The sequence below is a fragment of the Notamacropus eugenii genome, chromosome 5 (assembly GCF_028372415.1).
Source record: "Notamacropus eugenii isolate mMacEug1 chromosome 5, mMacEug1.pri_v2, whole genome shotgun sequence".
In the NCBI taxonomy this organism is placed as follows: Eukaryota; Metazoa; Chordata; class Mammalia; order Diprotodontia; family Macropodidae; genus Notamacropus; species Notamacropus eugenii.
This window is the reverse complement of record NC_092876.1, coordinates 1,001,642-1,106,697: the sequence shown is the minus strand read 5'-3', so window position 1 is coordinate 1,106,697 and position 105,056 is coordinate 1,001,642. Positions and strand designations below refer to the sequence as shown.

The window sequence follows — 105,056 nt, the reverse complement described above, 5'->3', positions numbered from 1 at the left end:
TTGGGGTTCTAGATACCATTTGTAACTATAAATCCTGATCTAAATTGCAATGTGGACTCATTTAAAGTCCGCAGTGATCTCCCAAGAGGCTAACTGGAATGTTTCGCCCTCGTGGGTAGATCAGCCCTCACTGCAGGGCACACTTCCCATCTGGCGGTCAGGTGATGTGTTCAGGAGCTGAGAGGATGAAAATCAAGTGTAACCGGATCCGAATGACCCTCTTCTGCTCGCAGCGGGATCCGTCTGAGTGTCTAAAGGACAGAAGGGTGAAGTGGTTCTCTACGGAAGAAAATTCCGAAAGGCATTCACTGAATTGATCTCATCGACTGGCAATTTTGTTTCAAGTTTTCCATTTGTAACATTGTTTAAGCTAATTTTATGCTTCTCATTTTTCTCATTGGGATTTTTGGGAAACTGCTGTATAAGTAACACTTCATCTGAAAAATGATTTGTGGAGGATGATGTAGAGAACATTAACTCCTCGCGTGATGCACACTGTGAAATTATGAATCAAGCTGTGACAGAGTGGTTACAATGTGGAAACATTAGAGTATTGCCCTGAGCAGCTTTTATTTTTCCTTTACTAGTGCAGATAACCTATTACAGTCATAGTGAACTCCCTGGGCCCCTCAGTGAAGGGGAAGGTCTCATGGCCTGATCTCAGAGACTTCCACTGGGATGCTCAGAGGCATGTGCTGTATATGGTTCTGGTGGTGGTACTCAGTTGTCTTAGCATCACTTCATACAAGACAAAGGAGCAGAAACTAGAAAAGAAAAAATAGAACTGAATGCAGGGATCCAGGATTTGATAAACTCGAGAACATAAATGGGCAGAGGAAGGATTCCCTTTTTTAAAAGCACAGCAGAGAAAACTGGAAGGCAGTTTGGTAAAAATCAGGTTTAGATTCCCAGCTTCCACTTTCTATTACATTGAACTCACAATGGAGAGTAGATCTGATTTAAAGTTAGGGATTAAAATCCTTAAGAGGAAAGATGGAGGAGGAAAAGAAAGAAATCCATAAGCTCAGCACTCCCACGGCTCCTGCAAACAGATGGAGAACATCATGGCCCAGGCTGAATCCTGAGTGGCAAATCCAAGAAACCACAGGAAGTCATTGTTTCAGACCAGGTGATTGTGAAGAGAGAGAAAAAGGGGGGCATTGTGGATATGGGGGAATTGGTCTAGCCAGAAAGGACATTGCTGAGCATTCCAGCTGAAGAAAGGGTGTTCATTGAGCCAAGAAGGGATCTCAGGTCCAGCAGAAAGAAGCTCCAACTCCCCAGGGCAGACTGAGGGGACCCTACCCCTACACATGGCAGTTCCAAGGTGAAGGTGGGTGCTGAACCCTAGACTGGGTATTAGGCAAGGAACACCTCCAAAGCCAGCAGTAACTGCATGGTTCTCGTGTCAGGAGTAGAGTGGGCTTTTAGATCTAGCTTCCAGCCCAGTCTGATGCCTATGGAAGAATAACCAGGGAAGGAATCTCAGATGAAAGAGTGCCCTGCATTTCTGTCACTTTCAACTGGCAGAATTTTCCAGTTGGCTTATAGTAACTGAGGCCATCAGTAATTTCTGAAATTCTGCATGGGAGAAGTCCACAGACATATTGCTCAGACACAATTCCAGGTCAGGAACTCAGAGTTCAGACAGGGATGTGGGTAAAGGATCAGCCCTTTTGCAGCTCTGCAGCCTGAGCTACCCCTGAGATCCTGAAATATAACAACACTCAATACCCCCAAGAAAACAGAAACAAGACTGTCTAGATATTCCCTCCAGAAGAGTAAAGAGTCTAGCCCTGATGTCAACTCCAAAGTCAGGAAGGAGGCTGGAAGGATGAATCCCACCACTAAAGCTACTGTGGAGATGGGGTGGTCGAGACACAAAACTAGGAGAAGAGAATGACTTCAAAACATCGCCAAGCAAATCCTCAAAGAAAAGCACAGGACAGGTATAATAAGTTCAACTAGAAATCATGGAAAAGGTCAAGCCAGAGTTAGGAGACTTAAAAATGTTTTAGAAATTACATGAGAACACTAGAGAAAGAAATTGAGAAAGAAATGAAAAATGTGGACAAAAGATTTAAAGGGGGAATTATGGGCTTGGCCAAAGAGCTGCAGAACTTGTCCAAACAACCAATATGTGAAAGACTATAATTGGTAAAACAAAGCTATATCTCCATGAGATCATGAGAAATATTAAAATGAAATCAAAAGACTGGAAAAATGGAAGAAAATAAAAAATAACTCATAGGCAAAATTACTGACCTGAAAATCAGATTAAAGAGAGACAATCTGAGAATCATCGGACTACCTGAAAACCACGAGCATGAATTTTATTTCAAGAAAACATTTTTAAAACATTGCCAAAACATTTTAAAACATTGGTCTTTTCAGAACTGTAGATCGAACTGGAAGTAGAAAGAATCCACCAGTCATTTCTGCACAGAAATCCCCAAATGAAAACTCACAGGATCATCCTAGCCAAAATCTAGAGGTTTAAGGTCAAGATAAAAGTATTCTAAGCATCCAGAAAGAAAGAACTGGAAGACTGAGGAGCCGCAGGTGGGACCATAGATGATTTAGCAGCCTCCACTACTGAGGAGTAGAGAGCTTGGGATATTCTAGAAGATAAAGGATCTCAGCTTTCAACCATGATAAATAAATAAAATTCTACTTAGGGAGAAAATGACACTTTAATGAAATAGAGGACTTCCAACCATTACTGAGGAAAAAACTAGGGCAACAGACAAACTGAAGGGCAAAGGCAGAAGGAAAATAAAAGTCCCAAATCATTAAGGACACAAGAACAAACTTGCATCCTAATATGGGGAAATGATAGGAGTCTCCTTTGAAGCAGGATCGGGGCAATAAGAGCATTTAAACAGAAAGTCTTGGAGTCGTTTTGATATGTCTCAAAGTTCTTAAAAGGAAAAGGAAGGTTCAGGGAATGTGCTGGGCTGGGGACCTGGAAAGGTGAGGGGAAATGATCTCCCATAATGGAGAAGTGTAAGTACAAGTCTACAACAGAGGAGTATCTGGCAGGGGAGAAGCTGTTGCATCTGAAGCAGTGAAAGGAAGAACCCAGAGGAGAGAGGATGAAATAAAGAGGTGGTTCCCTCCTAATGGAGACCAAGCTGCAGAGACCTCAGAGTGCAGAACAGGACAGACTGTTTGGACTTGGACAAGGCAGGAACGTTGTGTTCTCTGTTTCTTTTTCTTGCTGAATGAAAAGCAGGTAAGAGGTGTAAGGGGAATTTTTGCTGATTCCAAAAATTGACTTTTAACAATCATAATATTCAGTTAGGTAAATTTCATAACTTTGGCCAAGAGAATTCTTATTTTAAGATATACTTTTAAAAAGATAATTCTATAAATTTAAAAAAATAAACTAATATTGGTATCCATTAGGAAAAAAGATAATTCTAACTATACACAATTTAAAAGATTCAAATACAATATAAATCGATAAAAATAAGAAATTCTGTTATGGAGACTCGATCAAATGCTAAATCAGAAATGAACAATAAGTCGTCATAGCCAAGAAACAGAAAGACTTGGCACCGAGATCACTTACCAACAGGTGAGCCCTGAAAGGATATGAAGTTCATGAAAATGTGCAAAACTACAAAAACAACAGAAAAAATGTTTCAAAGCAACAAGAATATTAAAAATTCACATTAAAATAAGCTTGTTTCATCTCATGCCTTCAAAACTGGAAAAAGTGATCTAAAGTAAACTATCAATATTTGATACTTATTTGGTATTTTATTTCAAAATTCACAACCATGAAATAAAATTATGCATGTGTGTAATAAATGAGACAAAGAGGATTGTACATGAAATACTCTATTATTTATTGCTTTATTTTCTTTTCCAGATATTTTAAAAAATTCAATATGGCTCTTTCAGATCTGTCCTAATTCCTTCTAACCTTCTTTTTGTTCTTTTGTAAATGTTAACAATGTCCATTAAAATTATTTTTCCTCTTTTAATTTTTTTGTGCAAGGTGGGAAGGAAAAGGGAAATTCTAATTCCAGTTTCACTCAAAATACCAAATTTTCCCACAGAAAAATTGCCAAAAAATCAAACCCAAACCCCAAATTGAAATGAAAGCATATAGTCAAGCAAAATCAATTCCCGAAGTGTCCACATCTCAAAATGAAACTTTTAGTCACCATCTTGAATCCATCACCAGTTGGTCAAGAGGCAAATAGCACAGACCTTTGTAAGTGAGCTGAAATAGTGGTTGGTCATTACAACAACCAGAGGTGTGACCTCTTTCAAAATTGTTGGTCAATGTTGTCATCATTATCAATTATTCCTTGGTGATATTCAGTTGACTTTGCATCATGTTATACAGCATTTTTGTTTGAAAGTCATTTTGTGTTCCATTCCCTTCTCATGTCAAAATTGATCTGGCTGTTGCCCTACTATAGGACATTGTGCCTTAGTTTCCAGTCCTTTGTCACAACAAAAGGAGTAGTCATAAATATTGTTTCCCTCTATCTTTGACTTAGGAGAATATGTCCTCTAGGGTATTTCTAATTCAAAAGTTATCTGTGGCTTTTGGGAGCTTCACAGTTTTACCAACAAGAAATTCATTAAAGTACCTACTTCCCATAGCCCTTCCAACACTTGTTCTTGGTATCTTTGCTGATTGGATGAGTATGAGGTAAAACCTTTCAATTGTTTTAATGGGCATTGTTCTAATTATTATTTAGAGCATTTTTTTCCTTTAACTTGCTTTTTTGATTTAATTTTTGAATTAACATTCATTTTCTCCCCCTCTGACCTGTCCTTCCATGGGTGAAAAGGAAAATATGTAAATATACAAAAATCCAGTAACATGTATTCAGTTAAGGAAAATAAATTTGTTACAATATTCATAATTTCCATGAAGCTGATGGAATACTATGTACTGTAAGAAATGAGGATGGGAAGGGTTGCCAAGAAACATGGGAAGCTTTGTATGAACTGATAAAAACTGAAGTGAGCAGAACTGTGTGAACAACTTCCTGTTGTCCCCAGTGATATTATAAAGAAAAATAACTCGGAAAAACTTACAAATTCTGAACCATACAAGCACTGTAGAGGACAAAACAGGAAATATGCTAACCCCCTCCTGATAGGGAGGGGTGACTCCAGTGTGCAGGATGGTGCAACAGCCAGGACCCCCCATACCCTGAGGGTCTGCTGCACAGGTTCTCAGAGCTGCTTACATTATACATACATTGCTTTCTCCATGGGATAAAAATTCTCATTTTATTCTGCAGGATTTTCTCCATCCCTCGTTGGGCAATGCATTCTCCTCCTCTCCATAATTACAAAAGTGGATCTTCATCATGGTTCTTCTGATTTGAGGGGACCTTTCATATCTCAAGCACAGATCCATTCGGGGTTAATCTTGGTCTACACGGTGAGATGTTGGTCTCTCCCTAGTTTCTGCCAGCCTGTTTGCCAGTTTTCCCAGCATTTTGCCACAGTTAGCAAATACTGGCCTGGCAGGTGTGGCCTTTAGATTTGTCAAACATAGGGTTACTGTACTCATTTTCTTTTGTATATTACGCATGTTGTTGCTCAGTCATTTCCATCATGACCCCCTTTGGGGTTTTCTTGCCAGACACACTGGAGTGGTTGGCCATTTTCTTCCCCAGCTCATTTTACAGATGAGGAAACTGAGGCAAACAGGGTGAAATGAGTTGTCCAGGGTCACACAGCCAGTAAGTGTCTGAGGTCTTCCTAATTTCAGTCCCAGAGCTCTATCCTCTGTGAGACCTACACATGCTCTATTTTTAAGTAGCACAAGACAGTTTCAGTGACTACCACTTTGTTCTATAGTCTCAGACTTGGTCCTGCTCTGCCTCCTTCCTGGAATACTGAACAAGTCTTTGAAAAGAGACACAGCAATGTACTTTCGAAGAATAACACAGATTTAGGGTTGGAAGGGACCACAGAGGAGGTGGAGTCTGAATTCCTCATTTTAGAAATGAGTAAACTGAGGCACAGAGAGATTGTTCCTCACCCAGAGTTACACAAAGAGAGAGCATCTGAGGCTGGATTTGAATGCAAGGCTTCCCAACTCTAAACCCAGTGTCCTAGCCATTGCAACATCCAGCTTTCAGCTGTACTCTTCTAAATATCAGTCTGTATAAAGAAAAAAGCAATCAAGCTTTCCATGCCTTTTAGCCCACGTGCTTTGCTATAAGGCTGACGATCCTGGGCATTTTCACGGTGACTTAATGCTTGCAAAGCACTTGACAGATGTTGTCTCATTTGAACCTGTCATTGACCCAGGGAGGCAATGTTAACCCCATTCTACTGATAGGAAAACTTAGGAAGGAAAAGATAAAGTGACTTGCCTAGGGACATAGAGCTAGTAAGTATCAAAGACTGAATTTGAACTCACGTCTTAGGACTACAGGCACTGCATTCTATCCACTGAGCCACCTATCAGCCTAAAGGAGCCTTATTTTCCACAATCAATAGTTTTCTATCTTTTTCCAATTACATGTAAAAATGGTTTTGAACATTCACTTTTATAAGATTCTGTTTCAAATTTTTTCCTCCCTCCCTTCCTTTCCCCCTCTGCAAGATGGCAAGCAATCTGATATAGGCTATACATGTACAATCATATTAAACACATTTCCACATTAGTCATGTTGAGAAAGAAGAGTCAGAACAAAAGGGAAAAACCGCGAGAAAAGAAGAGAGCAAATAGTGTGCCTTGATCTGCATTCAGACTCCATAGTTCTTTCTCTGGATGTGGATAGCATTTTTTATCATGAATCTTTTGGACCTGTCTTGGATCTTTGTCCTGCTGACAATAATGAAATCCATCATATTGGATCATTGCACAGTACTAGTTACTGTATACTATGTTCTCCTGGTTGTGTTCACTTCATTTCGCATCAGTTCATGTAACTCTTTTCAGATTTTTCTGAAATCTGCTTGCTCATCATTTCTTACAGCACAATAGTATTCTGTTACATTCACATACCACAGCTTGTTCAGTCATTCCCCAATTAATGGACATCCTCTCAATTTCCAGTTCTTGACCACCACAAAAAGAGCTGCTGTAAATATTTTTGTACATGTGGGTCCTTTGCCCTTTTCTATGATCTCTTTGGGATACAGACTCAGTAGTGGTATTGCGGGATCAAAGGGTATGCACAGTTTTATAGCCCTGTGTGCATAGTTCCAAATTGCTTTCCAAAATGGGTGGATCAGTCCACAACTCCACCAACAAACATTAGTGTCCTGATTTTCCCACATCTTCTCTAGCATTTATCACTTTCCTTTTCTGTCATATTAGCCAATCTGATAGGTTGAGGTGGTACCTCAGAGTTGTTTTAATTTGCATTTCTCTAATCAATAGTGATATAGAGCAGTCTTTACCCCCCAAAATGTCCAACAGATAACAAAATATTTATTGTTGGACTTTTTGTGCCAGCTACCATCATGAAGGAAAGTGCATACCAATCAACTGAGGGACTGGATAAAGAAGTTATGGCATAGGAAGTCTATGGAATGTTTTAGGGGAGTCATAAGAAACCTTAGAATTTCAGAGAAAAATGCAATCCATTTCTAGGGCTTTATGTATAGGATGAAATTTGTGATTTCTAGTGAGACCTGTGCTGCAGTAAGAGGCCTTCCCTTGTTAATTAGATCTATCAGTTTTATCTCCAGCAAGATTTTTCCAAATCACACACAAGTATGAGCTCCAGGTGAAGGCTTCCTTCCAGAGTAAATATTCTGAAGTCTAGTGACATCCAACTTCCAGGGGAGGTCTTCTTCCCTTGAGAACATTTTCAAGGATTCTCCTCTGACATAAAAAGATGATCTCTGACTTAAGACCTTTTCGCATTGAGTCCCCATGGCTCTTTTTCCCAGAATAAATTTTGAGATATCTAACAAGCTCTGTACTCTATTTGAATGCCTTTCTGCCTCGGGTGAATTGTCTGATGGGAAGCAAGGGCTGACTTCAGCCTGACAGTCCTTACCTCACTGATTATATTCATGAGGGTGGATTCTCTCCAATCCAGCAGACTAGAGCTTTGTGTGAAAGCCTTTCCACACTGATTACGGTGCTTAGGTTTCTCTTCAATGTGGATTCTCTCATGGACAATAGACAATGATTTATAGTAGAAAAAATTCCCACATTCATCGCATTTATAAGGCCTCTCCACAGTATGGATCTTGTAATGTCTCATAAAAATTGAGTCTCAACCAAAGACCTTCCCACGCTGATTACATGCATATTATTTGATAACACTTTGAAATCTAGGATGGGAGTCAATAGACAAGTGATGGATGGGAATTGTTCCTCACTGTTCCATTAATAACATTTCTTTCCAGTGTGAATTTTCTGATTGTTAATCACCTTTGAATACTGACTGAAGGGCTTCCCACCTTCATTACCAATGTAAAGCACTTCTTTGGTGTGACTTTTAGGACATTTCCTGGGTCCTGACCTCCAGCTGATGGCCATCTTCCACGGATTCCATCGATGAGTTTGCACTTTGAGAGGTTTCTCATCAATAAGCTCCCGGGGTTCAGTACAAGGCATTCCCTATTCCCACAAAACCAAGACCAGTCATGCCCTCAGGCCATTTTCTTACATGAATCAAGAATGAATGTTGTCTGACACTCTTTCCATTTCAAATTCCCAGAGACTGTTGGAATTTTTCTTTAACTTGATATTAGAGTCTCTAAAGGAGGAGTCACAAGGATCATCCTTCACTCATGATTCTTTGTGGGTGGAATTCTCCCACAGAAATGTTCACTTTGCCAGAAGTCACCTTCATTTTGAGTCTGGTCTCTCCTTCTGAAAAAAACACATACAGCATACCCAGACACATGCACAGAGGCGTACAAAGAGATCCTTTTCTGTCAGTCGGCTGAAAGCAACTCATTTACATTCTATTGCCTCATTCAAGATGATTCTTCAAACTTAAATAATTGGAATCAATCACTGGAAAATGCCATGAGCTCACATCAAAAGGGTGATTTAATATACTAAGAGCTTCTCATAAATGCACATTGGGTCATCACACTAAATATGCAGGCAGGGCCAGCATTGTTACAATTTACTACTCAGACCATGAGCTTCAATGGCACCTGAAGCCATAAATAATTGCCTGATTTTCTTACAAAGACATTTCTTTCCTTGGCGATATCTGAAGCATAATAATTTTCTTTCTGCAGTGATTTCAAACCATCGTGATCAGGTATACAATACTTTTCCTGTTCACAAAGCGATTACATCAAATTCTGCTCATGTCTGCCAAGTATGGCAAAATCCTTTCCATTTTTCAGACTCTTATCAAAGGGTTCCAAACTCCCGAAAGGTTTGGCATTCAAAGTGCAAATCAGCTTCTAGCGGATGAGTCACTGGCATGCCCAGACTCTCCTTTGCTCGTCATTTGGTGGTCACCTTGGAATCCTATGTCTTAGTGCAAGATCAAGCTGTTACAAATGTTTGCATTCTTACGGTGCTGGTGGTAGGCACTGGGAAAACCACAATCATTCAATATGTGCAGCCCTAACCCTCATGTGCCATCACAAACCCACCACAAAACACCTATTATTTCCTCTCATTGCAGCATTAAGGCTATTTTCTGAATTGAATTTATGTCCTACTGATGTTATTGGTTGGCAACAGAGGTTGGACATTCAGTAATTTCTCTGAGAATGTAAAACATTGTACCATGGGTGGAGAAAAGAAAGTTATATTTAAGGAGATCTTTTCTTACAAAGGTTTTTTAGTATAAATATTGTGGTTTGTTGGGCTGTTTTTTAAAGCCAAGGCACCATATGTAAGTGAGCATAAAGTATATTTATCATTTAATATACTACTATTGGAATTGGAAATTGAGGGGACACCCATCATGTGGGGAATGACTGAACAAGCTGTAGTGTAGGAATGAAATGGAATACAATTGTGCTATAAGGAACAATGAGCAGGAGGACTTCAGAAAAGCCTGGAAAGTCATGTGTGAACTGATGCAGAGTAAAGGGAGCAGAACCAGGAGAACACTGTATACGGTAACAGCAACATTGTGTGATGATCAACTGTGACAGACAGTTTGTCTCAGCAGATAATTCCAAAGGCTTCGTGATGAAAAATGCCATCCATCTGCAGGGAAGAACTAGTAGCATCCGAATGCAAACTGAAGCATACTATGTTTTTCTTTTTTTGTTTTCTTCTACAAAATGACTAATATGGAAAATTTTGCAGTAGCTCAAAAGAAACAAAATGCACAAAGTTAGTGCTCTCTCCATTCCATATGAATTTCTTGGGCCTGACTTTTGGATATAGCCTTCCAAGCTCACACTGTTCTGATCAGCCAGAGTTGGACACCCCATACCTTGGCCCAACACAGTGATATCAGTTTGACCTCTTTGAGCATGAAGGGCAAAAACCAGCTAACCTATCTCACCACATTTTTTCAGCTACCTTTGATAGGCCAGCAATCACATCCCAACTCTGAAATGTCCTGCAAGGCTTTGTCCTCAGTCCCCACTCTCCCTCTTGGATTGATTTAATTATCATCTTTTTTTAAAAATTAAATTATGGAATAAAATAAGCATTTCAAAAATTAGTATAATAAAAATAATTACACATGAAACTGCCAATCTACTGTCTAACTTTGTATTCCTTTTAATATATAATAAAGTTATCATGTAAATTTCTTTTTTTCCTCTCTGATTTAATTATCATCTTGATGCAGAAGACTCCCAAATCTCAAGAGCCAGCCTCAATACCTCCTCCGAGCTTCAATCCCATTCCCTTTGGGAAATGTCTCACGTGATATCTCAAAGAAATTTAAACTCAGCATGTCTAAACCTGAACTTCTAACTTTTCCTTCTCTTACAAACTTCTTTCCTACTGGGGATGGTCCCAGGATGCACTGGGGTCCTTGGCCTCTAGTTGTCCTAATCCATATCTAGTCACTGGACCCTGATGGCTCTGACGGGGAAAGTGAAGCTGGTGACTCTGCACAGCCCTCCCTCACTTAAATCATTTGCATGTCATAGCATCACCTCCCTGGTTGAGAAGGAAACACAAGCAGCAATCTTTCCTACTATAAATGGCACCACCCTTTTTCTTTTTTAAGTTTTTCTTTATTTTAATTTATGGAATAAAACAAACATTTCCATAACATAATATGATATTTTTTTTAAAAAAGATGATTGTACATGAAACTTCAAATGTATTATATCTAACTAGCTATTACTTTTAAACATATGAAGTTCTCATGTAAAGTTTTTTGCCTTTTTGTCCTCCCCTCCTTCCCGCCCTACAGATGGCTACCTTTAGACACAAATATGTATCTATATGTAAAAATCATTCTATACATACTTTTATTTATCAATTCTTTCTCTGAATACAGACAGCATCTTCCTTCATAAGTACTTTGTAGCTAATTTGGGTGTTTATAATAGTCAAAATGACTTATTCATGCAAAGTCATTCTTAAAACAATGTTACTGTTACTATATACAATGTTCTCTATTTCATTCCTTATTTCATTCGAATCTTCCCATGTTTTTCTAAGATCATTGAGCTCATCATTTCTTAGAGCACAGTAGTATTTCTTCACAATCATATACTACAAACTTGCTCAGTCGTTTCAAAATTCTCAAGCATCCCCACAGTTTCCAGTTCTTTGCCACCACAAAGAGAACCACTATAAACATTTTAGGACATATAGGTTCTTTTCCTTTTCTTCTAATTCTTTTTGAAAATAGACCTAGTAGCATATCGCTGTGTCAAAGGGTATAGGCAATTTAACCAGTCTTTGAGCATAATTCCAGATTGCTCTGCAAAATGGTTGAATCAGTTCACAATTTCACCAACAATGAATTAGTGTCCCAATATTTCCAATATTTCCCTCCAATATTTGTTGCTTTTCCCTTCAATCATTTTAGCCAATCTGATGGGTGTAAAATGGTAACTCCAGATTGTTTTAATGTGTAGTTCTCTAATCAATAATGATTTAGGGCATTTTTTGCATTTGGCTACAAATTGTTGGGATTTCTTCACTGGAAAACTACTTGTTCATATCCTTTAACCATTTATCAATTGAGGAATGACTCCTATTCTTATAGATTTGACAAAGTCTTTTATAATTTGAGAAATAAGACCTTTATCTGAGAAACTGTCTATAATATTTTCCTAAAATTTCTTCTTTCCTTCTAATTTTAGCTACATTTGTTTTATTTGTACAAAAACTTTTTAATGTAATGGAAATTATTCATTTTACACCTCCCTCCGTTCTCTATCTCTTGTTTATTCATAAACTGCTCACCTATCTATAAGTCTAACAAGTAGTATGATCCATGTTCTTCAAATTTTCTTGTAATATCTCTCTTTATACCTAGGTCATGTATCCATTTTGACCTTATCGTGGTAAATGGTGTAAGATATTGGTCTATGACCAATTTCTGACAAACTACTTTTCAGTTTTCTCAACAATTTTTGCCCAATAATGAATTCTTATTCCAAAACCTTGTTTTTACACTTGTCAAACACAACATTACCATTGTCACTTGCTGCTGTAAATTGTATGTCTATTCTATTCCATTGATCTACCTTTCTATTTCTTAGCCAGTAGCATATCGTTTTAATAATTACTGTCTCATAACATATTTGAAAATCTGACATTGCTAGACCTCCTTTCTTTACATTTTTTTTATTAGCTCCTTGGATATTCTTGACCTTTTGTCCTTTCAAATAAAGTTTGTTATTATTTTTTCTAATTCAGTAAAATATTTTTGGTAATTTAATTGAGATGGCATTGAATATACAAATTAGTTCAGGTCAAATTGTCATTTTTATTATCTTGGCCCTACCTACCCATGAACAATTAATATTTCTCCAATTGTTTAAATTTAATCTTCTTTGTATAAAATTTTTTAAAATAATTTTCTTCACACAGTTCCTGGGTTTGTTTTAGCAGGTGAACTCTTGGGTATTTTATACTGTCTAGAGTTATTTTAAATGGGGTATCTCTTGTTTTCTCTTCCTGTAGGGTTTTGTTTGTGATATATAAGAATGCTGATGATTTGTGTGGATTTACTTCATATCCTGCTACTTTGTTAAAATTATTAATTGTTTCAACTTACTTTTTGGTTGAGTCTTTGGGATTTTCCAAGTATATCACTATATTGTCTGCAAAAAGGATAGTTTTATCACCTCATTCCCTGTTTTGATTCCTCCTATTTCTTTTTCTTCTCTTATTGCTATTGCTTGGATTTCCAATATAATATTGAATGATAATGGTGACAGTGCACATCCTTGTTTCACATCTGGTCTTACCGGAAATGCTTCTAGCTTATCCCATTACAAATAATGCTTGCTGATGGTTTTAGATAAATTTAAATAAAATACTAGCAAGAAAATTATAGCAATCCACCATCAGGATCATATACTATGACCAGATAGGATTTATACCAGGAATTCAGGGATGGTTCAATATTGGGAAAACTATCATCATATCAACAACAAAACTAACAGAAACCATATGATTATCTCAATAGATGCAGAAAAAGCTTTTGACAAAATACAATACCCATTCCTATTAAAACACTAGAGAGCATAGGAATAAATGGAGTTTTCCTTAAAATGATTAGTAACATCTACCTAAAACCTTCAGCAAGCATTACCTATAATGGAGATAAGCTAAGAGCCTTCCCAAAAAGACCAAGGGTGAAGCAAGGATGCCCTTCATTTCTGAAGAGGAACAACGACATCATAGGTGATGTCTTGACTTGTACATGAATTGAATTGAAGTGAGGCAGAGTTGCCCAGATTCATCAACCTCACTCTTTCTTCCTGAGTCTTCAAGCTCCAGTGGCAAGACAAAAGTCAAGATGAGTGGAGATGGCCCAGGTCTCTACATCCAGTATGCACCGGATGACCTTGGCATCTTCAATGTCTGACTAAACTCTAAGTATTCCACATCTTTTACCTCAGTTTTATCTAGTCTTTAATTACTGAATGGGTGTTGCCTCAGACAAAGTAATACCTGAGAAAGATCTTAGCTTAAAAAGGCCCAGGTCTCCCACTGCATCTGGGGCCATGGCCAGTAGTTTTGCCACTGGCCTCCAGTGACTCTGGAAGAGAGAGAGCAAGGCTGATGACTTTGCACTGCTCTGCCTCACTTAAGTCCTATTCACTTGCAAGTCAAGACATCACCTTCCTGAGGTCACTGATCCTCTTCAAGAATGAAGAATGAATAACAATAACAAATGCCTGCTTCAGCCACCTTCATGGCTGTTGGAACAAGCTCTTCTCATCCACCTATTGCACTGGGCAAAGTCTTCACATGCTTGGGGCAGATGTCCCACTAACTCATCAGTGGGTTTGAGGACTGTTAGTTACCTCCAACCTGGTTTAGCCTGGCTGCCGAAAAGGTTCTTGGACCCACAAAAGAGAACTGGGTGAATAAAGCAGATACCAAAGGTGAATGAGCAGCCCTGAAAAAGGCTTGGCAAGCCTTTATACCAGAGGTGCTGGTCCTCTTGAACACCCCACACATTTGAAGATCAAACAAGACAAAAAATTATACCTTGGAGATTGAGGAGAAATGAATAATAAAAGTTATTATATACAAGAAATAGAGAGAATGACTTCAAAATAGGCAAAAATGACATAAAAGGAAGCTAACAACATTTGATTTTCTTATTTTAAAATTCATACTCATGAAAAAGGACACATTATCTATACACACACACAGATAAATGTCATAAAGTAAAAAAGAGGATTGCACATGTAATAATTTTTATTTCTTGATTTTACTTTGTGGTATTAAAAAAATTCAGTATGGAATCTCAAATCTGTCCTTGTTCCTGGTCTATTATGTGAGTATCAAAAATATCCAACAATTTCCTTTTGGATTAGCTGAGTCAATGTAATAAAAATGACAATTCTACCTAATTTAATTTGCTTATTCAGTGCCATACCAATCAGATTATCAAAAAGTTATTTAATAGAGTGAGAAAAAATTAAGAAAAAATTCATTTGGAAAAAGAAAATTCCAAGAATATAAAAGGAATTAATGAAAAAATATGAAGGAAGGTAGCGTAGAAGTACTGGATCTCAAACTGTATCACAAAGTGGTAATCATCAAAACAATCTAGTACTGGCTATGAAACAGAGTGGTGGATCTGTGGAATAGATTAGGTACAAAAGGCACAGGATTTAATGACCACAGTAATTGACTGTTTTATAAATCCAAAGATCCAAGCTTTGGGGATAAGAACTCACTATTTGACAAAAACTGTTGGAAAAACTAGAAAACAGTTGAAAAGAAAAAAGGTATAGACTAATATCTCACACTGTATACCAAGATAAGGTCAAAATAGGGACATGATTTAGACATAAAGGATGATATTGTATGCAAATTAGGGGAGCATGGAATAGTTTACCTGTCAGATCTATGGATAAGGAAAGAAGTTTTGACCAAAAAAGAGATAGAGAGCACTAAGAGATATAAAAGGAATAATTTTGATTGCATTTAATTAGTCTTGTACAAACAAAAACAATGCAGTCAAGATTAGAAAGAAAGCAGAAAGCTCGGGAAAAGTTGTTTGTTTTTTTTTTTTTTGTAACAAATGTCTCTGATAAAGACCTAATTTCTCAAATATATAGAGAACTTAGTCAAATTTGTAAGAATATAAATCATTCCCCAATTGATAAAGGGTCAAATGATGTGAACATACAGTTTTCAGATGAAAAAATCAAACCTATCTATAGTCATTTACAAAAATACCCTAAATCACTATTGATTAGAGAAATGCAAATTAAAACAACTCTGAGGTACTGTCTCACATCTATCAGATGGGCTAATAAGAAAAGGAAAATGACAAATATTGGAGAGAACGTGGAAAAATTGGGACACTAATACATTGTTGGTGGAGTAGTGAATTGGTTTAATCATTCTGGAGAGCACTTTGAAACTATGGCCAAAGGGCTATCAAACTGTGCATACTCTTTGATCCAGCAATATCATTAGTAGATCTACATCCCAAAGAGATGTTTTTAAATGGAAAAGGACTATTTGTAAATATTCATACATATATACACACATATATGTATATATACTCTTTTAATGGTGGCAAAGATTTGGAAGTTGAGAGGATGTCCATCGATGAGGAATGGCTGAGCAAGTTGTGATGTATATATATATGTGTGTGTGTATACATACATATATATATAGTTGTGATGGAATGCTATTATGATATAAAAAAATGACAAGCAAGATACTCTTAGAAAGACCTGGAAAGACCTACGTGAACTGATGCAGAGTGAAGTGAGCAGGACTAGGAGAACAGGAACAGCCATATTGTACAATGATCAACCATGAATGACAGCTATTCTCAGCCATACAATGATCCACGACAATTCCAAGGATGTACGATGAAAAATACTGTTCACTGCCAGAGAAAGAATTAATGAAGTCTGAATGCAGATGGAAGCATACTTTTTTTTACTTTTTAAAACTCTCTTGGGGTTTTTTTGTTTGTGTTTTCTTTTGCAGCGTGGTTAATATGGAAATACGTTTTACATGACTGCACATATATAACCCATATCAAATGACTTGCCTTCTCATTGAGGGGTAAGGAGGGGAACATTTTGGAACTCAACATTTTTTTAAATTTAATTTTATTATTATTATTTTTTAATGGTTTACAATCACTGCCATAAAATTAAGATTTTATCCCCCCCACACCTACCCCCCACTACCCTCCTCCCTCCCCATGACAGCATACAATTCTGTATAGGTTCTACATATACTTTCCTATTGAGTACATTTTCACTATAGTCATGCTATGTAGTCGAACTAAAATAAATGGAAGAAATCACATAACAAATCAAAACATGATACACAAAAACATGCACACGCACAAACATGATCTGCTACATTCTGTGAATGACTTCCATATTTCTTTCTCTGAGTGTGGAAGGCATTTTGCCTTAGAAAACCACCACTGGGATTTTTTTTTTAAATAAGTTCTTGCATTATTACGAAATTCCAAGTCTACCAGAAAATACTCTCACACACTGTGGTCATTGCTGTGCACAAAGTTCTCCTAGTTCTGCTCCTTTCACTCAGCATCAGATCATATAAGTCCTTCCAGGCCTCTCTGAAGTCTTCTTGTTCATCATTTCTTATGGCACAATAGTACTCCATTACATTCATATACCATAATTTATTCAGCCATTCCCCAATTGATGGGCATCCCCTTGACTTCTAGTTTTGGCAACTACAAAGAGGGCTGCTATAAATATTTTTGTACATGTGGGACCCTTTCCCATTTTTATGATCTCTTGGGGATACAGTCCTAGTAGCGATATTGCTGGGTCAAAGTGTATGCACGTTTTTGTAGCCCTTTGGGCATAGTTCCAAATTGCTCTCCAGAATGGTTGGATGCGCTCGCAGCTCCACCAACAATGAATTAGTGTTCCAACTCTCCCACATCCTCTCCAGCATTTATCATTTTCTTGTTCTGTCATGTTTGCCAATCTTATAGGTGTGATGTGGTACCTCAGAGTTGTTTTGATTTGCATCTCTCTAATCAAAAGTGATTTAGAGCATTTTTTCATATGATTATAGATATCTTTAATTTCTTCTTCCGAGAATTGCCTGTTCATATCCTTTGACCATTTATCAATTGCGGAGGAACTTAACATTTTAAAGAAGCAAATGTTAAAAATTATTTTTACATGTAATTGGAAAAATAAAATATAAAAATAAAAATCTTACTGGCCTGTAGTTCATAGGCTCCATTCTCCTCCCTTTTTTTAAAATTGGGGTGTTCTCCAGTTCTATAGTGTTTCTTCTGTCCTCCTTAGTCATTCTAGTGTCCTTGACTGTGGCTCCTCAATCATGTCCACCAGTCCTTTTGGGACCCAAAGATGTTGTTCATCTGAGCCAAGTATCCTAAACTCATCAAGGTCCAAAACAAAAAAAGAACTCATTATATCCTCTTACTAACACCTGACACCATTTCATCATTTCTGTTGCTGTCCTTGGCAGAGAAAATCAACTGCCTTCGACTCCAACTCTAACCCTAAATGCACACCTACTGTGTTCCAGGTACTGTGCTAAGCAGAAGACAAAAGCAAAATCAAAATGGAGCAATTCTTTTTTCCCTGTAGCTAATCATCATTATTATTACTATTACTATTATTATTATTACTACCATGGGCAGTGCTACTATGCTTGCACAAGGCCTGGCACATAGTAGGTGTTTAATCAATGTTTACTGAATTGAATTCTTATATCTTCCCCTGTCCCTCAATATAGCTAAATTTAAAAGAAAATTTTGTGGTATAACAGCACAAAATCCTTGGTGGATTCAGGGGGCTGTGGACACTTTCCCTCTTTCTCTTATGGGACTGGGGCTCTGGCCCCACATGTACATGGCACACAAGTAAGACATTCATATTGTCACCTGGCTGCATGTGAAAGTACTTCCTCCTGTTTGTTTTGTGTAGCCATCCCATGTGTTTGGGAGAGATGCCATGCCTACCTACTGATTAGTGCTTTGGAGTTTCTGAGGATGGAGAGCTGGAGACACTCACACCCAGTACCTCTTAAGGCTGAGAAACAGAGAGGAGGTAGTCACCTAACTCTACTTCTAGTTCAGAGGAAACCAATGATGACGCCTGAGTTGAGGTTGAGCCATTCAACAAGGAGGGATTTTTGCTGAATAGGCTCAATATTCATGTAATGCACCAATTTCAGGCCCTAATGAGCGCCCCTAACTTGCAGCCACTTATTGCCCAGGGGACAGTTGGAAGAGCAGGCAGAAAGACCAATGCACACTCTTACCTCAGTATACTGAGCAGGAGAGAGCTATTTGCCCCAGACCATGTCTCCAAAAGAGATGATTCAGGTGAAGAAGACTTGGGGTCCTAGAATCCAACACCCAGTTCCAATGGAGAATGGGACTAAACCCAGAGGTAATGTCTTTCTTCCCTTTAGAACTTCAGCTGTAGGGATCCCCAAAGTACACAGGACACAGAGCACAGTGACACCACTAGCCAGCCTGGAATCTCTGTAAGTTGAGGCTGGGGGTCTCAGAATGAGGATCAGTTGTTGTTTAGTTGTTTTTCAGTTCTGTCCAACTGTTCATGACCCCACTTGGGGTTTTCTTGGCAGAGATAACTGGAGTGCTTTGCCATTTCCTTCTCCAGCTCATTTTATAGATGAGAAACTGAGGCAAACAGTTAAGTGACTTCCCCAGGATCACACAACTAGTAAATATCTGAGGCTGGATGTGAACTCAGGTGTTCCTGGCTTCACACTAGGCACTCTCTCCACTGCTCCACCTAGCCCAATGTCACATTACCAAGTATGGCAGAGTAGGAGAATAACTTATTCCATTAGCAGCAACCCTGCAGTGTGGGCAGGGGTGGGGGAGCAGGCAGGAGTGAGGAGCAAGGTGGCTAGGCAGTGTCTGGGTGGCTTCTTCTTCCTGTGACCAAGAGGGATGTTGGGCTCCAGTTTGACTTCCTGAAGGAGAAAAATGAAATGCATTTATTACATCCTTCCTATGTGCCAGGGACTGGACTAAGGGCTAGAGAGAGATGGACCCTGCCCTCATGGAGTCCACTTGGCCAGGGAGAAATGGAACACACAGGATGGGGAAACCACAGCAGCAAGTACCCAGTAAGATGGCCTGGCTGGAGGGGAGAGTGAATCTAGAGCTACAAGTGCCCTGATGAAGCTGTCCTGTCCATGGTGCTGAAATGTAATTGTGATAATTATGGAGGTAGTTACAGACAAAGGGACTTCCAGGATCATGCAGCTAGTTAAGCATCTGAGTCAGGATTTGAACTCAAGTTTTCTTGTCTTCAAGTTCGTTGCCCTACCTCTAGTGGATTGAGAGGACTAGCATTCACTCAGCCCCTCACCAGTCAATTGTAGATACCCTGCATGGGCATTGTGGACATGTTGTCCATGGATCAGGCTTGGTTTTCTGGGTTGTTCACTTGGGTTTAGGCTGCAAGATCCACACGTTCTGTTCTTGCAGCCAACTGCGGACTTTGGGTGACTATGTGATGTGGCTGCGCTGGCTTCATTGTCACAGTCATGTTCGTGGTGTGCTGGGCTGAGTGTGTCCTGGGGGCACGTTGGCCATGTCAATGGAACCAGAACCAGTCTCTAACCTTTCGATGACCAGAGCCAAACACGCAGAGCAGGCTGCAGATTCGAGAATCAGGATGCAAACTGAAGTTTAATTTCAGAGAGAGGAAAATAATGTTTGCAAACATCAGTCCCCCTCCTAAAAAAGGCTTAAAGCTGTTAAGGCTGGGGGTCACTTATATACATGGAAGGAGTAGGCTACGACACAATCGTGCTTAGATCTTGAGATAATTCTCATGGTTAACATTTGCTGGTACAGCACAGATGTTTTTGGGTCCCATGGGAACAGTCATGGAAGTCGTGGCCACCCTGTGGGGCCCAGAACCAGAGTTCTGTAATGGGAACAGTGACAAGAAACAGGGATTGTGAACATGTGATGGAGGGCCTTGGAAGGAGGGGGAGCTAGATCCCTCAGTGAACACACCATGCTGGTCCAATCAATTCACTTTGCTGGAGGGTGATATCCTCCAGAACTCAAAAGATTATTGCCGTGCCAAGCTCAGGGCACAGCCTGCTTCTTAGGCCTTAGCTCTGGAAAAGTGGGTTTCTCCAAAATATTTTGACAGTCCTTTCCATAACGTTCTTCTCATCTCACATCCAAAAGTGCCAGGCCTAGAGGCCTGTGTGGGCTACCCGAGTCTTCTTACCTCACCTCCGAGGTCTTCGGTTGGCCAAAACCGGATGCTCATATGAGAGAAAGGACGTTCCAGAGTCGAACAAGGGTTGAGCTTTATTTCAGGGTCTCGGTTACAAGTGCAGGGGGGTCTTCCTTAGGAGGAAGAGGGGGAGATTTCCTAAGGAGGCTGAGATCTTAAGGGATTGGAAGTAGAAGTACAAGCGGGGAGAGAGGGGGAGGGGAGAGAGGAAAGAAGAAAAGCGGAGCCTACTGTCCTCTTGGCTCCTCACGTGCTAAGAGAGCTTTCAGGCTTCCTCAATCCTACTTAACCTTCAGCCGCATAGTTTGCATCTGAATACCGTGCTGTTAGGTAACTAGGTGTGCCCAGATCCGGGACCATCTCGAGGGCGGGGAGATCTCTCTCCCATCACGTTTCTCACAGGAAGAGGCGGAATTACTCGAGATAGCTCAGTTCACCTCGATCCCCTGCCATTTCCTGGGGGGGTCTCGTGAGAGCTCTAAGATTTAGAAGCTCCCACCTTTACCCGCCCGAGACTGTCCACACGGAATTGAGCTTCCAATCCCAACACAAAAGTGGCCTGACTCCTGACCAAGGCCAACCCCTCAGCCTGTGCACGTGACACCTTCCATCCCCTCCAGATCACTCCCTCTGTCATGTCTTCCCAACTGGCTACTTTCCTGCTGCCAACAAGCAGAAAGAGGGGCACACCTGCCATGAAGAAGACCTGAGTTCAAATCTAGCCTAGCTGTGTGACCTCGGGAAACTCATTAAACCTCCGCTTGCCTCAGTTTCCTTAATCTACCTCTCAGGATTATTGTGAGGATGAAATGAGATCATGTTTGTGCCTGTCACACAGTAGGTGTTCAGTAAATGTTTGCTCCTTGTTCCCTTTTCTTATTCCAATGTTCTTGATGAAAGAAAAACACCCCTCGCTTTGATTCTTCCATCCCTGCTAACTATTGGCCTCAGGCCCATGGGTGCGTCTACTTTCTCTCTCTCTCTCTCTCTCTCTCTCTCTCACCTCTTATACCCTGGATTTTTACCTTATCATTCCACTGAAACTGCTTTCTCCAAAGTTACCAATGTTCTCTTAATTGCCAAATCCTCTTGACCTATCTGTAGCACTGGACACCGTTGACCACTCTTTCCTCTTCCCTTAGTCTCCTCCTCTCCCTTTGACTATCCCTTCTCCTATTCCTTTGATGGATCCTCCTCCAAATCCTGCTCTGTAAACATGTGTCCCTCAGGCTCTATCCTGGACATCTTCTCTTCTCCCTCTATGTTATTTCAATAGGTGGCCATCTCCAGTCATCCTGACAAATATCAGGCCACTGGACCCAGATGGCTCCGGAGGAGAAAGTGAGGCTGGTAACCTTGCACAACCCTCCCTCACTCAAATCAAGGTCAACTGCAAGTCACATCATCATCTCGATGTCATGGTCCCGTTCCTGAACAAAAGACAAACACAACCTGTGAATGAGTAGCAGCTCCTCTCCTCTCCTGTTCTCTCTCCTCCATCCTTGCCTCAGGTGCTCTGACCAGGGGAAGGTGCACTTCCATGGCCCCAAACTGCCTTTTTTCCTTTGGGTTTACTCGCTAGATTTCTTGCTCAAAGATCAAGCCTTAAGCCCAATTCACTCAGGAGCTCACAGATCGGACACCAGGTCCCTGCCCTCCTAGCAGAGTGAATATAAATACTAAATAGTAACTGTTTCTCTTTTACCAGGAACCCTGAGGGCAATGCTATTGTACCTCCCTCATCAGCTGCCCACCCCAGTTTGATTTTTTTGAAGTATTTTTTTTATTTTATTAAAGAGGCCTATTCATTGAATGGTTGTATCTCACTCAAAGTGAGAATCTGATAAGACCTTACCCTAAAATGGCCAGGGTCCCACATTGCCTCCTGGGCCATCTCCAGCCGTCCTGATGAATATCGGCCCATTGGACTCAGAGGGCTCTGGAAGAGAAAGTGAGGCTGGAGGCCTTGCACAGTCCTCACTCACTCAAATCAAAGTCAAGTGCAAGTCATGTCATCATCCTGATGTTGTGGTCCTCTTTGAGAACAAAGGACAAGCACAATTTCACCAGGGGAACTCATCAGCTCCCACGGATTTAATTACCATTGATACACCAAGTACTCTTACATCTATTTATCTGACTCTACCCTCTCTCCTGACCTCCATTCTCATATATCCAATTACCTGTTAGACATCTCAAATTGGATGTCCAGCAGACATCTTAACTTCAACATGGCCAAAACAGAACTCATTGTCTTTGCCCTTAACCTCCCCCCGCCATCTTCCCTATTACTGTAGAGGGCAACATCACTCTTCCAAGCCCCCAGACTTCCAACCTAGGAGTTATCTGCATTCCTCACTGTCTCTCAAACATTCTCAAATCCAATATTGTGCCAATATGCTATCTATTTCAGCCCTGCAGTATCTCTGGTCCATTTCACCTGTGTGGCACTTGTCCAATATGCCCCCTTCTCTTCTCTGACTTGGCCCTCCCTTCGAAGACCCTTATCACCTCAAGCTGGGACTATTGCAATAGCTGCTGGGGTGGGGTGGCAGGGTCCCACCTGCTTCAGGTCTCTCCTCAGTCCAGTCCATCCTCCATTTGGCCACCAAGGTGATTTTCCTACAATGCAGTTCTCATGTCACCCCCTTACCACCACCCCCAATAAACTCCAGTAGCTCTATATCACCTCCAGGTTCAAATTCAAAATGCTCTCTTTGGCATTCCTGCTGCCTTGGATTTATAAGCTTTTCACACCTCACTCCACAACATGTGCTATTTGATCTAATGACATTGGCCTCCTGGCTGTTCCAGGTTAGTTTTTACAGTTTGGAAAATGTATTAATTATGATACTGTTTAAAGCTAAGTAGAGACTTTGCATCCAAAATGTCATCCTCATCCTAGTGACTCTCTAGGAATGCTGGAGGTGGGATTCTGGTTTGGGATCCACCCAAGCTTGTGTTTAGGGCTCCTTTCAAGTGTGGTTTGTGCAATACCTTTGCTAAATCCTATACATTGTAAATCTTTCAGAACCTGGGGGAGGGGACCAGCTCTCTGTCTCCCTGTCTCTTTCTGTCTCTGTGTCTCTCTGTGTGTCTATCTCTCCATCTCCATCTCTCTCTCTCTGTCTCTGTCTCTCTCTTCCCCCCTTCCTCACTCCCCCCAAAAACTCATTATTTCAAGTTCCAGGTTTGCTGTGATGAACACCACAGTAACACCCAGTAAGGGTACTAGCAGCTGCAGGGCTGGTCTCCTACAGAGGTTGAAAGTCTTGAAGGAAACAAGTTATTCTTGCAAGAGATGGAGGTGGCCTACTCTCCTTGGGCTGACCAGGATCCTCGCAGCTTTGCAGCCGCTCTAGCTGCCCTTCTCCCCAGAGAGTCCCCGGTACACCTTGATTCAGAAGGGAGATGAAGTAGGAACCTGGAAAGTTTTAAAGAAACTGAGAAACTCTGCTAATGTTGAGGCTGAGGTGGAGGAGAAGATGGAGAAGGCTCCTGGCACTCTTTCCCACAAAGTCCCTCAGGTGGCAGCTCAGTCCCATTATCATCTTAAAGCTTGGCCTGAACTCCCAAAAGTCAATTCAGTGTGCTACTCTGAAGACCAGATCTACAGAGGAGCAGGAGCGAATGACCACGGTGTGCAGGACCTGATGGTAGGGTCAGACGCCATCATCACAGCAATGTGGCACTTATAGGGAGAAGGCTGTCATCTCAATGGGCTTCAGTGTCTGGCATTCAGCCTGTTAACAGTGGCCCTTTCACTCCAGGACAATGTGGCTGGCATGCCATATGTCAGCATTGCTTGTGTGATCTCCTATGTTAGAGGCCATACTATTTCCATTCTTTCATTATCACTGAAATCTTCCTGTGGTCCTCCTGGTCAGCTGCATTCATGGTCAGAGGCACTGTCCACTGGCTCTCCAGTCAGCATGGGACTGATCTTTCCTTTCATTCTGGACAGTCCTGGTGCCTACAGCTTCATCATCTTTGATGTGATACATCTCCTTACTGCAATTTATATTTACTTCATTGTCCCATAGACCAAGGCTGAAATATTTGTGGAAATCAACCAGATTTTTGCCAAGATTAATAAGGTGTAGAAGTTCAGCCAGAGAAACAGGAACTGTACAATTTCAAGCCTTCCTTTCCTCTGTAGGACTGCCTCATCTACACCAGCCTGCCCCTTTCACTTTTCCAGCTCAGAATTGGACCTATCCAGAAACAGGGATGTGTCCTGTAGAGACTGTGGCCCAAGACTCCAGACTTTTCACAAACTGGGAATATCCATTGAATTGAATCTTGGGTGGAGATTCTGAAAGAAACGAGATCTTCCTTTGGGTCACAGCTGCTCCTCAGCCTGGCTTGAGGAGCTTCTAATCACATGAACTTTTACATTGAAAATAAACACGATGGAGAGATGATAGGAGCAAAGTTGGGGACTCTCGGGGGCCTGTGGGCAACCCTGGAAGAATCAGTATCTTCCTTCCTATCACATTCTGCCCTGGAGACATCATTTTTAGAAAATGCCATGTTAGAAACCTGAACTCACGAAGAGAAATAGATGGTTGTGCTTAGCTCAGCTAAGTGGGAGTATAAGGAACCTTAGTCCTAAATGGTATTTGTTAACAACTCTGATTGGTTCTATGTATTCATTAAAGCAGACTTGATCATTAAAAAAGAAAAGTCAGGTTGTCTCCTAATAGTATTTTGACACAAGGCAATCCACCTCCCAACTCTGGGGCATTTTGATTGACTATGCCCCTTGCCAGGAATGCCCTCTCTCCTCATCCCTCCCGACTTTTCTCAAGCCCCAGCTAAAATTCCACCTTCCATAGAAAGCCATTCCTGATCCTCTTCAATGCCAGTTCATTCCCTTTATTGATTGCCTACAGTTTATCCCATCTGTAGCCTGTTTGTGCCTCATTGTTGGCTCCCCCTTTAGACTATGAGCTCCTTGAGGGCAGGGATTGTCTTTGGCCTTTCATTGCGTGCCCAACAGTAGCTGGCAGAAAGCAATGTGCTTGCTGACTGTTACATAGGTAACAAACTTGCTTTCATCTGAAACCTTTTCCTTCTCAGTCCCTCCCTCTTTAGGTTCTCCATAGCTCTCCTTGTCCTCTGTCTCCCCCTCCCCACAGTCCCTGGTCCAAGTAGGGGAGTTAGAATGCTCCTTGTTCCCTCTGCCCACATCCAGGCTCTCCTCCTGTCAAGTTCACTCAATTTATATCTGCCACCCAGTCGAGATTCTGACAGCTGTTACCTACAACCTGCCGAATGAAGGTGGGTCTGGGTCTGGGGTCTGGTGGTTGGGTCCACTACAAGTTTATGTGACACACCCCCACTGGGCCCTCACTGCTGCCAGGCAATCCTATTGTACCTCCCTCAGTAGCTCCTTCTCCCTCTCCCCCCACTCTCTCAGCTGAGACCTTGCCTCCTATTTTACAGAAAAAATTCAAGCCATTCACCGAGAGCTCCCTCTCCTCTCCTCCTTCTCCCCTCCCATCACTCAGGCCCCTTCTGCCCCTCTCCTCCTTCCCCCATCTCCTATGATGAGGTAGTGGCCTGACTCCTGACCAAGACTGACCTCTTCATCTCCATCCTTTATCCCATCGTATCCCATTTTCTCCAGATTACCCCCCCCCCACGCCAAGTATCATCACCACTTTAACACTAATCAGTCTTTACCCAAAAAAAAGAAAGAAAGAACATTCAAAAGGCAATAGGTAGCTACTGAACATTTTTGAATAAGATAGTGGCAGTGTCATTTGTTTTAGGAATCTGTTTGCTGTGTGGTAGACCACATGGAGAGGGTAGACTGAATGAAGGCGATCTCTTAGGAAGCTTGGACTAAGGCTGTGTAAATTATTTATAGAAAGTGTTGGGGTGATACACAGACAGGGAAGATCCACAGAAGGAAAAGAATGAATGGATGACACGCAGAGTATTCTCAGTGAACTTAAATGTAATACTGTTGCTGCCCACAGGGTGTCTCTATGAACCACAGAGAATAAAGCTATAATATACAAAGTGTGTATCTCTGGGTGTTTGCCGTTCATCCTTCATTCTCGAAGAGGACCAATGACACCAGGAAGGTGATGTCTTCACTTGCAAGTGAATTGGATTTAAGTGAGGCAGGTCAGAGTCACCAGTCTCACTTTCTCCTCCAGTCATCAGGGTCCAGTGGCAAGACATGGGTGAGACAGGACAACTGGTCTGTGGGCGATGATATCCTGACAAAAGAGAACGCAGGAGCGATGTGAGCAGAGTTGGAATGACAGATACTCTGCATGCAACCAAAAAAATCTTATAGTGAGCAACCCTGATTTGGCCTGACTGAGGATGGAGCAGGCTACCCTGCTGCTGCCAGAGAGGGAATGGAATGGAGGAGGCCCAAAAGAGGTGAGCACCTTACATGCAGTCAGGTATTTGTCACCAAACAATGTTTCTTAATTTAATTTTGTCTTGGTGTGTGTGAGAGAGAACCAGAGGGAAATTGGGCTACTGACAGTGATGTGAAAAGAAAAAAGAAAGAAAAGGAAAAAGTGAAAGAAAAGAAAGGAAAAGAAAAAAGGGGGGGAAAGTAAAGGAAGAGGGGGAAAGAAAAGAAAGAGGGAGAAAAGAAAGAAAATAAAGAGGGGAAGAAAAAAGGAGAAAGAAAGTGAAGAAAAAGGGAAAGGAGAAAAGGAAAGAAAGGAAAGGAAAAGCAAGAAAAGTTAAAGAAAGCACAGAAAAATGAAAGGGAGAAAAGGAAAGAAAGAGGGAAAAGAAAACAAAAAAGGAAAGGGAGAAAAGGAAAGAAAAAACAAATAAAAAAGGAAGACAAAGGTGAAAAGCAAAGGAAAGGAGAGAGGGGACAGGAAAGGAAAGGGGAAAGAAGCATGGAAGTCCTTTTGAAGACACCAGAGACGGACAGCAGAAGTTTGGAGGGAAACACAGACACACAGGATAGCCTTGAAACTAACCACGTTTTGGAAAACACCAAGCTGTGCTGTGATCTCCTTTGTCCCTTGACATGTTTGCTGACGTCTGAGAGTAGAGTGAACACAGTTTGTGTTCCAGAGTGTGGCAGGAATGAGGGTAGGCAGACGGTGTCTGGGACCTTGGTTCTGGGGCTGTGGGGGCTGCCCCACCCTCTGCTGGGTTCAGGCCTGGGGAGAGCCTCTTCCCAGTCTGGCCCAGCCCTCTTGTGGAAGGCTGTGAGGCTGGGCCTGCCTCCTTCCCTTCCCTTGTCTTCCTTGGCCTGTCTCCATTGCAGGCTTCCTCAGCCTTCTCTGCTTGATGTGGCTCATTTGATAGACCCAGACCCAGTCCCTGATATGGGTCCTTACTCTGCAAGTGGGACACCTGGCGGTGGGGAGGGGAAGGGGAAGAAGACAAGAGCAACAACCTACTGGCGGGTCCAAGAGGCGCTAAGGGAGTTTATTACCTAGATTAGAGTCTGGGGCAGGGGTGGGGCTCCCCTAGGGCGCTATGGCCATGGAGTCCAGGCAGACAGACAAGGAGGGCCCCTGACCCAGGTGGCCAGGCCTGGCTACCACTCGACCTACAGCGTGTCCCTGCGGTGGGTCTTCTTGTGAATGACCAGCTGGGACTTCCAGTCAAAGCTCTCCCCACACTCCACGCACGTATGCTGCTTCTCGCCCACGTGGGCCTTCTTGTGAATGACCAGCTGGGATTTCCAGTTGAAGGCCTTGCCACACTCTTGGCACTGGTAGTTCTTCTCGCCCGTGTGGCTGCGGCGATGATTGCGCAGGGTGGACAGCTCCCGGAAGCCCTTCCCACATTCGCTGCAGCGATAGGGCTTCTCTCCCGGGGGCATCCGCGGCTTGGCCCTCGGGTCCCGGGGATCTCGGGGGTCCCGGGACTCCCTCCTCTCCTCGAGCAGACTGGTGGTCGGGCCTGTGTGGGATCTCTGGTGAATGACAAACACGGACTTCCAGTCAAAGCCTTTGCCACACTCATCACAAACGTAGGGTTTCTCTCTCGCGGCCGGGAGCGAGTTCAGCGCACCTGGTGGAAAGTAGCCTTTGTCCCTCTCCGGCCAGGGGGAGGCCTGCTCGCCTGGAACCTGCTGAGCCACCCCCCCAGGAAGGAGACCTCCACGGGCGGCTCTGCCCGAGGGGCTTTCCCAGGCCACCGAAGGGGTTTTTCTTTTCCTTCCAGGACTTCCTGGTTCCGTGGTGGTCCAAAGTCCTCTCCCGGTCCCTGGACCCGGCCCGTCTCCCTGGGCTTGTCGGGTAGGCGGGTGCTGAGATGTCTGGGGCCTCACACCATCCCTGGAAGGGCAGTCTTTGTGATTCTGGCTCCTGCCTCCTAGAGAAAGAGAAAGGCTCCAGGAACCGACCCAGGGGATCAGGGTTAGGGGTAGGGGGTGGCTTTGCTCATTAGTGGCATGTGGGGAGCAGACAGGCCTAGCCCAGTCCCCAACAAAAGGGACAAATCGGAAGCCCTGGGAATGCTGACTCCAGAACTGCCCCATATCCTCTGGAAGAATCGGGAAACCCAGGGAAGAGGGCAGAGAAGCATCAGGGCGGGGGTGGGGGTGGTACGGGATGGGGGGCTTCTGGAGAGAGGGCCCACTGCTGGAGTCTTGTCTACCCAAACCTGCCAGCATTGGTGTTTCCTTTTCCTTAGGGTCTGTGGGTGGGGACAAGGAGCTGGGGGCCACTCCCAGGAGGGCGGGGCCACGGAGGAGAACCCACTCTCCAGCTGGGCTCTGAGCCCTTTCTCGGGCCCACCTGGCGGGCCGAAGTCTCTGGACCGAGTCTTCTCCTCTGCTGCTGCGCACAGAGCGGGTCCCCACGGCTCCTCCCCGCGCTCCATCATGGCTTTAGGGTCTGGTTTGGGGGCAGGGATTCCTGTCAGGGAAAAGTGGCCAACTCATCCCCAGCATTCACAGGAAGGAATGATAATTAACAGTGACCCACCACTGGGGCATTTGGATACCCCAGGGGCAGGTAGGCTCTGCCTGGGCCACGCAGAAGCCACTGCGCCGCTAGTAAGAACGGACGGGGACCCAGTGCTTCCAGGGTCCAAGGTTGAGCCTAGCTCTGACCAAGACGCCATGTGCAAAAGACCACCGCTACAAAAGGGGGCGGCAGAGGGAAGCGCCACTCTTGCCCACGTGGCTTCTAGCCGCTTCCTGGTCTTCTACACCCCGTCGACCTTCTGTCTACCCCAGGTGGGGGTTGGGGGGAAGATCAGAACCCAATTCAGTGTCGAAAACACCCATGCATCACAGAGCCTGGTCTGTGTGCAGTGAATGTTGGGTCGGTCAAAGGATAGTTCGTCTCTTAAAGAGTCCGGACTAGCGCCTGGTCTGGTCCATGGTGGAAGGGAGGGGCTGAAGGCCTTAGGACATCCAGCGCCGAGGGTGTCTCTAGGATAGGGGAGGGTTTAGTCTTCCAGGTGAGGACAGGCCCCCCAGAGGCAGGATGGGGTTCTCGTGGCCCAAGCTCAAAGTGGGCATGAGAAAGAGCTGAAGGCACAGCTGGGGCCGGGTAGGGGTGGAGTAAGGGGCCCCTGGGCAGGGGGCAAGGCCAAATAAGCATTCCTATGGCCCGCCTTTCCCCAGAACCTTCAATCCCGTTCAGGTCCCGAAGGCTGTGGCCAGAACCCAGACTGGGAGCTCCTTTCTGTATCCCCAGAGCTCAATTCCGTGCCTGGCACATTAGGCACAGCAAAGGTTGGTGGCCTGACAGCACTTGCTCAAAGCAGGGGCCCCTCCTCCCCTGGGCACCAACACACTCATGGAGCTCCCTGAGGGCAGGCCCTGTACCACACACACCGCATAAAAGCCCCAAGTAAATGCTTCATTCATTTATCCATTCATACACTCCCTGAGACCTGGCCTCCCTGACTGTCCCCTCCCTGCTCCCCATTGTCCCTTTCAAGCTCTCCTTCCTCCATCACTCAGTGACCTCTCCGTTGGGATGCTGGTCACATCTACCACCCAATTAAAATCTGCAGACACCCTCAAGATGCACCCCTTCCTCCCTCCTAGAGTTCAGTACAGCTCACAGTTTCTCCTGCTTTCCTACTTGCGGACTTCCACACAGACCCTGACATTCCCTCAGACCCTGACATTCCCTCAGACCCCCAAACCTCTCAATTCCTCCCCCTGCTCACCTCCATCCCCTGGATCTTGGCATCACCCACAAACACAGGACCTCCATGGTCTAGAATCCTGGAATCCCTTTGTCCAACCATGGTCTCCTGACTTTTCCTTCTGCCTCCCCTTACATAATCCCCACCCCACCCCCTCAGCCTTCTCCCCTGCACCAGCCTCTTCTCCCCATCTGGACCCTTTGGGGAACCAGCTCAGCTCCACACTGTCCTCTTATGAACCCCTTGATCTCTTATCACATCCTCTCACCCCCCCATCGCCCTCCCATGTCCCCCAAGTCTCAACTTTGGCTTATTCCACCCTTCACCTCCTTCACACGAATACACACGGTGATGAATGAAGGTGAAGAAAACCAGGCTCTGACACCCCCTACTGGGCCCTCCCTGCTGCCAGGCAATCGAGCTCTACCTCCCTCATCAGCTCCCTCACTCTACTCCCCCCACCCCAGCCCGGTGAGACCCTGCCTCCTAAATAGAGGCCATTCACCCTGACCTCTCCTCCCATCCCATCACTCAGTGCCTTCTCTCCTCCTCCTCCCCTCCCTTCCATTCCATCTCCTCCCACAGATGGTCCCCCCTCTGTCACCCCACCTCTCTCACTTGTCTTCAGTCTCTCCCTCTCTCCTGGCTCCTTCTCTACCAACTACAAGCCTGCCTGAGTCTTCCCAGATCCCAGGCATTGTCCAGCCCCCAGGCCCGGCTTCCTTTCCCTCATCATCTCCCCTCCCCTATCCATCCCCACTCCTTCAAGACCCAGCTAAGACCCAGCCTTCTGTGACAGCTCTTTCCAATCTCCTTTTCTCACTTTCCTCAGTCGATAATTTCCCATTCATCTTGTCTACAGTTAGTTTGTACATAATTGTTGGATTGTTGTGTCTCCCCCACCCCCTAAGCAGGGACTTGGCACAGTGCCAGCATGTAAGGACCCTTTAATAAAGGAAGGGAATAAGCAAGCATTTGTGTACCTACTATGTGCCAAGCCCCGTGCAAAACACTTTGCAAATATGACCTCATTTGACCCCCAATCCTGGTATGCAGGTGCTGTCATTATCCCTCTTTTACAGAGGAGGGAACTGAGGCATGCAGAGGTTCAGTGACTTGCCCAGGGTCACACAGATAGGAAGTGTCCAAGTCCAGATTTGAACTCAGGTCTTTCTGTGTCCAGGGCACAGTGCCCTATCCCCAGGGCCATCTTCCTATAAGCTGGTGGCCACCTGATTCAGTCCCACCTGACCACCATACTATAGCCCCAACTCACCTCTTTAGACCTCTGACATACCAGCTCAGAGTTCAGGAGTACACTTACTATGTACTCAGTGCAGGGGAGACAAAGACAGGGGTAAAGGCTCTTCTTCTCTCAAGGACTCTCCCCAGGAAATAGGAAGCAGAGGTTACAAAGGAAACTTAGGAAGGGAGGGGGGAGGGCATGCCAGTTGTGAGGCACAGCTTGTACAAAAGTAAGGAGGGGGGAATGGAACAGTACTTACAGGTAACAACTGGGGAAACACGTGGATGCTTCAGAGCAGGTGTAGGGGTGATGGTGGGGGTAAGAGCCAGTCACCTGCAGGTTGAGAGGTGACAGGGAGCCAATGGTGGGTGATTTCTGAGCAGGGGAGTAAGCTTCAGCCCTGGGGGCAGCTGGGTGGATGGATGAACCAGGGACTGACCTCAATGAGAACAGGGGCCAAGGGAGGTGAAGGTCAAAATCCAAGGGGCTGAGGGAGATATTTGAGGATGACTCCAAAGATGGGACAAGTGGGCCACTGACATGGTGCCTGGGAGACAAGGGGAAGGTCCAGGACAGAACATCAAGGGGCCCTCCCATTAAGGGATATAGAGAGACTCCGGGCACCAGCCAGAGATGAGAGTGTGACCATCAGGGGAGGGAGGGCCCTGGCCAGAGATCACCAAGGGCCAGGGAAGAATTTAAAAAGAGAATTTCTGAAAGGGATACAGCCTACTGGGTAACGTTTGTGTTACTGTATTAAATTTAATACATGTTGGGGGTGGAAGCTCAATTCCATGTGGACAGTCTCGGGCGGGTAAAGGTGGGAACTTCTAAATCTTAGAGTTCTCATGAGGCACCCCATGAAACACCAGGGAATCGAGGAGTGAGACCGAGCTATCTCGTGTATTTCCGCCTCTTCCCGTGAGAAACGTGATGGGAGGAGCATCCCCGCCCTCGAGACTGTCCCGGATCTGGGCACACCTATTGTTATCTAACAGGCACGGTATTCAGGTGCAAACTACACGGGCCGGAGAGCTTAATTAGGGTCAGGAAAGCCTGAAGGCGCTCTTAGCTCGGAGGGGCCCTGACAGGACAGAAGGGTCCGTTTTTCCTCTCTTCGCTCTCCCCTCCCCCTCTCTCCCCACTTACACTTCTACTTCCAATCTCTTACCGTAAGATCTTTGCCTCCTTGGGAGATTTCTCTCTCCCTCCTAAGGAAGAGCTCCCCCTGCACATGTAACCAGGACCCTGAATAAAGCCTAACCCTTGTTTGACTCCGGAAAGTCTCTTCTCTCATACGTTTATCCGGTTTGGCCAACCGAAGACCTGGGACAGGTAAGGTAAGACTCGGGTAGCCCTCAGGCCTCTAGGCCTGGCAAATACAGATTTTTAAAAAAAGTTTAAAGTAATCCATTCGTGGTTTCCCGTTTGATTTCTGCTTCTGGTAGGGATGTTTTCCACTTGTGTAGGGAAATGCTCGAGTCTCTTGATGTTTTGCTGGTCCACAGTATTTTTCTAAAGGGGGCTTGAGGGTGCTAGCAACTGAGTATTCAGGTTTCCAATAAACTGGGATTTAGCCAATCTAGAAGAGGACTGCAGGACTGGGGAGGGAGCAATCTGGACTCTCTCTGTACAAGTAAAACCAGGGGCCAGAAGGAGGATGGAGCCAAGCTCAGCTCGCAGGTTCCCCAAGCAGTGAAGGCAAATGAAGGTGCCCCAGGGAAAGGTCATCACTGCCTCAGGAGCCAGCATAAAAACCAGCCAGTAACGGTGGAGAGGGCTCCTCTAAGCCTGTTATTTGCCCTGGGCATGGGAGGGAGAGGCCCTGGAAATAAATACACCTCTGGTGGGGGAAATGAGAGACTGCAGGCTGATCAGCTCCTGGGAGCTGCCTACCCAGACAGCTTGTGTACTTTCTTCAGGAGAGCTGGGGCACCAGACACTGGATATAGTGAGGACCAAATATGAAAATGAAAATGAAACGGACTCTGGGGAGACCTAAGTCATTTCACAATCATGTCTTGAGGAGGAGAAATCTGACCAGTCGCTCAGTCAATTAACAAACATTATTATGTGTAAGGAACTGCACTGAGCGCTGAGCATGCAAGAAAGGGTTAAAAATGGTGCTCGCTGCCCTCAAGAAGCACACAGGGAAAGGCCAAAACTGACCCCAAATTAGAATAAGGGAGAAACAATGAAGAGGATGGATACAGCACCAAGCTGACTTCTTCAAAATGAGAAAGGGATAGTAGAACAGACAAGGACTCTGCTCATGGCCACTCCCACAGAAATGGGGGGAGAGGATGAGAAGGGCAGTCAGAAATCCTGCCTCAGAGGTGCCTCCCATGAGAAAATGGATGCCAGGGCTACTTATTTTCATCAATCTCCTGATTAATCATATGATGGCAGTCCAAGACCGAGGAAGCCATGGCTCAGCTGCCATGACAGCCTAGACTGGGGACTGAGGAACAATGGATAATGCACTGCCCACGGAACCCCTTTAGGGAGGCATGGTTGAGAATCTCCCAAAGTCCTTTGGATGGAGAGGCTGACTTTGCTGTGGTGCTTGGCATCAAGGACACAGAAGTCCCACCTAACTCTGATGTGCCTTTGACCTCTTCTCATCCCTAATGGCAGACACCCTCTGAGGTAGTCACCAGGGGAACTGAGGGGTCCCAAAGATGCTCAAGGCAGCCTTTTCTACTCTGGGACAGTTCCTTCATCAGGAAGGAATCTTTTCCTGGCATCTGCCCCAGGTTCTGCCCTCTGTGGCTGTGCAGAACAATGTGATCCTGCAGAGCCTCAAAGAAAGCACTTGTCACAGTCATCACATGCCCCCTAATCTATGGTCTAGGCCAACCTGGTGGGGAGAGCACCATTCCACTAAGGGAGACTAATCCTTGGGACAATACACATGACCAGGGCCAAAGTCTGCTTCTATCCATCCACTGGCATGGTGCCCAAGATCCTGGGCTTCCCACCATGACCACCATGAGGACACCCAGACCACCCCACTGAAAGTGACCTGACTTGAAATCAAGCACAGGGGCACCAAATGCCAGGAAATCTGGGGGAAAATCACAGGAAGGAGATGGGAGGGGGGCATCAGTCTTCATTTTTAGTGGCCCTTAGTGGGCAGAGCCCACACCAGATCAAAGTTGTCTTTGAGAAAGGTGTGAGATGGAAAAAGGGTAGCAGTGGCCACAGCGCCAGACACACCTGCTGACTCAAAGAGTAAGAGGACACAAGAAACTGCTCCTCATTTGCACTGGCCCCAGTTGCTCCTCAAGCAAAGGGTCTCCCAGGCCCTACATGGTAGGAGGTTTTGGTCCAAGGGAGGTAAGGCACAAAGCAGGGAGATTTCTGCCTGGTCAAGGGGCTCAAGTAGGTGCAGATGGAAGCATCAAGCCCCTACAGGCAGCAAGGTCTGCAGATGATGCTATGCCCCCTGGGAAAGATGAAACTAACCTTGCCCACAGGTAGGATAGAGCTGAGCAGGAGCCCCTGAGTTAATCTTAGATGCCACTCAACCAGCCACCCCCAAATCAGCATCTCCAAGGTGTCTTCAGTGGCAGGGTTCACCCAACCCCACCCTCTCTGAGCCCACCTCCGCCCCACAGAGATGTAAACCCACAGATAGCCCCTGGCCAAACCTCTCTAGGAGAGACTGCCCCACAGTAGAAGAGCAAGTCCCCACACAGACCCATCTGAGTAAAATGACAAGAAAACAGGGAATCAGAGAAACCAAGCATTTACCAAGTAGCCAGACTCCTGCTCACTCAGCATTCGAGGCTATCCAGACATCGTGCATGTAGTTCGAAGTCTGGAAATCCTGAGACCCAAGTTCAAGTCCTACCACGGCTGCCACAAACTAGATAAGCTCCAACATCCCCTGGTCTCACCACGCCCCAAGTTTGTGATTAGCACTGAAAATCCTGCTGCAGCCCTCCCCTCCTGGCCCCATTACATGGAGTGTGTCCACACTGGAGGTCTTTACTTCTGACTCCTCCTGTGCCCCCTCACCTTGCATCCTGATACCCTGCAACTTCCCACCAATCCACTCCCACACCTCCCAGCCTCCAGACAATCTGCTCCCACACCTCCCAACCTCCAGACAATCTGCTCCCACACCTCCTAACCTCCAGACAATCTGCTCCCACACTTGCCAGCCTCCAATCTGCTCCCACACCTCCCAGCCTCCAGACAATCTGCTCCCACACCTCCCAGCCTCCAGATAATTTCCTCCCACACCTCCCAGCCTCCAGATAATCTGCTCCCACACCCCCTAGCCTCCAGTTGATCCATCCACATACAACCCAAAGAGTAAGATCAGTCCTTACCCAGGGAGACCACACTGCCATACTTCTCCAGCATGACGTCCCAGTACAACTCCTTCTGGGAGGGGTCCAGCAGGCCCCACTCCTCCTGGGGAAATATCCCTGGATCAGAGGCTGCCTAGCATAGGGGACCTGGGGGGAGGGAGTGGAGAAAGGGGCAGGAAAAAGGAACTGGCCTCCCCCCAGTCCGAGAGCAGTGCCTGGAAGACAGCAGCCATGGGGTCAGGGATTGTTGAATGAATTACATGAGATATGCTATGACTAGGAAGACTCTCTTTTGTTCACTAACTGCTCTGTTTCTAAAATCCCACAACAGAAGAAAGGTTTGTTTCAAGATGCTGGATTTCGAGGGCTCTTCAGTCAAATCAACGTCCACTTTGGAGGGACAATATAGCATACTGGAACCGGCTGAGCTCAGAAAGCAGAAGAGGAAGAATACAGGGGGAAGGGATCATGGGACACTCACTCTAGAGCTGGAAGGGACCTCAGAGGCCATGGACTCCAAGCTCCTGATATGAAAGGCCTAGGGAAGCAAGGTGACCTTCCCAAGGTGACAGAGGATTCAAACCCATATTCTCTTGCCACTGTGCCGTCTTGGTTTCGTTTGGTTGATTGTTCAGTCAGCCATGTGCTCACTCACTCATCCTCTCAACAAGCACATACTAAACACCTACTACGTGGCAGGCATGGGGCTAAGTTCTTTGGATCCAGATAATTGCTCCTTCTCCATTTCTTTTGCTGACTTATCACTGCCATCACACTCCTAACTGTGGATGTCTGGCAAGGGCATCCTGGGTCCTCTTCTCCACTCGCTGCAGGGGACTTTATCAGCTCCCACGGGTTTAGTTATCATCATGCTGACACCACACAGACACACAGACACACAGACACACACACACAGACACACACACACAGACACACACAGACACACAGACACACACAGACACACACACACACACACACAGACACACAGACACACAGACACACAGACACACAGACACACACACACACACACACACACACACACACACACACACACACACACACACACACACACACACACTCCCTCTGCTGAAGGCACTGCCCTCTCAAATTGGGCAATGTCCCAGACGTCTGTCACTCCACATATCAATCAGTTGCCAAATCATGCCATTTCTACTCCCGTATCTCTGGCATTCAACCCCTTCTCTTCACTCCCACAGGGCCCACCTTAGTCCAAGCCCTCATCCCTGCCCACCTACACTGTCCCAGCAGCCTTCTCCCCACTGCCGCCACAGGGATTTTCCTTAAGTTCCACCCAAACCCTGTGACTCCTCCTCAACCAAGGCCAAAGGCTCCCTCTGTTCAGCGTTCAAAGCCCCACAGAACCCAGCTCCAATTTATCTTTCCAGCCTCACTAAACGCTGCACCTCTCTTGCACCAAGATCCCGGCAAAAATGGCCTTCCTTGTCTGGTGCTCTTCACCCACAAACTCCACTTACCCATAAACCAAGAAAGCATTTCTTACACTCCCATTTTGTAGCAGACGTTGGGAACAAAGAATGAAACGATTCTCATTCAGGTGCTCACATTCTAATCCACACAAGCAGACGCAACATAAACATGAATGTGGTTTAGTGTGAGGCAGTGGGGACAGGGGATGAGGTGGATGGTACTCTAAGTATGGGGTCAGCCAGTGCCAAGACACAAAGATGAGACAGAGTGGGAGGCAAGATGAGGCAAGACTATAGGGTGGTATGTGAAGTGAGCAACCTGGAGGGCTGGGAGAAGGGGCTAAGGGCTAAGATCATGGCATCTGTTTTGGACCAGGGGAGAGTCGGAGATGTCTCCAGGGCTTCCAGTTGGAAATGTCCAACAGGCAATGGATAATGCAGAACTGATGCTCAGGAGGGAGACTGGGGCTGGATGTGCAGATCAGGGGGATCAACCCAAAGGAGCCAGAGAGAGTGCTGGCCTCTGTCCTTCCTTATCTTTACATCAATGATAGAGGAGTGGTCTCCCTCCCTAAAGTTCCCATCACTCTCCAGAGGACCTCCCCCTTATTTCCCATCTTCCTCCTCGCCCAACCCAAGAGAACATCCCTTCTGGAACTGCCTACACTGGTGGCCATCCCCCATCTGATTTTCTTCACAAACAAACAAAGACATGGAACCTCAACCTTCATCTGGATACAGGCTGCTCCTCCGGAACCTTCCGGTCAGGACTCCTGTGAGGCCAAATGTGCCCCACTGTGCTTGAATTAATCTCACCACACAGACCTGAGCCTAGGGGTTTATGGTGGGCACCAGCTCCAGCCCCTCAAACCCTCCTCCTCTTCGTCAGCCAGGCCTGCTTCTCCTAGGAGCTGCTGGGTTCTTACCCCTCTCTGTCATTAATGTCTACTTGCCCATTGAAAACCCATGCCCTCTCTGTGTAACTAGACACTTCTCAAATCTACCTCCCTCCTGATCTCCCAACTTGCCAAAGGGAAACTTTTGATGAAACTACCCCTAGGCCTTCCAGATTTCCCTGCTGGGGCCTGACAATCCTGGCAGCACTTTGGAGACCCCTCCTCGAGATTCTGTTTGTCACTCTGGCAGATGACATCCCCAGTTGGAAGAGGTCAGCCACCTCTCTGAGGTAGATGTCGAGGTGGCCGAGCATCAGCCTGATGACTCTTGCAGCCTCAGACCCATCCTCTTCCTCCTCCCCCTCCTCTTCCCTCTCAGACTCTAGTTGCGAGGCTCCTTCGCCTCCTGTCTTTTCCAAGGATCATGATGCATTTTTCATAGGCACTCCACACTGCCAACCACCACCAAGGCCTTTGTACGTCGAGCTTCCTGCCTTCCCAAGAAGACAGTCATTTCCTTCCCTCTGCTCTCACAGATGCTCAGCTCAAACCTGGCATGATGACCTCGCACACAAGACAGAAAATGGACAGAGGCTCACTGATTTCCTGGCTCACTCCTGCCTGGCATCCTATGGTGCCCACTCAGCCCCTTCCTGCACAGTCTCCAGTGGGGTGGCCCCTGGGGGCTCTCCCCATTTTCCTTTTCTTCTCCAGCAGTAATCCTGTCAGCTTTGGGGGTGTCAACAGCTGCTACCATGCTCTCCCATCGGCCCCCACATGGAGGATCTGGTTCATTTCTGAACGTGGCCTGGCCGCACGTGCACAGACAAGATGGGGGTTGGGGCTGGCTCAAGAGCCCACAGAAGACTCGGAGAACATAGCCTGAAGAGTGCACACAAGGAAGATGGAGCAGGCAGTAGAGAGCACCATGCTTGGAGGTAGGAAAGACCTGGATTCAAATTCTGCCCCCAATTTGGGGAGCCTGCAAACCTCCTTGATGCGAGGAGAACCTTCCTGGTTCAGCTGTCCCACCATGCTGGCTCCTGTGACAGTGATGCTCCAGCCCCTGGCTCTCTCCTGAGCCTGAGTCTGCTGGACATCTGGATGATGGGTTCAGACAGACAAGCCGCCTCCCAGACAGATGGATCCCAGGACAGACACCTCCCAGACAGACGAATCCTCAGACAAACAGATCCTGAGACAGACACCTTGGACAGATGGATCCCAGGACAGATGCAGATATCTCCCACTTAACAATACTCTCCAACATGTGCAGAACGCGGATCCCCACAACTCAGAATCTGAGGACCTACAAGGAAACTGAGGCTCCATGAATTGAAAAGACTTATCCAGAGTCACTCAGCTCTCTCAGCCTCTGAGGCAAGATCTGAAGTCTAGTCTCCCCAGTCCACAATGATGGACATCTCCGACATCCAAATCTGAACTCACAACATAAACACAAATGCAGCTGCAACCTCCCTGTTCCCTCCCCTATCACTTACCCCCTCCTCGTCTCTGTCCCTGCCCCTGTCACTGTCCCAGTCACTGACTCCCATCCTTATTCCTGTCAACAACCCCATCCTGGGCCCCATCTTTGATACTGTCCACAGAACCAAAAGAGGCAGTGACTTGCCCAAGGTCACACATGGCCAGGAGAAATGACTGTCATGTCAGAGGCAGGACTCAGCTCAGGTCTTCCTGGACCCAAGGCCATCTTTCTGTTCATTAGGTCCCACAGGCTGTAGGCTCTACATAATAAGATGACAAGAAAGAGGAACATGCATAAAGCCTTCCTCAATTCCTCTCTGGGAGCGCCCTCCCCATGCCAGTGATGCAGGCAGCCTGGCGGTCATACATCAAATGCCCTGTTCTGAATGGAATGAGCTGTATCTTGAGGCTTTTCCACCTTCTTGCCCTCTCTGAGACCCAGTGCCCTGCTGCCAACTTGGTTCGCTCCTAGCCTTCGGGGGGCCTTCCCACACTCACCCTGGCGTCTCTGGTTTCTCCCCCTTCCTCCACCAGTCAGTGACCTCTCCTCCTCTGTGGTCCCAGTTAGAATCCACATCCCTTCCTCCCTCCTAGAGCTCAGTACAGCTCACAGTTTCTGCTGCCCTCCTACCTGCGGACTTCCACACAGACCCTGACACTCCCTCAGACCCCCAAACCTCTTAGTTCCTCCCCCTGCTCACCTCCATCCCCTGGATCTTGGCATCACCCACAAACACAGGACCTCCATGGTCTAGAATTCTGGAATCCCCTTGTCTAACCATGATCTCCTGACTTTTCCCTCTGTCTCCCCTTACATAACCCCCACCCACCCCCTCAGCCTTCTCCCCTGCACCAGTCTCTTCTCCCCATCTGGATGCCTTGAAGAACCAGCTCAGTTCTACACTATCCTCCTCTCATGAACCCCTCAACCTCTTATCATATCCCCCCATTTCCCCCAAGCCTCAGCCTTGGCACACTCCACCCTTCACCTCCTTCACACAAACATACATGATGGTGAATGAAGGTGGAGAAAGCAGGCTCTGACACCCCCCCACTTGGCCCTTTCTGCTGCTCAGCAGCTCCCTCTCCCCCTCCCCCAACTCTCTCAGCTGAGACCCTACCTCCTAAATGGAGGCTGTTCACCCTGACCTCTCCTCCCATCACTCAGTGCCTTCTGCCCCTCTCCTTCTTCCCTCCCTCCTGTGATGAGGCAAGGCTGACCTCTGATCAAGGCTAACCCCTCTTCCTGCCCAAGTGATCCCCTTCCATCCCATCTCCTCCAGCAGATCTGCCCTCCCCCCTCATCTCCTTCTCTCATTTATCTTTAATCTCTCCCTCTCTCCAGGTTCTCCCCCCTCTCTGATCCCTCCTCCATCTCTACATCACTTCCTCCAACCTTGGGTGCCCCTCAAGGCTCTGACTCTTCTCCCTCCATACAACTTGAGGATCTTATCCTCTCCCATGACTGACTTAAACAATTTGACGATTCTCAAATCTACCTTTCGCTGCCTCAAACTCTGTTGACCTCCCATCTCCCATCTCCAGTGGCCTTTCAGACATCTTGAACTGGATGTCCAATGGAGATTTTAATATCAACAGGTCCAAATCTGAACTCACTGTCTTTCCCCCAACCCTCTCCCCACCATGCCCTTTTCCTATCACTGGAGAGGGCACTACCATCCACCTTGTCTCTCACTCCTCAGATCCAATATGGCGCCAAGGCCCATCCATTTCACCTCCACAGCATCTGTTCAATACACTACCCACCTCTCCTCTGACCCTGCCCCCTCCCCCCCCACCAGAGCACAGCCTCATCACCTTCCACCTGGACTATGGTGACAACTGCTGGGGGAGCCTGTCTCCTCCCTCCCATTCTTCCTCCACTCAGCCACAAAAGTAATGTTCCTAAAAGGCAAAACTGGCCATGTCACTCCCCTACTCAGTAACCTCCAGTTAGCAAATAAGAAATGCTTCCTTTAACATTCAAAGCGTTTTATTACCATCCCCTCCCCCTTCCCAGTCTTCTCACCCTTACTACCTACCAGATGCTCCTGGCTGTTTCAAAAACAAGACCCTCCATGTCCAGGTATTTCCTCTGGCTATTTCTCCCTCCTCCACTCCAACTACTGAGCTCCCTGGCTCAGTCACCTTCAAGTCCCACCTCAAACCTCCCCCTCATTGGCCCACTGTGGCAGAAGAGCTATGTTGGATGGGGCTCCTGAAGATGCACAGGACAGGCCAGACTCTCAGATGTTCCTTTCCCTTCTCCAACAAACTAAGGCACTGGACTGGCAAACATCCCCTGGTTTAGAAATGGTCATAAACTGATGGAGCAAGTCCATCAGTCCAGGTCTGGGACCAGTGGGCGACTCTCTCCTGCACAGAATCCCAAGGCCCCAGACGTGCATCACTGTCTCCTTACAGTTCCTCCAAAAGGCAGAGAAAGGGGCCTGGCTTTCCTTGGACCTGCTGCCTGATATTGTTAGGGCAAGGGTCTCAGGGCCCCCAAAGGCCTCAATTACCAAGGGGAAGTAGGAGCAGTGGGGTGACAGGAAAGGAGGAGAGGGGAGGGGAGGAGAAGAGAATGAAAGAGAAGAAAGGAAGAGGAGGGCTGTGCCCAGGACCCTGCCCACCAGCAGGGTCAGCTTTCCCTGGCAGAGCTCACCTGGCATCCTGAAGGCAGGAAGGAAGCTGCCGGCTCTGGGTGGTGGCTGTTTCCCTCCTGAGGGTGGGCAGGGACCTGGGGAGTGGGTGAAACTAGGGAGGAGACAGGGCAGGTTCAAGGCCATGGCCTTTGCCTGTCTCTCTTTCCTCTCTCCCTCACTCCCCATCTCTCTCCCTCTCTTTATCTCTGCATCTCTCTCCTGTCTCTATCTCTCCCTCTTTCTCCCTTCTGTCTCTCTCTTTCCTATCTCCCTCCATCTCTCTGCCTCTCTCTCTCTCTCTCTCTCTCCCTTCTCTTATTTCTATCTCTTCTTCCCTGTCTCTGTCTCTCCTTCCCTAGTACCCCCCACCCCCAGGCCTTCCCCTCCAAGGGCCCATTTCCAAGGGCAGCTCCCTGGTCCCTCCTTCGCCCCACCCTCTGGGCACCACCACTGCCACTCTGCCACGCACTTGTTTTGTGAGACCCGCCGGGCTCCTCTTTGACATCTTGGCCCCCCTCTTCTTGGCTATCTGGCTGAGGCCTCAGTGGTGGCCCCTTCTCCTTCTGACCTTTGTTCTGAAGGCCTTTGGCTGCCGGCTGGACGCCCGGGGACTCCATCTTCGCAGAAAGTCCTTCCTGTCTCAGGATGCGACCCATGATCTGAGGAAATGAGAGACAGGGCCGTGTCCTGACTGACACTCGGCAGGCCCCTCCCCTTGGGGTAGAGCTTCCCTGGTCCTAAATAGGGGGTAGATTGACAGGATTAGAGGTCCTGGGACCCGAGGTCAGCCCCTGCGGAGCCCAGGAGGAGCTATGGCCCTGCCAAGGGGGCCAGCATGGGAGGAGAGCTGGCCTGAATCTGCTGGAGGAGTCCTCAACAGAAGAGACATGGGGCAGCACCCAGCCTAGATTCTGGGCACTGAGAGTGGAGGTCGCCTGCTTCCCCCAGCCTCACCTGCCCCCCTGCCTCACCTCCAGCCTCATCTGGCCCACCAGCCTCATCTGTCCCCCCAGTCTCACCCACTGCATCAGCCTCACGGGGTTCCTGTGCAGGCCTTCTATCAGGACCACTGCTTCATCGGCGCTCTGTGGCCCCTGCATTCGCACCCAGGTCTGGATTTCCATGGGAAGGATGTTCAGGAATTGCTCTAGTACCAGCAGCTCCAGGATCCGCTCTTTGGGGCTGACCTCTGGCCGGAGCCAGAGGACACAGAGCTCCCGGAGCCGGCTCAGGGCCTCCCGGGGCCCAGCCGCCTCCTGGTAGCGGAACCTCCGGAATCGCTGGCGAGAAGCCTCAGGACCATTGGAGTCCTGGCCCCAGGCCGTCTCCTCATCCCGCCGGAGGCCCACGGAACCCACTCTGGTGGCTGGCATCATCAGTCTGTCACTGGGCTGTGCTCTGCAGGGACCCCTGAAGTTCGGGCCCCCGGCCTCTCTCTCCCGTGGGGTCTGGGGCAGCTCTTCCCAAGGATGCTGAAGGAGGGAATACCGAGACAACTGGCAGTGGAGGAGGGACCTGGTCCAGCTTCGGCTCTGGCCTCACTTCTCAGAGACCCCCAGGGCTTCCCTGCTGCCTGTATGCTCAGGCAAGCCTCTCATCCCTCTCATGTTCCCCTTCAGGGGCACCCTCCTCAGTCCTCAGGGAGCCTTCACCAGGAATAACCCCCAGTGGTGCCAGGGCCATCCTTAACATGCTCTCTATAGGTAGCACAGGGTCCAAGGGGGGCAGGAGGGGACAGGGAGTGTGCCAAGCACAGCGAGCCAGGATGTTGGGCACAGAGCGCTTGGGGACAGTAGCAGAGAATCATGGCCGGGAAGGAGTGTGTAGGGATGCTGAGGGGTCTGAGAGGAGGCCACAGGTAAGGGGTGAGACCATACTGGGAAGGAACCAGAAACAAGTGTAAATGGTTCTTTGTAGGGGACAATTAGAGTGAGCCTAGGGGGGACCTAGGCACATTGGCAGGCAGTGGAGGAGAGGAGGGTCAAAGGCCCCAGGATGGAGGGTATTAGCCCCTGGCAAGGAAAGCTCCGAAGGGGGATTCTGTCTGGGCAGCAGGGACCTGGGGCCAGCTCCCTGGCAGAAGGCAAGGAAAGGAAGGGAGGGTAGCCCTGGGAAAGGCAGATGGAAGAGATGCGCTGTCCAAGGTCCTGGAGAAGCAAGCTGCATTGGGGGAGATGAGACCAAGCGGATGGCCTTCCCTGGGCACCTTAAATGTGACCCTGCCCCACCGTGAGGCAGCCTGAACCCCCAAACAAAAGAGAGGAGAGTTCTGAGAGGGGGCACAGCCAGCAGGCTGGGAACACAGGGGCACAGGAGCCACCAAGAGCCCAGCATCTTCTGGGGTCCCATCCCTTCCTCCTGTGGTCCTGCCCCCTTATCCTGGGGTCCCGCCCCCTTATCCTGGGGTCCCCAACCCCTCCTCCTGTGGTCACCGCCCCCCAGGTTTTCCATCCAGTTACACTAGGTACAACAGCAGGAGGGCTGTGAGACACACAACCTGGGCACTGAGCCAAACGCTTACGAATAGATCTGCAGGGAGGGCGTTTCTACACAGACTCCCCCAGCCCCAGTGGGGGAGCGTGCCCACAGGCCACCATCTCTGGGGGCACTCACCAAGCTCTGCTCCCCGGGGGCAGGAGCCCGCGGGGGGCCTCTGGGGGGAGCTCCCAGAGACATGGAGTCTACCAGAAGCAGCTCTCTGTGGCCTCAGTTTCCTCCTGTGTCAAACAAAGAGGCAGTGCTGTGGTGAGATCCCTGGGCCGGGGAGGGAGGGGAGAATCCTCCAGGCCTGCCCGAGTCCTAGAGATGGGTACCTTGTTAGTCTGGGAGAGCAGGGGCTCCCCAGGGGGTGTTGAGGACCCACACAACCTGGACACTGACCGGTACTAGAGTTGGGCAAGAGCCAAAGAAGTTAGGCATTAAGCCCAGACAAGGGAGGACTCCAGGAAGAGGCAGAGGCCAGCGAGGGCTGGATGCCCAACAGGAGGGCCAGCTGCTCTCCACCAGCCTCAGGGACCAAAAGGCCTTTCATCGGCCCCTGGCACAACGGCCCTGCCTGGAAGCAACCTGAGGACAGAGCCATGGTACCCTGCTCCTCGACCTCCCTCGCAGTGGACCCCAAACCAGGCCTGGAGCTTCAGGGGCCCTCCACCACCAGGTCACCTGGGGGTCTTTCCCCTACTCAGCTCAGGAAAGCTTATTCAGTTCATTTTACAGATGAGGGAACTAAGGCTTAGAGAAATCATTCCTCATCCTCATGCACAGTGTAGGACAGGCATCAAAGGGTCTGCTGACCCCAAATTAGAGGACCACAGAGCCAGAAACCCACAAAGAGGCAGGGCACTTGGGCAGACCAGGCAGGGAGTGGGCTGGGGGTTGGGAGGGCAGGACCAGGGCCAGCCTCTCCTCAGTTTCCCCTAATGTCAGATTCCCATCAGTCTGAGTCCCCATGGCCTCCAGGGGCACGACAGGGTTCTGGGGCTCAGGACTTCGCCCTCCCTCTTTCCATGCCTCGGTTTCCCCTTCTTTTCAGACTCCCTGAAACCTGTGTTCTGGACAAGAGGAGGTTCTGGGACTCAAGGCTCCTCCCTCTCTTGCCCCCCATGCCTCAGTTTCCCCTTCTGCCAGACACCGTACAGCAAGTGTCCACGTGTGTTCGTGGGGCAGGGCAGGGGCTCCCGGGGTCCCGCCCCTCCCAGCTATTCTTCATCTTCCTCCTCCTCCTCCTTCCGCACTCATCTCTCACCCCGCCCTCCCGTGCCTCAGTTTCCCCCTCTGTCAGACGCCTGCAGACCGTTATCTCCCACAGCCTCCCTAGCCCCACCCCCCCATCCGCTCTTCCTGCTCCTCCCCCCCGCCCATTCCTGTCCTCACTCACCACCCTGCTCGCGAGCCCTCAGCCTACACTTCCCGAAAGGCGAACCAGGTTGCGCGCGCAACCTCCTCCTTCCGCGCCTGCGTAGTAGGTTGACACCGCTATTTGCCATGGAGGCCCACAAACTACGTTTCCCAGAAGGTACCGCGCGGCAAACGATCCCACCCACCCACCCCCACTTTCTTGCGCAGTCGCTGTTTGCCCTAGGCCGCGCAGGAAGCGTCAGGCTGCCGTCGTCCTGCAGGGCCAGGCCGAGGGCGCGGGCCACAAGGACACCGACCGTGCTGGAGGGCAGCTTCCCGCTTCCCCCAGCCGCCCCCCAGGGTCCCAAGAGGCCACAACTCGCACAGTCCGCACTCACCAGATGCCTCCGGCCTTGATGGAGTGAGCTGCCAATGCGCACGCGCACACACGGACCGGCGGGGAGTCTCTCTTGGTCTGGGAGTGGGCGGGACACGCACAGGCTATCAGCCAATTAGAGCCCGAGCTCCTCCTCCTACGGTAGCCTGGGCCCAGGCCGGCTCCATGGAAACCATCAGCGAGTCCGCCCCGCCCACGGGGTCGCCTTGACTACAGCACGAGCGTCCCCGGCGGCGCCTTCTGGGAAATGGTGTTGCGGAGAGACGGGGACGCCTCGGCCGCGCTGCTGGCCTGTGCCCCGCGCCTGCCCCGGCGCCCTGCTCCCTTCAGGGTCCGAACTGCGGAGCCCGTGGAACCGAGATCGAATCGTTACTCTTCGGGCTGGTGGCCCGCTCACCTTACCTTCAGTGTCCGAACCTTTGTTTATCCATGCTATAGGAACGATCGGTCTGGTCCTTCCTTCCTGGGCCACCCCGCTGCTGGAGGACCTCTCAGGGCTGTCCTGAAGTGAGGCCCACAGTTGGAGTGGAGAGGACCCCTCACAGTCTGGCCGCCCCGCACGCCCACCCTTCCTGCTTTAGACAGAGTGCTGCACGTGCTGGGCCCCATCTCCCACCTCCAAACCTTTGCATAGCCTCCACTCTGTGGCTGGAATCTGCTGCCCCTTTGCACTCCTTTGGCAAGCCTTTGATGCCCCTGGCACGGACAAAAGCCAGGAAGGCCCTGCGCACAAGGAACTTAAATTCTGTTGGGGAAAACCAATACTTTTCCTCTAAATGGTGTCATGGAGATAGTTCTGGACATGGACTTCGAATCTAACTTCAGATATTTAAGCAAGTCACTTCACCCCTGCCTGCCTCAGTTTCCTCATCTGTAGAACAGGAATAACAACAGTACCTACTTCTCAGGGTTGATGGGAGGATAACCATGTAAATGCTGTATAAACAGTATTGGGCAGAAGGAGGGCAGGGTCCTGGACTTCCTGGAGGAGTGAACAGCGACTCAGCTGAGGGACCAGAAGGTGGAAGAGAGGAGGCCCCAGGAGAGGCCACCTAGGTCCCTGTCAAGCCCCCACCTGACCTGCCCCTTATCACAGACCTAAGAGGCCAGGGCCATACTGAACCAGCAAGCTTTTTGTGCTGAGTTAGGGAAACAATCAAGCCTGAGGTTCCCTCCAGCATCCCTGCAGCACTTTTCACTGCATTTATGGAGGGTTTAGTCCAGGCCTTCCTGAACTGGGTCTTCCTGGGTTGGAAGTGGGAAGAGAGAGCCTTAACTACATGATACTTTACACTGAAAAACCTGCACTAACCCTAACATCTCCTTAAGCTGTCATTTTCCCAGCCAAACTCCTCAGAAAGTCATGATGCCTCCACTTTCTCTTTTCTCACTCTCTTAAACTCTCTAATCCAGCTCCCTGACCTCATTATTCCACTGACACTGTTCCCTTCAAAAAGACCAGTAGCCTCTTAGTGGCCAAACCCAATGGCCTTTTCTCAGTCCTCAGTCTCCTTGACCTCTCTGCTGCCTTGGACTCTGTTGATCATCTCCTCCTTGATCCCCTCTTCTCTCTAGGTTTTTAGGACACCCCTTCCCTTCTCTCTCCTAGTTCTCCCCACACATCTCTGACCATTCCTACTCTGTCTCCTTGGTTGGATCCTCCTCCAATCACATCCCTCAGGGCTCTGTCCTGGGCCCCTCTCTCCCTGTATCCTACTTCATTTGGCGATCTCAGCAGCCCCCACAGATTGAATGACCATCTCTGTGGTGATGATTCTCAAATCTACCTTTCCCACCCCTATCACTTTGCTGATCTCCAACTTCTCATCTCCAACTGCCTTTCAGACATCTCAAACTGGATGTTCAGTAGAGACCTTAAACTCAGTATGTCCTCAAATGAACTCAGTATTTTTCCCCCTAAAACTCTCCCCACCTCCTACCTTCCCTGTTACTATACAGGGCACCATCATCCCCTGAATGGACTCCTCACTCACTCGCCAGATTCAATATGGCCAATATATGACAATATGGCACCAATGTGGTGCCAAGGCCTGCAGACTTCAGCTCTGCAGCATCTCTTGTCAATTTTACCTTTGCTGCATTGCTGGTTTCACCTCTAGTCAGTTTCCCCTCTGCAACATTTCTGGTCGATTTCCCCTCTGCAACATTTCTGGTCGATTTCCCCTCTGCAACATTTCTGGTCGATTTCCCCTCTGCAACATTTCTTCAATGTCTCTCCCTCTTCTCGGACACTGCCCTGACCGAGGTGCAGGCCCTCATCACCTCACGCCTGGATTCACACAATAGCCTCCATATGGGGAGGGAGGCAGGTTATAGAAGGAAATGAGCACTTATTAAACACCTACTAAATACCAGGCCTTTTACAGATATCGCATTTGCTTCTCAGGACTCTGTTAGGTAAATGCTATTATTATCCTTTTTTTTTTTTCAGTTGAAGAAACTGAGGCAAAGGTAAAGTGAATGTCCCAGTGTTACACAGATAGTAAGTGTCTGATGTCAGCTTTGAACCCAAGTTCTGACTCCAGGCCAGCACTCATCTATGCATCTACTGTGCTACCTAGCTCCTCTTTTAGAAGCCGAGCAGAGCATTTTGTATGTGGTCCTAACGGCAGTAAGGAGCCCCTGGAGTTTATTGAGTGGGAGGTGACATGATCAGATCTGGGCTTTGGGTAGGGACAGTGTGGTAGAAGAGAAGGGGGCAGATGTTGGAGAGATGCAGCTGTGGCACCATGTTGGATCTGAGGGGTGAGAGAGAGAGAGAGAGGAGTCCAGGAGGCCTCCTAGGTTGGGAGCCTGAGGGACTAGGAGGATGGAGGTGCCCTCTACAGAGATAGGGAAGGGTTTAAGAGGAAGGATAATGAATTCAGTTTTGGCTATGTCTACTGGACATCTAGTTTGAGATGTCTGAAAGGCAGTTAGAGACGTGAGATTAGAGGACCCTAGAGAGGCTGAAGTAGGAAGGATTTGAGAATCATCAATTTTAATGACTGTTACAACCGGCTCAGTGGAGAGACCCCCGACCCGCAGGACTTCTGGATCTCAGGCATGCAGTGATGAGGCGGGAGACAAAGATGCTACAAGCTCTGTTTATTATTAGCAAGTACAAGCCTTAGTGCTGTGATTACTTTCACCAATCCTCTTTGTTTGTCAAATACTAAGATGTTTACCTAAGACCCGAAAGCCTTGGGGCTATTGTACCTTTGCCCCATTAGCACAACAGAGTGGGCTTATCAGGCCATCACGAACTCATGGAACTGTTGTGGTCCTCGGCTCCCTACAAATGACCATTAAACCACGGGAGCTGATGTGATCACCCAGTGAAATCCCTATGTCCAGCTGCCTGCTGGGTGTTCAGAATGGTATATCCTGTAGGTATCTCCAAGTGAACGTGTTTAAGACTGTGCAACTCATCTTTTTTTTTTTACAAATTGTCCCCTAACCTCCCTCTCCTGTTACTGTACCTCAGGGATTTGCAGCCTCATTGTCATCTCCCACTCCTAACCCTTGAACCCTTCACATGCAGTTAATTACCAGATCCTGTCCTATTCAACTCCACAACATTTTTCCTAAAGTACATTATTCTCCTCTGGCCCTCTTCACTTCACACCTGGATTATTGCAAGAATTGCTGGTGTGTGGGATGAGGTTCAGTCTCTCCCCACTTCCATCCATCCTCCAGTCACCAGCGTGATTTTCCTAAAACTCAGATCCAATCATGTCACACACACACACCCACTACACAACAAATTCTAATGACTCCTTGTGGTTTCCAGGAGCAACTACAAAATGTTCTGCTTGGTATTTTAAATTCTTCACAACCTGGCCCCCTCCTCACTTCCCAGCCTTATTACACCTCGATTTTCTTGATGCACTCTGCAGTCCAGCCAGGCTGTCTTCACTCCTCTCTCACCACCCACCCCATCTCCCATGTCTATACCTTGGTACAGACTGCTACACCCAGAACACCCTCAGGTCTGAGCTGACCACTCCTCCTCCATGAAGCCTTTCTTGATTTCCCCTATCTACTAGTGGCTCTCAGAGCCTGATGATGGCTGGAAGTAGGGTATGAGACCCCCCACAAAGACCAGGGTACCAGGGGCAGGTCATCTGGAGAAGAATTCACGGACTCAAGCCTTGTTGAGATCAAGGTAAAGATTTACTATGCTTGGGGGCAGAGCCAAGATGGCAGAGTAGAAAGACACACATATGCAGGCTCTCCCCACACAGCCCATAAAATACCTGTAGAGAGGGACTCTCAACAAAGTTTGGAGCAGCAGAAGTGGAGAACAACAGAGTGGAGGAGATTTCCAGCCCAAAGTGACCTGAAAGGCCCACGGGAAACATCTGTTGCACCAGACACGGAGCCCAGCCCAGCCTTGGCCGCAAGGCATGTCTCTGGAAAAAGGACACCTTGGGGGCGGAATCTCCAGTCACAGTAGCAGCAAATCCCCAGTCCCAGTTGCAGCAGTTCACAGATTCCAAAGGTGCAAAAGGTGAGTGACAGGGGTTTTCAGCTGGCCAGGAAGGGAGAAGGGCCTTCCCATAGCTTTGGCCTTAAGCAGCGCCCACAGAGGCCATATCGGGCAGGTGGCAGCAGTTCCCAGGCAGCCCCTACAGCAGCCCGCATCCATTGTTGGATCGTAAAACCCCAGGAGGCACTGAGTAGCCCATTCTTACCTCACCCCTGTATGGAGGCCCTGAGGGAGCTGATATTTATCTCACACTGAATGGCGGCCCTGCCCCCACAGTTTGTCTGAATCTCAGCCCCCAGTGCTGGTTTGGCAGAACTGGAGGCCAGGTGGCTGTGGAGGGGAAACTGCTAAGATTCTGGACACAAAAATCTCTTTCTGTTCCCAGATCAGTGTACACGCTTGATTGTGCCATGTTGGAGGAACTGAGATCTTACAGATTCCTAGAGTATACCCTACCCTTGACAAAGGACCCAAAAGTCAAGTAACTGCTTGGGAAAATGCCCAAAAAAGGGGAAAAAAATAAGACTATAGAAGGTTACTTTCTTGGTGAAGAGATATCTTCTCCCATTCTTTCAGATGAGGAAAACAATGCCTACCATCAGAGAAAAACATAAAAGTCAAGGCTTCTGTATCCCAAACATCCAAAATAAATATTCAATGGGCTCAGGCCATGGAAGAGCTCAAAAAGGATTTTGAAAATCAAGTAAGAGAAGTGGAGGAAAAACTGGGAAGAGAAATGAGGGAGATGCAAGAAAAGCATGAAAAGCAGGTCAACACCTTGCTAAAGGAGACCAAAAAAAATGCTGAAGAAAATAACACCTTTAAAAATAGACTAACAATTGGCAAAAGAGGTTCAAAAAGCCAATGAGCAGAAGAGTGCTTTAAAAAGCAGAATTAGCCAAATGGAAAAGGAGGTTCAAAAGCTCACTGAAGAAAATAGTTCTTTGAAAATTAGAATGGAACAGATGGAGGCCAATGACTTTATGAGAAACCAAGAAATCACAAAACCAAACCAAAAGAATGAAAAAATGGAAGATAATGTGAAATATCTCACTGGAAAAATAACTGACCTGGAAAATAGATCCAGGAGAGAAATTTAAAAATTATGGGACTACCTGAAAGCCATGATCAAAAAAAGAGCCTAGACATCATTTTTCATGAAATTATCAAGGAAAACTGCCCTGATATTCTAGAACCAGGGGGCAAAATAAATATTGAAAGAATCCACCAATCACCTTCTGAAAGAGATCTGAAAAGAGAAACTCCTAAGAACATTGTGGCCAAATTCCAGAGTTCCCAGGTCAAGGAGAAAATATTGCAAGCAGCTAGAAAGAAACAATTCAAGTATTGTGGAAATACAATCAGGATAACACAAGATCTAGCAGCTTCTACATTAAGAGATCGAAGGGCATAGAATATGATATTCCAGAAGTCAAAGGAACTAGGACTAAAACCAAGAATCACCTACCCAGCAAAACTGAGTATAATACTTCAGGGGAAAAAAATGATCTTTCAGTGAAATAGAGGACTTTCAAGCATTCTTGATAAAAAGACCAGAGCTGAAAAGAAAATTTGACTTTCAAACACAAGAATGAAGAGAAGCATGAAAAGGTAAACAGCAAAGAGAAATCATAAGGGACTTACTAAAGTTGAACTATTTACATTCCTACATGGAAAGACAATATTTGAAACTCTTGAAACTGGGTAGTTGGTGGGATTACACACACACACACACATACACACACACACACACAGAGCACAGGGTGAATTGAATAGGATGGGATCATATCTTTAAAAGAAATTAAGCAGTGAGAGAGAAATATATTGGGAGGAGAAAGGGAGAAATGGAATGGGGCAAATTATCTCTCAGAAGAGGCAAGTAAAAGACTTTTCAGTGGAGAGGAAAAGGGGGGAGGTGAGAGAAAAAACATGAAGCTTACTCTCATCACATTTGACTCAAGGAAGGAATAAAATGCACACTCATTTTGATATGAAAACCCATCTTACAATACAGGAAAGTGGGGGAGAAGGGGATAAGCAGGGTGGGGAGGATGATGGAACGGAGGGCAAGGGGAGGAGGGAGCAATTAGAAGTCAACACTCTTGAGGAGGGACAGGGTCAAAAGAGAGAGCAGAAGAAATGGGGGGTAGGATAGGATGGAGGGAAATATAGTTAGTCTTACACAACATGACTATTATGGAAGTTATTTGCAAAACTACACAGTTATGGCCTATATTGAAGTGCTTGCCTTCCCAAAGGGGATGGGTGGGGAGGGAGGGAGGAAGAGAAGTTGGAACTCAAAGTTTTAGGAACAACTGTTGAGTATTGTTCTTGCAACTAGGAAATAGAAGTACAGATAACGGGGTATAGAAGGTTATCTTGCCCTACAGGACAAAAGAGAAGATGGGGATAAGGGAAGGGAGGTATGTTAGAAAAGAGGGCAGATTGGTGATAGGGGTAATTAGAATGCTCAGCGTTTTGGGGTGGGGGGAGGGGAGAAATGGGGAGAAAATTTGGAACCCAAAATTTTGTGGAAATGAATGTTGAAATCTTAAATAAATAAATTTAAATACAGAAAAAAAAAAGATTTACTATGCTTTTCAGCGGGCAAGAGTTCTTAGGAAACCTGCAACCATAGAGGGGTACAGGGAAAGTTTATATAGGATATTCTATAGTGAAACATGTGCCAAATGTGCTGACTAGGTGTTTTGGGGTGGGATTAGGGAGTGGTTAAGGAGTGGTCAGTTCTTAAAGGAACATGCACTTTTGGTATCTACTGTGCAGGTATTTTGCCCAAAATTCATCGGGGAAATAAACCAAGGGGGCGGGGGGGGGGGGGGGGGGGGCGCGAAGGTTGTTACCTGGAGGTGTGGTTTTAGGCCTGAATTGGCCTGAAACATCACTAAGTCAACTAGCAGTCAGGGCTGGCTCAGAAATACCAGGTTGCTGTCATCAATGCCTTGTTAGACAAGATACATGTAAGGGAGTATAGGTATGTCTAAGTCTAGGATACATATGATTGGTCAGTGAGTAGTAAATGTTATGACCCAGTGCACAGCCCATTAAGCCAGTACACAACTGGTTCAAACTAATGAGTTTTATAAGTACAGCTGGCTGCTGTATCAGGAAGGGAGACAATGGCTGTTGCTGGGACAGGCTGACTGCCTGAGGTAGTATTTTGAGGCTAGGGAGAAATGTGATTTTAGAATTGGGGTCCAAGCACACGTACCCAAGCACCCTATCAGTTCCTTTGTGTCTGTCACGTATCTACTTAGATGTCCACGTGGCTTCTCCAACAGAAGGCAAGCATCCTGAGAGCAGGGACTTTTGCTTTTGTCTTTCTATCCCCAGCCCCTGGAGCTCTTGCTGTATTCTCCACCCTGTGACCTTGGGGGCTCACTCCACTATTTCCTCCTCTCTACCACAAGAGGCTAGTCTCTAAGATGGTCTCCAAGATCAGCCAGGGCTTTGCAGTGAAGTAGCTATGGGATACAGTGATGCCACTAGAGATCCTGGGTGGGCAGAGCAGTCTGAGACTGCATAAGAGAGGGAGGAATCCTCCAGGCCAGTACCCTCCTTTGACCTTGGAGGGAGGTGAGTCCCAGATAAGAGCCCTCCCCCAGTGCAATGGCAATCAAATTCGGATCTTTTGCTGTTTCTGTTTTACTAAAAGTACCTCTGATTGAATAATGTGATTGGGGAGGATCTCTCCCACCCATGATCTCTCCTTGCCCATTGTGGGAAGCTTGATTAAGGGAGTTGTTTTGTAGGAGGGTCCCAAGTACCTTTCATTTTTTCTATTGAGGCCCTGGGTCAGAGGGTTATGCCCTCTGGCTCTGTCTGAGGGTGAGGTTTTACTTTGGGGCTTAGTTTTTGGAAGAGGGTCTATGTGCCAGATGAGACTCTGGGAAGCCACAAAGCAGCCCTCCCACCTCGCTTTTTTTTTGAAAACCCAGATGTTGGTGTTTCCCTCTCTGGTGAAGATGTATGTGTGTTAGTGATCAGGCAGCTTGGAAGCGCTATCTATTGTTTTTTTTGATTTCTCTGAAATTTTAACTTTGATTTTCTCTGATACCTGTGCTGGATTAAAGTGATTGTTAACCCCTTAAAAGTTGCTTTCCTTTTTATGAATGCAGATCTAAGAACCTTTGATAGTAGGTCCCTCTGTATATGTTGGGGTGCTTACTGTTACACCCAGCCCACACATCCATCAGATTGAGAAGACAGAGTCCTCATGGAGAGCAAAGAGGCATGGTCAGGGGCAGGACCCTGACTTTCCAGTCCAAAGGCTTCTCTGGGAAATCACTTTTGGGCCCTTTTTGGGCCTCCTCCATTTCCTCCCCCCATCCCACTTCAGGACTAGGAAGAGGGGCCCCTCCCCTAGGTCTTCTGTCCATTGAAGGGGTGCAGTCCCAAGGGAGCAGGAGTCAGCAGGTGAGGGCTCTACTACTAATGGACTGTGTGATTTGGAGCCTTGGGGCCTCACATCCCAGGCTATGAGAGAATTGCTTGAAGGGAATGGGCAGATTTTGCCTAGAGAACACGGGGGCAACAGGAGAACTATGTTCACTGATTGGTGGGATCAACCTTGTTCTGCTTGAACACAGAGCACAGAACAAAGAGTAGCCTTGTGGGGAAGATGCAGTGAGACCCATGGGGTCTCCATGTGAGAAAAACTTCCTAACCCTGACAACAGTCCGCCTAGGCTAGCTGCCCCACTGTTGGAGAGCCCTGTGGCTCTGTGGACTGGGCAGGGCAGAGTTTGGAGATTCAGGGATGTTCATGGTCCCTCAGACAATTACTGGGATCTCAGGGGCCTCTAGCTCAATTCATGCTGAGATTCCTCACGAGAACCAGCTTTCTCCTCATCTGCCCGGGTCTGGCCTGTTGTCCTTCCCTCTCCCAGAGAGAGTGGGGGAGCAGCGTAGGGACGGATCTCTGGCTGTGTCAACTCTTTCCTCCAGGATGACTTGTCACCCTTCGCCTTCATTCCTGGATTCACCCTTCAAGTTGTCTCCTTCCTTCCCGATTCCTCCTCTGCAGGAAAAGGTTGGATGCAGTGATCTGGAATGGGCCACTTGGTGCAAGGCATCCCGTCTCTTAGGACGACATTCTCTGTGTTCACTCTCTTTAATTTAAATGCAATAGTTGCAAAGCAGGTTTTGTCTTGACATTCAATACTGTTTACAGTAAACCACTAAAAACAATTCTGGTCTAATTTCTGAAGACCCAGATGACTTCCAGGAAGAGCTCCTCAAAGCCCTCTGACCTGAGCAAGTTGCCTGACTCTCTGGATTGCCTCAGTTTCTGTACATGCAAAATGAGATTAGAAAACAGACGGCAACGGACAGGGGAATGGCTAAAAGAATGATGGTCCGTGAACGTAATGGAATATGGCTGTGCTGGAGCAAATGACCAGCATGAAGACTGTAAGGAAACGCCAGAAGACCTGCATGAACTGATGCAAACAGAACCCAGAACAGTCTAACACCTTATACCACAGTGTAAACCAGGCAGGTGATTAAAAGGACCCCACATGGCCTGGGCACCAGCTAAGGGGAATGGGGGATGGGCTGCCCTCTTTGGCTGCTGAGCGAAGACCTGGGATAGCTCACTGGGGAGAGTTGGGACAGACGCTGTAAACATGAGATTGGAGCAGCTGCCTCCCCAGTGCCAGCCCCCCCACCCCCGAAAGGAGCCTGCCCCCAGGAAGGGAATAAGTACAGCAGTGACTGTGGATGGAGACCCCGGGGACCCGAGATGCTGCCTGGTCCTTTCCCTCTGGTGGGTCCAGGTGGGCAAGCGAGGCTAAGGGAGAAGCTGGGTCTCCCTGGTACGGGCAGGGGTCCCAGGCCTTGGAGACCACAAAGCACGCCTCCCCATTACAGATGGAGAAACTGAGGCACGAAGCAGCATCATGACTTGGCCAGGGTCACCCAGCTGGCCTGGGGCTCCCTCCGCGCCTGCTGCAGCCTCGGGGTTCTCTGGGAGGGGCAGCGGTGCCCCTTTGCACAAAGGGGTAAAGGAGAGCTCCGAGAGGGAACCTGCTGAGAGGAAGGGGACAGCCCTCCAAGTCAGTGCCAGGACAAATTCCCCTCGGCCGCACCCTCGGTACAGCTCAGCCCCCAGAGGAGAGAGGTGGGGCCCAGGAGACCTGCAGAAGCTGGGGGGGGGGCGCCCCTGCTTCTCCACAATCCCCTGGACCGGACCTCCCCCCTCCACACCCCCCACGGGGGCTTCCTTTCCCACAATCCCTTGCGGCTCGCAGCCCCTAGGTCCGGGATTTTCCCAGAAGTCTTGGGTCGGTTTGTGGCGATGGGGGAGGCGGGGGAAGGGGGAGGGGCAAGCGGTTGCCACGGAGATGAGCTCCCCATTTCCGGTAAGAGCAAACAATCCCCCCCCCACTTTGTTATCCTGGAGATGCGGAGGGAGCGGGGCGAGCAGCTCCAGGGTCCCGGGCGCGGGGGGGGGGGGGGGGGCACGTGGCCTCTGTTTGTGTGTTTCTGAGGTAGAGTCAGTTTGGTGGATTTTTCTTTGCAAAGGATCTTGGATGTGGAATGACTTTCAGGGAGGGGGAAGGAAGGGCTTCGGGAGGAAGGTGTGTGATGCAAAAACAAACGTTCTCAGTCTTGGTGCCATAAAGGGGTAGCAAGCTGGTGGGGGCTCAGAGGAGCAGAAGGGCGGCCTCTCCCACCACCTCCATTTCCCTCCGGGAAGAGCTGCTGCCCTGACCGCTGGGAGTGTGTAAGCCTTGGGGAGAGGCATGTGGGTACGCCCCCTACCTCTTAGGTGGCTCTGTGGACACATCCCACCCACCTTTGGTGACGTGCATTTTTGCAAGGAAGTGCATGTCTCCTTCACGAAATGGCACCTAGAGACTCAGCTCAGTGCTCGTGCTGGACTTTGACACCATATGTAGCTATCTCTTGGCCTGGTGTTCTCCAAATAGCTGATAAAAATGTTAAAAGGCCAGGGCCCAGCACATATCCCTAGGGCACTTCAGTGGAGAGCTGCCAAGCTGATGTGTTCCAAGGACAGGATCCAAGCATCTGGGCAGTAATGAGCCCATCTAATTGCAGCAGGGAGCCTGGCACCTGGTAGATGCTTAATGGTGAATGGTCCTTCTTGTCTTATCCAAACCCTCCATCTTCTCCTTAAGGAGGGTACAAGATACTTTGCCAAAATTTGGGTAAACTCTGCATTCCTCCTCTACTCATTGAATAATCTTACCAAGGAGGGAATGAAGACACAGCCAACATGTGTACAGCCATCACTCCCTTTGCTAAAGCTTTGCCAACCGTCTCTTCAAAGAGTTGCCCTAGAATTGTCCAAGGCCCCAGGAATCCTCTGCAGCCTGTCCTGGGGCCAGCCTCCCCCATGCCCAGCCCTTCCTCCACAATCCTCGCTCCAACCCTGGAATCCATTGTGTGAAAGCATGCTCTGATTGGGCAGCCCCTTCAGGACACCTCATTAAGCAATGTCCCCAGACCAGATACATCTCCTGCCTTTCCAGGATGGACGCTTCTACCCAGAGCCACTTCCCTGAGCCCTGAGACCCTTTCAGGCTTTCTTGTACGTGTTGCCTTCCCTCCTGAGAATATAAGCTCCTTGAGGGTATGGGCTATCTCTCTACTTTACATCTATATCCCCAGCACAGAGGTGGCTAGGTGATTGAGTGCCAGGCCTGGAGTCAGGCCTCAGACACTTATCAGCTGTGTGACCCTGGGCAAGTCACTTCACCTCTGTCTGCCTTAGTTTCCTCACCGGTAAAATGGGATAACAACAGCACCAACTTTGCATTTAGGGCTGTTGTGAGGATCAAATGAGATCACCTTTGTAAAGTGCTCAGTGTGGTTCCTGGCATACAGTAGGCACTCAATACTTGCTAATTCCCTACCCTTCGCAGCCTTAGGACAGTGCTGGGCACAAATGCCAGTTGACAGAACCAAAGCCCACCTCGCGCATCTCTCATTTTCCATGGCTGTTCAGAGAGCATGGCCAGTGGCCTATCTTCCCAAGCCTACAAGAGAGAGCCCCGGGGGCTTGAACTCGTCAAGAACAAAGAGGTGCTCTCTTTCTGTCTCCTTCCTTAGTTTAGACACCAGCTACCAGGATAAAGGGTGTTCCCATCAAAGACAAGAGGAGGGGTGAGTGAGCAGGTCTGCTTCTCTGTGATCCCACCCCTACAAAGTCCTCCCCACAGAGTTCAAAAGGCCCTTTTGGGAGTCCCACTCTCCTTGTAACCAGCCAGCAACAAGTCCATCAGGCAGATGGACCCAGGAGCCCTGAGAGGGGCAGCATCTCCCAGACCATCTGTCCTGCCCAGCCCTCACCACCACCATCCAGAAAAGGCTCTCCTATGGAGAAGGAGCTATTCACATAGCTGTCAGGCCATCCTAGCTGACCCAGTCGGGCATCCTCAGGAGGCAGCAGGTACTGGACAAGGCAAACTGCCAATGTCTTGACCACTATATCTTCCTATGGACCTGATGGCAGCAGTTCAAGACTAGGTGGAGATGAGTAGGGAGAGCATTCCAGGAGGGGGAAGCAGCCAGAGAAAATGCCCTGAGTCAAGAGACAGCAGGCCTTGTTCGTGGAACAGCTAGTAGGTCCGTGTCACTGGACCAAAGAGTATGTGGTGGGGAATAAGGCATAAGGAGAGTAGAAAGGGAACGGGGGCTTTAAATGTCAAGCAGAGCATTTTGTAATTGATCCTAGAGGCAACAGGGAGCCACTGGAGGTCATGAGACAGTGAGTGACAAGGTCAGACCTGCACTTTAGGAAAATCACTTTAATGGCTGAATGGAGGATGGACTGGAGCAGGGAGACAGGCAGTCCTAACAGCAGCTACTGCAATAAACCAGGTGTGAAGTGACCAGGATCTGCAACAGCATGTCGAGTTATTGGAGAAACAGTGCAACGGTGAAGTCAGCAGGCCTTGGCACCATATTGGGTGTGGGGTGTGAGATGAGGAATCCAAGGTGACTCGGAGTTGGGAGCCAGGGAACCGTGTTGTGCTCTACAGTACCAGGGAAGGTAGGATGGATGGATTTAAAGGGAAAGATGACGAATTCTGTTTTGGACATGTTGAAATTAAGATGGCTACAGGACCTCCAGTTGGAAATGTCTGAAAGGCAGCTGGAGATGCAAAACCGGAGTCAGCAGAGAGATTGGGGCAGGAAAGGCAGACTTCAGAATCATCAGCTAGAGATGGAGGCCCTGTGCTAAGACCTTTATGTAACTTTTAACTGCTCTGGGAGGCAGGTGTGGTTAGCACTCCCCCTTTACAAATGAGGAAACTGAGGCAGACAGCAGTTCGGGACTTGTCCAGTCACCCAGCTAGTAAATGCCTGAGGTTGGATTTGAACTCGGGTCTTTGCTGCTAACTGCAGGCCCAGTGCTCTGTGCAGTGGCCTGCCACTAAGTGCTATGCAAACTTTAAGTTTGTCCTCTGGAGTCTTCCCAGGACAGCTGTGTGCTCTTCCAGGCTGCCTTCCCCACAGGTGGAGTCTTAGTGGGGCCAGCAAAATGCTGGAGCTCCAGCTAGCAGCTCAGCAATCAAGTTAGGATACGTTCTGAAATGCCTGGGCTCTTGTATCAAGAACTTGGCAGGAAATTGCGGGCAAAGGAAGCCTGTGGTGCCCAGGGCCCCGCTCATGAACAGCTGAGACCATTTGTTTCAATTTTTGTTTGAACTGCTGATGACTACCCAGATTTGTACAGACATTAAATGGTTGCCGCCCTGTTTGAAAACAGCATCGTTTCAAAATCCATCACCTCCCTCCACACCTCCTTGCCCATCAAGCCCTGTCTCCTAATACGTTTTTTAGAAAGGAAGAAATCAAGCCATCCTGTACTACCTGAAGGGGGCCTGACAGTGCATGCCAAGGCCCACCTCTGCAGACATGGGAGGGGGTGCTTTCTCTTAGCTCGCTCTCTCTCACTGTCAAGGCTCTTTCTTGGGGCTCGTTTACGTGCTTGTTTATGTGTGTCAATAAGATTTCCTGCTTTGGTTGTTGGACCACAGTGCTGTCCGTTCCCTGGATGTCCCAGTCTGTTCAACCTTTCCCTACTTCCATCCTTAGATGGCCTGGGTTGTTTCCAGTTCTTTGTAATTCCTCCCCAATGTGCTATGAAAATATTTTGGGGTTTCTTTGGGCCTTTTTGTCTTGACTGGAGTGTCTAATAGTGAGGCCCTGGGGCACTAGGGAGGGTGTGAAATGTCAACATTGGTCATTTCGTCACCTAATGAAATGAAGCTGGACAGGATCTCAGAGAGCCCGACTCCTGCCCCTCCTATGACTGGGTCCTGAGTAGAGGGCGGGAAGGATGTTTCCATCTCCCCAACCTGTCTCTAAGGCCCTTCTCCAGCTGCCATTGTCTTCTCGGGAGCCCCTAGTTGCAGGCAGATGGCATGTTAGTCCCTTTGCAGAAGGCCAAAAGCCAGCAGCCCCCCCCCCCCCCCGGAAGCATGCGCAGTCAGCACCACGGAGAGTGCCGCAGCTACAACAGGTCAGCACCACGGAGAGCGGCAGTGTAACCTGAGTTTGGGACTGGAGGGGAGAGGGCCCCGTGCTTCAGCTGAGACCTGAAGGAGGCAAGGGGTGGGGGAGGGATGCAAATGGGGTAGGGAGGGATGGAGCGGTGAGTTGGAGGAACAGCAAAAAGGCTCGTTTGGCTGAACCCTAACCCCAGCCAGCTGGAGTCCTGGGGGAGTCAGGAGGGAAATCAGACCAGCCACCCTGGGGAACTGACCGCCCAGATGGGGTGTGGCCATTCCAAGCTACTAGGGGCTTCTACGAAGGGATGTTTACTTCTAAGTTAAGGCAAGAACATAATCCATCAATACCTGGCGACACTCTCCCCTATATCCATGAATCAGGTGGTGCTAGACCTGAAGTCAGGAAGACCTGGTTTCAAATCCAGCCTCAGACATTTGCCACCCAGATGAATCTGGGCAAATCACTTAACCTCGTTTGCTTCAATTTCCTCCTCTTTAAAATGGGGATGAGAACAGCACTGACCTCCCAGGGATGTTGTGAAGATCATATGAGGTAATCATTGTAAAGCACTTAGCACAGGGCTTCCTCCTTCCCTTCTTCAACGAAGTCTGTCCCGAGATTGTACTCAACTTGACCCAGCATCTACGTAGCATTTGTCCCACCAAGTTCACATCCAAATGGAGTATCCAGGTAGATGAGTCCTCTCAGCTGAAAGTGAGGGTTCATAAGGTCCCTTCACCCAAGTCAGTGACAAAAATATGGAGTCTAGTCGAAGGAGTGCCCTGAGGCACTATCCAAGAGACCTCTTTCCCGCTGAAGTAAAACCATCCATGACTGCTCTTTTGTCCTAGCTGTAACTCTGTCTTATTCATAAAGACAGAATGATGGACTTGACTGCATCCTGGGCCATTTCCAGTCATCTTGATCTATATCCTGCCACTGTCCCCAGATGGCTCCAGAGCCATCTGGAAGAGAAAGTGAGGCTGGTGACTGTACAGCCTTCCCTCACTTAAATCCAATTCACTTTGCATGTCATGGCATCACTTCCCTGATGTAAGGGTCTTCCTCAAGAATGAAGGCCAAACAACACTTAAGTCCGGGCATCCCCACTCACTACTACCAGCCTGATCGTCCCATCGAGGACGAAAATGAGATTCATTGGGCTGTGCGTGGTGCACATCTATACTGGTCTTACATGATCTTACACGACAAGGAAGACACTTCACTGCAGGTGGAGTGAGCCTTCCAGAAGCTGGATTGTATGCTACCAGGTCACATGACCAACAGATCAACACAGTGGAACCTTGAATCCTTTATACTTTTTAGTCATTTAGATGATTGGGAAATCCTTCCTATTCTATTCTCATCTTTTCATTAAGAAAGTAGTATGATTTATTAGAGATAGGTGTGTAGGTAGATAGGTAGAAGAGCAGGTGATGCAGGTGGGTAGGTGGATGAAAGGTATATAGGAAGAGTATAGATACAGACAGAAGAAAGGCACACATGGTGTATATATACATAGACATGTGGGCAGACGTAGATAGAGGTGGGCAGCTAATAATAGTGAAAGCTAACACTTATGCAGCACCTACTATGTGCTAAGTACTTCACAAATATTTCTTTTCAATTAATCCTCACAACTACCCTGGAAGGTCAGTGCTATTATCATCTCCATTTTACAGATGAAGACAGTGAGGTCCAGAGAGGTTAAGTGACTTGCCCAGGGTCACACAGCTAAGCCAGTGAGTACCTGAGGCCAGATTTGAACTTAGGTTTCTGACTGCAGGTCCAGAAGTTTGTCTACTGCTCTACCAAGCTCTGTGTGTGTGTGTGTGTGTGTGTGTGTGTGTGTGAGAGAGAGAGAGAGAGAGAGAGAGAGAGAGAGAGAGAGAGAGAGAGAGAGAGGGAGGCAGGGAGGGAGGGAGACAGAGAGAGGCAGAGACAGACAGAGAGAGAGAGAAATAAGAAGTCGAGCATTTATTAAGCCCTTGCTTTATATCAAAGATACCAAAACAAATGATATAGTTCCTGCCTTCAGAGGGTTTCTATTCCAATGGAGGAAGACAGCACATAAAGGAAAGTGGGAAAGAGGAAGAAAACATAGTCAGAAAGTGTCTTCTTGGCCCAATTCCAGGCACAGTCAAGGTTAAGGTTCTGGTAGGAGGGAGAGCATGGGCTCTGGACATTTTCAGCGCTGCCTGGCACCATGCAGGCACACAGGTAAATGCTTGTTGACTGATGGAACAAGACGTTCTTAGTCAAACCAGAGGTGGCGTCCATAACAAGGACACCTCAGCTGACAGCTGAGCCCAGCAGCCCTGCCAGTTACCCATCATGCTCTGCCAGCCAAACAGCAGAGAAAGAATGAAGACATGAAGTCAGCAGCCCCTATGACAACTCCATCTAGAGGACATTAAGGAAATAAACATTAAGCACCTACTCCGTGCCAGGCACTGAGTTAGGTACTATACAAACATTATCTCATTTGAACCTCACAACAACCTTGAGAGGAAGATGCTATTATCCTCATTTTAAAGTTGAGGAACCGAGGCAGAGATTAAGTGACTTTCCCATTTAAGGGACCAGCAGCGGAGCGGGGAGGCAAGCTGCTCCCACTGCCCTCACAAGCCTTCCCTCCCCACACAGTTTGTACAACTGAGCTGGGAAGTGCTTGGGTCCTTCCCTTCTCCTCTGATGTCCTGATGAGTGCAGCCAGGAGACAGGGGGATTTCTCTCTCCTCCTTCCCCTACCTGGAGTGGCTGCCATCTTCTGTCTTTCTGCAGCTGGGAATGTCATGGATAAAGTGGGCCTGCAGTCAGGAAGACCTGAGTTCAAATCTGACCTCAGACATTTCCTAAATGGGTGACCCTGCACAAGTCAAACTGTGACATATCCTATCACCTCCCTCCCAGCACTGTTGTGAGGATTCAATGAGAGAATAAGTTTTTATAAAGTGCTTAACACAGTGCCTGACACAAAGTGGGCACCTCACAAGACCCCACCTCCCACTCCTCTCTTCTCTCTCTCCCTCCCCCACTTCTTCTTCTTCTTCTTCTTCTTCTTCCTCTCTCTCTCTCTCTCTCTCTCTCTCTCTCTCTCTCTCTCTCTCTCTCTCTCTCTCTCTCCTCCTTCTCTCCTTCCCTCTCCCTCCCTCCCTTTATTTTCTGAGCAGAGGTCAGAGGCTAGAGATCCACACAAGTTTGAAAGACCCTGAGTTTGATGCAGGTGCTGACTGCCCAAAGGTAGCAGTTGTCCAAAATAGTGCACTCTTGAGTGATGGAAGAAGATTCCATGGTGGAGCCAGAGATCGTAGGTTTAGATCCCATTTCCTCAGTTGTAAAAATAAAGGTACAGAGGGTTGGACTAGATGATTGATCTGTCAAAAAGATTTTATAGAGTTGACACAATTGGCCTATGGTTCAGCAGCTACTGGTGTACTATTAGTTGGTGCCTTTTTTTTGGTAAAAAAAATCCCACCTGATAATGACTAACTTTGATAAACTTAGCTCTTCTCAGCAATGCAAAGATGTAAGACACCTCCCAAAGACTCAGGATGGAAGATGCCATCCACATCCAGGGAAAGAACTGTGGAGCCAATGCCGAGTGAAGCAGACGATCTGCTCTCTTTGTTCTGTTTCTTTCTTCTTTCTCGTGGTTTCTCCCATTGGTTCTAATTCTTCTTTACATCATGACTAATGTGAACGTATGTTTAATATGAATGTATATGTAGAACCTATACCAAATGGCACTCTCTCAGGGAAGGGGAAGGGAGGAAAGAAGGAAGGGGGAGAAAATTTAGAACTCAAAATTTTATGGAAGTGAATGTTGAAAACTTAAAACAAACAAATAAATGCTCTTATAAGCTTACTGTGCTTGTGCAAATCCAGATGACCAAAGGTCCCAGGGGGTTCTGTTTCCTGCTGTCATTAAATCAAATGAACTCCACTAACGTATTCTTTACCTCCATGAGGAAAACTTGGGAGTCCTCACTGCAACTTCTTCATGTCACCAGCATTAACTGTGCTGATACGGTTTGGTTTCTCACCTGTTTGGTCAATGGACAGAGATTCCACGATGCATCAACACTGAAATGTATATTTATAGAAATTAATTGAGACAACTTAAAACCATCTGATTCTTACCCTCTTACTACACCTTTGCCACTCTTCTAAGGGAAAAGGAAGGGAAGAGGCACACAGGACCAGAGGCTCCTTAGTATTTCTGTTGCATGGGTCATCATGACCAAAAACTTCATCACCTGAAGGTTAATCTTCTGGTGATGAACCTTCCCATTCTTGGGAAGGTAAGTTCTTAGACCCCAACACAATCTATCTCCAGGACTAGACTTGGAATCTCTCTATCTCAGCAGAATCTTCCAGAATCATAATATATCTCAAGATTGTAAGACCACTGCCACAACCATGACATAGGGAAAGGGGTAAGGAAACCAACATTAAGCACCTACTCTGTGCCAGGCACTGAACCTCACAACAACCTTGAGAGGAAGGTACTATTATCCTCATTTTAGAGTTGAGGAATTGAGGCAGAGATTAAGTGACTTCCCCAGGGTCACACAGCTAATAAGTATCTGAAACTGGATTTGAACTCAGGTTTTAACTTCAGGCCTAGTGTTCTACCCACTGTGCCACCTATATGCCTCTAAGGGAGGACTCTCATGGAGGATCACACAGAAAGGATTGCCAAAAAAAATCTTAGCCGCAACCATGGATTTCTCTCTCACCTCCCACACTCCCCCATCCAATATAGTGCCAAGGTCTGCTGATTTCACCTCTGCAGCACCTCTGGTGGATTCCACCTTGGAAGGATTTCTAGAATACTCCCCCCTTCTCTTCCCAGATGCTTCCCCCATCCTGGGACAAATCATCACCACACATCTTGATAACTGCAGTAGGGTAGCTCTCCCTGCCTCGTCTCTCCCTATTCCAATCCAAACTCCATTCAGCCACCAATGTGATTTTCCTAGCAGTTCTCCATGCTTCCTATCACCAATCCTGTTATTCAGGACAAAGTACTATAGGAGATGTCAAGATACATCTCTTTGACAAAGAAATGGTTCCTAAAGGCATTCTGAGACAGGAAGACTTGGGGTGAAGTTTGGAGAGCCAGACCCTGGGCTCCCCTGGTGAGAATAAGGCTTTAAATGTTGCAAGGAGTTGAAATTGGAAGCAAAGTCAGATATAACATGGCAGCTTCTTTCTGCTCACTTGCTCCTGGGATACAATAAGCTTTGGGGACCACAGGAATCTTTCTTATCTGCGCTGGACAGAGCTGAACGCAGGCAGCACTTGGAAGAAGTTCACGTCTCAGTCACAAGGCCTTGCCTTTACCCTTGGGTGGTAGTGATCTCCCTACTCAGTTTGACTTGCCCCAATTGCAGGTGAAACCCACTGACTGGTGTAGAGAATGCCCCAATCTGAAGGGGCAGAAAAAGGAGCTGGAGAATCTGGGTTCAGATCCCAGCTGTGCTCCTGACTAGCTATGTGAGTTTGCCACCCAGTGTGGAAAGACTTATCAACCATAAGAGTGAGGACCGTTTCCCAAGATGGGATGGGCTCCCCTTCCTGGGAGACCTCCAAAAAGAGGCCAGTTCTCAGGCCTGTTCTTATGGAGCTTCCTTTTCAGGTCTGGACTGGACTACATGGCTGCTAAGGTCTTTTCCAATTCAAATTCTGTGATGCTCTCTGTACCTCAGTTTTTACCTCTATCAAATGAGGGAGTTTCACGCTATGATGGCCCATGGAGCTTGCTCTCTGTCCAGCTAGACTTCTGCAATCCTCTGCCTGACTCAGAGAGTGGGTAGAGAATATAAGGGCCCACAAATGAGTTGCGAAGAGATTAAGACAAGGAGAGGAACAGCAGGGCTATAGGGATTCCTCCCCTGGGATCAAAGGAAGGACCATGTGGCACAGATCTTTGTCTGTCCTGTAAGAGTTAGAAAGCAGAAGAGAGGAGCTTACATAGACCAGCCTTCTCATTTTACAAATGAGGAGCTGAAGGAAGCCTAGGGAGGGCAGGGACTCCCTCAGTGTCTTGCACCTCCTAATTAAACATTGACTGGGCTCACATAGCTGGTCTTCCCACTCTGCCCCCTAAGCCATGGTGGCATTTAGGCCATTTCTCCAACCTGCCAGGAATGCAATCAGGCATTGCCAGAAGTTTCCTGTCATGCCCCACTCCCAGAACAACGGAGTCCATGTGGAAGAAGTCATGGCATGACCCTAAAGGGCCAGAGTGGCTCCCAGCAAGTGGCTGGACACAAGTCCTATGCAATTGACAGTGCAAACACCACAGCCTGTTGGGAGAAATGAGTGCATGACACTGAGCTAACCTGACTCCTGCCAGGACCAGGTGCCCAGAAAGAAAGGGTTCTGGGCAGGGGGCAGAATTCTTGTCTTCATCCAGTCTCCTATTCCAGCTTTCTTCCATTGCTGGACTCTGTGCCCACTCTGGACATCTCTAACTTCACCCCCTCTGAAGCTACCTAGGTAACTAGTTGGCAGTTAGACCTGTGGTCAAATCCAGTGTCAGACACTTGCTAACCATGTGACCCTAGACAAGTCACTTCACCTCTGCCTCAGTTTCCTCAGCTGTAAAATGTGGATCATAATAGCACCTACCTCCTCATTGATGTGAGGACCACGTGAAACAACATAGATAAATCACTTAGCAAACCTCTAAACACTCTACAAATGACTACTGGGTCACCTTGGAGATCCTCCCCTACGCGGGCATCACCCACCCTGAATAAATCAGTCCAAAGGAACAAAAGCAGTGGTTTATTTGGAAGTCTCACACTTGTCTATGCCAGGGGGCTTCCTGGTTCAGGTGAGGGAAGCCCACCGAATATGCTTAAATGGCACTTGGAATTACAAAGAGTCCCAAAGCCCAGCAGGAGCATTTGTGGCTCCCACATTTGGTTTCCAGGTGTGTTTGCCAGGGCCTCTGGGGAATCATTTCAAAGAGTGGCTCCTCTTGGGGGGCACCAATGGCTCTGAACAGACCCTGAAGTAGCTTCTCTTGAACAGCTGGGGAGGGTCCCCAGTCCAGAATAGAATCACGCTGAGGATGTGCTTAGGATGTGGCAGGGGACTCAAGCCCTGGCAGGGTTTTCCTGCAGTCCAGTTTGCCTTCTTCCCTAGTGCAGACTGCATATCGTCCTCCTCACCTGACCATGCCCAGCTCCCACACCCAAGCTTCTTGAGGACCCATCCATGAAGCCTCCCCACTGGGACAACCTCAGAAACAATTTCTCCCCATCCACCTCTCTTTCCAGCTGACCAACAGCTTCACTGGGTAGGGCAGAAGGGAGACATCCCAGTGCTTCCCATTCCCTAGTATGAGGCTAGGTCATCTGCTCTCCCTGCCACTGCCAGCCTTGAGGACAGGCCTAAGATGGCCATCTAGTGTCCTCTGCGTACCTGGTGGCCTCAGCAGCTGCCCACACAACCCTAGGTACAAGAGTGAGCTCCCAGCCCCATCCAAGGGTCACAGTTGGTGTTTCCATGAAGATGGCGGACAAAGAGTCTTTCCTCCTTTCCAGCGCAGCTGATATCACAAGCAGGGCCTGACTGCCACCACCACGACAACTCCCTTCACCCGCTCCACTCGTGAAGAAGTCATAGAACTGCTTCTTGGCATCCCAAGGATGCTGTCTTTGCTGGCCTCTGCCTGGAGGACCTGGAAAGCAGGGGGGACCCAACGCCTGAAATTCAGCAGGTCCCCTGGCTAGGGGCTAGCCTCTCCATTAAGGACCACACCCCTGCTCTGGGGCTCAGTGTCCCCAGCAAGTCCTGGACCCTAGGACTGAACTGTGAGGGTGTCATGTGAGGATGTTACACCTTGTGTCAGTGAGGGAAGGAGCACGTAACTTCAGTCCAGAAAGGGGAAACCCAGGGATGGAGGACAGAGGCAGGGAGGGGCTGGGCTGAGCCAGGCTCTTGTTCCCTGCCTCTGGGAAAGGTCTAGCTCTGTGTATGGCCAGGGGCTTTGGGACCCCTGAGGCCTACCTGTGGGGGAGGGAAAGAGAGGCCAACCCAGCTGCCCAGGAGCCCAAGTCCTTACCCAGAGGGCCCACATTCCCTGGAGAACGCCTTCTGAGAGACATGGGAGACCCCCATCCTCCCTGGAGAAGTCCAAGACCAGGTCTCCAAATGCCACAGCTGCCTGGAATGAGCCCATCGCCATGGGAAGAAGAAATTCAAATGGGCTAGTGAGGGAGTCAAACGGAGACCAGTGGTGATGGCACGTGCAAAGCAGACAGAGTCGGGGAAGGGGAAGAGAGAAGAGGAGGAAGGTTAACAGTGCAGTCTGGACCCCACTGACTGTGAAGGTAGCCCCAGGCTTCTGGCTGAGCACACATACGCATACATACGTACACGCATATACACATGCACACACGTGCACTGGGCCCAAAGTGGGTTTTTCCCTTTCCTTCTACTGGCCTGGAACACAGAATTGACCCTTTCCATTCTCCTCTTTCCTGTCAGGGATGACAGACTGGAATGAAGACTGGAAGGCCCTGAAAGAGAGTGCCTCCCTCCTCTACCTGGTAAGAGCTCCCTCCTCTCTTCTCCAGTGGAGGGTAGGGGCCAGGGAGGCTTATCCTAAGGGTCAACAGGAGGAAGGCCTCTGAGGGGGGTCTCTGTGGAGCTGGCAGGGATGAGAATGAAGTTTGTTCTCAGGCCCTATCCCTAATTCAGCCTGAAGGCCCCCACCACCACTGCATCCTTGGGAATCCATCATCCTGCCCAGGGCTGCTCAGGCCAACACATGCAGCATCCCTGAGTGGTGTACTGTGACAAGGCCTGGTGAATCTTCCTGCCCCAGGTACTTCTGCTAAACAAAGCAGACTGGCACTTTTTTTCTGGGACGACAACCAAAGGTGTGTGTAACAAAAGCACACTTGAGAATGCAGCAAACTTTCAAAAATCATGTATTTTTAAAAGTAAACCGACTGCTTTGATAAAAAATCTTCTTGGAAGCTAGAGATTTAAACACGGCCAGCAAAATGGGGCAGCAGCTCTAGGAGGGCAGGTCCCCTACCTGGGCACTTGCTTCTTCTCCAGGTACATGTCCCGGTAGCAGCTGATGAGGCCGTGGACACCTCTGGACACTTTCAGGCTGCGTTCCAGATTGGGGTCATTATCCGTGAGGATCTGAAGTCCCACCTCAAAATGGGAGAGTGCTTTGGCCAGATGCTTGACCGTCAGCTGGCGAGGGGTGGGCAGGGCATCCTCACTCTCCTCACCGCCGGCTGCTCACTCCTGCTCCAGCTGCATCAACTCCTCGTTGGACAAGTCAGCGCCATGGCTCTGCAGCAGCTGTGCCACATCGTCCTCAGAGAGGTCCCCGAAGCCCAGTTTGTGGGCCAGGTTCACGATCTCGTGTTCAATCTGCCCAACAGCCTTTGCTGGCAGAGCCCCATGGTCACTGGAGACACACTCAGGCCACAGTTTCTTCCACCCAGAGTTCAGTGTCGCCGCCTTGAGCTCCTCCCATGACTCTGCGATACTGTACACCGCATTGATGATATTGTAGTTCCTCCAGAATTCCCGGATCATGCCTTTGTCGTCCCTGTTGGCTCTTTGCAGGAGCAGATGGAAGATTCTCCGTAGGCAGCAAGCCTTAAAGGTGGCGATCACACCTTGGTTCATGGGCTGGATCAGGGCTGTCGTGTTCTTGGGGAGGTACTCCACTCGTACATTGTCAGATAGGTCATCTAAGTTTCCCAGGTGGCCCGGAGCACTGTCCAGGATCAGCAGGGCCTTGTTGGGGAGGTTGTTTTGGGAACAGTATTTCTCAATGGCAGGGCAAAAAAAATGAACAAACCATTCCTGGAAAAGGCTCATGGTCACCCATGCCTTCTTGTGGGAGCACCAAATCACTGGCAGGTTGGGTTTGGAGAAGCCCTTAAGAGCACGTGGACTCTCTGAATGGTAGACTAGCAACGGCTTGAGCTTGAAGTCTCCGGAGGCATTGCCCCCCAAGAGGAGGGTCAGAAGGTCTCTGGCCGCCTTAAACCCAAACGCTGTTTTCTCCTCTGTGGAAATGAAGGTGCTGTTGGGCAGGCGCTTCCAGAAGAGCCCTGTCTCATCCACGTTGAACACCTGCTGCAGCACGTACCGCCCTCCTAAGTGCCTCGGGGTACTTGGCTGCAGCTTCGGTATCTGTACTGATGGTTTCGCTGCTTGTCCCAAGGTGGGGCAGACTGTGGCAGGCTTTGAACCTGGTGAACCAGCCCTGGCTGGCCCCGAATGTCTCGGCCTCTGCACTGGGCCCCTGCTCCCGCTTCAGGTCCTGGAACAGGCTCTTGGCCTTCTCCTGGATGGTGGAGACATCGACAGGCACACCTCGCTGGCTCTGGTCCTCAGTTCAGACGCTCAGCAGCCGCTCCATGTTCTCCATCACAGGCTCCTGCTCCTGGTCAGCTTGGAGGCCACCTGGGGAGTGGCTGCCTGACAGCTCGCTCTGATTTTCTCCTTGTCTCTGATGGTGGCCACTGTGGAGGTGGAAAGCCCCAAGGCCTTGGCAATGCGGCTGAGCTTCTCACCAGCTGCAAACCTCCTCAGCACTTCCAGCTTGACGTGCAAGTTAATGGCCTTGCGGTCTCTCTTTGCGCTAGGACTATCACTTCTACTCAGGGCCCAACATGGGAGGTGGGGCAGCCTGGTCAGTGCCAGCGTGTCTCAGCTGCTCAACTGAATAGCTCTCTCCCCTCCCTTTTCCCATGGCTGCCCCATCTCTGACCCGCTGCAAAGTGGGGAGATAAGTATCTATTGATCTCAAGTTCTGAGGGGCTTGGTAGAAAAACTTTTAAGTAGAATGATGGAATAGGCATATTGCTACAAGTATCCTTATGCAAATTTCTACTGAGTTTTAATTTCCTAGTGCTTTCCTACGGGAGATGAAAGTCACACTTGAGAATGCAGCTAACCAAACAGGATGGACTTTTCCTTCAAACCTGCCTGCTGAAGTGTGAGCTGGGAGAGCAGAGGACTGGACTCCCTAGGGGATCCTCTTGGGGCTGGGACAAGACAAGGCAGGTATGAATAAGAGCCCAATTATGTCAAGGAATACAAAGTGGACTCATCAAGAATTTTTAAAAAGCAATGACATTAGAAATTGTATTCACTCAGGAGCCAGGCCCAACTAAGGCATTCCTTCTGGTCTGGGCCTCCCAAGTCATTCATTCATTCATTCATTCAGAAAACATTTATTCATAGATCACATGACCCTCGAAGTGAACCAGAAGGGACCTCAGGGATCCCGATTTCCTCTCTCATCTTACAGGTAAGGAAACAGGCCAAGGTCACACAGCTGGTACTTGGCAAAGTCACATTTGACTCTAAATCAGTTCTTTACCTGTTAAAGACCTACTACAGGAATCATGGACATCACCAACTCTCAAAGCTGGGTGGGCACAAGCCCAACACTGGAGGAATCCCCCCTATAATACCTCTGACCAAGGGTTGTCCAGCCTCTGTGTGAAGACCACTCAGTACAACAAGCCCATTCCCTGGCAGGAAAATGGCCAAAGCAAGGACTCATCCCTCCTCCAACTCCTAGGAGATGGCTCTCATGTTCCTTGAACTGTCCTAATCCCTGTATTGGGATACTGTACCCCCATGCCGGGTGGAAGACAGAACTGGCTGTCAGCAGAGAATGGGGCAAAGAATTGGTCCTGGGCAAACCACAGAAAACCAAATTTTGTGGCCCAAGGCTCAGCTACCCTTGGAGTAGAGCCATTGAGATGGCCAATGGGTTCCACTGTGGCATGTCCTCATCACAGCCCAGAAGTGGTGGCAGTAGGAGTACAACCATCCCCAAGTCAGGTCAAGGGGCAAAGGGAGGGTTCTGAAACTACTCCAGGTCATCAGACTCTGAGCCCAGGGTACTTTCTGACCCTCATAATTAGGGTCAGCTCAAGAATGGGAAACCAGGGCAGCAAACAGCAGCAGGCACATCTGGATCCGATAAGGCCTTCAGTCTAAAAGGCCTGGGCCAGAACAGACCCAGCTCCCTAGCCCCCCAGAGATATTAGAGCAGCCTCCAAGCAGCAGTGTTTGGGAAGGCTGGAGGCAGGTTAGGAGAGATGCCTGGAAGGGTGTTGACCAACAAGGGAGGGATACCCAACAATCCATGAAGAAACCTTGGTAGGCTGGGGTAGAGGTAGCCTGCAATGGCAAGTGTCTTGACTCCCACCAGGGCTGTGTCCAAGATGGTGCACTGCCTTCTCTAGCTGGGCTAAAGAGCATATACAAATGGGGGAAGGGGTCTTAGTGAGGAAGCCTAGGGAATAGCTCCATCCTTCTGGGGAGGCCAGGGATGAAACAGTGGACATGGAGCTGTGTGTGGCTAGTGATCTGGGTCACTGCTATGCAAAAGGAATATATGCCTTTCAAAAACTTCCAGACCCATACCAGGCTAATCCCCAGAACCCCAGATGTAGAAGAAACCTCAGGGATCTCTAGTTTGGCCACAATTCAGACAGGAATCTTCTGTGCAGGATCCCCAACAAGTGGCCACTGAGCTTCCCCTTGAAGACTCACTACCTCACAGAACAACTGCCTTCATTTGGAACAAGTTTGCTTTTGATCAAAGACTTGAATAAAGGGATAGCTTGTGTGGCCCGCTTGGGAGGGTCAGCTATCATACTGTGTGGATGAGTCAGGGCCCCCAAAGATCTATACAAGCTAGAAGACTAGGCTGACCCCAAAAGAGGAAACTTCTGGTCAAGATGGCTATCTGAGCAGAGGCTGGCCACTCTGTGCCCATATACCAACTCCAGAAAAACAACTGAAATTTGCACCTGACCTGACCATGATCAACAAATCCAATTAGAAACGGTTAAATGACTTCTTCTACTCCCAAAGTACAACAAAAAGCCAGCCAGAATCTCCCACAAAGGCAAAGGTCAAGGGGCAGTAGGCCAACCAGGAGTCTTCCAGGGTTACCAGATAAGCTGGAGACCCATGTGGTCTAGGAGCCAGCACCAGATAGTTAGAAATCCCTGGGAACAGCAGCATCCAGTGTGCTCCATCTTCCAGGTCAGAGATGGGTCAGCATGGGGCCCCACCAAGCAGCACTGACCACCACACCCAAAAACGCAGCAAGGGAAAGAGCCTGACCCTGGCACAAAGCCCAAGATGAGTAAACCAAAGAAGATACCAATTACTATAAGGAATTATTGCTAACAGTATCTCCTGATAACTCGAAGCAGAGACTCAAAGAAAATAATGCATTTTCCATAAGACCATGGTGAATAACTGAAGGGAGCAAAAGATTACGAAATTAAATAAATTAAATAAAACCTCCAGAGCAAAGAACTGGGAAGAAAATAGCCTCATCCAAATGACACCCACAAACCAGATCAGAAAAACAGGAGACAGCATGAGGGGTCTGCTATCCAGAATAAGGAAAGACAATTTAAAAATCACCAGATTCCCTGGAAAACAGGATTTTAAAGAAGGTTCATATCTACTAGAACCAGGAGAGGGCAAAGCAAAGAGCAAACAAACAAAAAATCTACTGATCCCCTCCTGAAGGGAGCTCCCACTGGCAAAGTCCCAGGAATGTCTGCCTAAAGGACCGCGGTCACACAACACCTGGAAGCTTCTGCCACTGTGGAGCAGAAATCTCAGAATACAATGCCCCTTATGGCAAAGAGGGTTAGGGTTACAGTCAAGAGTACCTGGCCCTGCAGGGAAGATCAGAGCCCTACAGACAAAGGAGGGAGCCCTTAACGGAACAGGGGAGAACTCTTCAGTACCAACAGAACCCCAGACAGGTAAATCTAACTGAGCTCCTGGAAGGATTTGTATGGTGATGGAGTGCTAACATCCAGTGTTCCTGACAGCCTCCATGGCCTCTTCTCTTTGTGTTCTACTGTGCACGGTGTGTATCCCAAAGGGACCATACAAACGGGAAAAGGACCCACACGTACACAAATATTCATAGCAGCTCTTTTGGGGGTAGCCAAGAACTGGAAATCGGGGGGGTGCCCATCCTTCGAGGAATGGTGGAACAAGTTGTGGTATATGGATGTAACAGAATATGACTGAACAGGTAGAATTCAGAAAAACCTGGATAGCCTTTTATGAACCAATGCTGAGTGAGCTAGCAGAACCAGGAGAATGTTGTACACAGTAACAGCCACACTGTTTGATGACTTTGATAGACTTAGCTCTTCTCAGCAATGCAAGGATCCAGACAATTCCAAAAGACCCATGATGGAAAATGCCATACACCTTCAGAGAAAGAACTATGGCCTCTGAATGGAGATCAAAGCAGACGATTTGCACCTTTTGTTTTGTTTTGTTGTGTTTCTTCTTTCACATGGTTCCTCCTACTGGTTCTAATTCTTCTTTATAACATGTCTAATGTGAAAATATGTTTAATATGAATGTATATGTAGAGCCTACATAAGATTGCACACTGTCGTGGTGGGGGCAAGTTTTCAAATCCAGACTAAAACACAGAACTCTCCAGGCTGTCCCCCGGTGACTCCTATGCCTCCCCTCTGTCCCCATAAGCTGATCCCTCCTGGGCTTGCCCTGTCCTCATTCCTCTCCAAGTTGACTCTGTCAGCTCTGGGTCAGACCCCTTCATCTCCTCTCTAGCCCTTTCCTTTCTGCTTCAGCTTGTATCCCCAGGGTTCAGCCTAGTGCCTGGCACACAGTAGGTGCTTAAGAAGTGTTTGTTAGCCTTTTTGTGGTCCCTGGCTTCCAAGATGACCAAGAATAGGAGGAACAATGGGCATGCCAAGGGCCGTGGCCACATGCAGCCCATCTACTGCGCCAATAGCGCCCACTGCCTACCTGAGGACAAGGCCATCAAGAAGGTCATCACCTACAGTACTGTGGAAGCCAGGGCCATCAGGAACATCTCTGAGACCAGCTTTTTGACTTCTCTATGCAACCCAAACTGTTAATCCTGTGAGACATAAAAGAATTGTATGCCACTGCCCCACTTCAGGCCTACACGTACCTACATGCCCGCAGACCTCTCCAAAGTCCATGGAAAGAGCTGCATTCCTGAACCAATCAAAGGAAAATAAAATGGTTAGTTTACCTTAAAAAAAAAATATGTGGGCTGATTGACTGGATTTAAAATCTTACATACAGTCTTCAAAAGTCAACTTTGCAGGTGCACTGCATCCAACAAGATCTGAGATTGTGAGTGGACCCCAAGTTGGACAGCAGCTAAAAAGGCTCATCTAGCCTCAGGTTTTCTGAAATAACAAGGTGACATCCTAGAGAAGTCCTCTGGCCACATCTGGAGGACAAGGTTCAGTTCTGGTACATTTTAGAAAGGACACAGAACAAGGGGAGTGCATGGAGAGCAAGAAATTGGGCCAAGACAACAGATGTCTTCAAGGAAAGGCTTTTTCCTGGACTGAGCTGGACACACATACTGAGCTGGACACACAAATACACACACCCACACACAGACACACATATTTGTACAAAATAGCTCAGGAGACGAGGGCAGATAGGTGGTCTGACCTTCTGGGGCCACCCAGTCTCCACTGAACATGAGTCCTGTACTTCACTGGCCTCTCCTCTGGGTGATGGACATCCACCATGGCTAGTTCTGGAAGGGCTGACCTCAGGGTCCCTCCCTCCTCCCACAGACCACACTGTCTGAGGAGCCTCATGTGCTCTCCCTCCTTTCGAGGTTTACTGCATGTGACCCATGGGACCCCTTGGGCTTTAACCCTGGCTTTTCAGAATCTGACATTTAGTCAAAGGGGGTAGGGGTTAACCTGTTTGTGATCAGATACAACTAGAGACCAGAGAAAGATGGGGCTGAAGTAGGGCATGCCAGCACATCAGAAGGGAAGCAACCACTCACCTGGCGTTTGTCAGAGAGCTTGGTTTCCCAGTCTCTGAGAGTCCCCAGATCTGCAGAATGGGCGGGAACCTGGGCTGGAGGCTGAGCTGGGGGGCAAGAGATGGGAGCTGTTAGGACATCAGCTTTGCCCCTCAGCTCCCCCAGGGCCCCACTCGAGTCCAGGGGAATGGGCCAACAAAGACCCTGGAAGCCAAGGCTGTCTGAGCTGCAATTTGAGTCCTCTCAGGTCCTTCAGCCCCCTGGATGCTGTGGCCACAGCCCTTTCTGGGCCCACTGGTCCATCCCAACCCAAGGAGCTGGTCCCCTCCCAGGCCACTCGCCACTTTCCTGCGTCCTGTGGCCCGGCCCACCCCTACCCTACAGGGTCCTGTGTGTCCCCAGAACCTGGCATCATCCTGTCTTCTATGCCTTCATTTCCTTCTGGGCTTCAGTTCTGCCCTCCCGGCTTCAAATACACACTAGGAGGCAGCTCAAAGACCTGGGTTCTGTCAGAGGTCGGAACCTTGACATCAACTTCCTACACTGGTGATGGAGCTAGGCCTCCTGTGCCAAGGTCTGTGCTGGACTTCTCTGGAGTGGGGAGGGGATAGGAGAGAGGGGGAAGAGTGGGGAAAGAAGAGAGGAGAGGAGAGGGGAGAGGAGGGAGGGAGGGGAGGAGAGAAGAGAAGAAAAGGGGAGGGGGAGAAGGGAAGAGAGGGGAGGGGAGGGAGAGGAGAGGAAGGGGACAGAGATGGGAGGGGGAGAGGGGGGAGAGGGGAGCGCTCAGTTGCTGACAGCACCTGCCACAGAGGTGTCCTGGGACAAGGAAGGGTGAGCCTTATCCATTCTAGCCCTACTTAGGGCTGTCCCTGCTTTATGGAGTCAATGGAGGCTCAGAGAAGGGGAGCACACTCACTCCGCAGCCCAGCACCTTGACCAGGGCTTCTTTGATTATCAAGTATAACTGATATAGGGGAAGGAACCCCTGTAAGGCAACCTCAGTTTCCCCATCAGGCACAACCTGATCTCTGAGGTGTCTGGAGGCGGGTTAGGGGCACCTGCTCCACTTCCTTCTCCCACATGGCTACCTGCCCTCCATCTTAATCACTCTCAGGGAACCCTCTTCCTTACACCTGGTGACTCCCAGTTTGGAGGGAAGGACTGAGAGGCCAGGCTCCCCCTCTCGAGCATCTACTTTCCCCCTAGACCCTGCTGCCCCCCCTCCTTTCTAGGTTCCTGGGCTCACAATCAAGCAGCGCCCTCCCAAGCAGCACAATACCGTTCCAGCACTGCCCACTGGTCTCCATCCCTTCTCCACTGGTCCTCCCCAGCTCAGGCCCTCTGCCTCAATGGGGCCTCCCTTCCCCTTCCAATCCAGAGACCATTTCAAATCACCCCCTTCATATGCTCCTGTCTCCAGGACTTTACCTGGGCAGTCCCCCCTGCTTGGCATGCCCTTCCTCCTTAGAATTCTCATCTTAATCCAAAGTTGAGTCAAGAAACATTTATTAAGCACTTACTGGGCACAGAGAACTGGGGTTACAAAGACAAAGGACAGCAGCTTCTGGCCTAAAGGGACAAGGGGAGGCGCCTTCTCCTCCATGCTGTGTTGGCTGGTCCCTGGCAGGTCACTTCCTCTCTCTTCAAATTACTGTGTGCGTGTGTGCATGTGAGTATGTGTATGTGTGTGCATGTATGTATACATGTATAGGCATGTGTCTGTGTATAAGCATGAGTGTGTGTATGTGTACTCTGTATATATACATGAGTATGTACTTGGGTATATGTGTGTATGTGTGTGCATGCCTAAATGTGTGTGTGCATGCCTAAGTGTGTGTGTGCATGTATGTATATATTTGTAGGTATGTGTCTTGTGTATGCATGTGTGTATGTGTATTCTGTATGTATACATGTGCATGTACCTGGGTGTATGCATGTATGTGTGTGCATGCATAAGTGTATGTGCATATGTATGTGTGTATGTGTAGATACTGTCTTGTATGTGCATGACTGTGTGTATTCTGTATACATACATGTGCACGTACCTGAGTGTATGTGTGTATGTATGCATAAATGTGAGTCTATGTGTGCATATCTATATGTGCATAGATACTTTGTCTGCATGAGAGTATGTGTATTCTGTATGTATATGTGTGCATATGTATCTGTGTGTGTGTGTGTGTGTGTGTCCACATTGTATCTAACAGGGAAATATAATGGGACCAAAGGAGGGAACTGGGAGGGACCTCATTTTATAGACAAGGAAACTGAGGCCCAAGGAGAAGGGCCATGCCCAGGGTCACCCAAGAGGTTAGTGAGGCCCTCTGACTTCACAGCCCTTTCCTAAGTTTCTTGGGATGCTTGGGGGGCCATTCCCAACAGATAACAAAGAGCCTGGCATATTGTTGTCTGGACCAGTGATTTCCGTCAGTAATTTAGGGTCTCAGAGCATCCCCTCAAGCCTGGAGAGGGGAAGGGGCCGGCCCAGAGGCCCACTGCCCACAGACAGGACTTGTTCTCTCTCCATCCATAAAGCGCACAACACAGATCAGATAAAATCAAGTAACGGGCAAGCACCTGGCACCAACCAAATGAAGGGTTACTGATCAGAATGCCCCCATCATGTGGCAGGAGTAACTGAGGCAGCCAAGAGCTGTAAAGAGACTTGGCCAAGGTCACACAAGTCAAATCAGCAAGCACTGATTAAGCACCTACAGTATGCCAGGCACAGTTCTAAGCCCCGAGGATACAAGGAAAAGCAAAACATAGTCTGTGCCCCCAAGGAGTCCACGGTCTAATGGAGGAAACAACGTGGAAACAACCATGTGTAAATAAACAATGGACAAAAAAAGGCAAACAGGAAATAATGAACAGGGAAGGCTCCGAACTGAAGAGGGCTGGGAGAAGATTTCTGTAGGAGATGGGCCTGCAGGGAAGTCAGTGGTCAGAGCAGAGGAGGGAGAGCATTCCAGGCCTAAGGGATGACAACCAGAGAGGTAGAGGGGCTTGTTCATGGAACAGTCAGGAGGCTGGGGGCACTGGATGGAAGAGGATGTGGCAGGGAAAGAGGTGTCAGAAGCCTGAAAAGGTGGGAGGGGGGCAGGTGATGAAGGGCCCTGAAGGCCAAACAGCACTTTGTCTTTGCTCCTGCAGCTGAGAGGAAGCTACTAGAGGTTACTGAGGCTGACAGTCAGTCCTGCACTTTAAGTAACACCCCTTTGGTAGCTGAACAGAAGATGAACTAGAGAGGGGAGAGACTGAGGCAGGCAGACTCACCTGCAGGCTGCTGTCATAGTCCAGGCCTGAGGAGATGAGGGTTTATGCCAGGGTGGGGGCAGGGTCAGAGGAGAAGAGGGGCCTTATTGGAGAGACGAGGTGCTGCAGGGGTCAAACGGACAGGCCTTGGCACCATATTGGATGGGGTGGGGCGTGGGGTGGGAGTGAAGAGTCCAGGGTGACTCCTAGGTTAGGAGCCTAGGGGACCAGGAGGATGGGGGTACCCTCTATAATGACAGGGAAGCTGGGAGGTGGGGAAGGCTTGGGGAAGAGATAATGAGTTTGGTTTTGGACATATTGAGTTTAAGATGTCTACTGAACATCCAGGTAGAAATGGCTGAAAGGCCATTGAAGATGAGAGACGAGACTGGGGCAGGATGAGTAGATCTGAGAATCCTTAGCATGAAGAGGGTTACTCAATCCATGACAGAGGATGAAATTTCCAAGTGAAGTAGTATGGAGAGAGAAGGAGATCAGTACAGACCCCTGAGGAACACCCAAGTTTAGAGGGCATGACCTGGAAGAGGAGAACCAGGAGAGAGAATGTCCCCAAAACCTAGAGGGAAGAAGGTATCCAGGAGGAGAGGATGACTGGCAGTGCCCAAGGCTGCAAAGAGATAGAGCAGACTGAGAACTGAGAAGAGGCAACTAAATTTGATCACTAAGAGACCCAGTGGTGACTCTGGAGAGGGCAGTTTGGGTGGAATGATGAGGTTGGAAGTCAGACTGTAAGGTGTTAAGAGGAGAGGAAGTGGAGGCACTGTTGTAGATGGCCTTTGGGAGGAATTTAGTCACATAGGGCAGAGGAGACACAGGACCACAGTTAGTGGGGATGGGAGGGTCAAGAGATGGTATTCTGACAGGCATGTTTGTGTGTGTAGGCTGTTGGGAGGAACCAGTAGCAAGGGGAGGATGGAAGAGGAGTGGGATGGAAGGGCATTCTCAACAAAGGCAAGGAGTGAAGGAGGAGAGAAGAGCTGGTCCGCTGGAGAGGACTAGAGAGGTCTCAAGTTTGCAGAGGAGGACACTGAGGAAGCCCTAAGAAAAGAACCAGTTTCATCCAAGTCATCCACTGTGAGATAGGACAAGCCAAAGGAGGGTTCCATAGCCAGGGCCCTCCCAGCTTCCATCATTAGCAAGGAGAAATCAGGTCACAGTTTTGGAGGGAGAAAGACCTCAGAAGAGACCCAAGGAAGTACGTGGGCGTAGCCCACTCTCCCAGGGAAGGAGTGAGAGGCAGAGGGGACACCATTCACTAAACTACGTACAAGTCGTCTCAGAACTTGGAAGAGATGGGGAGCAGTTTTGGGGATAGAAACGGCCCCCAAACATCTTCCTCTGGGACGCTGACCCAGAGGATTGGAAGATGATCTCGGGACCCCTCCACCCAGGGGACAAGCTCCTTTACCGCTGAATAGTTTCTCTGCTGCACCCTGGATCAGCTCCCAAGAGCCCTGCTGTGGGCAAGCCAGGCAGCTAGACAGAGTTGGGAGGATGGAGGATTAGCCTCATCCTGTCTGACCCCAGGGGGTCAAACAAGGCCCAATGTGGGGGGAAAAGAGAGAGGCAGGCTCCTCATCCCCGGAAATGCTTAGGCAGAAGCAGGATCAGCCGTTCAGGCCCAAGTGCACACTCTGTCCACCATGAGGCTTCATAAATGCTTGCTGACTTGGTGCTGATCCTTGACCCCAATTCAAGCTGAGGCTCCAAGCCCAGGGATCCTGGCAAGCCAAAGTGGATGGCAACAGCAAGCTGTGAGCATATGAGGGGGGCCCCTGCCAGTGGACAGAGCCAGGCTCTGACATAGTGGATGCTACATGGGATTGAAACCCACTTTCTCCCCATCCTCAGATGGGTACATAGGGAATATTTGGAGGATGGAGGGAAGAAGAAAGAGGCAAGCAGATCTTTCTGACCCTTGTGAGGTAATGAGTTGTATATCCCTAGAAGTATTGCCACATGGGTTCCCTGCACTGGATTGGGCCTTTCAGGTCCAGTGACATGAGCCCACTGCAGAATACAAGTCTTGCAAGGGAATGAGGCCAGGAACTTGAGTAGCCAGATGAAGGCCTCGTTCTGCTGCATGACTTGGGGTTCTGGAGGCCCACCCTATATGGTCTGGTGCTAAGAAAAGGATCCAGTGTGACCAAGAAAGGCCTTGGGGTGGGAGTGGGAGTGCCAAGCCTGGAAGTTTCCATCTAATGGAATCACCTTTGTCAAGTGCCTGGCACAAAACAGGTATCTAAGAAGGGCTTGACCTCTTCCCTTTCCCTTCCAAGGGCACAGCACTCACTTCCACCAACTGTTCTCTCTCACCCTCCCTAAGCTGAGGGACTCCTGTGGGGGCACGCTGAAGGAGGAGGAGGAGGAAGAGAGAAAAGCAAAAGAGGGAGGGCAGACAGAAGAGGGGGAAGGGGAGGGGTAGGAGGAGGGTGAACTGCTAACCCAGACAGAGCATCCGCTCCATGCCAGGCGCTATGACAAGTGAGCACATCAAAGATATTCTCCCCAGGGAGGGGGTGCTGCTATTAGCACATTTCACAGATGAGGGGGCTGACCCAAGACAGTGTGTGAGGCCAATGCCTCCTGAGCAGCGGGCAGTGGCCAATAGGAGTGCCAAGGGTCAGCAAGATTTCTGGGGAGATGTTGTACTCACCGCTCTGCTTTAGTGCATGGTTCAGGTCCTCCACTATGGTGATGGCCTCCTCAGTACTCTCGGGACCCTGGGCCTCTACCCACGGCCTGGTCTCTGGGGGCAGCACCCTCAGGAACTGCTCCAGAACCAGCAGGTCCACAATCTGTTCCTTGGTCCAGACTTCTGGCCCCAGCCACTGGCAGCAGAGCACCCGGAGCTGGTTCAGCACCTTGCGGGGCCCAGCTGCCTCCTGGTAGCGGAAGGTGCAGAAACGTCGGCAGGGGTCTGCCAGTTCGGGGGTCTCCCCGGCCCTCCGTGTGACAGGCTGTGGCTCCCATGGGCTCTCCTCGTCCTCCTCAATCTTCACGATCAGGAGCCCATCTTGCTCTCGCGGCTTTGGGGCCATAGCCATGGTCCAGGGCTCCCGTGCTTCTCCCTGCTCTGCGTAGGGGAACAGAAACCAGACACCAGCCATTTGGCAAAGGAAGGGCCTGGTCTTGCCTTCAATGCTCCCTCCCCTTCCCATCTGCTTCCTACCCATTCCTCTCCCTCTGCTCCAGACAGTCTCTCCTGCTCCCCCCGTCAGGCCCCAAAGAGGAGCCTGGCCACACAGGGCCTTGTAGTTTCTTACTGGGACTTCTTCCAAGGCCTCCAGGTCGGTCTCCCTGCCTCCAGCTTCACCTGGGGTTGTCCTCCCCACTGGACTGGGAGCTTCTTGAAAGCAATGACTATCTTTGTCCTTCTTTGTATCTCTAACCTGAGCTAGGGCCTGGCACACAGTAGGCACTTCAAAAATGCTTTCTGACTGTACCCAGCTACCAAAGCAATCTTCTAGAAGCTCTGGCTTTCCCAAGGCACTCCCCCTGAGCCTCTTGGTCCTGAGAGTGCTCCCTCTTCCACCTCCACACCGTTATATGCCTGCAGTGGGCTCCCTCCTCTCCTCTAGGTCAAAGAATCACTCTCTTCCTTCAGAATCCTCTCCCCACAAGTGTTTGTATAGTGCTGCTTAGGGGATCCCACAGGGGTCTCCAAGACCCCTGAGATCAAACTATTTTGATAAGAATATATTTCAGATATGGTAACTACTGACAGCCATAACTCACACAAATGGTCTTTGAGGGAGGGTCCTCAATTTTATTTAAGAGTGCAAAGGGACCCTGGGACCACAAAGTCTGAGAAGTGCTGTGCCAGGGTCCTCCCTCACTCTGTGGAACAGTTCAAACAATGCCTTAGAGGTTGGTGGGGGTCTGAGAAGCTCACTCTGCCTCCATCTCCTCAGCCATAAGGGAGGGAGCTGGAACTGATCACCCCATCAAGTCCCATTTATTTATTTGCATTTATTCTCTATATACTTATTCCCAAAAGACTCCCATTACACAAATAAACATTTATGAGATGCCAACTGCATGCTAGCAAGACTACTGGTTGGATGATTATCATCCTTTGCTCTCAAAGAGGATGAAAACAGTGTCACAATGTTGGGGTCAGGACCAAAATGACATCACTATAGTGGGTCAAGTTTCAGTGTGTCTGACTGTGGCTGATCAGACCAATGCAAGCTTGGAATGCTCTGTCACAGACTGGGCACAGATAGTCCATGTAAACACTTGAGGTGGTTATCCCAAATTTGCGCACCCTATGTTTCCTGTGTGTTAGCTCAATTCTACTTTGCTCACAGAGCACAGCACCCTTTCTGCTGTGGGCATGCCATGCCAACTAGTCTCCCATGTTGTGCCAGTGTCTCCCATGTTGCATAGTCATATCCAAAGTTCTAAAGAGAGACCTTGAGAGCTTCTTTGTATCCTTTCTTCTGACCACCATGCGATCGCCTGACCCGTGTGAATTCTCCACAAAGTAGTCTTTTTGGCAAGCATACATTTTGCATTAGAACAAAGTGGCCAACCTGTCAGAGTTGTGCTCTCTGAAGCATAGTTTGAATGCTTGGCAGTTTAGTTCGAACAAGCTGCTCAGCGTCTGGTACCCGATCCTGCCAGGTGGTCCTCAGAATCTTCCTGAGACAGTTCAAATGGAAGTGATTCAGTTTTCTGGCATGGCGCTGGTAGACTGTCCATGTATGTCACAGGCATACAACAATGAGGTCAGCACAATGGCTCTGTAGACCTTCAGTTTGGTAGTCAGTCTAATACCTCTTCTCTCCCAAGCTTTTCTTTGGAGCCTCCCAAACACTGAGCTAGCTCTGGCAATGTGTGCATCAACCTCATTGTCAATGTGTATATCCCTGGAAAGTATATTACCAAGGTAAGTGAACTTATCCATTAGCTTTCAAAACTTCTCTATTTGCTGGAACTGATGGTTCCACATATGGGTGGTGTGGTGGTGGCTGGTGGAGTACTTGTTTTCTTGGTGGTAACTGTAGAGCAAAGGGAGTTCTCAAGCTGAGTCTCTAATGTTTCACTGCTCCTTGAGAACAGGGGTAGAACTTGGCACATAGAAGATGTTTTAAGAAATATTTGTGTGTGGACTAATTCCATACCAAGAACAGGCCCTACACCCAACAGGCATTTAATTAATATAGGACCAAGCACACACTAGGTGCTTAATTGTTGTCTCTTGAATTTAATCAACCTGAACCACCAGGTAGGTCTTCCTGAACATCATCATGGTCTTCAGAAGCTCATCTTTCTGCAAGACACCATCACCTCTGAAGCTCACCCCTCCCTGGGTCCTCCTCTGGTGGTAAGGGGGGGAGGGGCACTCAGGACAAACACATCCTTTCGCCCCTGCCACTCTCCTGGCTTTCATCATGCCTCCTTGGGTACCCAGGGGAGTGCCTCATCCTTCTCAGCACCCTTCTTTCACCAACCAATCAGTCAACATCTCTTAAGTACCCACTATGGGCCAAGCTTCTCCGGAGGAGCCCACGCTCTCATGGCTGCGGCAGGTTTCTTGTCACGGGCAAACACGCAGCATCGTCTTCCTTAGACGTCAGCTCCTCCAGGCCAGGGACTGGTTTTGACCAGCCCTTGTTCCAGAGCTACTTTGTTACGTAATAAACAGGCACGTAATAATACAATGTTTATTAATACAGTGTTAATATGTAACCATATACTGACTTAAGTACCACAGTGAGCACAGCCCCTGGCCTGGAGGCGCGAAGACACGTGTGACCCTGGGTGCCTCAGTTTCTTCGTCTGTAAAAGCAGCTGAGAGGCCCTCCAGCCCCTGGATGATAAAGCTCCCACTAAGCGCCAATCTTGGGGGCACAGCCAGGGGCAGCCCTCCTCCTGACCCCACGGGCGGCTTTCTTGGCAGAGATGCTGGAGAGGTTTGCCCTTTCCTTCTCCTGCTCATTTTACAGATGGGGAAACTGAGGCAAACTGGGCCACACAGCTAGGAAGTGGCGGAGGCCACTGCGAACTGGACCCGGTCCGCGCTCCAGCCCCCAGGTGGCCACGGCTGAACGAGCCTAACGGGCCCTCGGACGCCAGGGGGCGCACGAGCAGAAGCCCGGCTGCCGGACGTGACGTCACACGCACAGGACGCATCCTCCCGCGCCTCCCGCCCGTGTCAGGGCCGACCGCCCTCAACGCTCCCCCTCCCAGCGGCCCCGTGGAGGCGGGCTCAGCTCGCGGCTACCCCGAGGCCAGGCTCAGCCTCCGCCGGTCCCGGCACGGACTCACCGCCGCAGCCTGGAACGGACACTGACCCCGCGCCCTGGGCCGGAGGAGCGGCACTTCCGACCACCTACGTCACTTCCGGAGCTTTAGCCTGGTCTCCCCTTCCCGGCTCCACGAGCCGTTTCTATGACAACGGGCTTTTAAGCTGCGAGGCCCGGCAGCCGCGCGAGCCCGATGCCTGATGGGAAATGTAGTTCGGCCTGGGTAGGGAGGCGTCAAGGACCGGTGTAGGCGGGTCCAGTCCCCACAAAGCCACGCACAGCGATCTAGCCCGTGGTGCCTCTAGCACTCAGCCGAGCCTAGCTGATGGAGTTGTGGGATGGCTGTAACCCCCCATGAATAATGAGCAGCTAGGGGGTGCCGTGGATGGAGCACTGGCCTTGGAATGGGGAAGTTCAAGTCCGGCCTCAGACACGTCCTAGCTGGGTGACCCTGGGCAAGTCCCTTGACTGTGTTTGCCTCAGTTTACTCATCTCTAAAAATGAGCTGGAGAAGGAAATGGCAAACCACTGCAGGATCTCCGTCCAGAAACTCCCAAATGGGGTCACAAAGAGTGGGACCAGAATGAAAGGACTCAAACAAACAAACTCCCATGAATGATGGGGTGTGGGGGCACCAAGTCTCTGGCCACTTCTCAGTATCTCAACTGAAAAGCTTAACAGATTTTGCAGAAACAGTGACCCTTAAAAGACACCATAATTGAGGCAAAAGACATTCTTTGGAGAGTCTCTCCTTCCTCCCCATGCCCATCAGCCACAACCAGAAGGGGACACACAAGGCACTGGAGTTTGGAGGCAGGCCTGGCTGTTGATTCAGGAGAACCCTAGCCTTTGAAGACAGGGGAAATGACTTGAAAGCCCTGAGTGCCTGAATAGTGACTTGCTTTGGCTACTCCTGTACCTGCTTGGCATTGCCCTCTTAAGTCTGTGCCCATTCTTCCTTCAGATACTGTTTCTATTGTGCCCTGGGTTTATGGAGAGAATGCTTTGAATCTAATGTTCTTGCTAGATCATAATGTTTTTGTAAAGGATTGTGTCTACTAGTAGACTGTTTATAAGAAGCACACCAGTAGGGGCTTTTGAGCTACAGTATTAGGAGTATCTACCCAAAGACTACTCTTTAGACCCAAGTTACTAACTGCCTTTGGGGGACCCAAGTACAAGTTGGGCTCCTCCACTATCATACATGTCCTTAATAATATCTTTACTTCTGCCTTTCTTGGGAATTCCACACTAGTTCTACATTGGGTGATGACACAGTGTGGACATAAAATTAGGATCTTGAAGGGCATGTCAGCAGAGTAAATGCACTGGCAGGTTCCAAGTATAGCCCTTGTACCAGATGCTGTCCTTTCCGTGGGTAGTGGCCTCATTAATGGAGAAGTTTTTCAGTACCTTGGAGGCCCTTGGGTGATGATTATGGCTACCATTGGAAACCAGAGCTGAAAACCAAGACCAAAGCCCTAGCCCCCAAGAAGTCCACAATCACCTGGCAGGGGAGTCAGTATGACTCCTGAATCAAGCACCTACTGTATACCAGGCACCATGATAAGGAGCTCACAATGTAATGGCACCCTGCCATTCTGTCCATTTCTGGAGAGGAGCCACCATTGTTCCAGGGGGGTTCAGCTTCCCTCTCACTGCACCAGAAAGGAAGTTGTTTTGGCTGTACTTGGGATTACCCTGTGACACAGATGATGTAGGTTTCTCAGGGCAGCAAGAGTTTTTGTATAAAGATATGAGACTGGAGGTGTCTTGTAGACAGCGTCAGAGGTCTGGGCATTGGGCGTTAGAGACACTGGGTGTGGCCAGAAGGCTGTTTATACAGGCTCATTGGAGGGAAGTGAGGGTGTGAAAAGGGTGAGGAAAAACTAGGGTTCCATCAAGTCATTAGAAGGGACTGGATATGTATGTATAGAGTTAGCAGTCTAGGTGTATGAATGAATGAAGAAGCACTATGTGTATGCTAAGCACTGAGGAGACATACAGAGACCTGTAAGACAGTCCCTGCTCTCAGGAAACAGAGACGTGTGTGTGTGTATGTATAAAAATCTATGCAAATACATATGTGTACGCACACATACACATTGTGTCTGCTTCCTGAGGCAGGGGCTTGCTCTCACTCTGTCTCTCCCCTCTTCTGTCTCTACCTCTCCCCTTCCATTTTTCTCCCCCCACTTCCCCTCATGGTCAGGAAGGATTTAGGGTTTGCTTTTTTCTTCTAACAAGTGTAGTGAATCAAAGGTCTGGCATTTTATCTGGATTTGATTCTCACCAACAAGGAGGAACAGGTTGCTGGAGAGCAGAAATTATGCGAAACTTGAAGACGAGTGATCACCCAAAGGTTCAATAAGTTGTGGTATATGAATGTAATGGCCTACCATGCCAATGTGTTAATTGAGGAATAGGGAGAAATCAGAATGACTTGGAATTAGAACTGATGCCGAGGGAACAGAATCAGGAGAACCAAGCACAACTTCAGGGGATGGTGTAAGACAAGGCTCACATTTTGGTCTGTTTGGCTAAACCATCCTTTGTGCCATGGTGGAAGTCAATGAGTACAGACAGCAATGTTTCAAAACAAAAAACGGGGGGTGGGGGGAGGGAGAGGGGGGAACTCTGCCATCTTAAGAAAAAGCAGGAATAATCTAATGGTCACCCTAGACTTTGGCACAATTAATGGATTCGGAAAAGGTTTCAATGGCCAGGCCCAAAGAGTAGTTATTAGGGATTCAGTTTCAACTTGGGAAGGTGTCTCCAGTGGAATCGTCCAGGGATCTATCTAACTCTGTGCTGCTTAAAATCAAATTGCAGAATCGGGACCCAAAAAGGTACTGACAAGTGACAATACTGGGCAAATTCTAATAGAATGAAATTTAATAGAGACGAATGTGGAGTCTTATTCTTTCACAAGCCTAAGATTCAGAAGTTAGAGTGGAATGATGAACAGTGAGCTCCCCTCCACACCTCCAAAGAGATCTAGAAAACATGTTCGACTGAAGCCTGATAGAGGAATCCATGGGGAAAACAATCAGTGTTATTTTTTCAGTTCAGGTCTGTCTGCAAAGGGGGCCAGACAGAAAGGTCTGTGGACTCTAGGAATGGGGTCTGCCCAGGAACAGTTGGGAGAAATTGGAAAAGCAACACATCCCAGATCCATTAAGGAAGGGCCTGGATTCAGGAACAGGGGCTAAATGGTAGCTCTATCACTCACTATCTGGCATGGACAGAATTGGGGAATCTGTAACTAGGACAAGAGTTCCAGGGTAAGAAGCAATCATGCTCTCTAGGCTGTTTTCTAAGTGAGGAGCAAGTCCAGAAGCTCAGACTTTAGAAGCAAAGTAGGGTCTCAGTTCCAGCTTCCAGTTCAGTCTGAAGCCTGCAGGGGCAGGATCCCAGACCAAAGGGGAAGTCTAGTTCTATCACTCAGAACCAGTAGAGCTTCCCACCTGGATGACAGGGACTGAATCTAGCAGCAGTCTACTGGAGTTCCATACAAGTACAAGGCCACTGGTGTATTGCTCAGACCAAAACCAGGTCAGAAACTTGCAGACTTCAGCCGAGAAAGGGCAGAAATCATATTTTGTCCATACCAGAACACTTTGAGATCACCGGAAGCTTGCAGGTCTCCAGACTGAGTCGTCTCTATGGTGTTCAGAAGGGCTAGCATCCCTGGCATGAGGGCTTGCTATGACCTTTTCTGGCCTGCTCATCTGGCTTTGGTATACACTTGTTTCACCCAGCTCTCACCTATGGCTTCAAGAAGCTGCAGGGTGCTCAGAGGCCACGCCCTGGTAAACTACCTTGGCAGATGAGCTAAACCAGGTTGAAGGCAACCCCAACCACCAGGCTTCAAACCTGTCAGTGACTAGGGAGATGTCTGCCCAAGCATGGGAAAGCTTTCTCAGATGGAATAAGCAGATGAGAACGGTTTGTTCCCGTGGCCACAAAGGCAGCCAAAGCAGGAACCGCAGAGTGCTTAGAGCTGGGCCAGGCATTGAATCATCCTGAGCCACTGCCACTTGTCTTGACTTCTGTCCTGTCACCAGACTTTGATGACTCAGAGAAAGAAAGTGAGGGTGACAACTTTGTGCAAGTCAGGGTCACTTAAATCTTAATTCAAGCACAAGTCATGATGTCACCTGTGATAATGCCACTGCTTCTCTGAAAACAAAGCACAAACAACGCAAAGACAGCAGCAGGGAGACCAGCCCATACAGTTCAACCAGAAGCATCCAAAGGCTGGCACTAACAAAGCATATCCAGGAGAACAACGGATACAGTGACAACATTGTAAAGGCAGATGGCTTTGAAAGACTTAAGGCTACCCAATGATCAGCTACAATTCCGGAGGACTTGAGCAAGCTACCGAGAGCTAAAGAGCTCAGAGTGTAGACTAACCCTTTTTTTCAATATGGGAATTTGTTTGAGCATACACGTCTGTAACAGGGGGTTATTTTTCTTGCTTTCTCGTTTCAAGAGAAGGAGGCAGGAAGAGGCTTATTTTTACTGATTAAAAACAATTTAAAAAGACAAGTGTAAGATTCAATTAGACAATGATTATGCATGTACTATGTACACGTGGTACACCTTGGTGTGAGAGACAGCAAAAAGTTAAGTTTCCACAGAGTTACTAGTTGATGAAGCCACTGAGAATAAGTCAGATAATGGTGCACTCAACCAATCAGGACACAGACAGTGGCCTTCAGAAAATTACAAAGTTCTTGATAAAGGAACCAAATCTAAAACTAGCTTAAACTAGTTGGAAAATGACTTTGAATAACCTGGAGAAGGCTTTTCTTCACTGCGCTTGCTTAATGAACCTCATGTGTATAAGCAGACACAACCCCCACAAAATTATCCTGCCATTTTCTGATCATGGGTCCTATGCTGAAGCATGTTTGGGAGGGGGGATCACACCAAGGGTGGTTATGTAATGGGTACGACCTAATGGAGAATGGACTGGTCCATCTCCTGATGGGAGGATGTATCCTGAACTAACAGGATAAGAATGTTTTCACTTCTGTATCCAGCACTCCCTCCTCCTGAAAGGGAGTCTGCTCTGGCCAAGGCATTCAATTCCTTTGAAATCTGCTGTAATCAATTTTCCTCGACACCTTTTTGTGTGTCGTGTGTTGCTAACATTGAGGATACAAAGACAGAATGAACTTACACTCTACTGTATATTTTGTGGTTGTGCAGTTGATGGTGCCACCTAGCAGCCCCCTAACCCTAACTATAAGGTATGGACTTAAGTTCATACAGAATTATTTCCAAAAGGAGCCAAGACCAACCATTGAGGGGGAAAGGTCTCAGAAGAGGGGTGACTCTGGACTTGTATTTTAAAGGAAACTAGGGGTTTATGGGGCACAAGTGAGAAGGGAATGCTGAATTCAAGGAACACAGAAGGCCACTTTGGCTCAGAGACAATGCATGAGGGCCACTAACAAGCAGTAAATCTTGAAAGGCAATCATGATCTGGACTGGGGATGCTCAAAAAATAACAAATAGATGCATTTGTATTTTAACCTAGAAGTATTATGGATTTGGGGGGGCATCTGGGAGTGACACAGAGCATAGGGTCCCCAACCTAGAATCTGGAAATCATCTTCATGATTTCAAATCCAGCTTCAAACACTTACTAGCTGAGTGACCCTAAGCAAGTCACTTAACCCTGCCTGCCACAGTTTCCTCATCTCTAAAATGAGTTGGAGAAGGAAATGGCGAACCATTCCAGCATCTTTGCCAAGAAAACCCCAAATAGGTTCACAAAGTCAGGTATGACTGAAACAACTAACAACAAATTGCAGATTTGGGGGGGATGACATGGTCAGACCTACACCCTGGGATGATTAATTGGGCTTGAATTTGGTCTTCTTTCTCTCACAATCTCCTTTTTCCAATCTATCCTCCAATTAGGAGGCTCCTGCAATGGTCCAACTGAGAGGTGACAAAAGCCTGAATCAGAGCCAGGTGACTGGAGAGAAAAGGTTAGAGTCAAAAGATATTGTGGAGGGAGAATGGAAAAGACAGCAATGAAATAAATACAGGGGAGAAAGAAGAAGCAAGGATGGCTCTCGTTGTGAGCATTGTGACTGACAAGATAGTGATTTCCTCAACAGAAGCAGGGAAATCAGTTAGTGAAGCAATTCTGTCTGGAATATGTCAAGGCTGAAGTGGTAATAAGACATCAAGATGGTTCCGCAGTGATGGAAGTAAAATCCACAGATCATCAGGGCTTAAAAAACTGAAATCAAGTCCAAGAGACCTAAAAATCTAAATACATTCACACACCCCATGACACGTGCAGACTGTGTGTGTGCAGCTAGGTCTGTGTCTATTCTCCTATTATATATGGCAGCCCATGGTGGAATGCCTTGCTTCTAATTCTCTCTTGCTTTGTGGATCCCACTCATTGACCTCAATTTTTTTAACCATTACCAAGCAGTTCTGATGGATGCTGCTTTTGAACATGGATTTGGGGCTGGAGGTACCATTTTGCCCTTCCTCCCTACCTCTTTTCCTTAACTCTTGATACTGGGGAAAATTATGGTGATATAAAAACCAAACTGAAAATAAGTAAGAGGGCCTTGGGGAAAAGAGAATCATGCTGTTCAAGCTGGAAGAGGCCTTGGACATCACATCGACCTCCCCTTTCGAACTCTGCCCGGTGGAGGTGAGCAGAACAAGCCTAATCTTCAGCATGGCTGGCATGGGGGAAGCTCTGAAAGAAAGGCCCTCATTTGCTGTCATCATCCTGATTCCCTGAACGGAGCCACTCCGCCACAGACCGTCTGAGCAGGGAAGAGTCTCCCTAACCCAACACTCTCCTGACTCACGCGGAGCTCCCAGGATACAAGGACTTTTGCCATGCCATGCCTGCCTGTCCTGTGAGCTGCCCATTTCGAATCCACACCATTTACCTGCAACGGTCACCTTTCACTTCCATCTCCATCCAGTGCCACCTCCTGCACAAAACTGCCCCATCCTCACCTCTCTTCCTATTCTCCTTAGACCTTGCCGGCCCTCCTCCTTGTTAGGGTCAGCATTAGATTGGGTGCTCCTGAGAACAGAGCCCATGACATACGTACCTGGGCATCATATTGCCAACTACAGGGTCTTGTGCACAGCTGCTGCCTCACCTGCTCCCTTAGGAAGCTGGTTATCTACCCTGCCCAATTCCTTGGGAGGTCAAAGAGGACCTCGGCAACCCAGGGCTGTTTTCTGCTGTGCTGTGCTGCCTACCAGCCAGCTGGCCTGGGGGACCCAGCAAACGGATGGGCCGAGTCTCAGAATCCAGATTTGTCAACCAAACATGAGTTTATTTACTTAACAGCATAGTCTAGGGTGGTTTATGGAAACTGTGGTCATGGTCCCTGGAGACACACCCTCAGCCCCTCATACAAACTCCTAAACTTCCCAAACTCCCCGCCACCCACTGGTCACAGTGGAGGTTCATTTCTCCCTTGCCTCTTCTTCCGCATGGGCTCAGGCAGGCAGATATCCAACCCCCCTCCTACTGATTTACCTGCTTCGTACACTAGCTTCCTCCTTTCAGGGCCATGCCTCTGAAGTACAAGCCAGCAGGTCCTCTCACACTGGGAGGCCTTAGAGGATAGGTAGATGGTTTATCTGAAGACCTGGCTCATCCCCAAGGTTTGTCTGCAGAATTCCAAGACCATCCACCAAAATATGAAGGGGTGAAAGCATTCACACAGTGATGCCGGAGCCAAGGAGGGTGGAAGGACTAAGGAAGTGAGGGGACTTAGAAGTCCTCCCCCGTCTACTTTGCACCCCTTTTCTTCTCCTTGTACAGCTCCCGATAGCAGCTAATTACACTGTTCACCCCTCGACACACCTTCAGGCTCCGCTCCCTATTGGGATCATTATCAGTAAGGATCTGCAGCCCCTGGTCAAAGTGAGAGAGGGCTTCTGCCAAGTGCTTTGTGGTCAATTCTGGCGGGGTGGCCAGGGCATTGTTCTGCCCTGCTCCTGGTGAGGGCATTCCCAGCCTCTCCCCTGACAGGTCTTCCCCATGAGAATGAAGCAGGTGCACAACATCCTCTTCCACCACGCCCTCAAAGCCTCCATGGCCAGCAAGTGTCACTATGTTCTGATGAATCTGCGGCAGGGCTTCGGCCTCAGAGGAGGCACGCACACACTCTGGCCAGATCTTCTTCCATGAGGCATTCATGGTGGACGGCTTCAGCTCCTGCCAGGCCTCGGCAATGTTGTCCACAGCAGTCATGATGTTGTAACTTCGCCAGAATTCACGGATGGTGGGCTTCTCTTCCCCATCGGTCTCCTGTATGAGCTGACACAGTGTCCTCTTCAGGTAAAAGGCCTTGAAGGTGGTGATCACCCCTTGGTTCATGGGCTGGATCAAGGCCGAGGTGTTTCTGGGCAGAAACTCCACCCTCACATTGGCAGAGAGGTCATCCAAGTAAACTGGGTGGCACGGAGCACTGTCCAGAATCAACAGGGCTTTGTTGGGGAGGTTGTTTTCAGCACAGTGCCTCTCCACCGTGGGGCAGAAGAAGTTGGTAAACCACTCCTGAAAGATGCTCATGGTCACCCAGTCATTCCGATTAGATCTCCAGATTACGGGCAGGTTGGGCTTAGAGCAGCCCTTCAGAGCCCGGGGATTTTCAGAAGGGTACACAAGCAAGGGCTTCAACTTACAATCCCCAGAAGCATTGCCTCCGAGGAGCAGGGTCAGATGGTCTTTGGATGCCTTGAACCCTGGCCCAGCTTTGTCCTCCAGAGACACAAACGTCCTTTCAGGTAAACGCTTCCAAAATAGCCCTGTCTCATCAATATTGAAAACTTGCTGAGGTGTGTACCCACCATCCTCGATAATCTTCCTCAGCACATCAGGGTACCTGCGGGCTGCTTCTGTATCTGCCACAGCGGGCTCATCTGTCAGGAGGACATTGTGCCGTGCCTTGAATCGAGCAAACCAGCCATTGCTCGCTCCGAAGGTCTCTGTCTGGGAGCTCTCTCCGTGCTCCCGCTTCAAGGCCTCAAACAAGCTCTTGGCTTTCTCCTGGATGAGCATGGTGTTGATGGGCAAGTGCTGCTGCTTCTGGTCTTCAATCCACAGGCTCAGCAGCCTCTCCATGTTGCCCATCACCACACCTCGGCACCGAGTCAGCTGGGTGGCACTGATGGGAGTGGCTGCCTGAGAGTTAGCTTTGATCTTCTCCCTGTTGACACGGATGGAGGCCACCGTGGAGGTGGCCAGCCCCAGGGTCTTGGCAATCTGTGTGAGCTTCTCACCCTCCTCAAAACGCCTCAGTACTTCGAGCTTGACGTGCAAGGTGATCGACTTCCGGTCTCTCTTGGGGCCCCGGAGCAATCTCTTCCCTGGTGCCTTGGGACCGGGCCTGTTCTCCATTCCGTTGGCCCCCAGAGCCTTCCAGTTTTCCTTCCCCCGTCCTTTCCTGGTACCAGATCAGGTCTCCTTCCCTGTGAAAGAGATAAATGGTCATTGGCATGAAAGGAACCAGACATTCCATATTCTCCCCATCCTCCAAGCCCAATTCCAATGCCACTTCCCCCCACAAGCTGCCAGATTTCCTGCAGCCATTCCAAGGCTAGCCGTTCCCGCAGGCAGCTCCCCAGGCCATCTCTGCATTTCTCTCACCTCCTGGATGGGATGCCCTCCTTCCTCCTCTGGCCTCCTGGCTTCTTGCCTCCTGCATAAAACACATGCCTTCTCTCTATTATCTTTTTATCCTGTCACTAGCTGCTCGGTACACAGTTGTTTACAAGTGGTTTCCACACTAGGCCTGAGCTACACCTCTTTGTATCCCCAAGAACTTAACAGAGGGCCTGGCAAACAGCAGGTAGTTAACCAATGCTTTCTAAGCCTGCTACATGTTGAGGCCTGGATGAGATACACAAGCACTGGGACTGTCTGTACCTCCACTTCAGGGTGATGGGGGCACCCTGGAATCAAGAGTTTGAACACTCCCTGACAGCTGAGCTGTTCAAAAAGGGGTTATTGCAAACACATTTTTTGAAGAATTATTTGAATGAACATGTTTTCAACGGTAGTGCTAGCCTTCAGCTCTAGGTGATGGTATTTCCTCATCCTTTGTGACTATTCTCCTCTGGGACATCCTCCTTCCTTGGGGTTCTCCTGGTTCTCCCTCTGTGTATCTGTCTTCTGGAACCTCAGACTCCTTGGGGTCTCATCCCTCAATGGGAGACCCTCTCCTAAGCTCACACATTCAGAGCTGGAAAAGACCTTCAAGGCCCCTCAGTTTACAGAAGAGGAAAGTGAGGTTAGAGAGGATTTGCCCACGCTCAGGTGAAGGGCTCTTCTCACTGCACTTGGCTCCCTTCTCTTGGGGATCCCACCCACATACACAGGCTTCAGCCATGGACTACACACTTGCCTCCTGGACACTCACTATCTATTTCATGGCCATCTCATGCTAGAACCCCCCCCCCCCCCTCTAAACTTCTCTCCGTTTGCCACTTTATGGTCAGACAAGGTAGACCTCCTCCCTGCCCAGCTACCCCATCCCCTCTGACCCATACCACTGAAAGACCTTCCAGACCCACCCTCTGCCAACCCACTGCTCTCCTCCCTTTAAGGCTTTGCTCAGATCATGACCTTCCCAGGAACCCTTTCCTGTTCACCTCTGCCTCCTCCCCAAATGACTCAGAGTAGCCCTAGAGCAATGGGTAGGGTACATATGGAGCTTGGTCTAAAATGTGACTTCAAACCATGGAAAGGGAAGGAAAGAAGCATTTAGAGCATGCCTATTATATGCCAGGCACATACTAAGGGCTTTGCAATCAGGACCTCATTTGGTCCTCACAACAACCCTGGGAGGGAAAAAGAGGCTATTGTCATCCCCATTTAACAGTGGAGGAAACCAAGCCAAACAGAAGTGAAGTGACTTACTAAGGGTCACCAGGCTAGTCAGTGTCTGGATCTGAACTGGGTCTTCCTGACTCCAGGCCCAGTGCTCTCTGGCGTCAGACGACCAGGGTTCAAATCCCAGTCAACCAGGGCTCCAGTTTCCTCAAGTGTAAGATAAAGGAGTTGAGGTTCCTCCAGAAAACATGGACCCTAAGCCTGTGATGAGAGGACTCAGGCCCCTCCCAAGGATGATTCTGACTTCAAAGTTAGACATGGAGAGCAGACCCAAGTTAGAGGACCAAGACAGGCAAGTGGACAGATTAAACACTTGTTAAGTACCTACTGCATGTGAGACAATATGCCACAATGCAGAGGGCACAAATACAGTGGAGGAGGGGGGAGGAGGAACCATGGGGAGGCACCTGGCAGGGAAGTAGCCTGGAGGCTTGGTTCAGGGCCAGCTGATCCTGGGAGCAGACAGCTGGGAAATCCTCATTCACCACTTTACTCTGAACACCTAGCCTCCTTTTCTGAAGGAGATTTGTTCTGTGAAGTTTGAATGTAATCAAAGGGCTGCACTTGAGGACCTAGAGGGTCACATGTGGCCTCAAGGCTGTTAGTTCCCCACCGGATAGCATGTCATCATGGAAACTGCTCTCTCCCAAGTTATTAATGCTCTCGTGATGGCCAAATCCCACAGCTTCCCCCTCTGTTCAAGTTTCCCCCTCCCTGATCTCCCTTCTCTCTTCACTGCTCTCTCCTGCCTTTCTTTTCTCTCTTCCTCTACCTCCTTCTCCGGGCCTCTGCCCCTATGGCTTTGTCTTGGGCCACATTCTCTTCTCCCTCCCACAATTCCAAGAGTCTTCTCTCTGGTCTTCCAAGGTAGACCTCCAATCCCCCATTGCCAACTGCCTACTAATGTGGAGATCTCACAGACATCCTAAACACAACATGTCCCACCTGGAACTCATTTGCTTTTCCCCAATCCCCCACCCCCACCCCCCCAATTATTGTCCAGGGCACGGTCCTCAGTCCCCATATGTTGATATTTCTGGCACCAGCTGGGGCCAGGCCCTCACCCTCCAGCCTAGAGTAGGCTATCTCATCTAAAGTGATCTTCCTATAGGAAGCCCCTGTTCCATCAGCTGAAGGCATCCCTCCAGGATCCCAGGCATTCAAAGCCCTTCAGAGCCCAGCCCCCTCTCCCCCTATCTTGTGGCCCCTGGGGCTGTTCCTCATACAAGACCCTCCATCTCCCAACTAGGCATCTTCACAGCCTGTCCCCGATGGCTGGAACGCTCCCCCTCCACATCTCCACCTCCCCACTTCCTTCAGGCCTCAGCTATCATCGGCCTTCAAGAGGCCTTTTCCAGTCTTCCTTAATCTTTGCATCTTCTTTCTGTTCTTCCCCATTGGACTGGCAGCTCCCCGAGAGCAAGCACCATATTTCCACCTTTCCTTGTATCCCCTGACACACAGCAGGCGTTTAAAGCCACCTGATGGGACTGACTGTCCATGAACACAAGTCGTTCTTAGCCAGTCAGTTCCCGCGGCCTCTCAGCTCTTCTACAGTTGACTATCTTAATGAAGTTAAAGATCTTCCCCCACTGATGGGCCTGCCCATTCAGGGAACCTTGATTAGGGCTCTCCAGGGTCCTGAGGTGATGCGGTATCTGTACTCGGAGGTGAAGTTGTTTGGGGGCTTATTCCCTGAAGTGTGGCCTGGCCCAAGCTCTCCTGGGAGGGTCTCCTCCAGCACTGACCAGAAGAGGAGGGACCTGGGGCAGTTCCCGGCCCAGAGACCTCTGGGAAGTCGCTTGGGCCACCACAGTCCCTCACCCACAGCGGGAAGGGCAGGCGGGTGAAAGCTGCGCCCTCCGCACCCGGGTCCCGGCAGCTGGGGAGGCCAGCAAACCTGGGCCTGCCCGCAGGGGGCTTACACTCGAAGGGGGGACGGGTTCAAACTTAAGCCGGGAAGCAGGGAACGTGCCTGGGGGGAGGCCAGAACCCGGGCGTTTCAGGGGTGCCAAGAGGGGGACCCCCAGGGCAAGGCCAGAAAAGGCAAGGGGGGGTCGCCTCCCTTCCCTCTCTGCACGGCATTTGGTCATCGCGGATCCCGCACCTTTACCTGCCGCGGGCCCCGCCCCCGCCCGCACGCCCTCAGGGGATGCGCGCGCAGTCCGTTCATCACCGCTGTCGCCTTCACCCCGCCCCTCGACGGATGCGCGCGCAGCGGCCTGCCCCCTCCGACCCGCCCTCCGCCCCCCCCTTTCCAGTCCCTGGGGCTAGGCTCGGAGCGCCTCCCAGACCCCGGGCCTTCTCCGGCGCCCGGGCTCCCTCGGCCACCACCCCAGTCCCGTAACTAGCCGGCCGCACCGTCTAGACGCTCACACCCGGCCGCGCTCCGCGCTCCCCCGCCCTCACCTGCGGACTCCGGGGTAGGCCTCTGGGCATGGCAGCGCATGCGCGTGTGCGCCTGCGGTCTGGACCCCTTCATTCCTCCATTCCGACCCGGGGGCGAACCTCCAACTGGCGGTTGCCGTGGAGATGCCGGCGCGGGGCGGAGTTGCCGCTCCAGCGCGTTACGTCACTCTCCGTTGAAAAATGGCGTGTCCCTGCGGATTTGGGGGCCGGAAATTAAGTAGGCGGAGTGGAGGGTGCGAACGAGGCGGAGACCTGGGTTAAAAACGCCATCCCAATTGGCCAAGACCAAACCTGGGCCCGCCCCCGCCGCGCCCAGCCTTCTGAGGAAGTATTCCCGTAGACTACGAATCCCAGAAAGCCCAGCGGCAGGTGGCATTTCAAAAGCGTGCATGCGTCAAGGGGGGATGGGAAAGAAGAGGGGAGGAGGGAATGATGTCCCCCCCCCCCACCCCCTAGGAGGACGAGATGACGCGTTGCCTTGACTCCGCAGGCGCCTGCGCAGTTCCTCAGTGTTGGAAAACTCGGGGAGAAGAGGCACGGCGCAGAGGATGGACCTTGGACTTGGCGCTTTGGGATCCCCTCCCAGTTCCAGCGCGGGGAGGCCTGCCAGGAGGAGGCGACTGTCGGCAGGGAGCTGTCCAGGGTCCCAGAGCCAGCCATGGCGCAATTCTCTTTGAAAGGGAATGCAGTTTCCTTTTCTAAGGAAAAAAGACAGATGTTTGTCCAGGAGTCCAGAAGTGCTGTGTTTCCCCACCTTTGGGCGCCCAGCGCCCCGAGGCCCCTGAGGGCGTCCCCCCTCTGCTTTCCCTGGGCATTTAGGGTTAGCCATGCCAGGAAACTGAATCACTTCCACTTGAACTGTCTTAGGAAGATTCCGAGGATCACCTGACCAGACACTGAAGTCGTTGCTCGAGTGAACTGCCAAGCATTCAAACTGTGCTTCAGAGAGCGCAGCTCCGATGCACTGGTCACGTTGTTCACATGCAAAATGTATGCTTGCCAAAAAGACTATTTTATGGAGAACTCGCATGGGGCAGGCAATCACATAGTGCCCAGGAGAAACGATACAATGACACTCTCAAGGTCTCTCTTAAGAACTTTGGATTTGACTGTGCAACATGGGAGACACTGGCACAGGACCACTCATAGTATGCCCATATTAGAAAGGGTGCTGTGCTCTTTGAGCAAAGCACAATTGAGACAACACAAAGTAAACGTAGGATGCACAAATTTGGGATATCCACCCCAAATATTCACCTGGACTATCTGTGCCCAATCTGTGGTAAAGCATTCTGAGCTCGTATTGGTCTGATTAGCCACAGTGGGACACACTGAAATTTCACTCTATCATGGTGATGTCATTTTGATCCCCTTCAAAGATGAAGAACAACAACCAACCAAGGGTTAAGGGCAAGGCCAGGCCACATCCTAACTTGGCACTGGAAGTGCCCACCCCCAGGCCATAAAGGACTCTAGGGAAGGGCACCTCCTGATGCCCCATCTAAGTGCTCTGTCTGAGGTGGCCAGAGGTGCTGGCCACCCCTGTTTGGATAATCAGCCTGGTTGGCTTAAGGGATGGGGCAGTGCATGGCCAGGGAGAAAGGGAAAGAGGTACAAGAGAGACTTTCCCAGACCCAGACCCAGACCAGCTCCCCAACTGCCCAAGTCAAGAGTCCTCAGGGTTTTGCTTTGTTTAAAACAATCAATATAAGTACTTCTAAAATCATTTTTGTGGAGTAGGATAGGAATGTATATAGAAAGAAATATCTCCTGGAGTCAACCTGTTCTTTTATTCATGCAGATTTTTGTACTTTGGGTCCAAAATTGAGAACAAACCCAGCAAAAATGAGTATAATACTTCTGGGGAAAAAATGGTCATTCAGTGATATAGAGGACTTTCAAGCATTCTTGATGAAAAGACCAGAACTTCAGAGAAAATCTGATTTTCAAACACAAGAATCAAGAGAAGCATGAAAAGGTAAACAGGAAATAGAAATCATAAAGGACTTTCTAAAGCTGAACTGTTTACATTCCTACATGGAAAGACAATATGTGTAACTTTTGAGACTTTTCTCAGTATTTGGGTAGGTGGAGGGATTTTATACACACACACACACACACACACACAGAACACAGGTTGAGTTGAATCAGAAGGAATGATATCTATAAAAAAAATTAAGGGGTGAGAGAGGAATATATTAGGAAAAGAAAGGGAGAAATAGAATGGGGCAGGCTATAACTCATAAAAGAGATAAGAAAAATCTTTTTCAATGGAGGAGCAAAAGGAGGAGGTGAGAGGGGAAAAGTGAAGCTTACTCTCTTCACATATGGCTTAAGGAGGGAATAATATGCTCACTAAATTTGGTATGAAAATTTATCTTACACTACAGGAAAGTAGGGGAGAAGGGGACAAGCAGGGTGGGGGGAGATGATAGAAGGGAGGGCAAATGGGAGAAGGGAGTAAGTAGAAGTAAACACTTTTGGGGAGGGACAAGGTCAAATGAGACAATAGAATAAATGAGGGACAGGGTTGGATGGAGAGAAATATAGTTACACAACATGACTATTATGAAAGTCTTTTGCAAAACAACACACATATAGCCTGTATTGAATTGCTTGCCTTCTCGGTGGGGATAGGTGGGGAGGGAGGAAGGGAGAGAAGTTGGAATTCAAAATATTAGAAACGAATGTTGAGAATTGTTTTTGCATACAACTGGGAAATAAGAAATACAGGTAATGGGGTATAGAAATTTATCTTGCCCTACAAGAAAAAAGAGAAGATGGGGATAAGGGAGGGGTGGGGTGTGATAAAAGGGAGGGCAGATTGAGGGAAGGGGTAATCAGAATGCACAGTATTATGGGGTAGGGGGAGGGGAAAGATGGGGAGAAAAATTGGAACTCAAAATTTTGTGGAAATGAATGTCAAAATCCAAAAATAAATAAATAAAACTATTTTTAAAAAAGAAATTAAAACAGACTCCCCCCAAAAAAATTAAGAAGAAGACAATTATAGGCAGATTTCGCAGACCAACGTTACATCTCCTCCCTCTAAGGGAAACACAGAAATGCTACCAACACATTTCCCAAAAGAAGAGAAAACATCACAAAACAGTTCCATGTTCTTTCCCCCAACTCCATCAAAGTGTCAAGGAAGGAGCCAAGTTCTTCCTTCCTCCTAACAAAGCTTCCCTTGCCTCCCAGACCAGGGCCCTTTTTTTGGTCCATTATTGTCTTCATGAACCACTGAGCCTATTTGTACATTCTGCACTCCTCTGCAGGCTTGGGCACTGGATCACCCCTCTCCTCCTTGATCCCCTCTTCTTTCTAGGTTTCCTTGGACAGCTCAATTCTGGTTGTCATCCTATGTCTCTGGCTGCCTCTTCTCTATCTCCTTGACTGGATCTCAAGTCTAGACAACTCTTTAAGACCATACTGCCTTGCAGAAAAGGTGCTGGCTTGCTCTGAGAGCTAGAGGAGCTCTTCACCAGGGGCTCTATACTTATAAAATGACAGTGTGGGTTAAAAAGAAAATGATATGCTCTATTTTTCATGGGTGTGCCTGTTAGTCTCTTACTGATTCTGACCAAGTACAGGATCTGACTGGATGTCTGCCCATTGCCAGCTTCCTCCTTTCCACCAACATAGGAGGATGAGTCACCCTTTCCTCCCCTTCAGAGGCTTGCTTCTCCAGCCATCTCTCCACCTAACATTTAATCTTTGGGCATCCGCTTGCCATCCACCTTTCCTTCTCGTCCATTCTGAACCTTTGCTCCATCTTTCCCCTACCTCTCTTCTAGCCCTCTCGACTCCCTGTAACAGAAAGGACCCCGGCATACACAGGAGGGCCTGCTGCACAGGTTCTTAAATCTGCTTTTTTAAAAGGAAAGCAACTTTTGAGAGGTCAACAATCTCCTTTAATCAGACACATATATCATTCACTTACTTCAGAGGAAAAAAATCAGGACCCTGAACTCCCAACAAAATACAAACAGAAAGACCACCAGACAGGGCTTCCAACTGTGACCATAGACAATACACACGTCATTACCAGAGAGAAGCCAGGGGACTCCTTAATGGCCAGAGTCTCCTCTGGCACACCAATCTTCTTCCAAAAAATAAGCCCCAAAGTAAACCTCACCTCAGTATATACATCCTTTT

General features: G+C 48.7%; 2 protein-coding genes and 1 pseudogene across 13 annotated transcripts; 1 reads left to right on the top strand and 2 right to left on the bottom strand.

Moving 5' to 3' along the window:
• Positions 1-24,014: 24,014 nt before the first annotated feature.
• LOC140504241 (solute carrier family 2, facilitated glucose transporter member 5 pseudogene) lies at positions 24,015-24,973 on the top strand (annotated as a pseudogene).
• Positions 24,974-26,761: 1,788 nt separating this feature from the next.
• ZNF446 (zinc finger protein 446) lies at positions 26,762-47,286 on the bottom strand. 8 transcript variants are annotated; one of them, XM_072615813.1, is made up of 10 exons: positions 47,205-47,277; positions 46,847-46,923; positions 45,583-45,686; positions 43,989-44,441; positions 43,439-43,628; positions 42,990-43,081; positions 36,511-36,595; positions 29,556-29,675; positions 28,365-29,130; positions 26,762-27,047 (listed from the first exon to the last, which is right to left on the bottom strand). In XM_072615813.1, exons 3-10 carry the CDS (start codon positions 45,643-45,645, stop codon positions 26,969-26,971), a joined length of 1,848 nt encoding a protein of 615 aa, XP_072471914.1. In that variant the 5' UTR covers positions 45,646-45,686; positions 46,847-46,923; positions 47,205-47,277; the 3' UTR covers positions 26,762-26,968. The 8 variants fall into 8 exon arrangements, 7 of the variants coding, with proteins under 7 accessions (XP_072471914.1, XP_072471918.1, XP_072471915.1 ...); XM_072615817.1 differs by having other exon boundaries at positions 43,538-43,628; XR_011968288.1 differs by having other exon boundaries at positions 26,961-27,047; positions 28,244-29,130.
• A 16,744-nt stretch (positions 47,287-64,030) lies between these two features.
• LOC140508099 (zinc finger and SCAN domain-containing protein 21-like) lies at positions 64,031-94,778 on the bottom strand. Of its 5 annotated transcripts, none has more exons than XR_011968292.1 (7): positions 85,745-94,778; positions 83,983-84,402; positions 78,072-78,157; positions 77,205-77,251; positions 70,281-70,425; positions 69,638-69,896; positions 64,031-66,283 (listed from the first exon to the last, which is right to left on the bottom strand). XR_011968292.1 is itself a non-coding variant. In XM_072615866.1 (6 exons), exons 1-6 carry the CDS (start codon positions 85,833-85,835, stop codon positions 69,771-69,773), a joined length of 915 nt encoding a protein of 304 aa, XP_072471967.1. In that variant the 5' UTR covers positions 85,836-94,778; the 3' UTR covers positions 68,980-69,770. The 5 variants fall into 5 exon arrangements, 2 of the variants coding, with proteins under 2 accessions (XP_072471967.1, XP_072471968.1); XR_011968293.1 differs by having other exon boundaries at positions 64,031-66,243; XR_011968294.1 differs by having other exon boundaries at positions 87,603-94,778.
• Between the last annotated feature and the right edge of the window lie 10,278 nt (positions 94,779-105,056).

Bases quoted from the DNA above. Each gene is read 5' to 3' on its own strand.
- ZNF446 (XM_072615814.1), bottom strand. From the start codon at position 45,645: ATGTCTCTGGGAGCTCCCCCCAGAGGCCCCCCGCGGGCTCCTGCCCCC. The intron at 44,442-45,582 runs GTGAGTGCCCCC...TCCCTCCTTCAG, and splicing joins CCCCCGGGGAGCAGAGCTTG to CATCCTTGGGAAGAGCTGCC. The intron at 29,676-36,510 runs GTAAGGACTGAT...TTTCCCTGACAG, and splicing joins TGGCAGTGTGGTCTCCCTGG to GAATCCCTGCCCCCAAACCA.
- LOC140508099 (XM_072615866.1), bottom strand. From the start codon at position 85,835: ATGCTTGCCAAAAAGACTACTTTGTGGAGAATTCACACGGGTCAGGCG. The intron at 77,252-78,071 runs GTGAGTGGTTGC...TGATTGGTTCAG, and splicing joins AGCTCTCTGACAAACGCCAG to GAATGCAGCTCTTTCCATGG. The intron at 70,426-77,204 runs GTACGTGTAGGC...CTCCCTCACTAG, and splicing joins AGAGGTCTGCGGGCATGTAG to CCCATTTGAATTTCTTCTTC.